Source organism: Haematobia irritans, chromosome 3 (genome assembly GCF_050003625.1).
Source record: "Haematobia irritans isolate KBUSLIRL chromosome 3, ASM5000362v1, whole genome shotgun sequence".
Classification (NCBI taxonomy): domain Eukaryota; kingdom Metazoa; phylum Arthropoda; class Insecta; order Diptera; family Muscidae; genus Haematobia; species Haematobia irritans.
In genome coordinates this window covers 96,716,031-96,860,209 of record NC_134399.1, presented here as the reverse complement: position 1 = coordinate 96,860,209, position 144,179 = coordinate 96,716,031, and the positions used below count along the sequence as shown (strand labels likewise).

Below are 144,179 nucleotides of genomic sequence, written 5' to 3'. Positions count from 1 at the left end.
AAAATAAAAATTTTGTAACAAACGAATTGTTTTGGTGATAGAAGTTTAAAATTTTGGAAGACATTCAAAAAACTCTAACAAAAGAAAAACGTTTTCGGTACACGTTTTCCAAACGTTTTTTTATACCCTCCACCATAGGATGGGGGTATATTAACTTTGTCATTCCGTTTGTAACACATCGAAATATTGCTCTAAGACCCCATAAAGTATATATATTCTGGGTCGTGGTGAAATTCTGAGTCGATCTAAGCATGTCCGTCCGTCCGTCCGTCTGTCCGTCTGTCCGGCTGTCCGTCTGTCTGTGGAAATCACGCTAACTTCCGAACGAAACTAGCTATCGACTTGAAACTTGGCACAAGTAGTTGTTATTGATGTAGGTCGGATGGTATTGAAAATGGGCCATATCGGCCCACGTTTACGGATAGCCACCATATAAACCGATCCCCAAATTTGGCTTGCGGAGCCTTCCGGAGCAGCAAAATTCATCCGATCCGGTTGAAATTTGGTACCTGATGTTAGTATACGGTCTCTAACAACCATGCTAAAATTGGTCCATATCGGTCCATATATATATATAGCTCCCATATAAACCGATCCCCAGATTTGACCTCCGGAGCCTCTTGGAGGAGCAAACTTCATCCTACCCGATTGAAATTTGGTACGTGATGTTAGTATATGGTCTCTAACAACCATGCAAAAACTGGTCCATATCGGTCCATAATTATATATAGCTCCCATATAAACCGATCCCCAGATTTGACCTCCGGAGCCTCTTGGAGGGGTAAAATTCATCCGATCCGTTTGAAATTGGGTACCTGATGTTAGTATACGGTATCTAACAAGCATGCAAAAATTGGTCCATATCGGTCCATAATTATATATAGCTCCCATATAAACCGATCCCCAGATTTGAACTCTGGAGCCTCTTGGATGAGCAAAATTCATCCGATCCAATTGAAATTTAGTACGTGGTGTTAGTATATGGTCTCTAACAACCATGCAAAAATTGGTCCATATCGGTCCATAATTATATATAGCTCCCATATAAACCGATCCCCAGATTTGACCTCCGGAGCCTCTTGGAGGAGCAAAAGTCATCCGATGCGGTTGAAATTTGGTACATTTCGTTAGTATATGGCCTCTAACAGCCATGTTAAAATTGTCAAATTTTATTACTATAGAAATTTTTGTCAAAATTTCATTTCTATAGAAAGTTTTGTAAAAAGTTTATTTCTATAGCAATGTTTGTCAACATTTTATTTCCATAGAAAATTTTGTCAAATTTTTATTTCTATAGAAAATTTTGTAAAAAATTTGTTTCTGTAGAATATTTTGTCAACATTTTATTTCTATAGACAATTTTGTCAACATTTTATTTCTATAGAACATTTTGTCAACGTTTTATTTCTATAGAAAATTTTGTCAACATTTTATTTTTATAGAAAATTTTGTCAAAATTTTATTGCTATAGAAAATTTTGTCAACATTTTACTTCCATAGAAAATTTTGTCAACATTTTATTTCTATAGAAAATTTTGTCAAGTTTTTATTTCTATAGAAAATTTTGTCAAAATTTTATTTCTATAGAAAATTTTGTCAAACTGAATTATATACGTATTTAATCGGCCTTTTTTTTGTTTAATATATACCCCTTATGGACTAACTTACAATTTAGAAGACAGTGTTAAAAAGTTTTACGATACCTTGCCATCGGCAAGTGTTATCGCAATCCAAGTAATTCGATTGTGGATGACAGCCTTTAGTAGAAGTTCCTACGCAATCCATGGTGGAGGGTACATAAGATTCGGCCTGGCCGAACTTACGGCCGTATATACTTGTTTTTCTTTGCGTGTATATGATCTCTAATAACCACCGTGCAATGGTTAGCATGTCCGCCTTGCATACACAAGGTCGTGGGTTCGATTCCTGCTTCGACCTAACACCAAAAAGTTTTTAGCGGTGGATTATCCCACCTCAGTAATGCTGGTGACATTTCTGAGGGTTTCAAAGCTTCTCTAAGTGGTTTTTCTGCAATGTAGAACGTCGTTCGGACTCGGCTATAAAAATGAGGTCCCTTGTCATTGAGCTTAACATGGAATCGGGCAGAACTCAGTGATAAGAGAGAATTTCACCAATGCGGTATCACAATGGACTGAATAGTCTAAGTGAGCCTGATACATAGGGCTGCCACCTAACCTATAACCTATCTATAATAACCATGCAAAAATTGGTCCATAATTATATATAGTCCCGAGATAAACCGATCCCCAGTTCTTACTTCTTGAGCGTCCTGGATAAGCAAATTTTATCTGATCCCACTAAAATTTGGTACTAGTTGCCAATCATAATTATATATACCCCCATATAAACCGATCCCCATACTTCACTTCTGCGCGCAATAATTTGCTCATATCGGTTCGACCAAGAACGACTCTCATGGTAGGGGGTACATGAGATTCGGTCTGGCCGAACTTACGGCCTTATATATAGTTGTTTTCAGTGTAGTTTAAAAAAATTAAACATACCTCCTTCATATGAGAAAATTTCATCAAATTTAACCAAAGATACATTTCATAGATATTCCAAATTAGTGTTGGGAAAGTAACGAGTATTTGATTACAAGTACTCGTTACTGACTAATTTTTTGAGTACTCGTTACTAGTAAAAGAGTACTCAATATCTTCAATGCCAGTTTTTTTCTTCTGACGGTGAGTAAGTTGGCGGTTTGGAAGTAAAATTCTTGACTTCTTGAAAAATATTAATTGAAGTTTTCGAAAATCGTTTTATCAGTTAAAATAACACGAAAAGGATATGTGGCTTCACCTTTGAACAAAGTGAAAAATTTATCCGATTTCTTAAAAACGTTTGCATTTGAAAAAATTTGCATTGGGTGTAGGTGGGAGCTATAATTTAAAGCATCACATGGATCACGTCTCATGCGAATAGTATGAATAATAATGTCGTTGACTTCAGCTGGTTCAATCCAATTGTTTTCAGAGAAGGTACCCAAGCTTATTCAAAAACCCTTGGAAAATTTCAACATTGGGTCTCACGATAAAAATGATCGCTAAATATTTTCATCCACTGTCAATGGTGGAAATGGTGAATTTAAAAAGTTTGCAAATTGCAAGCATCAGTAATACACAATGCCATTTAGATATACCCTGACGAAAAAATACCAAATAGTGAATACGAAATTGGCTCTAAAAATTTGAATGATTGGTGAAAATCTTTTTCTAACGAGACCCATATATCGACAACACCACATTTTATAACACTAGAATAAAACTGGATAATGTAATTTGCTTTTCTATACTGTTTTTAAATTTAAAAAAGAGGAAGATATTATTAAAAAGTGCCCACAATGTATTTTTTAATTTTTTTTTTTATAAAAGTAACGAGTAGTAACGAGTACTCAATTCGAAAGTAACGAGTAGTAACGAGTAGTCAAAAGTAATCAAAATTTACAACACTATTCCAAATACAATTTTGTAGCCTACAACAGGGTGTAGGGGCTTTGTGAATTCATTACAAACATCGAACTTTTCTTGTTCAACTTCTCTGCAAATTCACAATTAAACTCTGTTACAGTTCAAGTATTAAGAAAAATTTTCAATCTCTATATTTTTCCTTTGCAGTTGCAATTCTGTTCATTCTTCTAAACGTGTAAAAATTAATAAAGCAAATCTTTTGGTGAGAAAAGAAACCCATTGAGAAAAGGTTTGAATACCAGCGACGAAACCATAAAGAAACCTAAAACAAACTCTAAAGAAACATGCTAAAACTCAAAGACTCTATGCTTTCTTAATCCATACCTTTGATCTCTTGGATTAGGGTGTAAAATAAAATACTGCTCCATAGGAGTAAACAAATTAAATGCAAAACAAACAAAAAATACAAGTTGCTTAAAAGATTTAAATACAAATTGAAGTACTTACAACTGCCAAATAGTTATTTCACCAACAATAACAACATGGACAAAGAGACAGAAGACGGGCGTACAAATAAATGGCATAAACATTGGATTGTATTGCCATATGTGCGGTACAGAGGCACCCACTTGTATGTTTCGAAGTGAATTCTTCCATTCAACGAAGCTTACTTTCATACTCAAGTCCACCACACTTGTAGAATGCATCCCACTGCATTTGGGAGGATGTAAATATTCATCCAGATACCAAACTAGGGAGAAACAACTACAACGTATTCCAGTAAGAAACAAGCAACAAATGAAAACAACATAAACATAAGTTTTAAATGACTATGGTGCAAAAGTCAATAGTGGAGGAAGGATGCCTAGTTGGAAGGGTCACCGGTTGCCACAGTTGGTAGAATTCTACCAAAAATGGTAGATTGGTAGAATTTTTGATGTTTTGGTAGATTTTGCAAAATATTCCGCTCCAATTAAGTGGTACAATTTTATATAGATATAAAATTTTGACAAAATTTTCTATATAAATAAAATTTTTACAAAATTGTCTATATAAGTAAAATTTTAATATCATTTTGAGAAATAAAATTTTGACAAAATTTTCAATAGAAATAAAATTTTGAAAAAGTTTTCTATAGAAATAAAATTGTGACAAATCAATTAAAAACTAAGTCTGCAGGAATAAATATATAGTCCAGACAGATTTTGACCTTCATTTAAGGAATTTGGTATATTTGCTATATATTTCAAGCCAAAGAGACGCCTTCTTTAAAATAAAGACATTTTTTTGGGATCAATCTAGCTTCAAATTTAGGATAAATAAAATTGAGATGCAGATCTAAATTGTCGAAGTTGCATACTGCATACGATATATTAATAAAGCTATTCACTATTTTCTATAGAAATGAAATATTGACATTTTCTACAAAATAACAATTTAACAAAATTTTCTTTAGAAATAAAATGTTAACAAAATTTTCTATAAAAATAAAATGTTGACAACATTTTCTATGGAAATAAAATTTTGCATGCATTTACTATAGAAATAAAATTTTACAAAATTTTCTATAGAAATCAAATGTTGACAACATTTTCTATAGAAATATAATTTTAACAAAAATTTGTATAGAAATAAAATGTTGACAAAATTGTCCATAGAAATAAGATTTTGACAAATTGTCTATAGAAATAAAATTTTGAAAAAGTTTTCTATAGAAATAAAATTTTGACAAATTAATGAAAAAAAAAACAAGTATATACGGCCATAAGTTCGGCCAGGCCGAAGCTTATGTACCCTCCACCATGGATTGCGTAGAAACTTCTACTGAAGATTGTCATCCACAATCGAATTACTTGGGTTTCGAATTACTTGGGTTCTAAATTGCAAGGTAGTCCATATGTGGTATATATTAAACTAAAAAAGGCCGATTAAATACGTATATAATTAAATTTGACAAAATTTTCTAGTGAAATAAAATTTTGATAAAAGTTTCTATAGAAATAAAATTTTGTCAACATTTTCTTTAGAAGTAAAATTTGGACAAAATTTTCTATAGAAATAAAATTTTGACAATTTTTTCGAGAGAATTAAAATTTTGACAACATTATCTATAGAATTCAAATTTTGACAACATTTTCTATAGAAATAAAATTTTGCCAACATTTTCTATAGAAATAAAATTTGACAAAATTTTCTATGGGAATAAAATTTTGACAAAATTTTCCATAAAAATAAAATCTTGACAAAATTTTCTATAAAAATAAAATTTTGGTAGATTATTTTTGGCTCGAGTGGCAACCATGATTATGAACCAGTATGGAGCAATTTTGTGGGATTGGGGATCGGCTATATATAACTATAGACCTATATGGACCAATTTTGGCATGGTTATTAGCGGCCATATACTAAAACCACGTTGCAAATTTCAACCGCATCCGATGTATTTTGCTTCTCCAAGAGGCTCCGGGGATCAAATCTGGGGAACGGCTTATATGGGGGCTGTATATAATTATGGACCGATATGGCCCAATTCTGGCACGGTTGTTAGAGACCATATACTAATACCATGTTCCAAATTTCAACCGGATCGGATGAAATTTGCTTCTCTTAGAGGCTCCGCAAGCCAAATCTGGGGATCGGTTTATATGGGGGCTATATAATTGTGAACCGATGTGGACCAATTTTTGCATGGATGTTAGAGACCATATACTAACACCACGTTCCACATTTGAACCGAATCGGATGAATTTTGCTCTTCCAAGAGGCTGCGGAGTTCAAATCTGGAGAACGGTTTATATGGGGGCTATATATAGTTATGGACTGATATGGACCAATTCTCGCACGGTTGTTAGAAACCATATACTAACACCATGTTCCAAATTTCAATAACAACTACTTGTGCCAAGTTTCAAGTCGATAGCTTGTTTCGTTCGGAAGTTAGCGTGATTTCAATAGACGGACGGACGGACATGCTTAGATCGACTCAGAATTTCCCCACGACCCAGAATATATATACTTTATGGGGTCTTTCAATATTTCGATGTGTTACACACGGAATGACACCCATCCTATGGTGGCGGGTATAACAATAAGCCTTCGGGACTATACATATTCCAATCGCACTCAAAAAAGATTTTGAACTTCACTTAAGGAATTTTGTACATTTGGTATTTAGTTTGAGCCAAAGATATGCCTCCCAGCAAAAAAAAAACGTAGTGAAAATGTTCTTTTGGGATCCGGAAGTGGTGCAAAATTGGCGCAGAAGCGACGAATTTAACATGGGCTTATCATAGGACGAATGTCCACCATTTCAACAGCCGTTGCACTGAATTTGCATCACTTTTTAAGGGGTGACGCGAATTCAGTGTTTTGGATGTGAATTAAGAAATTATGTGATATTTTTACAAATAAATAAATTTTAAAAAATTTCATGATTTTTAATGCATTCTAACGCTTGTCTGTAACGTTTTTCTAGAATAGGTTAGGTTAGGTGGCAGCCCGATGTGTCAGGCTCACTTAGACTATTCAGTCCATTGTAATACCACATTGGTGAACCACACCATATTCGACATACTTTTTTAAGCACTCAAAATATCTCTAGATTTTGAATTTCAGGCAAATTGGATGAAAATTGGAGTGTTTAGATGCTCAAGACACCGAATAGGGGGTCCGGTTGTATGGGGGCTATATCAAATTCTGGACCTTTATAGCCATTCTGAAAAATTTCAACAATATAGGCTCATTAATAAAGACTAGCGTGATTACAACAGACTGTAAGCCAGTTTCTACTAATACTGGAGATCGGCCTATATGATTATGGAAAATTGCTCAAATATTGGAGGCTGAACACTACTAATAAAAATGTAAAGCAAATAATTAAAAGATGATGCCTTGTCATACGCACACTGAAAAAAATATTCTCGTGAGACCAAAGATTTAATGTCCTTAAAATACGAATGCGTTTTTTGCTTAGCATAGAAAACGCATTTCTCTGATACAAAGTTTTTTCCTTGCCCGAAAGACGATGAACTTGTCTATAAAGTCGTTTTTATACCCTCCATCATAGGATGGGGGGGTATAATAACTTTGTCATTCCATTTGTAACACATCGAAATATTGCTCTAAGACACCATAAAGTATATATATATGCTGGGTCGTGGTGAAATTCTGAGTCGATCTGAGCATGTCCGTCCGTCCGTCTGTTGAAATCACGCTAACTTCCGAACGAAACAAGCTATCGCCTTGAAACTTGGCACAAGTAGTTGTTATTGATGTAGGTCAAACGGTATTGCAAATGGGCCATATTGGTCCACTTTTACGTATAGCCCCCATATAAACGGACCCACAAATTTGGCTTGCAGACCCTCTAAGAGAAGCAAATTTCATCCGATCCGGCTGAAATTTGGTACATGGTGTTAGTATATGGTCTTCAACAACCATGCAAAAATTGGTCCGTAATTATATATAGCCCCCATATAAACCGATCACCAGATTTGACCTCCGGAGCCTCTTGGAAGATCAAAATTCATCTGATTCACTTGATATTTGCTACGTGGTGTTAATATATGGCCTCAAACACCCATGCAAAAATTGGTCGAAATCGGTCCATAAATATATATAGCCCTCATACACCCAAAGAAGGAATATGATCACTTCAAACATGTTTTAAGAGCAAAATGTTATTTTTGGGTGGTGACCATGTAACATGGTTTTCGCAACCATGTCATTTGCTCGGAAATCATGTATCTGATTTCGGCAAGCAGGTTATATTTGACGAGAAAATAACATTTTAGTGACAAACATGTTACATGGTCACCATACAAAAATAACATTTTGCTCTTGAAACATGTTTGAGGTGATCATATTCCTTCTCCGCGTGTATAAACAAATCCCCAGATTTGACCTCCGGAACGCCTTGGAAGAGCAAAATTCATCTGATTCGGTTGAAATTTGGTACGTGATGTTAATATATGGTATCCAACAATCATGCAGGAATTGGTTCATATCAGTCCATAATTATATATAACCCCCATAGAAACCGATCCCCAGATTTGACCTCCGGTGAATTTTGAAGAAGCAAAATTCATCCGATCTGGTGGAAATTTGGTACGTGGTGGTAGTATATGATATTTAACAACCATGCCAAAAGTGGTCCATATCAATCCATAATCATATATAGCCCCCATATAAACCGATCCCGAGATTTAGTTTTGGAGCCTCTTGGAGGAGCAAATTTCATTCGAGTCAGTTGAAATTTGGTACATTGTGCTAGTATATGGCCGTTAGCACCCATGCTTAACAAGGTCCATATCGGTCTATAGTTATATGTTATATAGCCCTCAGATAAATCGATCCCCAATCACACAAAAATTGGTCCATATCAAGTCCATAATTCTATATAGCCCCCATATACGCGACCCCCATATTTCAATTCTGGCTCCCTATGTACCGTGCAAAAGTCCATATCGATTCGTAATTATTTGTCGACTTACCTACACATACCTTTTTTGTCTAATATATACCACGCATGGACTAACTCACAATTTAGAAAACGATTTAAGATACCATAACCCAAGTAATTCGATTGTGGATGACAGTCTTTCGGAGAAGTTTCTACGCTAACCATGATGGAGGGTACATAAGATTCGGCCTGGCCGAACTTACGGCCATATATACTTGTTCTTTATAATTAAATGATTCAAATTGAAAATGGGTATCTTAAAATGAAAGAAAATTTTGTTTGACTAAGGTCAACTTGTCTTTAATAATTACGAAAAATTCTTCAAAATTAAAGAAATTGTCTTTAAATTTTTCGTCTTTTTGCATCTTGACAGCTAAGCAAAAAAGCGTTTAAAAATAGGAGACTTTTTCGACATTTTATTTTAAAGACGATTTTTACTTGAGACATAGCAAAATTTCTACTTTACGCTTTTAAAGGACTTTAATTGCACATCAAGAAAAAAACAGAAAAAAAAACTAAAAAATTATAATTTTCTACCTAGAATCTAGTACGCAAAACTGAACTGAAACTGATTTAAAAGATAATTCTGTCTTAAAAGTATTCTACTTCAATTCTCCGCTTCTTTGGCTCGAAATCAATACCAAAATCATTAATGTAAAGACAAAATCTTTGGAACCGGGCATGCTTTTTTTCAGTGCAGGTGTTAACACAACCCGAGTAATTCGTTTATGGATGACAGTTTTTAATAGAATCGGATGAAACTTGTCTATTCTCCATGCTGTAGAATTCAAATCTGGATATCGGATATATCGGAAGTTAGAGTGATTTCAACAGACGGACGGACATCGCAAGATCGACTAGTAATTTCACCATTACCCAGAATATACTATATGGGGACTGAGACCAATATACATCCTATAGCGGATCACATAATAATTATGGTAACACTCAAGTTTGTTGTTTTTCAATATTGAATACAATTCCAAATATGATTATTCGAAACCTTTCCCACAAAAACATACATTAAGTAAAATCAAATAACCCGGCAAATTTTACATAAATGTAAAACACAGCAAACTTTGGCATTAACAACAACAACATCGAAAAAGGGAGAATGTCTACAACTATACCAAAACCACTCAAACAATTGCCAAGAAATTTAAAAGACGGAAGGAAGCATTATAGAAGAAGACAAACAGAAGCATACATATATGCAAAAAAAAAAAAAGTATATCAAGTATATAAGACTAAACCGAATCTTATATACCCACCACCAACTATCTCATAAACGGATAGCATGATAATATATGAAATTTCGGGAAGATAAGATGAAACAAACTCTCTCACACTGAAAAATATATTGTCGTGAGTTCAAAGATTTCATGTCTTTAAAATAAGAATGCAAATTTTGTTTAGCATAGAAGACGCATTTCTCTAATATAAAGTTTTTTTCCTTGTCCAAAAGTCGATAAACTTTTCAATGAAGTCGTATTGTCCTTATAATTAAGTGATTTCACTTAGAAATGGGTATCATAACATGAAAGAAAATATGTTTGGTCTAAGTCAACTTGACTTTAATAATTCAGAAAAATTCTTTAAATTTAATGAAATTGTCTTCAAATTTGTTAACTTTTTTGCATCTTGACTACAAAGCACAAAATCGTTCAAATATAAGACATGTTTTTCAACACTTTATTTTAAAGACGTTTTTTACTTGAAACATATCATAATTTCTACTGGAAGTCGAGTCTGAATTTGGAAAATAAAGTTGTCGTTTGCTTCCTAGAAGCAAGAACACAAAACCCAAATTTAAAAGACAATTGTGTCTTAAAAGTATCCTTACTTGTATTCTCTGCTTCTTTGACTCGGAATCAATACCAAAATTTTTAAATTAAAGACAGAATCTTTGGAACCGGGCATGCTTTTTTTCAGTACAAGAAGATCGGTTCAAATAGTAAGGTAAACGAAGTTAAATTGAAAATTTACACTTACGAATACATTGTTTAGTTCTGAATTGGTAAGAAACATTTTGGTTTGACTTCAAGATAAATATTAAAGCTCTCACTTAATTGTTTAAGAATATCGGACGAAATAATGTTTTTCAAATTCTGTATATTTTTAATCAAATAAAAAGTGAACTAAGTTGTACTCAACATTGTGAGATTTCCACAAAGCTTTGTTTAATCTAGGAAAATTTATAAAATTCATGAAATTACAACTTCTCATATTTAGAAGAAAAACATTTACTAACAGTAAAGAAAAACAAATATATACGGCCGTAAATTCGGCCATGCCGAATCTTATGTATGTTACCCTCCAATAGGCAGCCACCGTGGTGTAATGATTAGCATGCCCGCCTTGCATACACAAGGTCGTGGGTTCGATTTCTGCTACGACCGAACACCAAAAAGTTTTTCAGCGGTGGATTATCCCACCTCAGTAATGCTGGTGACATTTCTGAGGGTTTCAAAACTTCTCTAAGTGATTTCATTGCAATGCGGAACGCCGTTCGGACTCGGCTATAAAAACAGGAGGTCCCTTGTCATTGAGCTTAACATGGAATCGGGCAGCACTCAGTGATAAGAGAGAAGTTCACCAATGTGGTATCACAATGGACTGAATAGTCTAAGTGAGCCTGATATATCGGGCTGCCACCTAACCTAACCTAAGAGGTTGGATGATAAGTCCCCGGTCTGACACATAGATGGCGTCGCTAGTATTAAATGCATATTATTTTTGTATAGTACCAACCTTCAAATGATTCGTGTCAAAATTTGACGTCTGTAAGTCAATTAGTTTGTGAGATAGAGCGTCTTTTGTGAAACAACTTTTGTTATTGTGAAAAAAATTTAAAAAAAAGAAATTTCGTGTTTTGATAAAATACTGTTTTCTGAAGGGAAAAATACGGTGGAAGCAAAAACTTGGCTTCATAATGAGTTTCCGGACTCTACCCCAGGGAAATCAACAATAATTGATTGGTATGCAAAATTCAAGCGTGGTGAAATGAGAATGGAGGACGGTGAACGCAGTGGACGCCCGAAAGAGGTGGTTACCGACGAAAACATCAAAAAAAAAATGAAGCTGATCGAGATAGCAGAGGCCTTTAAGATATCAAAGGAACGTGTTGGTCATATCATTGATCAATATTTGGATATGCGGAAGCTCTGTGCAAAATGGGTGCCGCGCGAGCTCACATTTGACCAAAAACAACAACGTGTTGATGATTCTGAGCGGTGTTTGCCGCTGTTAACTCGTAATACACCCGAGTTTTTCCGTCGATATGTGACAATGGATGAAACATGGCTCCATCACTAAATTCCTGAGTCCAATCGACAGTCGGCTGAGTGGACAGCGACCGGTGAAGCGTGGAAAGACTCAAAATTCCGCTGGCAAAGTAATGGCCTCTGTTTTTTGGGATGCGCATGGAATAATTTTTATCGATTATCTTGAGAAGGGAAAAACCATCAAAACTGTGACTATTATATGGCGTTATTGGAGCGTTTGAAGGTCGAAATCGCGGCAAAACGGCCCCATATGAAGAAGAAAAAAGTGTTGTTCCACCAAGACAACGCACCGTACCACAAGTCATTGAGAACTACGGCAAAAATTCATGAATTGGGCTTCGAATTGCTTCCCCACCCACCGTATTCTCCAGATCTGGCCCCCAGTGACTTTTTCTTGATCTCAGACTTCAAAAGGAGCTCGCAGGGAAAAAATTTGGCTGCAATGAATAGGTGATCGCCGAAACTGAGGCCTATTTTGAGGCAAAACCGAAGGAGTACTACCAAAATGGTATCAAAAAATTGGAAGGTCATTATAATCGTTGTTTCGCTCTTGAAGGGCCAACCTGTTATAATTTATGTATGATATATTCTTGATCAGAGTGATCTAAGAATTAGCCCAAACAAAATATTGTTTGTTTTGTTCCAACATATTATGTTTCACCTTAGACATTCATTCGTAGAAAAAATTTTTAATGAAATTTTCTTTGTGTGTACAGTGCACTCGCGGAGAGTTCACGTTAGCGATAGTGTTCACGATAGCGAACTTCAGCGAATTTCAGAACAAAACATAGCCATATTCGGGAGGTTTACACGTTCTAGCGTGATAGTCTTTTATTTTTGTTATTAGTAATATTAAAAACTTAATTTAATTTCATGACAAAATTAAAAGAAAATAGATCGGAAAAATATCAGTGGGTATGGAATTATAAAGCAATTTATGTTATGGTCGAAAGTCTTTTTGATTCCGATGTGTTACAAACGAAATGGCACACTTATTATACCCTCATTCTATGGTAGTGGGTATTTCCAATTCTCATTGGCATGGTGTAAACATGCATTCCAACCGAATGTTGTGAACAATTTAAACGAAAACGAGAACGAGGCGAATGAGCAGCGAGCAGCAACAATTAAGTTAAGCAACAAAATTGCATTGTGGTTTTAACATCGTCATTCATTGCGGCGACAGGCAGACACATTGCATGCATCTGCTGTTTATTGAACGTTGGAGAATAGTGCAAAAGCAAAGGGCTGGCAGTATATATATACTACAATGAAGTTATTAGGGAACTATAACTTTGATTTACATATAGTTATGAAAATGTACCTACCAGAAACTTATATTGGATAACAATTACCTTCACGGTGAATTTCGACGACCATCAAAATTTTACGCATACATCCTCAAAAAATCGGCTCTATAACATATACTCCCAAATATGTTATGCTTCAAGCTCAAATATACATTTTCACAATTTTTTGTACCATGGAAACATGTTATGTTTCATCCTAAGCATATATTCTTTGAAGACCCAAATGATGTAAATAAACAACAAGTGGATATATAAATGCGACCCTTAACCGAACAAAAAATTTCATTTTCTATTTTCTTTGTCGCTCTCTTTCTGGGTCGACTGGGTTAGGTTAGGTGGCAGCCTGATGTATCAGGCTCACTTAGACTGTTCAGTCCATTGTGATACCACATTGGTGAACTTCTCTCTTATCACTGAGTGCTGCCCCATTCCATGTTAAGCTCAATGACAAGCGACCTCCTTTTTATAGCCGAGTCCGAAAGCCGTTCCACATTGCAGTTAAACCACTAAGAGAAGCTTTGAAGCCCTTAGAAATGTCACCAGCATTACTGAGGTGGGATAATCCACCGCTGCAAAACTTTATTTGGTGTTTGGTCGAAGCAGAAATCGAACCCACGACCTTGTGTATGCAAGGCGGGCATGCTAACCATTGCACCACGGTGGCTCCCAATGGTTAGCATTACTTGAATTATCCGCTTCTTTGGCTCGTAATCAATACCAAAATTGTTAAAGTAAAGACAAAATCTTTGGAACCGGGCATGTTTTTTTTTCAGGGTGAGTGTATATTTTCTTGTAATGAAATAAATATTGCGCCTTACTTTCTTGTATTACATACCAGTCAGCCTATAAATGCACTCAAAAAAAGTTTACTTGGATACAAAGATTTTGACCTTCCCTTAAGGATTTTGGTATTGATTCCGAGCCAAAGATTTTTTAGCAATCTATCTGGCTTTAAATGTAGGACCAATAAAATTAAAATTAGGATACAGATCTCATTTATCAAATTTTCATTCCCTTTTCGCGGTTTATTAATAAAGGTACTCACGTACAAACAAATGCCAGTTTAAAAATCCAAATTATAACGGATACTTCAAAGTAAAAAATGTTTTCTTAGTTCCAAACAAGTATATACGGCCGTAAGTTCGGCCAGGCCGAATCTTATGTACCCTCCACCATGGATTGCGTAGAAACTTCTACGAAAGACTAAAGACTTAAATATCATACACTACCACCACGTACCAAATTTCAACCAGATCGGATGAATTTTGCGCCTCCAAAAGGCACCGGAGGTCAAATTTGGGGATCGGTTTAGATGGGCGCTATATATTATTATGGACTGATAGGAACCAATTCCTGCATGGTTGTTGGATACCCTATACTAACATCACGTATCAAATTTCAACCGAATGGGAAGAATTTTGCTCTTCCAAGGTGCTCCGGAGGTCAAATCTGGGGATCGGTTTATATGGGGCCTATATATAATTATGGACCGATATCGACTAACTTTTGCATGGGTGTTTGAGGCCATATATTAACATCACGTACCAAATTTCAACGGCTCCGGAGGTAAAATCTGGTGATAGGTTTATATGGAGGCTATATATAATTATGGACCGATAATGACCAATTTTTGCATGGTTGTTAGAGACCATATACTAACACCATGTACCAAATTTCAGCCGGATCGGATGAATTTTGCTTCTCTTAGAGGCTCCGCAAGCCTAATAGGGGGATCGGTTTATATGGGGGCTATATATAATTATGGACCGATGTGAACCAATTTTTGCATGGTTATTAGAGACCATATACTAACACCATGTACCAAATTTCAGCCGGATCGGATGAATTTTGCTTCTCTTAGAGGCTCCGCAAGCCTAATAGGGGGATCGGTTTATATGGGGGCTATATATAATTATGGACCGATATGGACCAGTTTTTGCATGGTTGTTAGAGACCATATACTAACACTATGTACCAAATTTCAGCCGCATCGGATGAAAATTGTTTCTCTTAGAGGCTCTGCAAGCCAAATCGGGGGATCGGTTTATATGGGGGCTATATATAATTATGGACCGATGTGAACCAATTTTTGCACGGTTGTTAGAGACCATATACTAACACCATGTACCAAATTTCAGCCGGATCGGATGAAATTTGCTTCTTTTAGAGGCCTCGCAAGCCAAATTTGGGGGTCCGTTTATATGGGGGCTATACGTAAAAGTGCACCGATATGGCCCATTTGCAATACCATCCGACCTACATCAATAACAACTACTTGTGCCAAGTTTCAAGTCGATAGCTTGTTTCGTTCGGAAGTTAGCGTGATTTCAACAGACGGACGGACAGACATGCACAGATCGACTCAGAATTTCACCACGACCCAGAATATGTATACTTTATGGGGTCTTAGAGCAATATTTCGATGTGTTACAAACGGAATGACAAAGTTAATATACCCCCCATCCTATGGTGGAGGGTATAAAAAGACGCTAAATCCTCAAAGACGCTAAATCCTCAAAATACGTGTTAGCCTATATTTGAAGAGTTTTTATCTTAAATTTAAAGTTTCAATATTTTAGTTAATTTAAGGATAATTTCTTTACATGAAAAATGTGTTTCTTTACCTTAAGGAAAATTAGCAAATTTACGAAATGTGTGTCCTAAATTTAATAAAAAAAAATTTTTGAAGCAAAGATTATAAATTTTATTTTAATTAAAACTCCATTATTTTAAAAAAATTTGTCCTTAATATTTTGCAAATTTCGCATCCTTAAATTGAGGTTGAGTAATCTGTAATATCCCGTAAATATTTTTTTCAGTGTGTACACACTAACAAATTGTTTACTTAGATCCAACAATTTTGACATGCCTTTAAGGATTTTGATATTAGTTCCGAGCCAAAGATGCGACCTCATTAAAATAAAGACATTTTCAGCGATTCAAATCTAGGATCAATAAAATCAAAATTAAGACACAGATCTTATTAATCAAATTCTAACTCTCTTTTCCCGGTATAAAACAAACGTTTTTATATTAAATCTAAAGATTCAATATATAAATTAATTTAAGGATGATTTCTTTAAATCAACAAATATATACGGCCGTAAGTTCGGCCAGGCCGAAGCTTATGTACCTTCCACCATGGATTGCGTAGAAACTTCTACTGAAGACTGTCATCCACAATCGAATTACTTGGATTGCGCTAACACTTGCCGATGGCAAGGTATCTTAAAACTTCCTAACACCGTCTTCGAAATTGCAAGGTAGTCCATACGTGGTATATATTAAACTAAAAAAGGCCGATTAAATACGTGTATAATTAAGTTTGACAAAATTTTCTATAGAAATAAAATTTTGACAACATTTTCTATAGAAGTAAAATTTGGACAAAATTTTCTATAGAAGTAAAATTTGGACAAATTTTTCTATAGAAATAAAATTTGGACAAATTTTTCTATAGAAATAAAATTTTGATAAAATTTTCTACAGAAATAAAATTTTGACAAAATTTTCTATAGAAATAAAATTTTGACAAAATAAAATTTTGACAACATTTTCTATAGAAGAAAAATTTGGACAAAATTTTCTATAGAAATAAAATTTTGACAAAATTTTCTATAGAAATAAAATTTTGACAAAATTTTCTATAGAAATAAAATTTTGACAAAATTTTCTACAGAAATAAAATTTTGACAAAATTTTGTATAGAAATAAAATTTTGACAAAATTTTCTATAGAAATAAAATTTTGACACAATTTTCTATAGAAATAAAGTTTTGACAAAATTTCCAATAGAATTAAAATTTTGAAAACATTTTCTTCTCTTCAATCGTTATTGTTGCTTTTGATCTCAGCTTAAAGCCATGCATTGACTAAACTACAAGTGTAGCTTAACCAACAGAGGAAAAGTATGCTTGTCAAATTTATTTGGGCAAAGCCCTATAGACTGCAAGATGGTTGGATGTACAGCTGTTTCGGAATTACCACATTCCTCATCAGCATCCTCTACTTGCAGCAAAACTATCAACCAATTATCAGAATAAATTTGGGTAATTCACTCAACCCAAAGTGAAATACACTTGAACCTTCCGAAAAAGGGTTTAATAGTCGGCTACTGCCTAAACAAATTTGCAAGCATATCTTTTTTCCTTTGCCAAACTCAAATCATCGATTTGTATTTAGTTGGCTGGGTTTGTTTTTGAGCGTGCTTCCTCTATCTTCATTCGTTTTGTTTGTTATTGTTGGCTTCTCTTCAATCGTTATTGTTCTTTTTGATCTCAGCTTAAAGCCATGCATTGACTAAACTACAAGTGTAGCTTAACCAACAGAGGAAAAGTTGCCAAAATTTTCTATAGAAATAAAATTTGGACAAAATGTTCTATAGGAATAAAATTTTGACAAAAGTTTCTATAGAAATAAAATTTTGACAAAATTTTCTAAAGAAATAACATTTTTATAGTTTATTTTTGGCTCGAGCGGCAACCATGTTATGAACCGATATGGACCAATTTTTGTGTGATTGGGGATCGGCTATATATAACTATAGACCGATATGTACCAAATTTGGCATGGTTATTAGCGGCCATATACTAACAGCACGTTCCAAATTTCAACCGGATCGGATGAATTTTGCTCCTCCAAGAGGTTCCTGGGGATCGGTTTATATGGGGGCTATATATAATTATGGACCGATATGGACCAATCTTTGCATGGTTATTAGAGACCATATACTAACACCACGTACCAAATTTCAACCGAATCGGATGAAATTTGCTTCTCTTAGAGGATCCGCAAACCAAATCTAGGGATCGGTTTATATGGGGGCTATATATAATTATGGACCGATATGGACCAATTTTTGCATGGTTACTAGAGCCCATATACTAACACCACGTACCAAATTTCAATCGTATCGGATGAAATTTTCTTCTCTTAAACGATCCGCAAACCAAATCTTGGGAACGGTTTATATGGGGGCTATATATAATTATGGACCGATATGGACCAATTTTTGCATTGTTGTTAGATACCATATACTAACACCACGTACCAAATTTCAACCGAATCGGATGAATTTTGCTTTTCCAAGAGGTTCCTGGGGATCGGTTTATATGGGGGCTATATATAATAATGGATCGATATATACCAATTTTTGCATGGTTATTAGAGACCATATACTAATACCACACAGAAAAAAAAAGTGTCTCGTAAATTTAAGAAGATTTTTACAATAATTTATTACAAGAATTTTCCAGAATTTTAGTTCATTTTTCGTATCTCCAACGAAAATTAACTACTCGAAAGGAAATTTTACAAATTCTAAGTAGCAATCGTTTAGTTCATGGCCTACAAAATACGATGGAAATTTCCTTAAAAAAATTCTTAACGGGTAGTTAAAAATTCGTTTGTCATGCTATAAAACTACTTGTAAAATGTAAAGTATTTTCTAAATAATAAGTGCAATTTACCATAAGATTTTTTTGTATGAGAAAATATTTTTTTACGAAAAATGAACTTGAAAGTGGATAGCAATTTCTTACTGACAATTCCTATAGTTAATAATTGTTGGTAAAAAATTTCCCAATGAAATATTTTTAGTTCACATGTAATTAAATTTATAGACATTTTCGTCAAAAATGGGTAGATATCATTTCATGAAGTTTTCGCTAATTTTAAGTTAAACGTTTCATCGTTCTTATACTGATATGCATTTAAGAGTATTGTTTTTAGAGTAAATTGTGGACAGATGCGATGAACTAATGCATAGTGCAGAGATCTTTCTCGGCAAAGTGGAATATGTTTAATGTAAAGATGATGTTACTTGAAATTTTTTGAGAGTGAGAGCATGCAATGCAATAATGAGAAATGGTAGCTAGTGATGGGGATGTTGTGTATATCTGAGCGTGGGGTTGTTTTTGTTCTTTCAGTGGTTTGTGTGTGTGTGTTTATTATTCGCGAATGGTTTATTTGTCTGGATGAGGTGTTGTTTTCAATGAAGGCACATGTGTTTTTGTTGTTGTAGGAATGTTTTGGTTTTGCTTGGTTTTGTTTGGCATGCTTCAGTTGTATAGTTGGCGTTGGCGTGGGTTGTTGCATCTTTTTAGCAAGTATGTAACAAGGGAATATAAAGGTATGGAATATTTTGGTTTTTTTTTAGACATATATTGGTGTTTGTTTATTAAAACTTTGAAATGAAAGTTATTAATATTTTAGCGATGAGATGTACGATGGCGAAGTGATGATCGGTAGCTTAGAAAAAAGTTATTAAGAATGTTCAATATTTAGGAAAAAATGCTGAAATGGAAAGTATATTGAAATTGTTTTATCTAATTTAATTTTTATTATTTAATGTAAAATATAAATATTCAATTTCAGAGTAACTCCAGATGAATTTGGAAAATTGTTTGTTACACCTTAGCGTATTTTAATGATAAATAGGTAAGAGTTCTTTTTCAATGTGGTTTTCTTTTAAAAAATAATATTCTTTATGTATATTATTATTTGCTAATTATTATTATTATTTTTTTTTAACAAGTTTCATGTTTTTCTTTGTTGTAAAAAAATATCTAAGTTAAGGGCAACCCCAGATGGATTCGGGCAAATTTTTATATTTCTCCTTAGCGTATAATTTAATAGAGAAGTGGTAAGTTTTCTTTTAAGAATTGGCTTTCTTCTCACTAGAATATTTACGTTTAAATGACATTTTTATTGTCAAAAATCACTGGTTTTTAATACCTTATTTTAGTATTACTTTAATCAAATATTTTTGGAAAATTTTTGTTACACCTCAGCATATAGTTTAATCATAAATTGGTAAGTATTCTTTTTAAAATGTGGTTTTCTTTTAAAAAGGATATTTTTTTATTTATATCATTATTTGCTAATTATTATTATTATTATTATTTTTTTTTTTTTTTTTTTTTGAAACTAGTTTAACGTTTTTCTTTGTTGTAAAAAAAATATTTAATTTCAGAGCAACCCCAAGATGGATTCGGGCATATTTTTATATTCCTCCTCAGCGTATAATTTAATAGAGAAGTGGTAAGTTTTCTTTTAAAATTTGGCTTTCTTTTCACTAGAATATTTAAATTTTTATGACCTTTTTATTATCAAAATTACATGTTTTTAATACCTTATTTTAGTATTACATTAATCAAATATTTTTGGAAACCAATTTAATATTTTTATTGTAGAAAACAAATATTTAATTTCAGAATAACAATTTGGAAACATTTTTATGAATTGGTAAGCTTTCTTTAACTTTCTTTTAACCAGAATATTTAGTTTTTTATGCATATTATTTCTTTAATTAGATTTTTTGGAAACCAATTTAATGTAAAAAATAAATATTTAATTTCAGAGTATCCCCAAATGAATTTCGATAACTTTTTAACCTCAGCGTACAATTTGATAGAGAATTGGTAAGTTTTATATTAAAACTTTGGCTTTCTTTTGACAAGAATATTTATTGTATTATGTCCTTCACATCGATAACAACACAGTTTTATGAGTTAATATATTACTTAATTCAATATTTCTCTAATTGTTTCAGGTACAAACTTTATGAGGTACGTTTATCTAAGAAAAGTTGAATTCCTTACACCATTTAATAAAATGCCCCCAAATATGGTAAGTTACAAGCTAATTTAAAGAGATTAAAAATTATATTTTATTACATGTTCATTTTTAACAATTTTCATTATTCCTTTCCATTTTTTTCAGCAAGATATGCGAATATACTAACGATGAATAAAAAACTAAGGAAAGGTCAAAATGTCCAAATAGCCAGTTAAAATAAACTACTTTCTTGTTCCACGTGGTCATAATTTTTATTCACAAAAACATTGTATGAAGAACTCTCATCATAAGTTTTTATAATAAAGTACTTTTGCTTAAAGAAAGTTGAATTTTAATGTAATGAAATTTCCATAATAGTAAAACGGGTTGTTGTTCCTTTAATTATTTAATTTCTCTGTACTGTGGAATGATTGATTTAAAAATAGTTTAGTCGTCGACATTTTAAAGAGACTGTTAACCACTTTTTATTATCGGGTTTCCCAAAAAATAAGCAGGTAAACCAAAATAATACTGACGTTTTAACTTGGTAGGGGTATATAAATCTTATGGTGTTGTAAAAATGAACTAAAATACAATGTTATAGATTAACTAAAATTTAAGAGAATTATAAACTAGACAAGTTGAAAAAAATCTTAAGGGCTAAATCATGGTCAATATTACTACAGTTTAGTTCATTTTGCAATGGAAAAGGGTTCACTGTTTTTTCAGTGCATGTACCAAATTTTAGCCGGATCGGATGAAATTTGCTTCTCTTAGAGGATCCGCAAACCATATCTAGGGATCGGTTTATATGGGGGCTATATATAATTATGGACCGATATGGACCAATTTTTGCATGGTTGTTAGAGACCATATACTTACACTATGTACCAAATTTCAGCCAGATCGGATGAAATATGCTACTCTTAGAGGCTCCGCAAACCAAATCTGGGGATCGGTTTATATGGGGGCTATATATAATTATGGACCGATGTGGACCAATTTTTGCACGGTTGTTGAAGACCATATACTTACACTATGTACCAAATTTCAGCCGGATCGGATGAAATTTGCTTCTCTTAGAGGGTCCGCAAGCCAAATCTGGGGATCGGTTTATATGGGGGCTATATATAATTATGGACCGATGTGGACCAATTTTTGCATGGTTGTTGAAGACCATATGCTTACACCATGTACCAAATTTCAGCCGGATCGGATGAAATTTGCTTCTCTTAGAGGGCCTGCAAGCCAAATTTGTGGGTCCGTTTATATGGGGGCTATACGTAAAAGTGGACCGATATGGCCCATTTGCAATACCATCCGACCTACATCAATAACAAGTACTTGTGCCAAGTTTCAAGTCGATAGCTTGTTTCGTTAGGAAGTTAGCGTGATTTCAACAGACGGACAGACGGATATGTTTAGATCGACTCAGAATTTCTCCACGACCCAAAATATATATACTTTATGGGGTCTTAGAGCGATATTTCGATGTGTTACAAACGGAATGACAAAGTTAATATACCCCCCTTTCTATGGTGGAGGGTATAAAAATGTGTTTCCTTCCTTAAGGAAAATTGGTCTTAGTTCAAAGACATACGACTTCAACGGCTGGACATAAATTTCCAAAATTTGCGTCCTAAATTTAATAGGAAAAATTTTTGAAACAACGATTAAAAACTTTGTTTTAATTAAAACTTCATTATTTTTAAGAAATTTGTCCTTAATATTGTGTAAATTGTGCATCCTAAAATTTAGGTTGCGTAATCGTTAATAGCACGTAAATGCTTTTTTTCACTGTATACACCGGAACTTATGTAAATAAACTTTTTTGTCCACGTACAATGGGATCCGTGTGCTGATGTGGATTGAACATTGAAAATTTGGCCAAAATAAATGTGCATACCCATTATACACCTCAACTTGCCATACTACATCTCGTATTTATTGTATGATGATTTCTGTTTTCAAAGCCAGGTCATGTTCACAGTAGATAGTGGAAAGCTATTTAAGAAATCATAAAATTAATAAACGTTAATGTACGCATAATCACTATAAATGGCTTTTAAAAGAAGATTGCAGCAGCTCTGGAAACATTGAAAATGCAAATCTACGAGTTAAAGGTGCATTGCAATAACTCGAGAAACTTTGAAAATGCACACCTTTGGCTTTCCCAATGTGTGTGTGTGTGTGTTAAAGATTAGTTTTCAGTCAAAGGATGTGCTGCTTAGAAAATGAGATTACAGTGATCATACAACTGAGTGAATGTTTGGGAAATTGTTGAATAAAGTTTTATTGGTGCTTGGGCATTTAATGTAGGGTTATGGAAATATTTACAAATTGATTTCATTCTCTAATTCGTTTGGGAGGATATGTTTCAGCATTGTTTTATTTTTGCAGCCTTAGCACCAATACTGTGGTATGGGGTATAATAAGCAAAGAGTATAAATATATAAAGTGGGTCGAAATCGCTCATTTTTGAAATATCGTATAAATTCCATAGTTTAGGGTCAAACATGTTGCAAAGCAATACGAACATTTTCATCGTATTTCCATTTGTAATCTACAACATTTCACATGGTTTTGATTCGGTGACTTGTGATTCGGATTTTATACCCTCCACCAGCTAATACTTTGCCATTCCGTTTGTAACACATCGAAATATTGCTCTAATACCTCATAAAGTATATATATTCTGGGTTGTGGTGAAAGTCTGAGTCGATCTAAGCCTGTCGGCCCGTCCGTCCGTCTGTTGAAATCACGCTAACTTCCGAATGAAACACACTATCCAATTGAAAATTGGCGCAACGAGTTATTATTGATGTAGGTCGGATGGTATTGCAAATGGACCATATCGGTTCATTTTTACGTATAGGCTATACGTAAAAAGACACGTTTCTTAGGGGGGGGTATAGCCCCCCCTAGCTAAAACTTTATAGACTGAACTTATAGGTTCAACTAATGTTTTATTTCATAAAATTGAATAAAACCAGTAAGGAAAGTCTAAAGTCGGGCGGTGCCGACTATATTATACCCTGCACCACTTTGTAGATCTAAATTTTCGATACCATATCACATCTGTCAAATGTGTTGGGGGCTATATATAACGGTTTGTCCCAAATACATACATTTAAATATCACTCGATCTGGACAGAATTTGATAGACTTCTACAAAATCTATAGACTTAAAATTTAAGTCGGCTAATGCACTAGGGTGGAACACAGTGTTAGTAAAAAAATAGGGGAAACATATAAATCTGAAGCAATTTTAAGGAAATTTCGCAAAAGTTTATTTATGATTTATCGCTCGATATATATGTATTAGAAGTTTAGGAAAATTAGAGTCATTTTTACAACTTTTCGACTAAGCAGTGGCGATTTTACAAGGAAATTGTTGGTATTTTGACCATTTTTGTCGAAATCAGAAAAACATATATATGGGAGCTATATCTAAATCTGAACCAATTTCAACCAAATTTGGCACGCATAGTTACAATGCTAATTCTACTCTCTGTGCAAAATTTCAACTAAATCGGAGTTAAAAATTGGCCTCTGTGGTCATATGAGGGTAAATCGGGCGAAAGCTATATATGGGAGATAGGGAGCCACCGCGGTGCAATGGTTAGCATGCCCGCCTTGCAAACACAAGGTCGTGGGTTCGATTCCTGCTACGACCGAACACCAAAAAGTTTTTCAGCGGTGGATTATCCCACCTCAGTAATGCTGGTGACATTTCTGAGGGTTTCAAAGCTTCTCTAAGTGGTTTCACTGGAATGTGGAACGCCGTTCGGACTCGGCTATAAAAAGGAGGTCCCTTGTCATTGAGCTTAACATGGAATCGGGCAGCACTCAGTGATAAGAGAGAAGTTCACCACTGTGGTATCACAATGGACTGAATAGTCTAAGTGAGCCTGATACATCGGGCGGCCACATAACCTAACCTAACCTATATATGGGAGATATATCTAAATCTGAACCGATTTCAACCAAATTTGGCACGCATAGCTACAATGCTAATTCTACTCCCTGTGCAAAATATCAACTAAATCGGAGTTAAAAATTGCCCTCTGTGGTCATATGAGTGTAAATGGGGCGAAAGCTATATATGGGAGATATATCCAAATCTGAACCGATTTCACCCAAATTTGGCACGCATAGTTACAATGCTAATTCTACTCCCTGTGCAAAATTTCAACTAAATCGGAGTTAAAAATTTGCCTCTGTGGTCATATGAGTGTAAATCGGGCGAAAGCTATATATGAGAGATATATCCAAATCTGAACCGATTTCAACCAAATTTGGCACGCATTGTTACAATGCTAGTTCTACTCCCTGTGCAAAATTTCAACTAAATCGGAGTTAAAAATTGGCCTCTGTGGGCAAATGAGTGTAAATCGGCCGAAAGCTATATATGGGAGCTATATCTAAATCTGAACCGATTTGGCTGATATTTTGCAAGTTTTTCGAGACCCATAAAATATTAAGATGTACGGAATTTGATGAAGATCGGTTGATATACACGCCAATTATGACCAGATCGGTGAAAAATATATATGGCAGCTATATCTAAATCTGAACCGATTTTTTCCAAAATCAATAGGGATCGTCTTTGAGCCGAAACAGGACCCTATACCAAATTTTAGGACAATCGGACTAAAACTGCGAGCTGTACTTTGCACACAAAAATACATCAACAGACAGACAGACGGACAGACAGACAGACAGACAGACAGACAGACAGACAGACAGACGGACATCGCTAAATCAACTCAGAATTTAATTCTAAGCCGATCCGTATACTAAAAGGTTGGTCTATGATTACTCCTTCTTGGCGTTACATACAAATGCACAAACTTATTATACCCTGTACCACAGTAGTGGTGAAGGGTATAAATATGGGAAACGTTTAAATCTGAAGCAATTTTAAGGAAACTTCGAACAAGTTTATTTATGATTTATCGCTCGATATATATGTATTAGAAGTTTAGGAAAATTAGAGTCATTTTTACAACTTTTCGACTAAGCAGTGGCGATTTTACAAGGAAAATGTTGGTATTTTGACCATTTTTGTCGAAATCAGAAAAACATATATATGGGAGCTATATCTAAATCTGAACCGATTTCAACCAAATTTGGCACGCATAGCTACAATGCTAATTCTACTCCCTGTGCAAAATTTCAACTAAATAGGAGCAAAAAATTGGCCTCTGTGGGCAAATGAGTGTAAATCGGGCAAAAGCTATATATGGGAGCTATATCTAAATCTGAACCGATTTTGCCGATATTTTGCAAGCTTTTCGAGACTCATAAAATGTTCGGATGTACGGAATTTGAGGAAGATCGGTTGCTATACACGCCAATTATGACCAGATCGGTGAAAAATATATATGGCAGCTATATCTAAATCTGAACCGATTTTTTCCAAAATCAATAGGGATCGTCTTTGAGCCGAAACAGGACCCCATACCAAATTTTAGGACAATCGGACTAAAACTGCGAGCTCTACTTTGCACACAAAAATACATCAACAGACAGACAGACAGACAGACAGACGGACAGACAGACAGACGGACATCGCTAAATTGACTCAGAATTTAATTCTAAGCCGATCCGTATACTAAAAGGTTGGTCTATGATTACTCTTTCTTGGCGTTACATACAAATGCACAAACTTATTATACCCTGTACCACAGTAGTGGTGAAGGGTATAAAAATAGACCTCAAAATAACTCGACAATCAATTTATAATAAAGCAACTAAAAGTACCCTACGGGAAATTGGTGCAAATTGCCACTGACGGACCTATCACAGAATTGGTGCCTGTGCTCCAGTTAGTTGCAATTTTTACATTTAGTGAAATAAAATTGTAAAATTGTAAAATTGATGTAGGTCGGATGGTATTGCAAATGGACCATATCGGTTCATTTTTACGTATAGGCTATACGTAAAAAGACAATTTTCCTAGGGGGGGGGCTATAGCCCCCCCTAGCTAAAACTTTATAAACCGAACTTATAGGTTCAACTAATGTTTTATTTCATAAAATTGAATAAAAAAATAGACCTCAAAATAACTCGACAATCAATTTATAATAAAGCAACTAAAAGTTCCACTTCGGGAAATTGGTGCAAATTGCCACTGACGGTCCTATCACAGAACTGGTGCCTGTGCTCCAGTTAGTTGCAATTTTCACATTTAGTTAAATAAAATTATCAGAATAACCTTTTGTTCGACATATTTCAAAAGTTTTTTTCATTTCGGGTTCGATTAGGAGCCCAAATTGAAAGAGATTTCTAAGAGTTTGTCCGAGACTGGTTCCTGAGGACCTGTTTATGGGTTGCTCCTGCTAAATTGTCCCAGGACGTGTCCTTTGGGATGAGTCCAAGACGTGTCCTAAAATGTAAGTTTACTCCGTCAATGACAAACCCATGTTAAAGTGGACGGTCCATTCCATACGTTTTGATCAGAAGTGGGACTGGTCCATACACACCAGGGACTAGTCCTGTACCAGTTCTGTGGTTGATCCATTTCCCGTAGGGTAGTTCCACACTTTTCCCAGCAAAAAATTGGGAGTTGTTCTAAAGGCACAACTTTAAAAGCACTTTCAAAAATGTCTTCACAAAGAAGTTAACTATTTTAACTACACACGAAGTTTTTTTACTTCATTTTTTTATATTTTTTGTTTTCTTTTTTCAAATAGTTTAAAAAAGAGTAAGAATAAATAAAATGGTACAAATTATTCAAATTTTGCCACAAAAATGCTAAATCCATTATAGAAAAATCGAAAATATTTGAAAATATTCGAGGGAAAACGTTTCAAACAAGCGTTAGAATGCATTAAAAATCATAAAAAAGTATAAAAATTATTTATTTGGGGAAATATCACAAAATTTTAAATTCACATTCAAAACACTGAATTCGGATCACACCTTAAGAAGTGATGCAAATTCATTTAAACGGTTGTTGAAACGGTGGACATTCGTTCTATGACAAGTTCGTATTACATTCATCGCTTCTCCGCCAATTTTGTACCACTTCCAGACCCAAAAAAAATATTTTCACTTCTTTTTTGGCGCCGCTTTTTTGCAGCATTGTTAAGATATTAATTTATGAAAGAACAGTTTTAATATCAATTACTATTTTTTATTCAACTAAATCATAAGTTCAACCACAGCTTTATTTCATAAATATGAGACTTCTACCACAACCCAAGTAATTCGATTGTGCATGGAAGTCTTTAGTGGAACTGTGTGCATTGTACGGGTATATACTTGTTTAATTTTTATAAAAATGTAAAAACGTAAATAGGTTTTCAAATTCTGGGGGGGCTAAAATTTTTCTGGGGGGGGTCTAAGCACCCTCCCCAGAGGCCTTCCTACGCTTATGCGTATAGCCCCCATATAAACGGACCCCCATATTTGGCTTGCGGAGCCTCAAAGAGAAGCAAATTTCATCCGATACGCCTGAAATTTGCTACACTAATGTTGGTATATAGTCTCTAACAACTATGCAAAAATTGGTACACATCGGTCCATAATTATATATACCCCAAATAAAAACCGATCCCTAATCACCGAAAAATCACGATTGCCACTCGAGCCAAAAATAATCTTCTAAAATTTTATTGCCATAGAAAATGTTGTCAAAATTTTATTTCTATAGAAAATTTTGTCAACATTTTATGTCTTTACGAAATTTTGTCAAAATATAATTTCTACACAAAATTTTGTCAAAATTTTATTTCTATAGACAATTTTGTCAAAACTTTATTTCTATAGAAAATTTTATCAGAATTTTATTTCAGTATAAAATTTTGTCATAATGTTATTTCTATAGAAAATTTATGAAGCATTTCATAGTTGGAGAGGCATATTTTGCAAAATCTTCCAAAACATCAAGAATTCTACCAATCTCCCATATAAGGCGACCCCCATATTTCAATTCTGGTTCAATAATTACCGCACAAAAGTTCATATCGGTTCGTAATTATATCTTCCGTATACTTACCGGTTAAGAACTGAATATTTACGTATGTAATCGACCTTTCTTTTGTCTAGTATATACGAGTATCCCGCATGGACTAACTTACAATTTAGAAGATGATGTTAAGTAGTTTTAAGATGCCTTGCCATCGGCCGTAACCCAAGTAATTTAATTGTGGATCACCGTCTTTAGCTAAAGTTTCTACGCAATCCATGGTGGAGATTCGGCCTGGCCGAACTTACGGCCGTATAGTGCTAACTTACGGCCGTATAGAGCCACCGTGGTGCAATGGTTAGCATGCCCGCCTTGCATACACAAGGTCGTTGGTTAGATTCCTGCTTCGACCGAACACCAAAAAATTTTTCAGCGGTGGATTATTCCACCTCAGTAATGCTGGTGACATTTCTGAGTCTTTCAAAGCTTCTCCAAGTGGTTTCACTGCAATGTGGAATGCCGTTCGGACTCGGCTATAAAATGGTCCCTTGTCATTGAGCTTAACATGGAATCGGGCAGCACTCAGTGATAAGAGAGATGTTCACCACTGTGGGTTTACTGTTTTTTCAGTGTAGTGAAAAAGTGAAAGTTTTCTGGAGTATTTTACTTTAAGCCTGGTATTCATCTCCAGCCCAAATTTCATGTAGGTACCAATTCAGATGTTCCTTGAAATGCCTACTTAAATATGTTAAAGTTATATTATCATAAAAAAACAGTAAGTTTATTGTTTAACGATCTTGTCAAATGAATTTTTTGGAACATAGAATTCATAGATTTAGCAAACAAAAGTATTTGTTTGTCCTTTTTGCCATTTTTATACCCTAAGCTATATAGTGGTCAGGGTATAATAACTTTGATCTGCCAAAAAGTGTGCCTACAAGAAATATTGATTTCAGACCCCATAAAATATTTACCGATCGACTCAGAATCACCTCCTGAGTCGATCTAGCGCTTGGTGTCCATCCGTCCACGGATTTGTTGTTCGCAGGATTCCGGTCGCAATTATTAACCAATTTTGATGAAATTTCGTATGTGGCGCTTTTTTGGCACAAGGACGAATGCTATTGAATTTGGAAGAAATCGGATCAAATTTTGGATAAGCTCCCATATAAGCTCCCATATATATTGCCAGATTTCGACAAATGGGGTCACGTTGCACTTCTTTACAAACGGTTCGTCACCAAATTTGGCAAAAAGTAATTTTCTTCATCACCCTTCAAGTCTGCAAAATTTCATCCAAATCGGTTCAGATTTAGTTATAGCTCTCCCATATATATATATATATATATATATATATACCGTCCGATTTGTCTAAATTTGGATAAAAACCTTTATTTATCAACCGATCCTACTCAAAGTTGGCTTACTGTAATCTTCTATAGTACTAACGATATGTGCAAAAAATCATCTAAATCGGTTCAGATTTAGTTATAGCTCCCATATACATGTACCGCCCGATTTGTCTAAATTTATCAACCTATAGTACTCAAAGTTTGCTAAATGTTATATTCTATAGCACCAAATATATGTACAAAATTTCATCGAAATCGGTTCAGATTTAGATATAGCTCCCATATATATGTATAGCCCGATTTTCCCAAATTTGGCCATAGAACCCTTATTCATTAACTGACCTTACTCAAAGTTGTCTAGATCCAGTCCTCTATAGTACTAACTGTATGTGTAAAGTTTCATAGAAATCGGTTCAGATGAAGATATAGCTCCCATATATATGTATTGCCCGATTTTTAAAAATTTGCCCCTAATAACTTTAAGTTTGAACATAGAGGCCTCATTTCTTAACTGATCTTACTCAAATTTAGAACAAGGTCACCTTCTGGGGTTTTAATTAAAATATATCATCTAAATCGGTTCCAATATATACACTGAAAAAACAGTGAACCCACCAGGAAGAAAACATTTAGTTGACTTTATAATTATACCCTGCGCCACACTGTGGAACAGGGTATTATAAGTTAGTGCATATGTTTGCAACACCCAGAAGGAGACGAGATAGACACATGGTGTCTTTGGCAAAAATGCTCAGGGTGGGCTCCTGAGTCGATATAGCCATGTCCGTCTGTCCGTGAACACATTTTTGTAATCCAAGTCTAGGTCGCAGTTTTAGTCCAATCGACTTCAAATTTGGCACAAGTAATTGTTTTGGTTCAGAATAGAACCCTATTGATTTTGGAAGAAATCGGTTCAGATTTAGATATAGCTCCCATATTTATATTTCGCCCGATATGGACTTATATGGCCCCAGAAGCCAGAGTTTTACCCTAATTTGCTTAAACTTTTGCACAAGAAGAACAATTAGTACTATAGTCAAGTGAGTCAAATTTTATTGAAATCGGTTCAGATTTAGATATAGCTCCCATATATATCTTTCGCCCGATATGGACTAATACGGTCCCAGAAGCCAGAGTTTTACCCCAATTGGGTTGAAATTTTGCACTAGGAGTACAATTGTTAGTGTGCCAAACTTTATTGAAATCGGTTCAGATTTAGATATAGCTCCCATACATATCGTTCGCCCGATTTACACTCATATGACCACAGTGGCCAATCTTTTACTCCGATTTAATGGAAATTCTGCACAGGAAGTAGAATTAGCATTGTAGCTATGCGTGCCCAATTTGGTTGAAATCAGTTCAGATTTAGATATAGCTCCCATATATATGTTTTTCTGATTTCGGCAAAAATGGTAAAATCGGTAAAAATATCAACATTTTCCTTGTAAAAGCGCCATTGCTTAGTCGAAAAGTTGTAAAAATGACTCTAATTTTCCTAAGCTTCTAATACATATATATCGAGCGGTAAATCATAAATAAACTTTTGCGAAGTTTCCTTAAAATTGCTTCAGATTTAAATGTTTCCCATATTTTGTTACTAAAATTGTGTTCCACCCTAGTATATTAGCCAACTTAAATTTTGAGTCTATAGATTTTGTAAAAGTCTATCAAATTCTGTCCAAATCGAGTGATATTTAAATGTATGTATTTGGGACAAACCTTTATATATAGCCCAACACATTTGACGGATGTGATATGGTATCGAAAATTTAGATCTACAAAGTGGTGCCCGCCCGCCCGACTTTAACCTTTAATTACTTATTTTTTTTTTTTTAATATTTTTAGTAAATTTTAAATAAACAGTATTACAAACGCTGACATCACGCCGATATCACAAAAATAAGTAAATATTTTTCGACAAATTCAAGAAAATTTATTAGACATCATTAATTTTTTTCACTTGTTAAAAAAAATTTTGTAGTTTGAAAAAAAAAAATTGGAGTTCAAAATTGCAAGAATGTCTTTAGTGGCATACGAAGTTCATGATGGACGAATTTGTAATAAAATTTAAAAATTTAAAAATAATGAACTGTTTTGTGAGAATTACGAATTTAGTAAAACTTTTTACATCATTTGTGTATATTTTTCCCCGTTTTTTAGTTCATTTAACTAATGTACACAAAAACAAGTAAGTAAAGTCTAAAGTCGGGCGGGGCCGACTATATTATACCCTTCACCCCTATGTAGGCCAAAATTTGTGTTACCATCTCAGCTACTTCACATTTGCTGGAAGCTATATAAAGGAGACAATTTTTTTACTTCTACAAAATCTCTAGAATTAAAATTTAAAACGGCTAACGCTATCTAGTTAATTGGAGGAAACTTCCATTGAAAATGGGTCTAAAATGTGTAACAGTCTACCATAACATATTTCCCCAACTCTAGTGTACGTGTGTATGGGAGCTATATATAATCTGAACCGATTTTGACTAAATTTGACATGTATAGTTAGAATAATAATTCTGCTATCTATGCGAAATTTCACGTAAATGGTAGTATAACTTTGGCCCCCTGGTCATATGAGTGCAAATCGGACGGAAGATATATATGGGAGCCATATCTAAATCTGAACCGATTTCAACCAAATTTGGCACAACTACCGATACTACTCGTACTTCTTGTGCAAAATTTGAAGCAAATCACGGTAAAACCCTGGATTTTGAGGCCATATAACTTCAAATCGGACGAAAGATATATATGGGAGCTATATCTAAGTCTGAATCGATTTTGACCATATTTGGCACATACAATAGTATCGTTAAAAGTACTGCTTGTGCAAAATTTGAAGTAAGTCAGGGCAAAACTCTGGCTTTTGAGACCATATAAGTCCAAATCGGGCGAAAGCTATTATGTGAGCTATATCTAAATCTGAACCGATTTTAACAAAATTTGACACACTTAACAATACTATTAAACGTACCCCTTGTGCAAAATTTGAAGCAAATCACGGCAAAACTCTGGCTTTTGTGGCCATATAAGTTCATATCGGACGAAAGATATATATGGGAGCTATATCTAAATTTGAACCGATTTCAATCAAATTTACCAAGCATTGGTAGAATGTCAATTCTACCCTCTGTGCAAAATTTCACGAAGATCGGTAGTAAACTTTGGCCTCTGTTGTCATATGAGTCTAAATCGGACGAAAAATATATATGGGAGCTATATCTAAATCTGAACCGATTTGGCTGATATTTTGCAAGATTTTCGAGATTCATAAAATATTTGGATGTACGGTATTTCAAGCAAATCGGTTGATAAACACGCTAACTATGACCAAATCGGGGATAAATATATATGGCAGCTATATCTAAATCTGAACCGATTTTTTCCAAAACCAACAGCGATTGTCTCTGCCCCAAGAAACGGCCCAATGCCAAATTTGAGGACGATCGGACTTCAATTGCGAGCTGTTCCTTGTGCACAAAATTACATATACAGACAGACGGACGGACGGACAGACAGACAGACGGACATCGCTAAATCGACTCAGAATTTAATTCTAAGCCGATCGGTATACTAAAAGATGGGTCTATGACCACTATTTCTTGGCGTTACATACAAATGCACAAACTTATTCTACCCTGTACCACAGTAGTGGTGAAGGGTATAAAAAATTATTAGAGTAACGGAAACTTGCTCCATATATAACAATTCCATGAACTAAAATCAAATTAAATTGGCTTTAGTGAAATAGAGAGTTCACTTTTTTTTGAGTGTATACATCGCTCGATTTTCCCAAATTTGGCCATAATACTCTTATTTATTAACCAATGCTACTCAAGTTCCAAATTTTTATGTACTATCCGATCGTATTTAGACTTACATGTAACTCTTACGTTATAATATTGCCCGATTTTCCCGAATTTTGTTTTATTACCCACATTATTTGAGCGATTTTCTCTTTTTTAATAATGGACTCAATATTAGTTCGGCCCCACCCGACTTTCTACTTTACTTACTTGTTTTATAAATGGACTCAATATTAGTGGCATACTAACTCTGTAGGTGCGGTATCAACTATAGCTCCTCATATCAGACAGTTCTGTTCTGATTGTGATAAAACTCCCATAAACATGTACCTCTTAATGGTCTTAAATATGGCAATGTCGTTTATCTCGCAAAACCTATACCATTGGTACGCCACAAATGCTTATCTTTACTAATTCAGAAGGGTTGGTTTAGGGTATGATATAGTCGGCCCCGCCCGACTTTCTACTTTACGTACTTGTTCTTTTTGATTTTTGCCGAAGAATTTAATTTCAATATATTTTATGCTTACACTCAAAAAAATATAGTGTTAACAAATGGAGCCTCAAAAGAACATTATTTTGTCGACGAAACTTTTTGCCACTGAATAAAATTGAGTTTTTTTTTTGGCGTGGAATCAACACACTATTCCTTACAAACTATATCAATTTTGTTTTTGGATTTTGAGTTACACTTCGTTCATAGATATCTTCTTGGTTTGATTCGTCTCTGAAGAGTTATAAATAATGCTGAAACAAGTCTTAAGAAAAAAATCTATCCCAGTACAAAAATACACCATAGTATACTTGAGCCTTTAAGAAAAAAATCTCTTCCTTTCCCCCCCTTTACAATTATAAGTCGTTGCTCACCAACCAATATTATGACAAACCAAGAAAAAAATCACAAAATCAAAAATAAACTCTTAAGCACAAAAGCGTAAAAAGCTCTACTCATACAATACAGCCAATAGTGCCAATTTAATCAAGGAGAGATTTTCATTTGCCTGGTTTCCGTTTCGTTAGTATCGTCAGAAGATGCAGACTTTCGAAGGCACTCACGCGACAAACAAATCCTATAAGCACCTACTTCTTTCTACTCAATCCTACGAGCAAAGTCGTCATCAATTTCTGGCATTTATCCTTCATAATGGTGGAGTGTCAAGCCAGGAGTAGAGCTCCGACAATGATGATGATGTTGCAGTAGTACTTGAAAACTCTCAACTTTTGGTCTCAACGATACATTGGCTAAGGGGATTTTTTTTTTCTGTGTCTGCTTCCATCTTATACATTTTACAATAGTTTTGCTGACGTATCCTTGAAGAATAAAGCACGAAAATGAATTTCACCAAGCGAAGAAATTTTTGTTTGTGTCGAACATGCCAAGAAGAAAACTAAAATCTAGCCATGTAATCTTTACGTCAGCTATCAGCCATTTAAGTAAAATCGAAAATAAACATATAATATGTTTTACGCAATCACTAAGATTTATTTGCATAATTTTTAATTTAAATTTATATAATAATGGAAATTATTCAATTAATTAATTAATTAAGAATCTTCTAAAACTCATAACAAAATTGGGTTTGCCTTGAGTTTCAGAGGAAACTATTATGTTTGAGGGATGGGGGTGTTTAGGATTCGTTCCTTCCGAACTTACGGCTTGTTTATAATTAAATATATACACCCATAGAAAAAATCATGAACGGCGTTGTCATTTCAAAACGTTTCGTTCATGAAAGTGAATCAACATACATGTGTTGTCAAACTGAGAACAGACGGGGTCAATCTGACAACGTTAAAATGACACCATCCGTTGTCAAAACAACAACGAGCGTTCATGTTCTGAAAACGTAATGGTTACGAATTTATAAACAAAATTAAAAAAAAAAGATTTCCGCTACCGTGACTCGAACCTGTGTTGTGTGCACCATACGCGATAACAGTCGCTTTAGCTCATTGAACTACCGGCGGAATTGCCATAACAACGTCTAACGATTATTTTAAGAATATTCATGGAAAAAGAAAAACGAATGCCGTTCATGAAATCGTGAACGCCCGTGGACAAAATCGTGAACATTCCGTTTTTCCGTTGATTTTTTGTGAACGTTTCCGTTTCATTTTGTCACCGTCCGTTCACGATTGTGGAACGCAATTTTTCTATTAGGGTATTTTTTTTAAATTTGATAAAGATTTAAATTGAAAAATTTTAGCGGCTTTAGTTACCTTCGAACTTATTTGTATGGTCATTGAAATGTATACTCATGTTAAGTTCATAAAATATGTTAAACACAATTGCAGTAGAGACAATTCTTTTGGACTGGGGAAAATAATATATTTTACCATATTTTAAAAATAAACTAAACGAAATAAAATATTGCAATTAACATAAATTAATTTTAGCTTCAATATAAAGGGTGATACGGATGATAAACTTGACGTATTTCTTTCAATTTTGCATTTAAAAAACCTGAACACCCCTCATTTTGAAGGTGTGTGTGCAGAATGTTGTTCCTATTTTGATTTCGGAATTCACTCTTCAGTTGTCAAAATGCCGTCCAAGCAAGAAGAGCAGCGTATCAAAAGTTTGCTCGCGCATCGCGAAAATCCGAGCTACTCGCACACAAAGCTGGCAAAATCGCTAAAAGTTGCCAAATCAACAGTTACAAATGTAATTAAAGTGTTTGGGGAACGTTTGTCGACAGCCAGGAAGTCTGGATCGGGGGGAAATCGAAAACCGGAAGCCGCTGAGACGACAAAGAGAGTTGCCGGTAGTTTCAAGCGAAACCCTAACCTCTCTCTCCGAGATGCCGCAAATAAGCTGGGTGTATCGTCTACAACCGTGCATCGAGCCAAAAAACGAGCCGGACTATCGACTTACAAGAAGGTAGTGACTCCAAATCGCGATGATAAACAAAATACGACGGCCAAAGCGCGATCCCGGAGGCTGTACACGACGATGCTGACGAAGTTAGACTGCGTGGTAATGGACGACGAAACCTACGTCAAAGCCGACTACAAGCAGCTTCCGGGGCAGGATTTTTATACGGCAAAAGGAAGGGGAAAGGTAGCAGATATTTTCAAGCACATAAAACTGTCAAAGTTCGCAAAGAAATATCTGGTTTGGCAAGCCATCTGTACCTGTGGCTTGAAAAGCAGCATTTTCATAGCTTCCGGGACTGTCAACCAAGAAATTTACGTGAAAGAGTGTTTGAATAATCGTCTGCTGCCTTTCCAGAAGAAACACGGTTGTTCCGTACTGTTTTGGCCGGATTTGGCATCTTGCCATTACGGTAAAAAGGCCATGGAGTGGTACGCCACCAACAACGTGCAGGTGGTTCCCAAGGACAAGAACCCTCCCAACACGCCAGAGCTCCGCCCAATTGAGAAATACTGGGCTATTGTCAAGCGGAACCTAAAGAAGACCAAAAAAACTGCTAAGAACGAGCAGCAGTTCAAGACAAACTGGCTTTCTGCGGCGAAGAAGGTGGACAAGGTGGCTGTACAAAATCTGATGGCAGGTGTCAAGCGTGAGACCCGGCAATTCGGATTTGGAAAAGCGAAAGCCTAACTGAATATTTTTCCTGAATTTTATACTAATTGAACTTGAAAAAGAAATTTTATTTGATTTTTTAAATAAACGATTTCACCGATTTCACCGATTTTATTTATTTATTTATTTATTTGTAAAGTCTAACACCTTAACAAATTAAATTCTTATAATGTTGGTATCAGTGGTTCAACACAATTTTGCTTGTAGTATATAATATTGTTTTACATTTATAAATTATGTACTATAATAGATAAAAGAAAAAAAATATTTAAATTTGTATAATATGTTGTTTTTTAGTTTCATATGGAAAAGTTTAAACTTAATGTAATTTTATAACGGTTTTTAATATAGATATTCCATTTATTTTAAATGATTGCAAAGTTGCCTTTTAAAATGCAGGATATTGCTTATTAACTGTAAGTCTGGTGGGAGTTTGTTCCAAAGACGAATTGTTGGTATAAAAAAGAATTTTTCTGACTTAGAGCTTTTAAACCGTTTCTGTATAATTTTTATACCCTTCACCACTACTGTGGTACAGGGTATAATAAGTTTGTGCATTTGTATGTAACGCCAAGAAGGAGTAATCATAGACCAACCTTTTAGTATACGGATCGGCTTAGAATTAAATTCTGAGTCGATTTAGCGATGTCCGTCTGTCTGTCTGTCCGTCTGTCTGTCCGTCTGTCCGTCCGTCTGTCTGTCCGTCTGTCTGTCTGTCCGTTGATGTATTTTTGTGTGCAAAGTACAGCTCGCAGTTTTAGTCCGATTGTCCTAAAATTTGGTATAAGGTCCTGTTTCGGCTCAAAGACGATCCCTATTGATTTTGGAAAAAATCGGTTCAGATTTAGATATAGCTGCCATATATATTTTTCACCGATCTGGTCATAATTGGCGTGTATATCAACCGATCTTCCTCAAATTCCGTATATCCGAACATTTTATGAGTCTCGAAAAGCTTGCAAAATATCGGCAAAATCGGTTCAGATTTAGATATAGCTCCCATATATAGCTTTTGCCCGATTTACACTCATTTGCCCACAGAGGCCAATTATTTGCTCCTATTTAGTTGAAATTTTGCACAGGGAGTAGAATTAGCATTGTAGCTATGCGTGCCAAATTTGGTTGAAATCGGTTCAGATTTAGATATAGCTCCCATATATATGTTTTTCTGATTTCGACAAAAATGGTCAAAATACCAACATTTTCCTTGTAAAATCGCCACTGCTTAGTCGAAAAGTTGTAAAAATGACTCTAATTTTCCTAAACTTCTAATACATATATATCGAGCGATAAATCATAAATAAACTTGTTCGAAGTTTCCTTAAAATTGCTTCAGATTTAAACGTTTCCCATATTTATACCCTTCACCACTACTGTGGTACAGGGTATAATAAGTTTGTGCATTTGTATGTAACGCCAAGAAGGAGTAATCATAGACCAACCTTTTAGTATACGGATCGGCTTAGAATGAAATTCTGAGTTGATTTAGCGATGTCCGTCTGTCTGTCTGTCTGTCCGTCTGTCTGTCTGTCTGTCTGTTGATGTATTTTTGTGTGCAAAGTACAGCTCGCAGTTTTACTCCGATTGTCCTAAAATTCGGTATAGGGTCCTGTTTCGGCTCAAAGACGATCCCTATTAATTTTGGAAAAAATCGGTTCAGATTTAGATATAGCTGCCATATATATTTTTCACCGATCTGGTCATAATTGGCGTGTATATCAACCGATCTTCATCAAATTCCGTACATCTTAATATTTTATGGGTCTCGAAAAACTTGCAAAATATCAGCCAAATCGGTTCAGATTTAGATATAGCTCCCATATATAGCTTTCGGCCGATTTACACTCATTTGCCCACAGAGGCCAATTTTTAACTCCGATTTAGTTGAAATTTTGCACAGGGAGTAGAATTAGCATTGTAACGATGCGTGCCAAATTTGGTTGAAATCGGCTCACATTTGGATATATCTCCCATATATAGCTTTCGCCCGATTTACACTCATATGACAACAGAGGCCAATTTTTAACTCCGATATAGTTGAAATTTTGCACAGGGAGTAGAATTAGCATTGTTACTATGCGTGCCAAATTTGGTTGAAATCGGTTCAGATTTGGATATATCTCTCATATATAGCTTTCGCCCGATTTACACTCATATGACCACAGAGGCAAATTTTTAACTCCGATTTAGTTGAAATTTTGCACAGGGAGTAGAATTAGCATTGTAACTATGCGTGCCAAATTTGGGTGAAATCGGTTCAGATTTGGATATATCTCCCATATATAGCTTTCGCCCCATTTACACTCATATGACCACAGAGGGCAATTTTTAACTCCGATTTAGTTGATATTTTGCACAGGGAGTAGAATTAGCATTGTAGCTATGCGTGCCAAATTTGGTTGAAATCGGTTCAGATTTAGATATATCTCCCATATATAGGTTAGGTTAGGTTATGTGGCCGCCCGATGTATCAGGCTCACTTAGACTATTCAGTCCATTGTGATACCACAGTGGTGAACTTCTCTCTTATCACTGAGTGCTGCCCGATTCCATGTTAAGCTCAATGACAAGGGACCTCCTTTTTATAGCCGAGTCCGAACGGCGTTCCACATTCCAGTGAAACCACTTAGAGAAGCTTTGAAACCCTCAGAAATGTCACCAGCATTACTGAGGTGGGATAATCCACCGCTGAAAAACTTTTTGGTGTTCGGTCGTAGCAGGAATCGAACCCACGACCTTGTGTTTGCAAGGCGGGCATGCTAATCATTGCACCACGGTGGCTCCCTATCTCCCATATATAGCTTTCGCCCGATTTACCCTCATATGACCACAGAGGCCAATTTTTAACTCCGATTTAGTTGAAATTTTGCACAGAGAGTAGAATTAGCATTGTTGCTATGCGTGCCAAATTTGGTTGAAATCGGTTCAGATTTAGATATAGCTCCCATATATATGTTTTTCTGATTTCGACAAAAATGGTCAAAATACCAACAATTTCCTTGTAAAATCGCCACTGCTTAGTCGAAAAGTTGTAAAAATGACTCTAATTTTCCTAAACTTCTAATACATATATATCGAGCGATAAAGCATAAATAAACTTTTGCGAAATTTCCTTAAAATTGCTTCAGATTTATATGTTTCCCCTATTTTTTTACTAACACTGTGTTCCACCCTAGTGCATTAGCCGACTTAAATTTTAAGTCTATAGATTTTGTAGAAGTCTATCAAATTCTGTCCAGATCGAGTGATATTTAAATGTATGTATTTGGGACAAACCGTTATATATAGCCCCCAACACATTTGACAGATGTGATATGGTATCGAAAATTTAGATCTACAAAGTGGTGCAGGGTATAATATAGTCGGCCCCGCCCGACTTTAGACTTTCCTTACTGGTTTTTTACTAACATTGTGTTCCACCCTAGTGCTTAGCCGACTTAAATTTTGAGTCTATAGATTTTGTAGAAGTCTATCAAATTCTTCCAGAACGAGTGATATTTAAATGTATGTATTTGGGACAAACCTTTATATATAGCCCCCAACACATTTGACGGATGTGATATGGTATCGAAAATTTAGATCTACAAAGTGGTGCAGGGTATAATATAGTCGGCCCCGCCCGACTTTAGACTTTCCTTACTGGTTTTACCTCGGTTTGAGCGAGCGAACGTTATCCTTTCGAATAAATATTTAAGTTCTTTGTTATAAACTATTTTATGCATGAAAACCAAGCTCTTATAATTTAAGTAATTTTCGAAACTCATATTGAAAATTTGATAAGAACAGTTTGATATTCTGTCTCTTCGTTTTAAATTGAAAATATATCTTGCAATATTTTTAAATGTAATTTTGAGACGTTGCAAGTCGATAATATCGATTTACACACGTTTTCCCTTGACCAAATTTTGACCGTATCACCCTTTAACATGGGTGATGGGATTTTGTTATTCAGTTCCAAAATATAAATTTCCGACTATATAAAGTGCATATATTTTTTGTACGAAGACATATCAAGTTCGCAGATGGCGCATATTTGGAGTTAACCCCCATATAGACCATACTCCTGATTTGACTTTTTGAGTTCCATTGTCATCCAAATGACTTCAAATTCGAAATTTAGAGGTTATTTAGGTTCATAAAGAAGTGTGCTAAATTTGGTTTATATTGATCAATGTTTCGGTATAAATCCCATATACGATATCGTATATACGGAACATACGTTCCACTAAATTAATTTGAAATTCTAATATTAAATTCATGGCCTCAAATGTCCATAACAAATACCGTAATTTTGCACCATTTTTTAAGCAATAACTATAAATTAAACTGCTTACTTCTGTTTCGTTTTATAAATGAGATAACACTGCAATTAAGATATTCATTAAATAAGTTTGATTTTATTTTCCTTTCATTGGTATTGAAATACACGGGTGTTGTACTTATTCTCATTTCCTTCCTTGGTTTTTTTTTCTGCATCACAACGAATGTTTTAATTACTATCCGTTCTTCGTAAGATGTCAAAGTATTGACTGTTATTGGTCCTTTTTTAGACGACCAATTTGCGTAATTTCTCTTTCTGGGCGATCTATACAGAATCCTTAATTGCTTATTCCACCGTAATTGTAATTTGAATATGTACAATGGTAATTTGATGTCAATTGCCAACTGCTACAGTAATTGCACAATGCCACATAGATGTCATTGCATACACCGAAACATTCTCTTCTACACTGAAAAAAATATTTACATGATATTAAAGATAACGCAAACTAAATTTTAGGATGCACAAATTACAACATATTAAGGACAAATTTCTTTAAAATAATGAAATTTTAATTAAATGATGCAATGATCAAAAGATTTTTTTATTAAATTAAAGACACAAATTTTGCAAATTTGCGTCCTTCCGTTAAAGTCGCATGTCTTTGAACCAAGGAAAATGTTTTTTTAAAGTAAAGAAACACATTTTTGCTCTGAAGAAAGCGTCCTTAAATTAACTGAAGTATTGAATCTTTAGATTTAAGATAAAAACGCTTCAAATATAGGCTAGGACTTATTTTGAGGATTTAGCATCTTTGGTTTAAAGTTTTTTTTGGAACTAAGAAACAATTTTTACATTGGTTTGTTCATGAATAGCTTTTTTAATATATCGCGACCTTACAAGGTTCTAAGTGAATAGGGATTTAGTGTACACTTAGAACCTTGTCATTCTAAGGTCGCGATATCGCGAAAAGGAATAGAAAATTCGATAAATGAGATTTACATAATAATTTTCATTTTAATGATCCTAGATGTAAGATAGGTCGCTGAAAAATGTATTTTTTTTTAAGAAATCGCATTTTTTGCTCGGAATCAATACCAACATCTTTAAACGAAGGTTAAAATCTTTTGATCCAAGCAGAGATGGTCTGTATCAAACTTTTTTAGGTTTGCGACTGTCGCAAAGTTGTAAACGTCGTAAACGTCACATACGTGTCGTAAATGTAGGAAAAGTAACAAAAGTCGCAAACTCAAAATAATTCAGTCGCGTCAGCTAGGCAGCAAATTCGATGATATCCAAGACGATGGTATGTGCGAAGAGAAGGTTTTAGTCCCCACATTTTCCCTATTGCCTTTTGCACGAGTACAGGGTAACCGTGGATTTTCTCGTCCTTTCTTAGCTTTAAGTTCAGTCTCCTGTCCAATATAACCCCAAGGTATTTTGCACACTCACCAACGGGAATTTCGATACCACGTAAGAAAATAGGCTTGACGGTGGAAAAACTTTCACAAATTTCTGCAGAAACTCACAGCGAATGCTGTCATGCTAAATTAAAAAATGTTCAGGATTTCTTCTATTCAAAATTAGGTTTTCTACAGTAGGTTTACGACTTTTGCGACATACGTATTATACCGTCGCAAATGTATGTCGCAAAAGTCACAGTTTGTGACATGCCAACCCTGGATCCAAGTAAACTTTTTTTTTTTGAGTGTACACAAAATAATTTATTCGTGTGAACCGAAATATCTTCTTCAAAGATTACGTTTTTCACGATCGTCTGGGATAAAATCACTCATTCCAATTAGGTCTCATTATATGGTCTCTGAGAGACAATTTCCCATATTTACTACACGGCTGTGGAACAATCAACATCAATATTTGAGAAGCAGTCATTGTTGTACAACTAAAGTAATTTTTCATTGAAAGAACGAAAGGTTACGTTCATTTAACGAAATTTGTTCTTCAAAACGGTATGATAAACTTTCGTACTTCTTATGAAGAAGAGTTGTACTTTTTATTAAAAACGTTTTTTATGATTAATGTTCATAGTTTCCATTAGTGTGTAATTGGTTGTGATTACAAGTCTTTACAAATTTAACTTTTAACGTTACGGTCACACTAGGCAAATATTTGACAGAAATCAAAACGGAATTCGTAACCACCGTCACACCAGTAAACATGTTTAGCTCATTTTGGGTATATAAATTTATGATAGGAGAATTTTCCCAAAACTGTATCCGAATATTTCGAAAATGACCTTAGAAAAAAGTTGGACACTCACCTTTATATATACCCTAAATATAATGGTCAGGTTATAATAACTTTGATCTGCCAAAAATGTGCCTACCAGAAATATGGATTTTACACCCCATAAAAAAAATACCGATCGACTCAGAATCACCTCCTGAGTCGATCAAGCCATTGGTGTCCGTCCGTTGGGAGCCACCGTGGTGCAATGGTTAGCTTGCCCGCCTTGCATACACAGGGTCGTGGGTTCTATTCCTGTTTCGACCGAACACCAAAAAGTTTTTCAGCGGTGGATTAGCCCCACCTCAGTAATTTCTGAGGGTTTCAAAACTTCTCTAAGTGGTTTCACTGCAATGTGGAACGCCGTTCGGACTCGGCTATAAAAAGGAGGTCCCTTATCATTGAGTTATAAGTTCCTATCGGGCGAAATATATATGGAAGCTAACATATATCTAAATCTATAACGTTATTGACTAAATTTGCCATGCATAAATAGAATGCTAATTCTTATGTCTGCACAAAATGTTGGAATAAATTTATGGTCTCTGTTATTATATGAGTGTATGGACGAAAGATATATAAATGGGAGCTATATCTATATCTGAACCAATTTCAATCATTTTTTGCACACTTTACGATGTCATTAATTATACTCCTTGTGCACAGTTCTGGGGCAATAAAAGTGCATAACGGGCGAAAGATATATATGAAAGCTACATTGAAATCTGGACTAATTTTTCCAAAATCTATTCTGGCCCCAAAAAAATTGAATTTGAAGCCTACTGGACTGAACTGCGACTTAAACTTTGATTACGAAAGTGTATTCACAGAAAGACGGACTCAGTCTTGAGCACACACAGAGAAGAGGATGGTTGGAATTCGGTTGTTCTTTTGAACATTCTATATTTAGAAATAAATATTAGTTGTTTATACCAATTTTCTGTATTTACATATATTTATTCATACCTGTCACCATTTGATGAGATTTTCAACAGATTTTCTGTTGTGTCACAATATAAATGGTTGTAGTAACCAAATTTACCTCCTTTGAATAATTTTGATTAGTATTTGTTGATACGACCATACGTAAGGAAAATTTATAACTATCATTTAGTAACCACCATTGTCATATATTATTCATAGCCGAAAATCATTTAAAATATTTATAAAATGTCATTTATTTTTTTTTTTTTTTTGAAGGAGAATAAAGAATTTTATTTCAAAAATTTAAATAGAGGCAACGATAACAAAAACATAAAATTTGATCATCTCTTCGCCATGAATGGGATCACAGTATAGCATGAATGGTATAAGAAATATTTTCTCGGGACAAAAAATTCAAAACAATGGTTTGTATTGCAAATAATTTTTTTAGAGGAATAAAAATAACTTAACAATCTTAATATCTAGCATGTATCAAGAATAATCGTGGAAGTTGAGGAGGTTCCCGAAAACATTTATGATTTATAATTAGATGTGTAGGTATATTTGAGACATTTTTACAATTTTACAAATGGGCTGGACAAAATTTTCTATAGAAATAAAATGTTGAAAAAATTTTCTATAGAAATAAGATTTTGACAATTTTTTTATAGAAAAAATTTAGATAAAATTGTCTATAGAAATATAATTTTCACAAAATTTTCTATAGAAATAAAAATTTGGCAACATTTTCTATAGAAATAAAAATTTGGCAACATTTTCTATAGAAATAAAATTTTTGACAAAATTTTCTATAAAAATAAATTTTTTGACAAAATTTTCTATAGAAATAAAATTTTGACAAAATTTTCTACAGAAATAAAATTTTAACAAAATTGTCTATAGAAATAATATATTGGCAAATTTTTCTACAGAAATAACATATTGACAACATTTTCTATAGAAATAAAATTTTTGAAAAATTTTCTATAGAAATAAAATTTTGACAACATTTTCTACAGAAATAATATATTGGCAATTTTTTCTACAGAAATAATATATTGACAACATTTTCTTTAGAAATAAAATTGTTGACAAAATTTTCTATAGAAATAAAATTTTGACAACATTTTCTACAGAAATAAAATTTTGACAAAATTTTCTATAGAAATAAAATTTTGACAAAATTTTCTATAGAAATAAAATTTTGACAAAATTTTCTACAGAAATAAAATTTTGACAAAATTTTCTATAGAAATAAAATTTTGACAAAATTTTCTATAGAAATAATATATTAGCAAATTTTTCTATAGAAATAAAATTTTGACAAAATTTTCTATAGAAATAATATATTGGCAAATTTTTCTAGAGAAATAAAATTTTGGAAAAATTTTATATAGAATTAAAGTTTTGACAAAATTTTCTATTAAAATAAAACTCTGACAAAAGCTTTTATAGAAATAATATATTGGAAAATTTTTCTACAGAAATAACATATTGACAAAATTTTCTATAGAACTAAAATTTTTTACAAAATTTTCTATAGAAATAATAAATTTGCAAATTTTTCAACAGAAATAACAAAATTTTCTATAGAAGTAAAATTTTGACAAAATTTTCTATAGAAATAATATATGTGCAAATTTTTGTACAGAAATAACATATTGACAAAATTTTCTGTAGAAATAACATTTTGACAAAATTTTCTATAGAAATAATTATGTGCAAATTTTTGTACAGAAATAACATATTGACAAAATTTTCTATAGAAATAAAATGTTGACAAAATTTTTTATAGAAATTAAATTTTGACAAAATTTTCTATAGAAATAATATATTGGCAAATTTTTCTACAGAAATAACATATTGAAAAAATTGTATATACAAATTTTTTCAATTTTTTACAGAAATTAAATTTTGACAGAATCTTCTATTGAAATAAAATTGTAATAACATTTTCTATAGAAATATAATTTTTGCGAAACTTTATTATCGAAATATTTTTTTTTCGATTGAAACAAAATTTTCGGAACATTTTCTATAGAAATAAAATTTTGAGAAAATAAAATAGAAGTAAAAATTCTATATATAAAAAATATTTTTGATTTTGAAATAAATTTTTGAAACAGTTTTCCAAAAAAATTAGAAATAAATTAATGTGCGCTCCCAATATTATCGAAATATTTATTTTCTTATATGCGATAAAGCTTTCGTGATTTTTTGACACTTTCAAATCCCTGATGTCAACCAATTGCAGTTAATTAAACCCAAGGAAAAAATTAGAACATTAATAACCACTAAATTTCAATAAACCTAGTACAGCAAAAAAAAATATTTAAGAAAATAATGAATGAGCATGATAATGACAACCACCATTTGTAATCATTCATGTATGTACTTAACAAATATAAAACAAGTATATACGGCCGTAAGTTCGGCCAGGCCGAAGCTTATGTACCCTCCACCATGGGTTGCGTAGAAACTTCTACTGAAGACTGTCATCCACAATCGAATTACTTGGGTTGCGGTAACTTTTGCCGATGACAAGGTATCTTAAAACTTCCTAATACCGTAATATATACCACGTAGTCCATACGTGGTATATATTAAACTTAAAATGGCCGATTAAATACGTATATAATTAAGTTTAACAAAATTTTCTATAGAAATAAAATTTTGACAAAATAAAATTTTGACAACATTTTCTATGGAAGTAAAATTTGGACAAAATTTTCTATAGAAATATGATTTTAACAAAATTTTCTATAGAAATAACATTTTGACAAATTTTTCTATAGAAATAAAATTTTTACAAAATTTTCAAAAGATTTAAAATTTTTTATTTATTTATTCAGTCTATGGAATACATTCCTTACAGACTAGCAATTCTAAAAATAAATTAAGTCTAAAATAGAATTAAAATTATTTAGGGAAATTGAAAAATCTAAATCAAAGTTATTATTTAAATTGTTAAATTCCTTTAGAGACCTTAAAATTGGCTCCAAGGATGTATATTTAGTTCTATGAGCAGGAATTGTAAAATAATCATGACTTCGCAAACAATGTACTGGTACATTGAAACCAATCAACATTCTCTATAGAATTAAAATTTTGACAACATTTTTTATAGAAATAAAATTTTGCCAAAATTTTCTATAGAAATAAAATTTTACAAAATTTTCTATAGGAATAAAATTCCAACAAAATTTTCTTAGAAATAAAATTTTGACAAAATTTTCTATAGAAATAAAATTTTGCTAGATTATTTTTGTTCGAGTGGCAAGCATGATTATGAACCGATATGGACCAATTTTTGTGTGATTGGGGATCGGCCATATATAACTATAGACTGATATGGACCAATTTTGGCATGGTTATTAGCGGCCATATATTAACACCACGTTGCAAATTTCAACCGGATCGGATGAATTTTGCTCGTCCAAGTGGCTTCGGACTTCAAATCTGGGGATCGGTTTATATAGGGGCTATATATAATTATGGACTGATATGAACCGATATGGACCAATTTTTGCATGGTTGTTAGAGACCATATACTAATACCATGTACCAAATTTCAGCCGTATCGGATGAAATTTGCTTCTCTTTGAGGCTCCGCAAGCCAAATCTGGGGATCGGTTTATATGGGGGCTATATATAATTATGGACCGATATGGACCAATTTTTGCATGGTGTTTTGTGACCATATACTAACACCATGTACCAAATTTCAGCCGGATCGGATGAAATTTGCTTCTCTTAGAGCAATCGCAACCCAAATTTGGGGGTCCGTTTATATGGGGGCTATACGTAAAAGTGGACCGATATGGACCAATTTTTGCATGGTTGTTAGAGACCATGTACCAAATTTAGCCGGATCGGATAAAATTTGCTTCTCTTAGAGCAATCGCAAGCCAAATTTGGGGGTCCGTTTATATTGGGGCTATACGTAAAAGTGGACCGATATGGACCAATTTTTGCATGGTTGTTAGAGACCATATACTAACACCATGTACCAAATTTCAGCCGGATCGGATGAAATTTGCTTCTCTTAGAGCAATCGCAAGCCAAATTTGGGGGTCCGTTTATATGGGGGCTATACGTAAAAGTGGACCGATATGGCCCATTTGCAATACCATCCGACCTACATCAATAACAACTACTTGCGCCAAGTTTCAAGTCGATAGCTTGTTGCGTTCGGAAGTTAGCGTGATTTCAACAGACGGACGGACGGACGGACATGCTCAGATCGACTCAGAATTTCACCACGACCCAGAATATTTATGGGGTCTTAGAGCAATATTTCGATGTGTTACAAACAGAATGACAAAGTTAATATACCCCCATCCTGTGGTGGAGGGTATAAAAATAATAAAACTAACTACAGAGATGAAAATTAAGCATATCTCTATTGTCTAACGAGGGAAGTAACTGTACGTTAAGTTGAAACTTGCCGGGTAATGAAATGTTAGTTAAATCATAGAATTGTGAATGTCGTCAGGGGGAAAAATATGCGATAAAGCTGATTTAGAGTTCTTCATTTCGAAAATCAGTGGAATGTTGCACAATAGCTTAAAAAAAGTATATTCAATTTTTTAGTCGTGTTGTTTACTAAGGGAAAATCTTTTTGGTAGGACATCACATACATACTTGGTTCGGATGACAACTTTTTAGATTTTCTTCAATAGTTGTAAATGACAAAAATGTAACGGCTGTGCGGTTGCGTGAGCTACCTGCAATAAAATCGTTGGACTATGTGTACCTTAACTCGAAAACGGACATCGGCTGCCGTAAATGTTACAACAAGATGGCTGAGCAGCACAATACTAACATAATATAGGTGCCTAGCATTGGCGGAGCTAGAAATTTTCTCTGGGGGGGGCTATGCCCCCCCCAGACATCCTTCAAAATTTTGTCGAAATTTCCGAAGCGATAAATTACCCCTATTGATAAAACAATACATCCTCAATTTTATTGCGGTGTTAAAGGCAATATGCAGCAAAATCAATCAAAAACAAAAAAAACTCAATCACAAAAATTAGTTGTATCAATTAATTTTTTAATTGGCTTTGATGATTGATACTATCATTTTTTTTGATTGAATACATTTCAATTAAAAACAAGTAAGTAAAATCTGAAGTGGGCGTGATCGGGCGGAGCCGACTATATTATACCCTTCACCACTATGTAGACAAACATTTGTGTTACCATCTCAACTACTTAAAATTTGCTGGGAGCTATATAAAGGTTTGCATTTCCAGATACAAATACTTTTAATGGAAACAATTTTTTGTACTTCTACAAAAACTCTAGAATTAAAATTTAAATCGGCTAACGCCCTGGGATGATACACAATGTTAGTAAAAAATATGGGAAATATGAAGCGAGAGAAATTTTAATGCAATTGTACAAAAGAGATTTATGATTTTTCAGGCGATACATATGTATTCGAGATATAGGACAATTAGAGTAATATTTACAATTTTTGCTACTCAGCAGTGGCGATTTTACAAGGATATTGGTTAGATCTCGCCAAGATATGTGTAGGGCGACTTGGAGCCTTATTTAAAACTCATCCGTTCTGTGGAAATTTTGGCATTGCAGTGTGTAGGATATGGGGAAATCATCACAGAATTTTGTGTAAACTGTGAGAATTTTGGCCATATTTGTATTCTCTGTGGAAACTATCCAGTCAATTGGAGGAAAATCCCATTGAAAATGGGTCTAAAATATGAAACAGTCGACCATATTTCCCCAACTCTGGTGTACGTATATATGGGAGCTATATACAATCTGAACCGATTTTGAATAAATTTGACATGTATAGTTAGAATAATAATTCTGCTATCTATGCGAAATTTCGCGTAAATGGGAGTATAACTTTGGCCCCCCTGGTCATATGAGTGCAAATCGGACGGGAGATATATATGGGAGCCATATCTAAATCTGAATCGATTTCAACCAAATTTGGCACAATTACCTATACTACTAAACGTACTCCTTGTGCGAAATTTGAAGCAAATCACGGCAAAACCCTGGATTTTGAGGCCATATAAGTTCAATCGGACGAAAGATATATATGGAAGCTATATCTTAATCTGAACCGATTTTAACAAAATTTGACACACTTAACGATACTATTAAACGTACCCCTTGTGCAAAATTTGAAGCAAATCACGGCAAATCTCTGGCTTTTGTGGCCATATAAGTTCAAATCTGACGAAAGATATATATGGGAGCTATATCTAAATTTGAACCGATTTCAATCAAGTGTACCAAGCATTGGTAGAATGCCAATTCTACCCTCTGTGCAAAATTTCATGAAGATCGGTAGTAAATTTTGGGCTCTGTGGTCATATGAGTCTAAATCGGACGAAAGATATATATGGGAGCTATATCTAAATCTGAACCGATTTGGCTGATATTTTGCAAGATTTGCGAGATTCATTAAATATTTGGATGTACGGTATTTCAAGAAAATTGGTTGATAAACACGCTAACTATGACCACATCGTAGATAATTATATATGGCAGCTATATCTAAATCTGAACCGATTTTTTCCAAAACCAATAGCAATTGTCTCTGTCTCAAGAAACGGCCCTATGCCAAATTTGAGGACGATCGGACTTAAATTGCGAGCTGTACTTTGTGCACAAAATTACATATACAGACAGACGGACGGACAGACAGACAGACAGACGGACATCGCTAAATCGACTCAGATTTTAATTCTTACCCGATCGGTATACTAAAAGATGGGTCTATGACCACTATTTCTTGGCGTTATATACAAATGCACAAACTTAATATACCCTGTACCACAGTAGTGGTGAAGGGTATAATTAATTAGATCAATTAATTTCTTGGTTGAAGACAAAAAATATTTTATTGTGTGTGGGAGCCGGTTCCACGACACCGCTATAAATAATCAAATAGCTACTTACCATTATTTAATATAACAAAAAATAAAAGCATTGCTTTAAGTATGTGTTTGAAAAATATTGTTTGTAATTTATTTTTAATTCAAGACAACAAACATATGATTTTTAAATTTTATTTAAAATGTGTGTTTTAAAACAGGACTAGAAATCATAAAGCAAAACATAAACTTAATATATTCATCGTGTATAAAAAATACTAAGAATAAAAAATTAAATAAAAGGCAAAAAATAAATTGAATATTATAAAACGTCTATCTTCGATTAGTTTTTAAAAATTCTCTGAGAACAGAATACAACGAAGCAACTGTCGAGAGCAGCGGTACCAACTCTGTGGATTTTTCGTGATTTTGACGATTTTAGATGGTAAATTGGGCATGTGACGATTTATGATTTTAATCAACGTAGTTATAAATTGACTATTTTTGAAAATGTGCGTCTCAAGTTTCCTTTTAGTGTTTTTATTACGTGTTTTTAGTTGTAATGTAAATATCAATACTAAAAAATATGCTTAACATACTCTCTCTGCCACAATCTTAATTGGATTAAACACATCGCAAAGCTTGAATTAAAATATAAATCAACTGTAGCTTTGATTATTCTGGGGGGGGCAAGAACTATTCTGGGGGGGGCATAGCCCCCCCAGCACCCCCCTAGCTACGCCAATGGTGCCTAGCCACAGGCCCACACCAGGGAACAGCGAAGCAAATGAGTTAACAACCCTGGGACATTCGCCATCATTCGGCGTGAGAAGGCTGTGGCGAATGTCCAATGGGAGAATTGCAAGGGCGCAACGACACTAAGCAAATATGGCCCCATTTAAACTTAAACCGCACAATAGATATGCTAGTGTTCTCATGACGTCAGATATCACTCTTGATATCTGCTATAACGGGTCGCTGTCTGATAGGCGAGTTTCCAAAAACTTTTTGCGTGAACTATAATGACTACTGCATGAGCTGCCATGATGCGGAGGAAAAGAAATCACTCCTCTTCTGTGAGTGTCCTGTATTTTGTGTAAGGCGTAAGCGATTTTTAGGGGCCTACAGCTTTACATTACAGGCGGACCTGGGAAATATTAACTTAAGAAGACTGCTTAAGTATCACAATGGACTGAATAGTATAAGTGATCCTGAAATAAATCGGGCTGCCACTTTAACCTAACCATTGTGCACTTCTGTCTTCAAGGACGAAACTAATTTTTGGCTCAATGGGTACGCAAATAAGCAGAATTGTCGAGTTGGGATTGATGGAATATGTTAAATGACTCGAAAATAACACGAGACCACAAAAGGTGAACTTTTTCACAGATTACCAGAGGGCAATTGCGGACATTACCGTATTAGAATAAATAGAAGTGATCAACGAAAACTCGGAATACGGGTGCCTCGACTTACCGCAATAGGAGAAAACGTAAACGCCTATGAACTGGTGATAAGAGCTAGGACAAGGAGAGAACTTAGAGAACACAAACCCCATAGTGGAAACGTAGGACGTGGACACGGTTGGTCCCAGTAGTTAGAATTCTACGAACACTGGTAGATATTTTTAATATTTGGTAGATGGTAGAAGTTTTGGTGCTTTGGTAAATTTTGCTAAATATTCCTCTCAAACTAAAAGGTACTTCACAACTTTTCTATAGACATATAATTTTCTAAAGAAATAAAATGTTGACAAAATTTTTTATAGCAATAATATATTGGCAAATTTTTCTACAGAAATAACATATTGACAAAATTTTCTGTAGAAATAATATATTGGCAAATTTTTCTACAGAAACAACATATTGACAAAATTTTTTATACAAATAAAATTTTGACAAAATTTTCTATAGAAATAACATATTGACAAAATTTTCTATAGAAATAAAATTTGGACAAAATGTTCTATAGAAATAAAATTTTGACAAAATTTTCTATAGAAATAATATATTAGCAAATTTTTCTACAGGAAAAAAATTTTGACGAAATTTTCGATTGAAATAAAATTTCTATAGAAATAAAATGTTGACAAAATTTTCTATAGAAATAATACATTGGCAAATTTTTCTACAGAAATAAATATTGACAAAATTTTCTATAGAAATAAAATTTTTGACAAAATTTTCTATAGAAATAAAATTTTGACAACATTTTCTACAGAAATAAAATTTTGACAAAATTTTCTATAGAAATAAAATTTTGACAAAATTTTCTACAGAAATAATATCTTGCCAAAATGTTCTATAGAAATAAAATTTTGACAAAATTTTCTATAGAAATAAAATTTTGACAAAATTTTCTCTAGAAATAAAATTTTGCGAACATTTCTATAGAAATTTAATTTTAACAAAACTTTCTATAGAAATAAAATTTTGACAGAATTTTCTATTGAAATAAAATTGTAATAAAATTTTCTATAGAAATAAAATTTTTGGCAAACTTTATTATCGAAATATTTTTTTTTTCGATTGAAATAAAATTTTCGGAAAATTTTCTATAGAAATAAAATTTTGACAAAATGAAATAGAAGTAAAAATTTTATATAAATAATATTTTTGATTTTGAAATAAATTTTTGACACAGTTTTCTATAAAAATGAAATTTTTACAAAATTTTCTATTAAATTCTGGGATACACGGTGGAGAAAGTTAGTACACAAATTAAAAAATGTACATAAATTAAATTTTGCCAAAATTTTCTATAGTACTAAAATGTTGACAAGATTTTTGATAGAAATAAAATTTTGACAAAATAAAATAAAATAGAAGTAAAGATTTTATTTATATAAATTATTTTGATTTTGTAATAAATTTTTGACACAATTGTCCATAAAAATAAAATTTTGTAAAAAACTTTCTATAGAAATAGACGTTTGAAAAAATATTCTGTGGAAATAAAATTTAAAGAAAATTATCTATAGAAAACATTTTTTATAGAAATAAATTTTTGCAAAATAAATTTTTTTTGGTAAAATGTTCTCCAAATTTTGGTGGATTATTATTGGTTCGAGTGACAACCGCGGATGTTGAACAATGAAACGGCCGGAAGGACGACGACAATACTATGGGGTGACCCAGACAATAAAAAGTTTTCAGAAATACTCAAAGAGAGTAGGATGATAGTGAGGGCCGGGTACCGAGAATTGAGAGCGCACCTATGCCGAATGGGCGCAGCAGAGGATGGTGCATGTAGGACATGTGTTGAGGATGATGATGGATCTACCTTTCGGTGAAGGGATAATTTGGGACCTGGTCCACCTTGGAAACAGGGGTTGGAGACAATTTAAGGAATTCGTTAGAGATGCAGAGTTCTTGTTATAAAAGAAGAGTACGATGGAAAGTAGAAGTTAGAGGGCTCAATTAGCAAACATCTCGCTTAGCTGTACGTCAGCCGACATGAGACAGGACAACCTGATTTATCTCTTCACCCTAACCTCAGCATCCTCACCAAAAGAGTTAATTTCTTCTTCATAGATAGCAACGACAACATTGTTTTATTACTATATCCCATAGTGTTTTGTTTTTGTAGCCTGTTTACAAATTTTCTGTTCTCCAAGGACTTCTTAACAGCACTGATTGCATGTGTAGCGGTTTTAGTGGTTCCTTTTGGCATGGAATATCATGCAAATTATGTTATTGTTGTTTTCATTACGACGTAGGGGGGAAAACACTGTGGAATGGAAAGTTCATATTAAGTTGAAAACAAACAATGACAAAAAATGAAATGCAACAACAACAACTGTAAAGATTGACTACGAAACAACTGAAGTTTTTGGTTTGGTAACACCATCAGTAATACAAACTCAAAGTAAACCGGAAGCGGAAGTAAGAGTGGCTTGGCATATAAGCAACAGTGCATAAATGCCATGCACAGGCATCAACAACACATGCACTCAGGATTTACAAACCCTTGCACATATACTCGTACATCGAGGAGATATACGAGAGTAGTCAAGTGCACAACGACTCGCAATTTCATGGGAAGAAGATCATGAAGAAACAATTCCACTATTTTATGGGAATAATCAACGAAGCCATCTTTGGGAAAACTTCATTTAACGAGAGTGATGTATTAACAAACACAAAAAGCGTTATTTTTATTTTTAAATTACTCCTCTAAAGCTACCCACATCCAACCAATTCCATTGTTTGCAGAGAAACCAAAAGGCAAATGTCAGGGCCGAAAATAAAGTAAAGAAGAAAACTACAATGGTAAAAGGTTGTGAAACAAGTCGGCAAGGACGAACATAGTACGGATTATAAATGGAAAATTTTATATTTTTGTTTAAATAAAAGTACCAGAAAATTTTTATGTTTAATCTTAACTAAAAAGTTCTCAGTTTAGACGTTACGTCATACGAGAAAGGTTTGTCCCAAATACATACATTTAAATATCACTTGATCAGGACAGAATTTGATGGACTTCTACAAAATCTATAGACTCAAAATTTAAGTCGGCTAATGCACTAGGGTGGAACACAATGTTAGTACAAAAATATGGGAAACATTTAAATCTGAAGCAATTTTAAGGAAACTTCGCAAAGGTTTATTTATGATTTGTCGCTCGATATATATGTATTAGAAGTTAGGAAAATTAGAGTCATTTTTACAACTTTTCCACTAAGCAGTGGCGTTTTTGTTACATTTTGTATAAATCAGAAAAACAGATATATGGGAGATATATCTAAATGCTAATTCTACTCCCTGTGCAAAATTTCAACTAAATCGGAGCAAAGAATTGGCCTCTGTGGTCATATGAGTGTAAATCGGGCTAAAGCTATATATGGGAGCTATATCTAAATTTGAACCGATTTCAACCAAATTTTCCCCACATATAGCTCCCATATATATCTTTCGCCCGATATGGACTAATACGGTCCCAGAAGCCAGAGTTTTACCTTCATTTGGTTGAAATTTGGCACTACGAGTACAATTAGTAGTGTAGTCAAGTGTGCCAAATTTTATTGAAATCGGTTCAGATTTAGATATAGCTCCCATATATATCGTTCGCCCGATTTACACTCATTTGACAACAGTGGCCAATCTTTTACTCCGATTTAATTGAAATTTTGTACAGGGAGTAGAATTAGCATTATAGGTATGCGTGCCAACTTCGGTTGAAATCGGTTCAGATTTAGATATAGCTCCTATATATAGTTTTCGCCCGATTTACACTCATATGACCACAGAGGCCAATTCTTTGCTCCGATTTAGTTGAAATTTTGCACAGGGAGTAGAATTAGCATTGTAGCTATGCGTGCCCAAGGCCAATTTTTTGCTCCGATTTAGTTGAAATTTTGCACAGGGATTAGAATTAGCATTGTAGCTATGCGTGCCAAATTTGGTTGAAATCGGTTCAGATTTAGATATAGCTCCCATATATAGCTTCAGCCCGATTTACACTTATATGACCACAGAGGCTAATTTTTAACTCCGATTTAGTTGAAATTTTGCACAGGGAGTAGAATTAGCATTGTAGCTATGCGTGCCAAATTTGGTTGAAATCGGTTCAGATTTAGATATAGCTCCCATACATATGTTTTTCTGATTTGGACAAAAATGGTCAAAATACCAACATTTTCCTTTTACAATCGCCACTGCTTAGTCGAAAAGATTAAAAATGACTCTAATTTCCCTAAACTTCTAATACATATATATCGAGCGATAAATCATAAATAAGCTTTTGCGAAGTTTCCTTAAAATTGCTTCAGATTTAAATGTTTCCCATATTTATACCCTTCACCACTACTGTGGTACAGGGTATAGTAAGTTTGTGCACTTGTATGTAACGCCAAGAAGGAGTAATCATAGACCAACCTTTTAGTATACGGATCGGCTAGAAATAAATTCTGAGTCGATTTAGCAATGTCCGTCTGTCTGTCTGTCCGACTGTCTGTTGATGTATTTTTGTGTGCAAAGTACAGCTCGCAGTTTTAGTCCGATTGTCCTAAACTTTGGTATAGGGTGCTGTTTCGGCTCAAAGACGATCCATATTGATTTTGGAAAAAATCGGTTCAGATTTAGATATAGCTACCATATATATTTTTCACCGATCTGGTCATAATTGGCGTGTATATCAACCGATCTTCCTCAAATTCCATACATCCGAATATTTTATGAGTCTCGAAAACCTTGCAAAATATCAGCCAAATCGGTTCAGATTTAGATTTAGCTCCCATATATAGCTTTCGCCCGATTTACACTCATTTGACAACAGTGGCCAATCTTTTACTCCGATTTAATTGAAATTTTGTACAGGGAGTAGAATTAGAATTATAGCTATGCGTACCAAATTCGGTTGAAATCGGTTCAGATTTAGATATAGCTCCTATATATAGTTTTCGCCCGATTTACGCTTATATGACCACAGAGGCCAATTTTTGCTCCGATTTAGTTGAAATTTTGCATAGGGAGTAGAATTAGCATTGTAACTATGCGTGCCAAGTTTGGTTAAAATCGGTTCAAATTTGGATATATCTTCCATATATAGCTTTCGCCCGATTTACACTCATATGACCACAGAGGCCAATTTTTAAATCAGATTTAGTTCAAATTGTACTCTAATTTTCCTAAACTCCTAAACTTCTAATATATATATATGTATATATATATATATATATATATATATATATATATATATATATATATATATATATATATATATATATATATATATATATATATATATATATATATATATATATATATATATATATATATATATATATATATATATATATATATATATATATATATATATATATATATATATATATATATATATATATATATATATATATATATATATATACATATATATATATATATATATATATATATATATATATATATATGATTTATCGAGCGATAAATCATAAATAAACTTTTGCGAAGTTTGATGTGATATGGTATCGAAAATTTAGATCTACAAAGTGATGAAGGGTATAATATAGTCGGCCCCGCCCGACTTTAGACTTTCCTCACTTGTTTTTACTAAAATTGTGTTCCACCCTATTGCATTTGCCAACTTAAATTTTGAGTCTATAGATTTTGTAAAAGTCTATTAAATTCTGTCCAAATCGAGTGATATTTAAATGTATGTATTTGGGACAAACCTTTATATAGAACCCAACACATTTGACGGATGTGATATGGTATCGAAAATTTAGATCTACAAAGTGGTGCAGGGTATAATATAGTCGGCCCCGCCCGACTTTAGACTTTCCTACCCACATCCAAGCAATTCCATTGTTTGCAGAGAAACCAAAAGGCAAATGTCAGGGCCGAAAATAAAGTAAAGAAGAAAACTACAATGGGAAGGCACAACTTTTAAAGCACTTCCAAAAATGTCCTCCCAAAGTTGTTCTTTATTTTAACTGCGCAGGAAGTTCATTTGAGTTGCTCTAAGACCCCATAAAGTGTATATATTCTGGGTAGTGGTGAAATTCTGAGTCGATCTAAGCATGTTCGTCCGTCTGTCTGTTGAAATCACGCTAACTTCCGAACGAAGCTATCGACTTGAAACTTGCCACAAGTAGTTGTTATTGATGTAGATCGGATGGTGTTGCAAATGGGCCATATGGGACCTTTTTTACGTATACCCCCATATAAACCGACGCTCAGATTTGGCTTGCAGAGCCTCTTGGAGGAGCAACATTCATCCGATTCGGTTGAAATTTGGTACGTGGTGTTAGTATATGGTCTCTAACAACCATGCAAAAATTGTTCCATGCCATTTAAACCGATCCCCAGATTTGACCTCCGGAGCTATTGGAGGAGCAAAATTCATCCGACCCGGTAAAAATTTGGTACATTGCGCTAGGATATGGCCGCTAACGACCATGCAAACATTGGTCCATATCGGTCTATAGTTATATATAGCCAATCCCCAAAAAGAATCTACCAACATTTTATTTCTATAGAAAATGTTGTCAAAATTTTATTACTATAGAAAATTTTGTCAAAATTTTAACACTATACAAAATTTTGTCATGATTTTATTTCTATAGAAAATTTGGTCAAACTGAATTATATACGTATTTAATCGGCCTTTTTTGTTTAAACTATGTTAAGTAGTTTTAAGATACCTTGCCATCGGCAAATGTTACGCAACCCAAGTTATTCGATTGTGGATGACAGTCTTTAGTACAAGTTTCTACCCAGCAAAAAAAATTCGGAAGTTCTTCCAAAGGCACAATTTTAAAAGCACTTCCAGAAGATGCACTCCTGATGATGTTCTTTATTTTAACTACCCAGGAAGTTCTTTTTATTAAATTTTTTTATAACTTGGTTTTTTCATACTTTTAATGGGTAATTTTAACTTTATTGTTTCAAATAGAGTAAGAATTCAGAGTAAGAGTAAGAATTCATAAAATGGTATAAGTCATTTAAATTTTGTCGAAAAAAAATGCTAAATCCAATCTGAAAAAATTGTGAATTTTTGAAAATATTTGAGGTCAAACGTTTCCGACAAGCGTTAAAATCCGATAAAAATTATAAAAAATTATAAAAATTATTTATTTGACAAAATATCACAGAATTTATTAATTTACATCCAAAACATTGAATTCGGATCATACCTAAAGAAGTGATGCAAATTCAGTGCAACGGCTGTTGAAATGGAGAACTTCCGTCCTATGACAAGCCCATGTTAAATTCATCGCTTCTGCGTCAAATTTGCACCACTTCCGGATCCAAAAAGAACACTTTCATTACTTTTTTGGCGACGCTTTTTTTGCTGGGTATGCAATCCATGGTGGAGGGTACATAAGATTCGGCCTGGTCGAACTTACGGCCATATATACTTGTTCATATTTTAAATGAGAAATTTAAAATTTTATTGTTTGAAATAGCTTAAAAACAGATTAAAAATTAATAAAATAGTTCAAATTATTTAAAATAAAAAAGGCTATGTTCTAGATAGGAAAATTGCGAATTTTTGAAAATATTTGATGTCAAAAGTTCCAGACAAGCGTTAAATGCATTAAAAATCATAAAAAAAATTAAAAATATTTATTCGTCAAAATATTACAAAATTTTTAATTTCACATCCAAAACACTAAATTCGGATCATACTTTAAGAAGTGATTAAAATTCAGTGCAACAGCTGTTAAAATGGTGAGCATCCGTCCTATGACAAGCCCATGTTAAATTCATCGCTTTGGCGTCAATTGGGAACTACTTCCTGATCCAAAAAGAACATTTCCACTACTTTTTTTGGCGACGCTTTTTTTTTTTGCTGGGTTCTTGAGGATATAGAAGGTGCACCGATTATGAAAATAGTTTGAAACTGAAACTAAAATTTCCAGATTTTCTTTTTCTAATCATTTGAATAATGGCGGTAAACATCTACAGATTGTAGATTTCAAATGGCGGTAAAAATCTACAGACTTTAGATTTCAAATCAAGGCGTAATTTCATTATTTTCTTGCACAATTACACGAGATTTTTATGATTCCTCTAAAACTCAAACAAAAACGATTGTTATAGATCCAGAATATGATCTAGTCTTCATAGGTAGAATCTTTAAATTTATCTTCGAATTGATCTGCTTAGGAGAATATCTGTCATCTGCTTAGGAGAATATCTGTGTCGTAGGGTTTATCCGACAGTGGAGATATATTGGCCTCGGAATAAACAATAGAATCTTAAAACACAAAATTTTCTTATCGTTTTGTATAACATTCAAAGGATGTGTAGGGTACTCGATTACACAAGTCACCGAAATAATGAGAAAAAAATGTGAGAACACAGCTAAAGATTTCGTGGATTACGATTAAATTAAAAAATTACAAAACCACAATTCATGAATGCATTCATCTTCCAATGCCGTGCCATTCACTGAACAAACCACATACTCACGAACACTGCTGTGCAAGAAAAGAATTCTGGACACAGCATGAAAAAGACCAAAGAAGACAGTTTTCCTCATTGCATCAGTTTTTCATGAGTTTTCTTTTTCGGTTTTTTTTTAATTGATAACGAATATTTCTTTCTTTTCATTAAACGCACAAAACGCCATTATGACCCCCTTTCTGGCAGTGGTTATCGTCAAGAAGAAAGAAAATTCTTCTTGCTGGAATATTGTATTTTATGCAGAAATTGCACATTTCATGCCAGCCGACGAGATAGGTAAGAAGACTCAGCGATTTCTTTCCAAGTCCAAGAACAAGCGGATTAAAGAATAGATTAAACGATATTGATACGGGAAAAGAAAATTGTTAGCATTGCATTGACCATATTATCCTTTTGGTAAGGAGTGCTTTAATACCCAATGAGTCCATTGGCTATCACAATGGATCGAGATGGAAGAGAGAAGGCCCAAGAACCTATCACAGTAAGTCTTGCTTATCCTTTTTCCAATTTCGTCACTGACAAAAAAACGTAAACGATGGACCCAAGAAAAATGTTTAATTTAAAATGATACATAAATATAGATAACATTTCCTTTGCTGAGTGGAAAATTCGATGGAAACTTTTTTACTTTTATTTTCTTGGATTTATTTTGGCAATATGTGTGTCAGATAAAATGTGCCTTTTTGTGGAGACAAACGATTAGCCAGAATTAAATAATACAAAGGACTAATATTTAAATAGAAAATAGAGCAGGACATTTTCCCCCGAAAATTCCACGGATGATATTTTTCTTAAAACAATGCCTTTTAAATACTGGGCTTATATATAGTGTTTACTAAAAATAGCATTTGTCAGAAACGATATAAAGAACTAATCGTTATTGTAATAACCGAGATATTGAAATTTTGAATTTCAGACAGAAAAACTCTAAGTATAGGCTAACATTTTTATACCCTGCACAAATTTGTGGGACAGTGTATTATAAGTTAGCGCCTAGGTTTTGAACAACCACAAGTAGAGGAGATAGATACCCTAGTAAAAAAATTTGAAGTTGCTCCACAAACAATTCTTTAACAGAGCATCCCTGGATCCATCACCAATGTTTTGCACTTCCAATGAAGTTAAAAAAGTAACAAGGATATTCGGCCAGTCCTAATCTTATGTACCCTCCACCATGGATTGCATGTAAACTTGTACTAAAGATTGTCATCCACAATCGAATTAGTTGGGTTGCGGTAACACTTGCCAATTGCAAGGTATCTTAAAATTTCTTAGCACCGTCTTCTCACTTGTAAGTTAGTCCATACGGAGTATATATTAAACAAGTTGACAAAATTTTCTATAGAAATAAAATATTGACAAAGTTTTCTATAGAAATATAAAATTTTGACAACATTTTCTATAGAAATAAAATTTTGACAAAATTTTCTATAGGAATAAAATCTTGACAACATCTTGTATAGAAATAAAATCTTGATAAAATTTTGTATAGTAATAAAATTTTGACAAAATTTTCTATAGAAATAAAATTTTGACAAAATTTTCTATGGTAATAAAATTTTAACAAATTTTCTATAGAAATAAAATTTTGACAAAATTTTCTATAGAAATAAAATTTTGACAAAATTTTCTATAGAAATAAAATTATGACAAAATTTTATAAAGAAATAAAATTTTGACAAAATTTTTTATAGAAATAAAATCTTGACAAAATTTTGTATAGTAATAAAATTTTGACAAAAATTTTTATAGAAATAAAATTTTGACAAAATATTCTATAGCAATAAAATCTTAACAAAATTTTCTATACCCAGCAAAAACTCCTATTACCAGGTATGAGTACAAATATGCCTGCGCCAAATTGGTAACAACTTCCTCGTACATATATCAGCAGTAATACTTTTACACGTGCATGTCATTGGAGGAAAGTACTTCGGTGCAAGCATACCAGCAGTCGAAAAATAAGTACTTCTTCGCAAGCATACCAGCTCACCAAAAATGATAGCTTTACCATAAAGATACTCAAAAAGTGCGAACTCATCCCTGTTATTTTGTAATTCAACACACTATACCACGCTCCACGGAATGGATCTATTCAATGATGTTATTTTGTAGTATAAATTATGTTATGTAATATACAACTTTAGGAAACAAGGGTATATTTTATTGGCATTATCAATTAATATTTTTTCTGAAATATAATTTTGCATTACTTTTCGCTACTATTAACGGTGCCCACTGAAGAGCCGAACCCGGACCTCAATATATGATTTTGATTACCGGTATTACTGAAAGAATCACTAGTGCTTACCCAGTTTTTGCTGGGTAATAATAAAATTTTGAAATTTTTTTATAGAACTAAAAGTTTGACAAAATTTTCTATAGAAATAAAATTTTGGTAGATTATTTTTGGGGAGCGGCTATACATAACTATAGACCGATATATACCAATTTTGGGATGGTTGTTAGCAGCCATATACTAGCGCAATGTACCAAATTTCACCACGTACCAAATTTCAACCGTATCGGGTGAATTTTGCTCTTCCAAGGGGCTCCGGAGGTCAAATCTGGGGATCGGTTTATATGGGGGTATATATAATTAAGGACCGATGTGGACCAATTTTTGCATGGTTGTTAGAGACCATATACTAACACCATGTACCAAATTTCAGCCGGATCGGATGAAATTTGCTTCTCTTAGAGGCTCGGCAAGCCAAATCTGAGGATCGGTTTATATGAGGGCTATATAAATTTACGGACCGATTTGGACCAATTTTTGCATGGTTCTTAGAGACCATATACTAACACCATACACCAAATTTCAGCCGGATCGGATGAAATTTGCTTCTCTTAGAGGTTCCGCAAGCCAAATCTGAGCATCGATTTATATCGGGGCAATACGCAAAAGTGGTCCGATATGGCCCATTTGCAATACCATCTGACCTACACCAATAGCAACTACTTGTGCCAAGTTTCAAGTCGATAGCTTGTTTCGTTCGGAAGTTAGCGTGATTTCAACAGACGGATGGACGGACATGCTTAGATCGACTCAAAATTTCACGACCCAGAATATATATACTACTTTATGGGGTCTTAGAGCAATATTTCGATGTGTTACAAAAGGAATGACAAAGTTTATAAACCCCCATCCTATGGTGGAGGGTATAAAAAACTAATGAATATAAAATTCAAAGTTTCAAACCAGCTGGAATTTGAACCTGTGCCTGTGGAAATTTCCACTTCCACGGAAGTTCTTTTGAAAAGGTTTTGCAAATTACGAAAATGTTCAATTTTTTATTAAGTTTAAATGAAAAAAAAATATACGCCGATAATTACAAAAGAAAACATCATAAAAAATAATCTTTTGAAAGCATGATGAACAAATTAATGAAAAAATTTGCAGCTGGTGAGATTTGAACCAGTGTTCTTTATTATACACTGCGCCACACTGTGGAACAGGGTATTATAAGTTAGGGTATATTAAGTTAGTGCATATGTTTGCAACACCCAGAAGGAGACGAGATAGACACATGGTGTCTTTGGCAAAAATGCTCGGTGTGGGCTCTTGAGTCGATATAGCGATGTCCGTCTGTCCGTGAACACATTTTTGTAATCAAAGTCTAGGTCGCAGTTTTAGTCCACTCGACTTCAAATTTGGCACATGTATGTGTTTTGGCTCAGAATAGATCCCTATTGATTTTGGAAGAAATCGGTTCCGATTTAGATATAGCTCCCATATATATTTCGCCCGATATGTACTTATATGGCCCCAGAAGCCAGAGTTTTACCCTAATTTGCTTAAAATTTTGCACAAGAAGAACAATTAGTACTATAGTCAAGTGTGCCAAATTTTATTGAAATCGGTTCAGATTTAGATATAGCTCCCATATATATCTTTCTCCCGATATGGACTAATACGGTCCCAGAAGCCAGAGTTTTACCCCAATTTGGTTGAAATTTTGCACAGGGAGTAGAATTAGCATTGTAGCTATGCGTGCCAAATTTGGTTGAAATCGGTTCAGATTTAGATATAGTCCTAATATATAGCTTTCGGCCGATTTACACTCATATGACCACAGAGGCCAATTTTTTGCTCCGATTTTAGTAGACATTTTGCACAGGGAGTAGAATTAGCATTGTAGCTATGCGTGCCAAATTTGGTTAAAATCGGTTCAGATTTAGATATAGCTCCCATATATATGTTTTTCTGATTTCGACAAAAATGGTCAAAATACCAACATTTTTCTTGTAAAATCGCCACTGCTTAGTCGAAAATTTGTAAAAATGACTCTAATTTTCCTAAACTTCTAATACATATCGAGCGATAAATCATAAATAAACTTTTGCGAAGTTTCTTTAAAATTGCTTCAGATTTAAATGTTTCCCATATTTTTTACTAACATTGTGTCCCACTCTAGTGCATTAGCCGACTTAAATTTTGACTCTATAGATTTTTTAGAAGTCTATCAAATTCTGTCCAGATCGAGTGATATTTAAATGTATGTATTTGGGACAAACCTTTATATATAGCCCCCAACACATTTGACGGATGTGATATGGTATCGAAAATTTAGATCTACAAAGTGGTGCAGGGTATAATATAGTCGGCCCCGCCCGACTTTAGATTTTCCTTACTTTTTTTTTACTAATATTGTGGTTCACCCCAGGGTATTAGCGGACTTAAATTTTAAGTCTATAGATGTTGTAGAAGTCTAACAATTCTGTCCAGAAAGAGTCAGATTTAAATGTATGTATTTGGAACAAACCTTTATATATACCACCCAACACATTCGATGGTATCGCAAATGTGAATCTACAAAGTGGTGCAGGATATAATATAGTCGGCTCCGCCCGATTTAAGACTATCCTTATTTGTTCATTTTGAAAATTTGTGCAATGGCGAGATCTAGTCTTGGTAAAAACTTTACCTTGCAACCTTTGCCAATTATATCTATCGAAATACCTAAAAATTTTTTTTTTATTTACCAATATCACAATTACCATGTCATCCTCGAAATTACAATTGTTCTCATAATCATTGTGAACTCTGTCATTATAACTGAACAAATCCGTCTAGCCGTTGTTTAAGTTTCACAACTCTAGGATTTGTAACGAGGCATTAAGCTATGACACTATGATGTTGATTTTTAGCTAGTGAGAGCTAAGGAGAGTGGGAGAGGGAAAGGGAATCTAAATTAATGTCTAAATAAAGACTATCACTTCCGGTTAGCGGCTGTTGAACTATCCCCAGGCCAAAGGAGACACTTCTAACACTCAATTAAAATTTTTTTTAAACAAATGTTACAATTTCGCTGGGATATTTTTTTATGGCATTTTGAGTCACCACCATTCAAAGTCGTTAGAAAAAGCCGGGAAAAATTCGCTTTAACAACATAGCTTCATAAACAACAGGGATGTCCTGCACACCGAAGGCGGGGGCAAAAATATAAAAAAAAAGTCAACGTCACCTATCATCCATCCACGTTGTGCACTCATAGGGAAACATTGAAAAGTCGAAAGTTCACTGTACCAACAGCAAATAGTGGAAGATAGAGAAAAAACGTGATACGATATCCAAATACAGCGAAATTAACTGGGCTCCTACATTGACGATAGGAGTAAAAAAACAAAATAAACAAGCATCCACAGACAGACAATGTAAAATCCTCCATAGTGAAATGGTTGTTGCTATTACCACCAGAGAATCATACCCCGAAACCTTGTTGATGTAGCTTTTAGAGCTACTACAGTTTCGACTTTGATGGCATCATTGGCATCGCCATCAACATCAGTACTAGCGGAAAACAGAAGGAGCAACACAAACACTAGCAGCAATATAACCAAGAGATGAACATCATCATCCATGCTTTTAGTAGCTTTAAAATGTTTCATTTTAAATCCAGTAGAAATCTTTAAATGATTGCAATTTCATTCAAAACATTTACTGTTCATACAAAGCAAACAAACAAATAGCTTGGCTACTTCTTTTCCAGCTTATAGGTTGCTACAGTTACCTTTTAGGGATGCCATTGCGGGAATTCCTACAAAATTAGTCAATTAATTTGAATTGGGTTAATAGTTTAATATTTGGAATGTGTCATCTATTATGGGACAGGAACTTTGAAAACCATTGATAATGATTTTGCTATTTGTACATGCACTGAAAAAAATTTTTACGTGATATTAAAGATTACGCAACCTTAATTTTAGGATGCGAAATTTACAAAATATTAAAGACAAATTTCTTTATAACAAATTGAAATTGAAATTTTAATTAAAATAAGGTTTAAAATCGTTTTGTATATGTATTGAAGATTCGATGGTCGTACTTATACTTGCGATTTGTAAAGAAGTGGTGCCTTAAAAATATCGTAGTTTCATATTTAACAAGTATATACAGCAGTAAGTTCGGCCGGGCCGAATCTTAAGTATACACCACCATGAATCAAATATAATAGTTTCCTTCGTCGTAGAGGGTTACTTGGTAATATAGAGAATTTCAGGGGTGTTTGATGACAGATATTCTCCCAAGCTGATCAGTTAAACCAGTATGTTTCCCGAAAATAAATTAAAAGAGTCTACCTATGAAGACTAGATCATTTATAAGAACTATTCTTATAGGAGATTTTGAGGAATCATAAAAATCTGGTGTAAGTGTGCAAGAAAGTGATGATATAATGCTTTTGTTTGAAATCTAAAATCTGAAAATTTTTACCTCCATTATTGAAATGATTACGAGGAAATTTTACATTCAGTTTCAAACAATTTTCATGATCAATGCCCTTTTTTGCCCTCCAGAAGTAAAATCGGTCTTTATGGAGGCCTTACGAAATGGACCGATAAAAAGTAAATCTAACACAGGTTGTTGTGGGTCTAAAATACCATCATATTTACAATTTCAGGCAAATCGGATAAAAACTACGGATTCTAGAAGCCATAAAATCCGGACCGATACACACCTACAGAATATAGACCCCAAATCGGAGGGCCGGTTTATAAGGGCGCTATGTCAAAACCTGTACCGGTACACAATGTATTCGCTACACCTATTTAACATATGGTTCTAAAAAACTCTGGATTTCCAATTTCTGGCAAATTGGATACAAACTACGGTTTCTGGAAGCCCAAGAACTAAAATCGGGAGATCGGCCTATATAGGGGCTACACCAAAACATGGACCGATTCACACTATTTTTTGCACACCTATTTGTATATCCCAAAAAACCTTCAGCTTTCCAATTTCACGAAAATTGAAAAACAAACTATGATTTCTAGAAGCCCAAGAAGTAAAATCGGGAGGTCGGCCTATATAGGGGCTAAACCAAAACATGGACCCATGCACACAATTTTTGGCACACTTATTTATGGTCCTAAAACCTCTAGATTTACAATCTCAGGCAAATTGGATAAAAACTAAGGTTTCTAGAAACCCAAGACCCCAAATCGGGAGGTCGGTTTATATGGCGACTATATCAAATCCAGGATCGATATTGCCCATCTTCGAACTTGACCTGCCTGCAAACAAGCAACGAATCTGAGGACGATAGCGCTATTATTGCAGGCTGTAGGGTGATTACAACAGACAGACGGCTATGGTTATATCGTCCTAGAATTTCTTCCTCATCAAGAATATATTCGACACACCTCTTTATTGTCCTAAAATACCTGTAGATTCCCAATTTCAGGCAAATTGCCATCGATTGCCGATTTTGCCCATCTTCGAAATTAACCTGCCTGCAAACAAAAAACTAATCTGTACCACATTTTGAGACGATAGCGCTATTGTAGCGTGATTACAACAGACAGACAGACGGTCATAGTTATATCGTCTTTAGCATTTCTCCCTGATCAAGAATATATACTTTCCCAACAAAAAAGAGCTTCCAAAAAAGTAGTTTGGATCTCCAATTTGTGATCCGAAAGTACACTCAAAAAAAAGTGAACTCTCTATTTCACTAAAGCCATATTAACTTTATATTAGTTCATAGAATCATTATGTTTGGAAAAAGTTTATTTTAGTCAAATAATTTTTTGCGTATGCTAGTTAAATGAACTAAAAAACGGGAAAAAGTTATACACATATAAAGCATAAAGATTTCCTAATTTCGTATTTCTTACAAAATAGTTCATTATTTCTTTAATTTTGTAAATTTTACCAAAAATGTGTCCATCATGAACTTCGTATGTCACTAAAGACATTCTTGCAATTTTGAACTCCAAGATTTCTCTTAAAACTACAAAATTTTCTTTAACTACTGAAAAACTTTAGTTATGTCTAATAAATTTTCTTGAATTTGTCGAAAAATATTTACTTATTTTTGCCATATCGGAGTGATGCCAGCGCTTGTAATACCGTTTAGTTAAAATTTTCTAAAAAAGTTCCAAATTTTCTAAAATTAATCGAAAGTTATCTTTCCTGGTGGGTTTACTGTTTTTTCAGTGTAGTGAAAACTTGGATCATCTCAAATAAATTTTACATGTGCTAGTCATAGGACGGAAGTATTCCATTTTTGGATCCTATGCATTGCTTTAGAAGTTGTGGCTTGGAAGTTCATTTGGATGAAGATATTTTCAAAACTAAAAAACAATTTTTTGTGTCCAATATCCCTTTTTATTTTTATCAGTATTTTTTGTTACAATTTTATTTTCTTATTATCTAACTCTTACACTAAAAAAAATGTGAACTCTCTATTTCACTAAAGCCAATTTAACTTTATTTTAGTTCATGGAATTATTATGTTTCGAGAAAGTTTGCTTTACTCTAATAATTTTTTGCATACGTTAGTTAAATGAAAAATTATACACAAATTAAGCAAAAAGATTAACTAAATTCGTACTTCTCACAAAATAGTTCATTATTTTTTTTTTAATTTGTAAATTTTACCAAAAATGCGTCCATCATAAACTTCGTATGTCACTACCCAGCAAAAAAAGAGCTTCCAAAAAAGTAGTTTGGATCCCCAATCTGTGATCCGGAAGTAGTGCAAACTTGGATCATCCCCAATGAATTTTACATGGGCTTGTCATAGGACGTAAGTACTCCCTTTTTGGATCCTTTGCATTGCTTTACAAGTTGTGCCCTGGAAGTTAATTTGAATAAAGAAATTTAAAAGGCGAAAAAAAAAACAATTTTTTTCAACCAATTTCACTTTTTTTCATCCATATGTTTTATTACACAATTATTTTCCTATTATCTAATTTTTACAATTTGAAAAACTTTTTCGCTCCGACCAGGGGTTGAACCTGGGTCTGTTGGCACCATAACAGAACGCCTTAGCACACTCAGCCACAAACGCCATTGAACATAAAGCGTCGAAAGGCCAATTCAAATGTTTGTGATATGATCGTAATACGACACCAAGGAATAACATTCTAATTGCTTCCCGAGAAGTTATTTATTAGTATGAACGAAAAAATAAGAGACGCAGGTTCAAATCTCACCAGCGGCAATTTTTTTATCAAATATTTTTCTAAAAAAATATGCCTCGTTTTTATTTTTTATTTCGGCATAAATTTTCGTATAAATATATTTTTTTCCATTAAAAACCAACAATAAAAATTCTCGTAATTTGCAAAAACTTCTCAAAAGAACTTACATGGAAGCGAAAAAGTCAAACGGCACAGGTTCAAATCCCAGCGGGAATGAAATTTATTTTTTTATTATTTTTTTACTTTTTTATTAATTTTCTATTTTTTGTTTGTTTTTGTTTTTAATTAGTTTTCTATTTTTTTTTTGTAAAATTTAATTGTCTAAAATTTGCACTTAAAATAGCCTGATTGTATTCTTTCTAATACTTGTCCAAAAGGACTGCATCGTAAGAGGAAAAAAATCATTCGGGGATCCCATGATGCGATTTAGAAGAAATGTTTGTGGACTTGTCAAAAAGGACTGCATCGGAAGTTGAAAAAACTCGATGGGGGATTCTGGGATGGGCTTTAAAAGAAATGTTAGTGGAACAACTTCAACATTTTTTTCCGGGTTAAGACATTCTTGCATTTTTGAACTCCAATTTGTTCCTTCAAGCTACACAATTTTCTTTATTAAGTGAAAAAAATTAATTATGACTAATAAATTTTCTTGAAATATTTACTTATTTTTGTGATATCGGCGTGATGCTAGCGATTGTAATACTGTTTAGTTAAAATTTTCTAAAATTAACAAAAAGTTTTCTTCTTGGTGGGTTCACAGTTTTTTCAGTGTACAAAACTTCTTCGCTTCCACCGAGGGTTGAACCTGGATCTGTTGGCACCATAACAGAACGCCTTAGTACACTCAGCCACAAACGTCATTGAACACGATGCATCATAACGTCTATTCAAATGTTTGTGACATGAACCTAATATGACACCACGGCATTCTAACTACTTCCTGAGATGCTCTTTTTTATTATTATAAATGAAAAAATAAAGAACGCTGATTCAAATCTCACCAGTGGAAATTTTTTTAGCAAATATTTTTCTAAAAAAAAAAAACTTATGTAATACCTCGTTTTTATTTTGTTTGTTTTTTTTTCGGCATATATTTTTGTATAAATATATTTTTTCCATTAAAAATTAACAAAAAATTAAAAATTATCATAATTTGCAAAACCTTCTCAAAAGAACACAGGTTCAAACCCCAGCGGGGATGAATTTTTTTATACATATAGAACCCACCCAGATTTGGCTTGCGGACTCTCTACGAGGAGCAAATTTCATCAGATCTGATTGAAAGTTGGTACGTGGTGTTAGTATATGACCTCGAATACCCATGCAGAAATTGGTCCATATCTGTCCATAATTATATATAGCCCCCATATAAACCGATCCTTATATTTTGCTTGCGGATCCTCTTGGACTCCCCCAAATTTTATCCGATCCGGTTGAAATTTGGTACGTGGTGTTAGTCTATACTCTACAACATTCATGCTAAAATTGGTCTGTATAGGTCCATAATTATATATAGTCCCCATATAAACCGATCGCCAGTTTTAACCTCCGAAGCCTCATGAAGGAGCAAATTTCATCCGATGCGGTTGAAATTTGGTACGTGGTGTTAGTATATGGTCTCTAACAAACATGCAGAAATTTATTTATATCGGTCCATAATTATATATAGCCCCCATATAAACCGATCCCCAGATTTGAACTCCTGAGCCCCTTGAAGGAGAAAATTTCATCCGATCCGGTTGAAATTTGGTATGTGATTTTAGTATATGGTCTCAATCAACCATGCAACAATTTATACATATCGGTCCATAATTATATATAGCCCCCATATAAACCGATTCCCAGATTTGATTTCGTCCGATTCGGTTAAAATTTTGTACGTTATACTAGTATATGGTATCTAAAATCCATAAAAAAATTAATCCATATCGGACTATAGTTATATTTTTATTAGTCTATTGTCTCTAATATTCATGCTAAAATGTTTCCATATCGGTCTATAATTATATATAGAATTGTCCTCAGGAGCCTCATGAATATTACATTTTTGGAGGCGCAAAATTTTATCCGATTCCGCTGAAATTTGGTTAGTATATGTCAACAACCATGCCAAAAGTGGTCCATATGGGTCCATGGTTATATAAAGCCCACAGATAAACCGATCCCCAGATTTTACATCTTCCTGGATAAGCCAATTTCATATGTTCTTGTTAACATTTGGTACTAATCACAAAAAATTGGACCACATAGGTTCATAATCGTATATAGCCACGTATAAACCGACCCATATATTGCACTTCTGCCTCTTTTTTTACCGCCCAAAATTGTATACCGGTCAAGAACTGAATTATATAGCTTTTTATACTCTCCACCATAGGATGGGGGTATATTAACTTTGTCATTCCGTTTGTAACACATCGAAATATTGCTCTAAGACCCCATAAAGTATATATATTCTGGGTCGTGGTGAAATTCTGAGTCGATCTGAGCATGTCCGTCCGTCCGTCCGTCCGTCTGTTGAAATCACGCTAACTTCCGAACGAAACAAGCTATCGACTTGAAACTTGGCACAAGTAGTTGTTATTGATGTAGGTCGGATGGTATTGCAAATGGGCCATATCGGTCCACTTTTCGTATAGCCCCCATATAAACTGACCTACAAATTTGGCTTGCGATTGCTCTAAAAGAAGCAAATTTCATCTGATCCGGCTGAAATTTGGTACATGGTGTTAGTATATGGTCTCTAACAACCACGCAAAAATTGGTCCATATCGGTCCACTTTTACGCATTGCCCCCATATAAACGGACCCCCAAATTTGGCTTGCGATTGCTCTAAAAAGAAGCAAATTTCATCCGATCCGGCTGAAATTTGGTACATGGTGTTAGTATATGGTCTCTAACAACCGTGCAAAAATTGGTCCATATCGGTCCACTTTAACGTATAGCCCCCATAAAAACGGACCCCCCAATTTGGCTTGCGATTGCTTAAGAGAAGCAAATTTCTACCGATCCGGCTGAAATTTGGTACATGGTGTTAGTATATGGTCTCTAACAACCATGCAAAAATTGGTCCACATCGGTCCATAATTATATATAGCCCCCATATAAACCGATCCCCCTATTTGGCTTGCGGAAATTTGCAACGTGGTGTTAGTATAAGGCCGCTAATAACCATGCCAAAATTGGTCCATATCGGTCTATAGTTATATATAGCCGATCCCCAATTACACAAAAATTGGTCCATATCGGTTCATAATCATGGTTGCCACTCGAACCAAAAATAATCTACCAAAATTTTATTTTTATAGAAAACATTGTCAAAATGTTATTTCTATAGAAAATTTTGTCAAAATTTTATTTCTATAGAAAATTTTGTCAACATTTCATTTCTATAGAAAATTTTGACAAAATTTTATTTCTATAGAAAACTTTGTCAAAATTTTATTTCTATAGAAAATTTTGTCAAAATTTTATTTCTATAGAAAATTTTTTCCAAATTTTATTTCTATAGAAAATTTTGTCAAGATTTTACTTCTATAGAAAATGTTGTCAAAATTTTATTTTGTCAAAATTTTATTTCTATAGAAACTTTAAACTTAATTATATACGTATTTAATCGGCCTTGTTTAGTTTAATATATACCACGTATGGACTATGTGGTATATATTACGGTGTTAGGAAGTTTTATGATACCTTGCCATCGGCTTCAGTAGAAGTCTCTACGCAATCTATGGTGGAGTACATAAGCTTCGGCCTGGCCGAACTTACGGCCGTATATACTTGTTAATTTGGATTTTTTGCCTAATATATATCCCTTATTGTATAACTTCCAATTTAGAAGACGATGTTTAAGGAGTTTTAAGATTCCTTGCCATCGGCAAGTATTACAGTCTTTCGTATAAGTTTCTAGGCAATACATGGTGGAGGGTACATTAGATTCGGCCTGGCCGTATATACTTGTTTTGCTGGGTTTATATAGTCGGAAATTGATATTTCGATGTGTTACAAACATTATTTATCCCCATCACCATTCTGTGGTGTTGGATATAAAAATATAATATAATCACAATTTGAAATTCGATTAGATATCATATTTTATTTGATATTTTCCCATATATGGTAAAATTCCTTTGAATTCCATGAAAGAAACCCCTAAGTGGAGTACATTAGCTCCTAAAATATCTATTATTTAAGCTGTTACTACTACTATGAATACCTTTTGAATCTACTATTGCTACTACTACTACTACCTACTACTACTACTATTGCTTGTCAAAAAGTCCTAATAAATACTACTACTTACTATATTGCTACTACGAAAATGTGGTATGGGTTGGTAATGCAACAAAACACATACACAAACACCCGGCGATTTGTATTCCTGGTATGCATGACTGCATGTCGTTGTTGCCATTGATATCACTGATGGAGAAAGCAGCCGACAAATGAAAAAGATATTTGTGCAGAGATTGTAGTAAAGCTGTGATGACGTTAAATCCAATCCTTCTAAAATCAGCTACAATAACAGCTGGAAAATGGAAATGGAACCAGAAATTTTGAGTCGGACATGGAAGTCCAGACTGGCTCAGGAGGTGATTCTATGTCAACAAGCATATCTTAAGATGTTTTTCGGATCAGCTAACATGTTATATATACGTTACACAGCTGATATTTTATTTGTATTTATTTGGTATTTAAGTGCACAAAAAGAATTGGTTTTATAATTAATACAATTTTCCGGTTAATCGTTTTAACAATGAAGAAAAACACATAGCTAATTGTCATAACAGCTATTATCATATTTTTAAATGACCGCCACTGATTTTCATTAGAACGCTCTCTTTACACTGACAAAAATATTGTCGTGAGAACAATGTCTATCGAATACAAATACGAATACGTTTTTCGCTTAGCATAGATGACGCCTTTCTCTGAGATAAAGTTTTTTTCCTTCTCCCAAAGTCGATAAACTTTTCAATGAAGTCGTTTTATGCTTACAGTCAAGTGATAAGGTTGGCTGATAAGTCCCCGGTCTAAAAAAACACATTTTTTTGTCAAAATTCGTTTTTATTATTAAACATAGTTCCCTTCAAGAGCGATACAACGATTATAACGACCTTCCAATTTTTTGATACCATTTTGGTAGTACTCCTTCGGTTTTGCCTCAAAATAGGCCTCAGTTTCGGCGATCACCTCTTCATTGCATCCAAATTTTTTCCCTGCGAGTATCCTTTTGAGATCTGAGAACAAGAAAAAGTCACTGGGGGCCAGATCTGGAGAATACGATGGGTGGGGAAGCAATTCGAAGCCCAATTCATGAATTTTTGCCATCGTTCTCAATGACTTGTGGCACGGTGCGTTGTCTTGGTGGAACAACACTTTTTTCTTCTTCATATGCGGCCGTTTTGCCGCGATTTCGACCTTCAAACGCTCCAATAACGCCATATAATAATCACAGTTGATGGTTTTTCCCTTCTCAAGATATTCGATAAAAATTATTCCATGCGCATCCCAAAAAACAGAGGCCATTACTTTGCCAGCGGACTTTTGAGTCTTTCCACGCTTCGGAGACGGTTCACCGGTCGCTGTCCACTCAGCCGACTGTCGATTGGACTCAGGAGTGTAGTGATGGAGCCATGTTTCATCCATTGTCACAAGCAGGGCTGTGGAGCCGGAGTCGGAGTCTTGGAGTCGGAGTCTGAAGATTTTGCTGGAGTCGGAGTCGGAGTCGTAAAAATTTTGCTCGACTCCGACTCCGGCTAAACTAAATTTTTTAAAACACTTCACACTTTTGTAACTAAGCAAGTTTTTACGCAAATTAGTTTCCATAGCGTTATTCATTCGATGATTGTAAATGAAAATCAACTTCCAATTACGGCTATCTTTTTATGTTTCCTAGAATGTTAGACTAGCAGATGGGCTGGATCGATCCATTTTAATGCCCATATCAATTTATTTAAAATATTTCGAACAATCGAAATTATTTTTTTTAATTTTATTTTAAGGTGGAATATTGACAGAAAATTTTTTCAAAGTTGTTTCTTATAGAAAATTTTGTCAAAATGTTATTTCTATAAAAAGTTTTGTCAAAATTTTAGTTCTGTAGCTAATTTTGTCAAACTTTTATTTCTATAAAAAATTTATTCAAAATTTTATTACTATAGAAATATTTTTTTCTATAGAAAATTTAGTAAAAATTTTATTTCTATAGAAAATTGAGTCAAAATATTGTTTCTATAGAATATTTTGTAAAATTTTATTTCTATTGATAATTTTGTTTCTATAAAAATGTAAGTCAAAATTTTATTTCTATAGAAAAGTTGGCCAAAATTTTTGATAATTTTATTTCTATAAAAATTTAAGTCAAAATTTTATTTCTATAGAAAAGTTTGCCAAAATTTTGTAGTAATAGATTTTTTTATTAGAAAATTTGGTCAACATTTTGTAGTAATAGATTTTTTTAATAGAAAATTTGGTCAAAATTATATTTCTAAAAAAAATGTTGTCAAATTTTATTTCCATAGAAAATTTAGTAAAAATTTTTTTCTGTAGAATATTTTGCAGAATTTTATTTACTACACAAAAAAATGTTTAAAATTGTAGTTTTATTGATAAATTTTTCAAAATTTTATTTCTATAAGAAAAAATTGTCAATTTTTAATTCTATAGCAAATTTTCTCAAAATTTTTTTCTTACTGATGTTCACTGATACTCACTGCTATAAAAAATGTATTCAAAATGTTATTACTATAGAAATATTTTTTTCTATATAAAATTTAGTCAAAATTTTATTTCTATAGAAAATTTAGTCAAAATTTTGTTTCTATAGAAAATTTGGAAAATTTTATTTCTATAGAAAATTTTGCACAATTTTGTTTGCTACACAATTTTTTTTAAATTGTATTCCTATTGATAATTTTTTCAAACTTTTATTTCTATAATAAAGATTTGCCAAATTTTATTTCTATAAACATTTTATACAAAATTTTGCTCATTTTTTGATTTCTTTAGAAAATTTTGCCAAAATTTTATTTCTATACAAAATTTAGTCAAAATTTTGTTTCTGTAGAAAATTTTGCAAAATTTTATTTCTATATAAAATTTTGCAATATTTTTCCAAAATTTTATGCGCACTGATACTCACTGCTAAGTCGAAAACTTGTAGAAATGACTAAAATTTTCAAATTTTTCAATGAATGAATCATAAATGCATTTTTGCGAAATTGTCTAAACAATTACAAATATTTCCCAAATATTGCCCGAGATTTTGTAAAAGTCTGATTTGAGATTTTATCAAAATGTCGATCTAAATACAAAGTTGTGCAGAGTATATTATAATCGACCCGCCCGACTTTAGACCTTCCTTGCATTTTTATTTTTTGTTAAAGTTGTGTTACGTCCCACAACGTTAGATTTAAATTTTAGGTACATAGATTTTGTAGAAGTATATACAATTTTGTCTAAATCGATTCAGATTCAAATTCATGCATATGGGAATATAAACCTTTATATAGCTCGCAACAAATTTATCAATAATTTTGGTCCACAAATACATATACTGTTGGTATCTTCTCATATTATGATGGGTATTTATATCATTATTTTTTTTATTAAACATTGTCCTAAAATTGAAATATAGAGTTCAATTGGCATCTAATGTGAAATTAAGACCTTTTTTTAAACACATAAATAAATAGGATACTTTATATCGATCCACTTACGGTACCCCCACAATAGAACTACAAATTATTGGTATTAAAATGAGATTTAGTTATATTACCCGGAGTCGACACCGGAGTCGGAGTCGAGCTGATGAAAAATGCTGGAGTCGGAGTCGGAGTCGGAGTTGAGCAAAATTGGCTCGACTCCACAGCCCTGGTCACAAATCGACGGAAAAACTCGGGTGTATTACGAGTTAACAGCTGCAAACACCGCTCAGAATCATCATCACAAAATTGAAATAGCTTTATATATCCCATATTTTTTACTAACATTGTGTTTCATCCCAGCCGATTTAATTTTTAATTCTAGCGATTTTGTAGAAGTACAAAAAATTTTCTCCAAAACGTTTCAGATATAAATATTTCTATATGGGAATATAAACCTTGATAATAACTCCCAACAAATTTGAAGGAGTTGAGATGGTAACACAAATTTTTGTCTACATAATGGTGAAGGGTATAATATAGTCGGTCCCGCCCGACTTTAGACTTTACTTACTTGTTTTTGCTATAAAGCAATGTACTTTTTTCCGTGCATAAGAAATTTCGTTCAATCCAAAACTAATTTACTCGTATGTGACGTCAGAAAGTTAATTTATATTGGCGAGTCTGTGTCGGACTTTTTCAAAAAAACTTTAAACTACTATTCAGGTTCAGCATATCAATATTAACAAGCTTATTGATGATAAAATATGAAATTTGCTACTATCGTGAAACCTACAGTATTTCACAAGGGTGCTCTTCTCTAGTATATGACTGTCAGTTTTTACTAAAAAAAGACCCTAGAAAGAGGTTATAGAAAATCTTTCGTATAAACTAGCAAAAAAAAAAAAAATATGGATTAAAAAGGACGATATTTGCATATATGTAAAGTACGCTGTATACAAATGCCCAGGAATTTTTTTGAGTTATGCAATTCACAAATGTATGTGTATGGTGGGGACGTACTTCGCCTGTCATAGTGTCATTTGGGTATTAAAGAAGTGGATACTGTAGACTTCATGAGCCTACATAGAGCAATTTTATTTACTTTTCTTTGCAATTCATTCAGTTGCATGTCTCTTTGATCGTAGCTTCAAAAAAATACATCACGTTTTGTAAACGTAAAAATCTTATTTTCATTTCACGTTTACTACCACTTCCACAGCTCCTCCTTTCGTTACTTGGTCTTCTATTTTGTGGTGGAAAGGAGGGACGATACGTTGGTGGAATACTTTTTTCATCATTTTCATGAATGAATGAAATAAAAAACGTCACACACTCATACTACAATATCTTTTAGTGTGAGTAAAATGAAAATCCTGCAAGAGGACTAGGAGGTGAATACCAAAAACTGGGAAGTGGCAACATTGCACAAAATTGCATTGAAATGTTGATGGGTTGCTTTACTTTGGGAGGGAGACGGATGTTTTTTTTTTTTGCATTCCCTCTGAATTTTGTGAATGGAAATGAGTTTAAGTGATAAAACATTCATCGTTCTTTCGCTCTTTCTCTCTCTATCTCTTTCTCGCATACAATCACATTTAATCAAACACACAGAGGAAATAACAGCTTGTATACGCACCGTTGTCCGAAAATTCATCCTTTTCCACTGACCGGCAGTCTGTTTGATTGAATGAATGTCTGGATAGTTAACCGACTTGCTGCTTGACTGTTTGCCGTTGACTTTGTCCTGAGAGAGATCTGTTGTAGTAGGCCGTTGGTTGGATTGGTTGAAGTTTCCTGTAACATGTTTGTTCATTCCAAATATACCCTTTAAATCTAATTGAATAACTCCTTTTGTTTTGTATATTTCAGATTTTGGTTCAAGCCTCTGGTTGTTTTTTTCTTTTCACTTGGTTCCTATTTCGTACCTCCTTCTTCTGTCTGGCGACTAATTCATTCATTGCTCCTCCATTAGCGTAAGAGGAAATAGTATTGCAATGGTCATTGTACTCTGTTCATTTGTATATAGCATGTCCACGAAGCTGAAAACTCAGTGACTTTGCCATTCTGTGTGTAACATATCGAAATATTGGTCTCAGACCCCACAAAGAAATTCCGAGTCGATCCAGCGAAGTCCGACCGTTTGTGGAAATCACGCTAACTTCCAAACGAAACAAGCTATCGATTTGAAACTTTGTACAAGTAGTTGCTATTAATATAGGTCGGATCGTATTGCAAATGTGCCATATCGGACCTCTGTTAAGTATAGCCCCGATATAAACCGATCCCCAAATTTGACCACCGGAAGGGCGAAGTTCATACGATCCGGCTAAAATTTAGTAGGTGATGTTAGTCTGACAAGCATGCAAACATTGGTTCATATCGGTCCATAATTATATATAGCCCCCATATAAACCGAACCCCAAATTTGACCACCGGAGCCTCTTGGAAGAGAAATTTTCATCACCATTCTGTGGTGGTGGGTATAAAAATTGGTAAAGTCTATAATCCGTCGGTGTCGGCTATATGTAGATGAATACGAGCGTTGTCTTTTATTTAGCAGGATTGGACAAACCTATTGTTGCAATCTGCCAACTGACAGTTCCATCGAAAAGCTTAACATTTTTGTGGTTATACATAGTCAGAAAGTTGTGATGTACAAGCGCTTTTTGGGTTTTTACAGCAACTTAAAAAAAGGACCAATATTTTACCATCGTTAAATTCAACAGGAGCTACCGTGGTGCAATGGTTAGCATGCCCGCCTTGCATACACAAGGTCGTGGGTTCGATTCCTGCTTCAACCGAACACCAAAAAGTTTTTCAGCGGTGGATTATCCCACCTCAGTAATGCTGGTGACATTTCTGAGGGTTTCAAAACTTCTCAAAGTGGTTTCACTGCAATGTGAAACGCCGTTCGGACTCGGCTCTGAAAAGGAGGTCCCTTGTCATTGAGCTTTTAACATGGAATCGGGCAGCACTCAGTGATAAGAGAGAAGTTCACCAATGTGGTATCACAATGGACTGAATAGTAGTAGTAGAGGTCGTAGTTCGTTTTAATTTGAAGGTCGTTCAGTCAGTTATTGTTCCGGAAACCATTGTCGCTGTACTCCAACTGGTATTGCAAGATCGCCATCTTACCCATCTTGCGATAGGGACAACCTTAGGCGTTACCAATAGCATACATTCAATACTGCACATTTTACTGCCAAAAAATTTGTTCGCGTTGGATGCCATACAATTTTTTAATAGCTCAAAAACAGGATCATATCGTTTAGTCGAAAAAATGTTCCAAACATTTTATTGCTGCGCTTCAAAACACTTGTATGACATCGTACGATTTGGACCACTGTGTGTTCGCCTGGTTTTTGTAATCACGCTTCAGTCTACAGACTGGTCAAGCTCGAAATTGGGCTACATCGGCCCATTTTCCGTTTATAGCCCCCACATACAACTATCCCTCGATTTGCTTTCTTGAGTAAAAGGCCGATCTCACACTCACAAAGGCCGATTGGTACATGCTTTTATATACACGCAAAAATAAGATTTTTTCCTCCGGAACAGAATTTTTGACAAACAAAAATTCTTGTTCCACAGAAAATGATTTCGTTCATTATCGTGCGTTCATAGCGCGCTTCTTCTTTTCAGCGACTAAGAGCAGTTTTTACTCAATGGATACGTAAATAAGCAGAATTCTTGTTTTGGAGTGAAGATCAGCCAGAAGCATTGTCACGGAAAAAGTTACAGTTTGTAACGATCCACCTGTTACGCCCCTACTCCCCCTGAGAATGGCTACCTCCTTGCCGCCGACCGTGCTCAGTCTTGGGGCGTTTCTTTCTCGTTGAGAGTAGGTTCGGAAACGTTTCCATAAAAGTTAAAAATTAAGGTAGCTCTTTGGTAGAAAAATTAAGATAGAAAAAAAAGAAAAAGAAGAACAAACAATTTGTGAATGATGTAGAAGATGAGTTGCAGCATTAGATGTTGTTTTGCTGCCATTTTTCAAAATCCCACCCAATCATACTGACTATGTATTTTGTCAGCCCTAGGGTCCTCCACCGCCTTTACCAACGCCTTTCGCGAATTAAGAAATCACTGAATTCGAAAATATAATTATTATTGAATATTTACATCAAAAATTGGACTGGATTTAAACAAATACAAGGAAATGAATAAAATGATTCCGCAGAAGGAATGGCGATTAAGTATTTAGAATAAATAATAAAAGTTATATAATTTTAGTTAATAATAATAAAAATAATTAAAAGAAATAATTAACAATTAGTGTTTAAGAAAGTGATTGTAATCAATAATTTGAAATTAGTTATTGTCTTATGAATTGAGCGTATGCAAATATCGATAAAAAGGGAAGACTACTTGGACTCACCATCTGTAATCCTCGAAGTCCTCAGGCCTGTGACTTCGGGTTTGATCCGTTTTTGTTCATGAAATTTTTAATAAAATTTATTGGATTTGCATTGCTCAATTTTGAAATATTAAATAATGTTGGAGTATAATTCTATAATCTTAAATTTAATGATGAATATAATAGAAATGTATGGTCATCTAAAATTGTAGAACTCTATGAGGCTTGATGGTTTTATTCCGCTTTTATGTCCAGATAATATTCAATAAAAAATCAGCTTGGTTAAATTCTATGTTTCTTCCTGGATTATACGTTTAAACAATGTGGTCTACGGCAAAAAATAAATCTCCAAAGGATTCATCAAGAAAATTCAGGTTTGGTCTAAGCTGAATGAAATCCGGAGCAATAACTCAGGTTTATGGTAAAATATCCCCGCGAAGGTCCACTATAATTTGTTGGCAAAAAAATTGTGTCAAAATTCGCAAGCCTTTCCCAAAAGATATAAACTTACCAATATATGGACTTTTTATTGAGAATAACGAAAAAATAATATAATTCCAAACAAGTGCAGTAGCGGATAACACAATATCGCGAATTGGTGTTTTTAAAATGTTAATTATTTTTATTATAATGTTTTAGAATTTTCTACTTTATAATTGAATTGACTGGAATGTTCAGCTTTCAATTTGAAATGAAAATTTCATGACGTTGAAAATATAAAATACAAGAGACACAGCAAAGGCTGCTTGGTTTAGACTAAATTTGAAAAAGTTGAATCATTCGTTAACATATTGAGAGCGGCAATGCAAATGGAAATGAAAAATTTTCAAATTCGAAAATATTAAATAGAAGACAAGTATATACGGCCATAAGTTCGGCCAGGCCGAATCTTATGTACCCTCCACCGTGGATTGCGTAGAAACTTCTACTACAGACTGTCATCTACAATCGAATTACTTGGGTTGCGGTAACACTTGCCGATGGCAAGGTATCTTAAAATTTCAAAGTACCGTCTTCTCAAAAAAAGGCCGATTACGTACGTATATAATTCAGTTTGACAAAATTTTCTATAGAAATAAAATTTTGACAAAATTTTCTATATCAATAAAATTTAGCAAAATTTTCTACAGAAATAAAATTTTAACAAATTTTTCTATATTAATAAACTGTTGACAGAATTTTCTATAGAAAAACATTTTGACAAAATTTTCTGTAGAAATAAAATCTTGAAAAAAGTTTGTATAGTACTACAATTTTGACAAAATTTTCTATAGAAATAAAATGTTGGTAGATTATTTTTGGGGATCGGCTATATATAACTATAGACCGATATGGACCAAATTTGGCATGGTTACTAGCGCAATGTACCAAATTTCACCACGTACCAAATTTCAACCGGATCGGATGAATTTTGCTCCTCCAAGAGCTACGGAGGCCAAATCTGGGGATCGGTTTAAATGGGGGTTATATATAATTAAGACCGGTATGGACCAATTTTTGCATGGTTGTTAGAGACCATAAAGGGTGATGCATTTAAAAAACCTGAACACCCGTCATTTTGAAGGTGTGTGCTCCTATTTTGATTTTGGAATTCACTCTTCAGTTGTCAAAATGCCGTCCAAGCAAGAAGAGCAGCGTATCAAAATTTTGCTCGCGCATCGCGAAAATCCGACCTACTCGCACGCAAAGCAGGCAAAATCGCTAAAAGTTGCCAAATCAACCGTTACAAATGTAATTAAAGTGTTTGGGGAACGTTTGTCGACAGCCAGGAAGTCTGGATCGGGGGGAAATCGAAAACCGGAAGCCGCTGAGACGACAAAGAGAGTTGCCGGTAAATTCAAGCGAAACCCTAACCTCTCTCTCCGAGATGCCGCAAATAAGCTGGGTGTATCGTCTACAACCGTGCATCGAGCCAAAAAACGTGCCGGACTATCGACTTACAAGAAGGTAGTGACTCCAAATCGACGATGCTGACGAAGTTTGACTGCGTGGTAATGGACGACGAAACCTACTTCAAAGCCGACTACAAGCAGCTTCCGGGACAGGAGTTTTATACGACAAAAGGAAGGGGAAAGGTAGCAGATATTTTCAAGCACATAAAACTGTCAAAGTTCGCAAAGAAATATCTGGTTTGGCAAGCCATCTGTACCTGTGGCTTGAAAAGCAGCATTTTCATAGCTTCCGGGACTGTCAACCAATAAATTTACGTGAAAGAGTGTTTGAATAAACGTCTGCTGCCTTTCCTGAAGAAACACGGTTGTTCCGTACTGTTTTGGCCGGATTTGGCATCGTGCCATTACGGTAAAAAGGCCATGGAGTGGTACGCCACCAACAACGTGCAGGTGGTTCCCAAGGACAAGAACCCTCCCAACACGCCAGAGCACCGCCCAATTGAGAAATACTGGGCTATTGTCAAGCGGAACCTAAAGAAGACCAAAAAAACTGCTAAGGACGAGCAGCAGTTCAAGGAAAACTGGCTTTCTGCGGGGAAGAAGGTGGACAAGGTGGCTGTACAAAATCTGATGGCAGGTGTCAAGCGTGAGGCCCGGCAATTCGGATTTGGAAAAGCGAAAGCCTAACTGAATATTTTTCCTGAATTTTATACTAATTGAACTTGAAAAAGACATTTAATTTGATTTTTTAAATAAACGATTTCACCGATTTACACACGTTTTCCCTTGACCAAATTTTGACCGTATCACCCTTTATACTGACACCACGTACCAAATTTCAACCGGATCAGGTGAATTTTGCTCTTCCAAGGGGCTTCGGAGGTCAAATCTGGGGATCGGTTAATATGGGGGCTACATATAATTATGGACCGATATGGACCAATTCCTGCATGGTTGTTAGAGACCATAATTACCAATTTTCAACCGAATCGGATGAATTTTGCTCATCCATTTTAGAGACCACATACTTACACCATGTACCAAATTTCAGCCGGATCGGATGAAATTTGCTTCTCTTAGAGGCTCCGCAAACCAAATCTGGGGATCGGTTTATATGTGGGCTATATATAATTATGGACCGATGTAAACCAATTTTTGCATGGTTGTTAGAGACTATATGCTAACACCATGTACCAAATTTCAGCCGGATCGGATGAAATTTGCTTCTTTAAGAGGCTCCGCAAGCCAAATCTGAGGGTCCGTTTATATGGGGGCTATACGTAAAAGTGGACCGATATGGCCCATTTGCAACACCATCCGACCTACATCAATAGCAACTACTTGTGCCAAGTTTCAAGTCGATAACTTGTTTCGTTCGGAAGTTAACGTGATTTCAACTGACGGACGGACGGACGCACATGGGGGGCTATACCAAAATATGGACCGATACTCACCATTTTCGGCACACCTCTTTATGGTCCTAAAATACCTCTAGATTTCCAATTTCAGACAAATTGGATAAAAACTACGGTTTCTTTAAGCCCAAGACCCCAAATCGGGAGGTCGTTTTATATGGGGACCATACCAAAACATGGACCGGTACTCACAATTTTTGACACACGTATTTGTGGTCCTACAATACCTCTAGATTACCAATTTCAGGTAAATTGAATAAAAACTGCGGTTTCTATAAGCCCAAGAAGTAAAATCGGGAGATCGGGGTATATGGGGGCTATACCAAAATATGAGCCGATACTCACAATTTTTGGCACACGTATTTGTGGTCCTACAATATCTCTAGATTTCCAATTTCAGGTAAATTTAATAAAAACTGCTGTTTCTATAAGCCCAAGAAGTAAAATCGGGAGATCGGTCTATATGGGGGCTGTACCAAAACATGGACCGATACTCTCCATTTTTGGCGCACCTCTTTATGGTCATAAAATACCCCTAGATTTCAAATTTCAGGCAAATTGGGTAAAAACTACGATTTCTATAAGCTCAAGACCCCAACTCGGGAGGTTGGTTTATATAGGGACTAAATCAAAGCCTGGACCGATATATGCCTGCAGACAAAAGACGAGTTTGTGCAAAATTTCAGCACGATTGCTTCATTATTGAAGACTGTAGCGTGATTACAACAGACAGACAGACGGACACTGTTATATCGTCTTGGAATTTCTCCCTGATCAAGAATATTTATACTTTATATAGTCGGAAATCGATATTTCGATGTGTTACAAACGGAATGACAAACTTATTATAGCCCCGTCACCATTCTATGGTGGAGGGTATAAAAAATTATATTTTGCAATTTTTTACATCTATTTTGATATTTTACAGTTTTTGATTGCTATCGAAAATGTTGTCCAAATTTTATTGCTTTAGAAAATGATGTCAAAATTTTATTCCTAGGGAAAAAATTGTTAAAATTTTATTCGTAGAGAAAATTTTGTTAAATTTTTATTCCTATAGAAAATTTTGTCAAAATGTTATTCTTATAGAATATTTGCACAAAATGTTATACCTATACAAAATATTGTAAAAATTTTATTCTTTGACACGATTTTGTCAAAATGTTATTCCTATAGAACATTTTGACAAAATTTTATTCGTATACAAAAAAAAATTGTCGAAATTTTATTCTTAGAGAAGAAATTGACAAAGTGTTATTCATTTTATCAAAATTTTATTCGTATAGAAAAATTTATCAAAATTGTATTCCTATAGAATATTTGTCAAAATTTTATTCTTATAGAAATTTTTGTCAACATTTTATTCCTAGAGAAGATTTTGTCAAAATTTTATTCCTATAGAAGATTTAGTCAAAATTTTACTCCTATAGACAATTTTGTCAACATCATATTCCTATAGAACATTTTGATACAATTTTATTCCTATACAAAATATTGTCAAAATTTTATTCTTAGAGAAGATTTTGTCAAAACTTTATTCGTATAGAAAATGTTGTCAAAATTTTATTCCATAGAATGTTTTATCAAAATTTTAATAAAATAATAATAAATAAACATAATCCCTCATTTTTAAAGCCATCTATACACATTTCTGTTGAACCGTACAGAAATTTACCTGTGCCTGGTTACTACACATTTCCCACTTCAGCTACTGTTGATAGCCGTTTTTCCGTTTCATAATTTCCCATTTCCACAGCTTTTTTAATTCCTGTGGCTTTTTTGATATGCCATTGTTTTGATTTGGTTGCATTAAAAGGGTGTCTGAGTGCTTATTTTTATTCGTTTGACTGGTTGATGGTACTTTTTTGGTCGATGTGCTCTGTTGTTTTCTTCCACCTCTCAACTCAAATTGTTTGCTAAATGTAATTGAGCCATAGTCGTAGTAGTATTGTAGTAGCATGTCTGTAAAATTTTTACTAAGTGTTTATTTTCGATATAATCGAACAAACGCTAACAGTCATCATTCGGGGGGTTTTTTGTGAAAGATTGAAATACAAAAAGAAAAATATAATTTAATATTTAAAATGATGTTCCCAATAACCAAATTATTAGATATTATAGGCTAAGGTTCTGGCAGCTAGTACTTATATTCTTTTTACAGCTTTTTGTAAATTCATTTCATTCGGATGAAATTTGCTGTTCCTAGAGGTTCGGGACGGCAAATCTGGGGATCGGTTTATATGGACCGATATGGAGAAATTTTTGTTTGGTTATTAGAGGTCGTATACTTACATCCCGTATGAAATTACAACCGGATCGGATGAAATTTACTCCTCAAAAAAACTCCGGATGTCAAATCTGGGGGTCGGTTTATATGGGGGGCTATACAAAAAAAAGTGGTCTCATATAATCCACTTGCAATATGGAAATGAAATTTTAACAAAATTTTCTATAGAAATAAAATTTTGGTAGATTATTTTTGGCTCGAGTGGCAACCTTGATTATGAACCGATATGGACCAGTTTTTGTGTGATTGGGGATCGGCTATATAACTATAGACCGATATTGACCAATTTTGGTATGGTTGTTAGCCTAACCTAACCCATATACTAACACCACGTTCCAAATTTCAACGGGATCGGATAAAATTTGCTTCTCTTGGAGGCTCCGCAAGCCAAATCTGGGGATCGATTTATATGGGGGCTATATATAATTGTGAACCGATGTGGACCAATTTTTGCATGGATGTTAGAGACCATATACTAACACCACGTTCCAAATTTGAGTCGGATTGGATGAATTTTGCTACTCCAAGAGGCTCCGGAGGTCAAATCTGGAGAACGGTTTATATGGGGGCTATATATAATTACGGACGATATGGACCAATTGTGGCACGGTTGTTAGAGACCATATACCAACACCATGTACCAAATTTCAGCAGGAGCGTATGAAAATTGCTTCTCTTTGAGGCTCCGCAAGCCAAATCTGAGGATCGGTTTATATGGGGGCTATATATAATTATGGACCGATGTGGACCAATTTAGCACGGTTGCTAGAGGCAATATACCAACACCATGTACCAAATTTCAGCCAGATCGGATGGAATTTGCTTCTCTTTGAGGCTCCGCAATCCAAATCTGGGGATCGGTTTATATGGCGGCTATATATAATTATGGACCGATATGAACTAATTTTAGCATGGTTGTTAGAAACCAGCCGGCTCCGCAAGCCAAATCTGGGGATCGGTTTATATGGGAGCCCAAATTTCTTTCATGTTAAGGTACTCATTTTTAAGTCGAATCACTTAACTATATCGATGTCTACATTCCAAAGTGCGCTAAGTCTAAAAAGTTAATTTTAAAGGAAACAAGTTCAAAGTTTATTTTTTTTTTTTTTTTGAAATTTCTCAAAACCTGTATAAGATAAAAATTCCCTTATTTTCGGTCTTAAGATCATATTTTTGATAATTTTTTTAGCATGTATGAACTTAAAAACAAGTTCAAAGTTTTTTTTTTTGAAATTTCTCAAAACCTGTATAAGATAGAAATTTCCTTATTTTCGGTCTTAAGATCATATTTTTTACAATTTTTTTTAGCATGTATGAACTTAAAATAGTGATAATAGAACATGGCTAAAAATGACTTAGACCACTTTAGACCGAACAAAGTTTTTGGCCCTTTTTGGATTGGACACTTTTTAAAACTTTAATAAAAGGCTAAGTACAATATTAGTCATAACTTTTGATAGAAGGGTCCAATAAATTCCAAATGTTGACAGAAAGCAATTCACATCTATCCGAATAAAAAACAGCGAACTCCATCAAAACATGCTAAGTCGACTTAGCGTACTCTGGAATGAGGCCATCGATATATACCTCCGTAAAAAAAATTATATATGCAACGTGTAAATTTATGTTCTAGCCTTATAAATAACTTTTATTGAAAACATTTTTTCTTATTTTATTTACACATTTGTACGTTACTAAAATACATAAACTAAATCTTTAGTTAACGTTTGCTTTGACAGAAAATACATATTTAAATTTTTAGTCATAGAAAATATTTATATGTGCAAAATTATATTTTAGCTAATAGTTAAAATAAATTTAGTCAAAATAAAATTAAGATAGTTTGATTAACTAATACGATATAGTATTGCCCTTGTTTATTCGAACTTGCTGTAATCGGTGAGGCATAGAACATACCAAGTTTTTCAGAGTTGCCATATCGATTTTTTCCCATTCTGCTGTAATTGCAGACTTCAGTTCTTTGGATGTTGTATATTGCTTGGAGTTCGCAAATACCATAGCGGATAATATGTCCCAGAGATCTTCTATGGGATTTAGATCGGCAGGCAGCGCTAAGGCCAGTCCAGTAAAGGTATATCACGAGACTTAAGAAAGATATTTGTGAGGCGTGCAACATGGATGGGAGCATTATCTTGTTGGAAAATCCAAACTTTACCATAGAACTCATCTGCAGAATCTATTAAATTGTTCTCCCATAAATCGACATATATCCCTGCGTTTATTTTAGTGGGGACAAGACATATTTATACCCTAAACCACATAGTGGTTTGGGTATAATAAGTTTGATCGGCCAAAAAATGTGCCTACCAGAAATATTGATTTTAGACCCCATAAAATATATACCGATCGACTCAGAATCACCTCCTGAGTCGATCTAGCGCTTGGTGTCCGACCGCCCGTCCGTCCGTCCGTCTGCCCATGTATTTGTTGTTCACAGGATTCCAGTCGCAATTATTAACCGATTTTGATGAAATTTGGTACAGGGAGTTTTTTGGGCACAAGGACGAATGCTATTGAATTTGGAAGAAATCGGATCAAATTTAGATATAGCTCCCATATATATGTATCGCCCGATTTCGACAAATGGGGTCACGTTGCGCGTTTTTGCAAACGCATCGTCACCAAATTTGGCAAAAGGTAATCTTTTCCGTCGCCCTTCAAGTCTGCAAAATTTCATCCAAATCGGTTCAGATTTAGATATAGCTCCCATATATATGTACCGCCCGATTTTCCATAATTTGGCCAAAAACCCTTATTTATCAACCAATCTGACCCAAATTTGGCTAAATGTAGTATTCTATAGCACTTACTATATGTGCCAAAAATCATCGAAATCGGTTCAGATTTAGATATAGCTCCCATATATATGTACCGCCCGATTTTTCTAAATTTGGCCATAAAACCCTTATTTATCAACCGATCTTACTAAAAGTTTGCTAGATTCAGTCCTCTATAGTACTAACTATATGTGCAAAATTTCATCGAAATCGGTTCAGATGTAGATATAGCTCCCATATATATGTATCACCCGATTTTGAAAAATTCGCCCCTAATAACCTTATGTTTGACCATACAGGCCTCATTTCCTAACTGATCTTACTCAAATCTTGCACAAGGTAACCTTTTGTGGAATTAATCAAACCCGCAAAATATTATGCAAATTGGTTCAGATTTAGATATAGCTTCCATATATATGCATAGCTCGATTTTCCCAAATTTGGCCATAGTACTCTTATTTATTAACCAATGTTACTCAAATTTCAAATTTTTATGTACTAGCCGATCGTACTTATACGTACTTGTAGCTTTTACATAAGAATATTACTCGATTTTTACAAATTTTGATTTATTACCCACACTAATTTAACGATTTTCTCTTTTTTAATAATGGGCTCAATATTAGTGACATAGTAACTCCGTAGGTGCAATATCAACACAGCCAGTGTTGCTAGAAGTAGGGGAAATTCCCTATATGTATGGGTTTTCTAATATTTAGCGTCTTGTAGGGACGTAGGGCCACAATGTAGGACATTTTTACTCAACATAATTTGTAATAATTTTTACATTTTGGTGGCTCTAGAGGAGGAAATTAGAAGCCGGCAAGGCTTGATCTTTAATAATGTGTGGTAAACTTTATTCCTGTAGAAAATTTTGTCAACATTTTATTTCTATAGAACATTTTGTCAAAATTGTATTTCTATAGAAATTTTTTTTCAAAATATTATTTCTATAAAAAATTTTCTCAAAATTTTATTTCTGTGGAATTTTTTCTCAAAATTTTATTTCTATAGAATTTATTGTCAAAATTTTATTTCTATAGAAAAATTTCTCACAAAAATTTGTTTATAGAAACTTTTTCCAAAATTTTATTTTTATAGAGATTTAACAAAAAAGGTTACTAATTTGGGTAGAATTCTACCAACTGTGGCAACCGTGGTGGTAATACAAATTTATATTGTAAGTTATATACGTTGCATAGTCATGTTTTAAGATAATAAAGTACTTAGAACTATTTTTGTTTTGTAAAATTTTTTAAATTTAACGAAAAATATAGTAGGGAAAATTGTTTGGGAATGTATGGGAAAGTAGGGAACTTTTTTTGTCCTTGTATGGAAAACCGAACATTTTCCCTGGCAACATTGACTATGAGCTATAGTCAGAGTGACACAAAGCACCCATAGACATGTCCCCTTAATTTTCTTAAATATGTAACTGCGGTTTACCTCCCAGACCTATATGTTACCCCACAAATGCTTATGATTACTAATTCTGTAATGGTGGTTTAGGGTATGATATAGTCGGCCCCGCCCGACTTTCTACTTTTCTTACTTGTTTAGATTTTCCTCGTGCCCCAAAAGCTGTCCATACCATAAGAGATCCACCCCCGTGGGTGCGTTTATAGCAAGTTTGACGAGGGTACCGAGAATCTCGCCAATATTTAAATATGATTACCATCAGGACCATCCCTTTCAGACTCAATGCTACTTTTATTTATCTGCAGATCATATTTTTATTGGCAGCAAGTTGACAAATATGTCGCTTTGTCCTTTGGTCAACGGTTGGAATGCGCCCACTGCGTTTAGCACAACCATAGTTTGTGGAATTTAAAAAAAAAATTGCTACTCGTATTGCTGTGTCGATTTGTCACCGATGCAATTTCTCCAATTTTTTGTGCCAGCTAAGTCCATTCCGATAATTGTTGCACGTTCTTCTTCCTCGAGACATTTTTCACTAAAGATTAAAAATTTGCACTAAATTTCGTCTGAATATATAACAAGTATATACGGCCGTAAGTTCGGCCAGGCCGAATCTCATGTACCCTCCACCATGGATTGCGTAGAAACTTCTACGAAAGACTGTCATTCACAATCGCATTACTTGGGTTGTGGTATCTTAAAACTTCTTAACATCGTTTTCTAAATTGTGAGTTAGTCCATACGTGGTATATATTAGACAAAAAAGTTATGTATAGGTAAGTCTACAAATACTTACGAATCGATATGGACTTTTGCACGGTACGTAGAGAGCCAGAATTGAAATATGGGGGCTATATACAATTATGAACTTGATATGGACCAATTTTTGTGTGATTGGGGATCGATTTATCTGAGGGCTATATATAACTATAGACCGATATGGACCTAGTTAGGCATGGCTGTTAACAGCCATATACTAGCACAATGTACCAAATTTCAACTGACTCGGATGAAATTTGCTCCTCCAAGTGGCTCCAAAACCAAATCTCGGGATCGGTTTATATGGGGACTACATATGATTATGGCCTGATATGGACCACTTATGGCATGGTTGTTAAATATCATAAACTACCACCACGTACCAAATTTCAACCAGATCGGATGAATTTTGCTTCTCCAAAAGGCACCGGAATTGAAATCTGGGGATCGGTTTATATGGAGGCTATATATATTTATGGACTGATATGAACCAATTCCTGCATGGTAGTTGAATACAATATTCTAACATCACGTACCAAATTTCAACCGAATCGGTTAAATTTTGCTCTTCCAAGGGGATCCGGAGGCCAAATCTGGGGATCGGTTTATATGGGGGCTATATACAATTATGGACCCATTTCGACCAATTTTTGCATTGGTGTTTGAGGATATATATTAACATATATGGAGGCTATATATAATTATGGACTGATATGAACCAATTCCTGCATGGTTGTTGAATACCATATACTAACATCACGTACCAAATTTCAACCGAATCGGTTGAATTTTGGTCTTCTAAGAGGCTCCGGAGGTCAAATCTGGTGATCGGTTTATATGGGGGCTATATATAATTATTGAACGATATGGACCATTTTATTGCATGGTCATTAGAGACCATATGCTAACACCATTACCAAATTTCAGCGGGATCGGATGAAATTTGCTTCTTCTAGAGGTTCCGCAAGCCAAATCGGGGGATCGCTTTATATGGGGGCTATATATAATTATGGACCGATGTGGACCAATCGCATGCTTATTAGAGACCATATACTAACACTATGTGCCAAATTTCAGCCGGATCGGATGAAATTTGCTTCGCATCGGAGTTGGGGATTGTTATAGTGTCACTAAAGAGTCTATGGCACTGATAGGGATAAAATCGAACTTTGATATGCATTTCGCAGAAAAACGTGAATTTGGAATGAAATTAGATATTTGCGTATATTTTTTTACACATACTGCTCAAGTGACAGTTGATGATTCGAAAGACATTGATTTGATTTGTTTCTCTTAGTGATGAGATTGAATGAAATGGTACAAAATCCGACAGACAAATGTTGATTTAAAAAGTATGAAAATCTAAAACCGAAAATATTTTTGAAAGCGAATTAATTTCGAATCGTTTTCATTTCTAAGAAATGGAACAAAATTAAAACATTAGCCTTGAGTACTTGAAATTCCGGGATTTTTGAATGATTTTGTGAAAAATTCGGGAGACGGAATTCCGGGACAATCCAGGCGAATCCCGGTCATCTGGCAAGTCTATTGCCAGCAAGGAATTTTTTTAGATTTGGGAACAAGTAAAAGTCACTGGGAGCTAAATCAGGAGAATAAGTTGGGTGGTCAAGCAACTCGTACTTTAATTCGTTGATTTTAGCCATTGTTAAAACACTCTTGTGCGCTGGTGCGTTGTCTTGATGAAAACTTTTTTTTTTTTTGTGTTGTAAGCCAGGACGTGTTTCTCGAATTTGTACATTTAATTGATCCAAAAGGTTGCAATAGTACTCTGAATTTATTGTTTTACCCTTTTGCAGATAATCAATCAATAAAATACCTTTGAAGTCCCAAAAAACCGTTGCCATAACCTTACCAGCCGATTGAATTGTTTTTGCCTTCTTTGGGGCACTTCCTCCAGCTTCAGTCCACTGTTTGGATTGTTCTTTTGTCTCTGGAGTATAGTGGTGGATCCATGTCTCATCAACAGTTATGAAACGACGCTTAAAATACATTTTATTTCGCTTAAAACGATCCCAAAAAGCTTGAAAAATGTTCATTCTTATGCGTTTTTAATCGACTGTTAACAAATGCGGCACCCATATTGCAGAAAGCTTTTTCATCTGTAGTTCTTCATGCACAATTAAATGGACTCGATCATTTGAGATGCCCATGATATTAGCAATTTCACACGCTTTTATTCGTCGATCATTTAATACCATATCATGACCTTTGGCTACAATTTCTGTTGTTGTTGCTGTTTTTGGACGTCCGTAGTGGACGTCAATGCTTGTACGACCACGTTTAAATTCAGGAACACAATTTTTTACTGTTGAATATGAAGAAGCACTTTCACCTAACACATTCACCATATCATTATGAATTTCTTGTCCCGATAAACCTTTTTTATGTAAATATTTAATGACAGCACGCATTTCTAATTTTTCCATTGTAAAAAAATTGCGGATGCGTCTTTTTTGAACGCCTGTTTCTATATGAAGGAGTTGCCAGATCGAATCAAAATTTAACATGTGTTCATAACAGAGATGGAAGTTGTAACGTGGTTTTCTTCGTGGGCTGAGGTAGGCCAGTGGCCGTCCAGGGTAGTCTTTCAAGGATCCACAAACCTTAAATAATAACACACTACTTATATACTTTTATGAGGTTTTATTGATAATTCTTGTTTATGTACAATACAATCGTGGGTAAGGGCAATGATTGGCGACGACTGGCGGGGCTTTGACTAGGAATGTTGGGCTGGGTTGATCGGACGATGACGGAGACTCGTGCAGCGCGGGGTGGTGAGTGGACGATATTGCTTGATGGCGAGTTGACTGGATACGATGATGAACGGGGCCGATGAACTGGCTGGTGTGACGATATTGGGCAGACGGTGTTCGGGTACGTTGATGATGGTGGGGTCGGGCCAATGATGTTCGTGTGCGGTAGTGACGATGATTTTGGGCCGACGTTGATCGTGGACGGTGCGGTCGGGCCGACAGTGTTCGTGTACTGGGATGACGATGGTGTCGGGCCGACGACGGTGACTGATTCGGGTTCGGTGACGACGGTGGAGTCGGGTTGACGGTGTTGTATACTGAGATGACGAGGATGTCGGGTCGATGATGTTCGGGTACGATGACGACGGTGGAGTCGGGTCGACGATGTTCGTGTGGGTTGATGATGTTGACGTCAGTTGCTGATGCTCGGGCGTGATGACGATGATGGAGTCGGGTCAACGATGTTCGTGTGGGTTGATGATGTTGACGTCAGTTGCTGATGCTCGGGCGTGATGACGATGATGGAGTCGGGTCAACGATGGTCGGGGGCGTTGATGTTAATGATGGTGTTCGTGCACGAAGGTGACAGTTGAGTCGGGCCGACGGTGCTCGTATACGAGGGTGATGATGGTGACGGCCGATGGAGCTCGCACTGGTTTCTGCAACGAAAAGAGGGGCAGGGGAATACAACTGGTTGAAGCGGACGAACCGCGTAAGCGAACGAATCGCGTAAGCGGACGAACCGCGTAAGCAGCCGAACTGCGTAAGCGAACGAATCGCGTAAGCGGACGAACCGCGTAAGCGGACGAACCGCGTAAGCGAACTAATCGCGTAAGCGAACGAATCGCGTAAGCGGACGAACCGCGTAAGCGGACGAACCGCGTAAGCGAACGAATCGCGTAAGCGGACGAACCGCGTAAGCGGACGAACCGCGTAAGCGAACTAATCGCGTAAGCGAACGAATCGCGTAAGCGGACGAACCGCGTAAGCAGACGAACTGCGTAAGCGAACGAATCGCGTAAGCGGACGAACCGCGTTAGGGGAGGGGTTAGTATAGAGAAGGGGGGAAAGGGAAAGGATAGGAGGAAAGTAGTCGGGAATTCTACTCTACTGTGTTCGGATGCGAACGAATCGCGTAAGCGGACGAACCGCGTTAAGATGAATCGGTTGTTGCTTTCGGAAGTTCGGCAGCGGTCGTTGCCACTCGCTTTACTGTTCGTCAAGCCTCGGTTGATTCATGCCATTGCCGACGAAAACCCACATTCTTAAGTAGGTTGAGTTATCAACCCAATGAGAATTATCAACATGTAACTTTAGTGATGTTGATGATGGAAAACATGTTTCCTTTGTACTACTTGTACTCCATGCCAGTCAATGACTACGGTTGCAACGGTCACCGTGGCCCGCAGCGACTAAATGGGTACAGTAGTACAAAGGGGAAAAATGTGGTATCCATATAAATTGATTAAATTCAAGATAAATAATTATTACGGCTGTAATGAATCAATTAAATAAAAAGTAGGAATAATATGTACGAGCAACTGGCTCGTTACATTCCCCCCCTACTTAATGAAAAGAAAACGTAAGTTTTCTTTTCCGAGTCATACCCGTGGGCGAGTTTTTGGTCCGAAGACCCGCACTACCTCGACGAGGTATATTTTACTCCCTGAAAGAGAGCTCAGCCCAGAAAATAAACCCTGCACTCGATGCCAAATATTGATAAGTGTTCTAAATTCTAATTCTTATGGTAAGCTTATCACTATAAAAAAAAAACGCAAATTCTTATGGTAAGCTAATAAATCTTACTGCTATATATCCATTTTTTTTTTTTTTTTTTTTTTTTTTTTTTTTTTTTTTTTTTTTTTTTTTTATATTAATTATAATAATAATTTTTTTTTTTTTTTTTTTTTTTTTTTTTTTAATTATTATATTATGTTTTTTTTTTTTTTTTTTTTTTTTTTTTTTTTTTTTTTTTTTTTTTTTCCCAATTTATTCATAACAATAAACAAAAAAAAATAATACAGGTTATTTATAACGTAATTGTGCTGCCCTCCAGCTTGGCGTTGCATGAGCCTCCACCTAGGTGAGAGGCACGACTACCCGGACGTTGCAACACAGCAACCGTGCCTGCTCCCCGTTCAAGTAAGTTACCTTTATAGGGGGCTTTCCCTGAATTTTTAACAGGGTCTGGTGCATCTTCTTCGATTTAGGACGCCGGACCTTTACGGTCTTTAACCAAGCCTCGATTTCTTCTGCCGACCTTCTAGGCTTGCCGTTGTTGCTGGTCGCTTCCCCCGGCCGTTTGTTCACCAAAGTGGGGATAGGCCTCATGCCAGTAGTCGGTTTTGATACCGGTCTGCTGCTGCTGCTGGTCGGTTCCCCCGGCCGCTTGGTTTCCAAAGTGGGACTAGGCCTTATACCCGTAGTCGGTGTTGCCACCGGCATCTCCCCGCGTTTGCTCTCCCTTGATTTGTTGGTGCCACCGGCGGGCGCGATTGTAACTATTGATGTAACTACCGGCTTCGGGGGCCTAACCTCGGATACAGCTGGCTCCTTGAAGCGGACCAACGGAGGCAAGGGTGGCATCGTCTTTGCTGTTGCCAGCGGGGTCGATCGGGATGATTTAGTTGTTGGTGAAAGTGAGGGCATGGAGTCTGAAGCCGGCAAGACAACCGTGTGACTTCCACAGTTAACGGGCAATGACTGCCGAAGTCGAGCCTCCATTGGTGGTTGGTAAGGTAGCGGGGCCTTAACTCCCTTTGGAGGTACCAATTTCCTTGGGTGCGTTGGTTTCCGATCCATATCCTTCGACTGCAAATGATCAACTGAGGGTTAAGGTAGGTGAACGGTTCCTTTTATAATGATTGACCCGGATGGACACAAAACCCGTGCCTTTCCCTGGTGTATGGAAAACTGGAAAGGATGGCGCCGTTTGGGTTAGAGGTTAACTGCTTTCTGCTTCTTTTTTTTTTTTTTTTTTTTTTTTTTTTTTTTTTTTTTTTTTTTATTCTTTTATTCTTTTTTTTTTTTTTTTTTTTTTTTTTTTTTTTTTTTTTTTTTTTTTTATTCTTTTCTTTTATTATCAAACTGTTCGACGAAAGGCTTCAGGTCTTGCACATGCGCTCTCACGATCTTACCCCTAGGGCTCCTAATCTCGTAAATGTTGGGATGGACACGTTTCTCTACCTTGTATGGTCCCCCGAATTTTCCTGCCAGCTTCTGCGCGAAGTGGTCGGCCGCACTTGACAAAACCCGCTCCTTTCTCCACACTTGAGACCCAATCTCTGGAGACCAGTACCTTCGCCGAAGGTTGTAGTATTTTTGCTGTCGATTTGTCGCCTGTTCACTATTAGCGCTTGCCTGTTTCCACAACTCCCTTAGCGCGGGATGCCCCTCTGACTGAATTGTCTCATCATCGGGTTTACTGCCCAAATTTCTCCCGAAGAGTATTTCGGCAGGCGAGAACTTTGAGGCTTCGCTCCTGGCAGTGTTTATGGCGAAAGCTATCTCTGCAAGACAGGCGTCCCACCGCTTATGGTTGTCTCCGGTGTACTGGGCTATCATAGTTTTTATTGTCCGGTTCATCCGTTCCGTCGGGTTCTCATGGGGTGCGTACAACGCGGTTGTTCGGTGTTCTATGCCCTTGCTCGATAGGAAATCTACCACCACTTTGCTAGTAAACTGGACCCCATTGTCGGTGAGGAAGATCTGTGGGCAGCCGAAACGATAAACGATTCTCTCTCTAAGAGCCTGTAACACGACCTGAGAGGTTGCTAGACGGCACGGAACGAGTTCCACCCATCTGCTAAATTTGTCCACGAAAACGAGCAAGTAAGCGTGCCCCCTGGTAGACCTGGGCAATGGTCCCACAAAGTCGGCGCAAACAACTTCCCAGGGACGTGAGCACTGCATCGTGGTCATCCTTCCGGCTGGACGCTGCTGCGACGGCTTATATTTCGCACAGACCTCGCAACCCCTTACATACTTCTTCACGTCCCTTGACAACCCTGGCCAGTAGTAACGCTCCTGAATCCTGCGGATGGTTTTCGCCACCCCGAAGTGTCCCGACGTAACACTATCGTGGTTGTCGCGCATAACGGCCCACCTTTCTCCTGCCGGTACGCATATCTTCCACTCAGGGCTCGGATCGAACGACGTCTGCCTTGGAATGTGTTTGTGCAATCTTCCGTTTATCATTTGGAAATCTGGGTGCTTCTCGTTGGGTTCCCCAAGCGAGCTGCAGACACGGTTGTACCAGCTCACATCGGTAATAGCGAAAATTTGGTGATCGGCTTCTGCTGGGAGTGGGGCCCTGGATAGGGCATCGGCCACAACGTTCTGGCACCCCTTCCGGTATTCAATATCGAAATCATATTGTTGGAGCTCGAGTGCCCAACGGGCGAGACGACCCGAAGGATTCTGAAGGGTGTGTAACCATCTTAACGAATGGTGGTCGGTAATCACTGTGAAATGGTAACCCTCCAAGTACGGCCGCATTTTTCGGATTCCCCAAAGGATTGCCAGGCATTCCTGCTCCGTTGTTGAGTACTTCTTTTCCAAGGGCGTTAATGACCTACTGGCATAGGCCACGACGGACTCTTGATTCGAATGTCGTTGGAACAGGACGATTCCCAGGCCTTCCCGGCTTGCGTCGGTTTGCAGGAAAAAGGGTTTCGTGAAATCTGGGCACGACAGTACTGGGCTTTGGGTGAGTTTTTGTTTTAACTCCTGAAAAGACCGCTCATGTTCCTCCTCCCATGACCATTTTGACCCCTTCTTCAGTAACGAGTTCAGTGGCGCCGATAACGTAGAAAAATTGGGGACGAAACGTCTGTACCAGGAGGCAATTCCTAAGAATCGGCGCAACTCCCTCAGATTTGACGGGGGTGGAATTCTCACGACAGCCTCTACCTTGTCTGGATCGGTTCGAATACCGTCAGGGGTAACCACATGACCCAGGTAGCGGATGGTAGTTCGGACGAACTCACATTTGTCGAGGTTGATGACCATCTGTGCGCCCTGCAGTCGACGAAAAACGATGTCCAAAGTGCGAAGATGTTCTTCGAACGTTCGGCCCAGAATTATTATGTCGTCGAGATACACGAAGACGAGTGGGTGTAGGTCAGTCCCGATGATGCTATCAATGGTGCGCTGGAATGTGGCCGGGGCGGAGTGTAGGCCGAATGGCATCACCTTCCACTGAAACAATCCACGCCCGGGAACGGTAAACGCCGTATATCGTCGACTCCCCTTAGCGAGGGGTATTTGCCAATATCCGTTCTTTAGATCCAGTGATGAAATAAATTTCGCCTCCCTTAACTGATCTAGGATGGCATTGACCTGGGGAAGGGGATAGGCGTCGGGTTCACTAATGGCATTTAGCTGGCGGTAATCGATACACATGCGCCAGCCTCCGTTCTTTTTCCTGGCCAAGACGACTGGTGAGCTGTAGGGGCTATTAGAGGGTTCGACGCGCCCCTCGTCTAAGAGCTTGTCGACTTCCTCGTTGATTATCTGCATCATCGCAGGATTCCGGGGCGTGTATTTTTGCTTAAATGGCTTATCGGAGAGGAGAGTTATATGATGTTCGGCCTTGTTACACACCCCCTTGACACCCTCAAAACGAGTTTGGTGTTCTTGCAGGAGTCGAGCCAGGGAGTTATTCTGTTCCTCTGAGAGAAAATCGCGTGAGGTAAGTGCCGAGAGGAACTGGGTTGATACTAAGGGTTCGCTGACGGGGCGGCGTACGGCTTTGTTGTCCAGATAGAGTGTAATGTTTCGGTGACAGAGGAAATCCATTCCCAGTATGAGAGTTTCCGCCAGAGTCGGGAGTACGGCCACCCGCAGAGGAGTGCTTCTCCCACTGTATTGGATGTCGATTGTGTATAAGTCGGTGCAAGTGGTTAGGCGCCTGTCGGCCATTTGGACCTTCCGTCGCATACCCTCTGGCTGGACGCCCCGCTGGATCAAAAAGTCCTTCAAGGTGTCCGAGATATAACTCGAGGAGGCCCCGGTGTCGATGAGCGCCTCGAAGGGGTGGCCATATATTACTACCTCGATGAAATATCGGGTGGTGGGCGGCTCATCGCCTTGTTCGTCGTAGTGCTGAGCCTGACAACTGCAGTCCTTCGTTAACGTCCCCTCCGTACCACAATACGAACAGAACAGGATGCGGGGGTTTTTGCACTGGGTACGGAAATGTCCCGGACGCTTGCAACGCCAACAGTGGTCGTTTCTGGTGTATGGAGATCCTACTACCATATGCGAGGTATGGGGCTGCGACTGGCGAGATTCGTCTTTCTTCAACAGCTCGTAGTCATCGGTTAGCCCGATCAATTCATCCAACGTATGGAAATCGTTCCTCCGAATATAGTGACGATATTCGGGTCTTAAACCATCATATATTCGGTCGAGGTGGTTCATCTCGCGAAGTCTTGGGTGTTGTCGTGCTGTTGTCAGCATGCTCAGGATATAATCCTTTGCCCTCTCGCGCTGGTATTGCCGGCGGTTATAGAATGAATGTCCCTGCTCGGGCGCCATTTGTAACGTGGTTTTCTTCGTGGGCTGAGGTAGGCCAGTGGCCGTCCAGGGTAGTCTTTCAAGGATCCACAAACCTTAAATAATAACACACTACTTATATACTTTTATGAGGTTTTATTGATAATTCTTGTTTATGTACAATACAATCGTGGGTAAGGGCAATGATTGGCGACGACTGGCGGGGCTTTGACTAGGAATGTTGGGCTGGGTTGATCGGACGATGACGGAGACTCGTGCAGCGCGGGGTGGTGAGTGGACGATATTGCTTGATGGCGAGTTGACTGGATACGATGATGAACGGGGCCGATGAACTGGCTGGTGTGACGATATTGGGCAGACGGTGTTCGGGTACGTTGATGATGGTGGGGTCGGGCCAATGATGTTCGTGTGCGGTAGTGACGATGATTTTGGGCCGACGTTGATCGTGGACGGTGATGACGGTGCGGTCGGGCCGACAGTGTTCGTGTACTGGGATGACGATGGTGTCGGGCCGACGACGGTGACTGATTCGGGTTCGGTGACGACGGTGGAGTCGGGTTGACGGTGTTGTATACTGAGATGACGAGGATGTCGGGTCGATGATGTTCGGGTACGATGACGACGGTGGAGTCGGGTCGACGATGTTCGTGTGGGTTGATGATGTTGACGTCAGTTGGTGATGCTCGGGCGTGATGACGATGATGGAGTCGGGTCAACGATGTTCGTGTGGGTTGATGATGTTGACGTCAGTTGCTGATGCTCGGGCGTGATGACGATGATGGAGTCGGGTCAACGATGGTCGGGGGCGTTGATGTTAATGATGGTGTTCGTGCACGAAGGTGACAGTTGAGTCGGGCCGACGGTGCTCGTATACGAGGGTGATGATGGTGACGGCCGATGGAGCTCGCACTGGTTTCTGCAACGAAAAGAGGGGCAGGGGAATACAACTGGTTGAAGCGGACGAACCGCGTAAGCGAACGAATCGCGTAAGCGGACGAACCGCGTAAGCAGCCGAACTGCGTAAGCGAACGAATCGCGTAAGCGGACGAACCGCGTAAGCGGACGAACCGCGTAAGCGAACTAATCGCGTAAGCGAACGAATCGCGTAAGCGGACGAACCGCGTAAGCGGACGAACCGCGTAAGCGAACGAATCGCGTAAGCGGACGAACCGCGTAAGCGGACGAACCGCGTAAGCGAACTAATCGCGTAAGCGAACGAATCGCGTAAGCGGACGAACCGCGTAAGCAGACGAACTGCGTAAGCGAACGAATCGCGTAAGCGGACGAACCGCGTTAGGGGAGGGGTTAGTATAGAGAAGGGGGGAAAGGGAAAGGATAGGAGGAAAGTAGTCGGGAATTCTACTCTACTGTGTTCGGATGCGAACGAATCGCGTAAGCGGACGAACCGCGTTAAGATGAATCGGTTGTTGCTTTCGGAAGTTCGGCAGCGGTCGTTGCCACTCGCTTTACTGTTCGTCAAGCCTCGGTTGATTCATGCCATTGCCGACGAAAACCCACATTCTTAAGTAGGTTGAGTTATCAACCCAATGAGAATTATCAACATGTAACTTTAGTGATGTTGATGATGGAAAACATGTTTCCTTTGTACTACTTGTACTCCATGCCAGTCAATGACTACGGTTGCAACGGTCACCGTGGCCCGCAGCGACTAAATGGGTACAGTAGTACAAAGGGGAAAAATGTGGTATCCATATAAATTGATTAAATTCAAGATAAATAATTATTACGGCTGTAATGAATCAATTAAATAAAAAGTAGGAATAATATGTACGAGCAACTGGCTCGTTACAAAGTCTCCAAAACATTTAACTTTTTTTCTGTTTATACCGCGCTTTTTGTGCTAGGCTAAGAAGTTTTCGAACTGCCCTCGTATATTTATTTTACAGAGGTAGTTGCTCTTATAAGGACAAAACGACTTCATTGAAATGACTGTCGACTTTTGGACAGGGAAACAAATTTTATACCAGAGAAATTCGTCTTCTATACTAAGCGAAATTTACATTCCTATTTTAAGGATAAGAAATATTTGGCGTCACGACAATATTTTTTTTTGGTGAACATCCTCGTACCTAAAAATTTAATCCTCTCTGAGACGAAAGAAATTCTTCCCTGCTATAAAATGTTTTCTTCAAGAGGAAATAAAGCCGAGTTTATTGTCTCCAAGTTGCTTTATTTGGAAAATAAGGAAAACTACTTCGTTGATTGAAAAAATTATAAAAATGTATTCCTTAAAAAAGAAAACTTTTCTTTCAGTGTAAATATAAAGAGATATATAGTAAATGCTCTCATCTCGTTTTTGTGTGTGTGGAATAATGCATTGATATATTTTGAAAATTGATGAACTGTTTGTGCATGTAATAGATTCCAAATTTGGTATTAAACCTGTACACACTCAAGGGGTTTTTTACAAGGCAGACAATGTGAATATTACCAGTGGACCAGTAGTAAGGATAAAGGAATGAGCATACGAATGAATAAAGTGCTGAGATGACTCAACATTATATTCATCCATTTGGCAAGTACGATATTGCATGGTGACGCTGCATTTGTCTACTTTGGATATCAACACATAAAAATTATATGCTTTATTCCCCTTCTGGGAAGCTTTTTCTCCATTACACACAGAGTTCTTAAAATCATCTTTCATTATTGAATGGGCTGTAATGAAAGGGCACGTGTATAACGCCATCTGCTTCAATAATAGGGTATGCTCTGAAATTCTCATATTCAATGAAAGAAAAAAAAAAACGAAAAGAGAGAATGTCTATTTAAAAGGATACAGAAGTTCATGAAGATGCACTGGTCACAGGTTTGTTATTGATGTCTTCCTTTGTTTACTGCCATGAAGGTTATGATAAGTTATTATTAGCCGAAAAATTTTATTTTTAGGCCACAGATATGAAGACTAATGGCAAGTTACTTTCATTATCCTCAAAAGGTCAATTTTCTAAAAAGATATTTAGACAGATTGATGAAAATTTTGGATTGAGTATAAACTTGTAGGGGTATATTAACTTCGTCATTCCGTTTGTAACACATCAAAGTATTGCTCTAAGACCCCATAAAGTATATATATTATTGGTCGTGGTGAAATTCTGAGTCGATCTGAGCATGTCCGTCCGTCCGTCTGTCAGTTGAAATCACGCCAACTTCCAAACGAAACAAGTTATCGACTTGAAACTTGGCACATGTAGTTGTTATTGATGTAGGTCGGATGGTATTGCAAATGGGCCATATCGCTCCACTTTTACGTATGGCCCCCATATAAACGAAGATTATTTTTGGGGATCGGCTTTATATAACTACGGTCACAGTTCTGCCTCAAAATAATGCCAGATGTGCCTAACGTACTGGATTACACCCTGGCAAAACCACTTTTCGACAAAAAGTTTGAGACTCTAATCCCCAACAGTGAGGCGTGGTGCACACAGACCCGGGGAATAAAGAATATATAGATTTCTACACTGATGGCTCCAAATTGGATGGACAAGTGGGGTTCGGAGTATATTCTAATGATCTGGAACTTCGAATAGCGAACAGATTACCTGATCACTGTAGTGTTTTCCAGGCTGAAATATTAGCAATAAGAGAAGTGGTGAATTGGCTGAGAAGTAATGCTCCAAGCAATATTGGCATTAATATATACTCAGACAGTCAACCTGCAATAAAATCCTTGGACTCTGTGTTCCTCAACTCGATAACGGCCATCGACTGCCGCAAATCTCTCAATGAGATGGCTGAGCAGTACAATATTCACCTAATATGGGTGCCTGGCCATAGGAACTTACCGGGGAACTGCGAAGCGGATGAGTTGGCAAGGCTAGGGACTACCTTACATATTCCAGGGGAACTGGAATAGCTACCTGCAAGCTCATGGTGCGTGAGAAGGCTGTTATTATGGCAAATGTTCGATGGGAGAATTGCAAGGGTTGTAACGACACCAAGCAAATATGGCCCCATTTCAACTTTAACCGCACACTAGATATGCTAATGTTCTCGAGACGTCAGATATCACTCCTGATATCTGCTATAACGTGTCGCTGCCTGATAGGCGATTTTGCAAAAACTATTGGCGCGAAGTATAATGACTATTGTATGAGCTGTCATGATGCGGAGGAAAAATAATCAATTAAACACCTCTTGTGTGAGTGTCCTGCATTTTGTGTAAAGCGCAAGCACTTTTAGGAGCATATAGCTTCAGATTACTGGCGGATCAGGAAAACGTTAACTTAAGCAGTCTGCTAATGTTTTTGGAACAATCTGGTTGGTTCAACAAAGAAAAATAATCAAGAAGGTTCAGCGCTTAAAACTAGAAGTGCCCATATGTAATAGGTACTTTTAGTTAATGTGGTATCACAATGGACTGAATAGTCTAAGTGAGCCTGAATCTTAATCGGGCTGCCACTTTAACCTAACCTAACCTATATATAACTATAGACCGATTGGTCCATATTTTGGCATGTACTAGCGCAATGTACCAAATTTCACCACGTACCAAATTTCAACCGGGTCGGATGAATTTTGCTCCCCCAATAGCTCCGGAGGTCAAATCTGAGGATCGGTTTAAATGGGGGTTATATATATTTAAGACCGGTATGGACCAATTTTTGCATGGTTTGTACAGACCATATACTAACACCACGTACCAAATTTTAAACGAAACGGGTAAATTTTGCTCTTCCAAGGGGCTCCGGCGGTCAAATCTGGGGATCGGTTTATATGGGGGCTACATATAATTATGGGCCGAATTGGACTAATTCCTGCATGGTTGTTAGAGACCATATACTAGCACCACGTACCAAATTTCAACCGCATCGGATGAATTTTGCTCATCCATGAGGCTCCGGAGGTCAAATCTGGGGTCGGTTTATATGAGGGCTATATATAATTATGGACCAATTTTTGCATGGCTATTAGAGACCATATACTTATACCATGTACAAAATTTCAGCCTGATCGGATGACATTTGCTTCTCTTAGATGCTCCGCAAGCCAACTCGGGGGATCGGTTTAGATGGGGGCTATATATAATTATGAACCGATGTGGACCAATTTTTGCATAGTTGTTAAAGACTATATACTTAAACCATGTACCAAATTTCAGCCGGATCGGATGAAATTTGCTTCTCTTAGAGGCTCCGCAAGCCAAATCTGGGGATCGGTTTATATGGGGGCTATACATAATTATGTACCGATGTGGACTAGAGGTGTACACGTGAGTAATAGTTTACTCACGCTCACGCACACTCACGACTGAAAAATCATACTCACGCACACTCACGCACGATATTTTTTGGTAGGACTCACGCACACTCACGAAAAGAAAATTTGTACTCACGCACGAAAACGTCGTGACTCACGAAAAATACCGTGACTCAAGAAAAATATCGTGACTCACGAATAATTTTATGGTTAATATACCTTACCGAAGTGTCTGAAAACATGAGCATTATTAAAATCGAGAGTGTTATTAAACTCTTAACATCGCAGGTGTCACTAGAATTGTAATTGAATTTAACTCTTAAGCGTTTAATGTTGGTGAGCAGGAATATTTTCGTGAGTGTAATGCGTTACTCACGCACACTCACGAAGATGTTATTTTCGTGAATCACGTTCACTCACGACATTTTGGTTTGTAAATCACGCTCACACACACTCACGCTGTTGTCATGAGCGTGACTCACGACTCACGCACGAATCACGAAAATTTTCGTGAGTCACGACAATTTCGAGTCACGTGCACACCTCTAATGTGGACCAATTTTTGCATAATTGTTAGAGATCATATGCTAACACTATGTACCAAATTTCAGCCGGATCGGATGAAATTTGCTTCTCTTAGAGGCTCCGCAAGCCAAATCTGGGGATCGGATTATATTGGGGGCTATATATAATTATGAACCGATTTGGACCGGATCGGATGAATTTTGCTCATCCAAGAGGCTCCGCAAGCCAAATCTGAGCGTCGGTTTATATGGGGGCTATATGTAAAAGTGGTTCGATATGGCCCATTTGCAATACCATCCGACCTACATCAATAACACCTACTTGTGCCAAGTTTCAAGTCGATAGTTTGTTTCGTTCGGAAGTTAGCGTGATTCCAACAGACGGACGGACATGCTTAGATCGACTCAGAATTTCAATACGACCCAAAATATATATACTTTATGGGGTCTTAGAGCAATATTTCGATGTGTTACAAACGGAATCACAAAGTTAATATGGTGGAGGGTATAAAAGCGATGATCAATCCTAGCAAAAAATTTAAATCCGTATTTATGTGTATTTCGGAAATAAATTCAAATCCTTAGGACTCTTTTTCAGAAGGATTTTCCTATTATCGTATCCTTCGAATCATATGCTTATGAATATATGCAAATTGTTTCGTAACAGGAGATATTTTTAGACAGATAGGGCGTTTGTTTTGCAAAATCAGGATTGGGTAGCGAAGCGGCATCCTAGATAGTTGGAATAGAGAACATCTTTGCAAGGAACTTTTTGGAAGTTATTTTAAAATTGAACCTATAGAATAACAGCCATGTTTTCCAGGTATTTATATCGATGGATCGGTTAAATGGAGGCTGCATCGAAACATCAACAAATTTATGCAAATTTTCAGAACGATAGTTGGTAATCCATATTTGGAGGCATTGCCGTATCTAGACATTTTTAACCAGGGGGGGGGGGCTATAGCCCCCCCTATCTATTCTATACAGTAACAATATATAATGGAAAATCATATATAGGTTTTCACATTCTATGGGGGGCTAATTTTTTTCTGGAGGGAGCTAAGCCCTCCCCCCAGAGGTCTTAGTACGCTTATGTTTGGATGTGTTACAAACGGAGCAGAAATCTCATTATACCATCACCCTATGGTGGTGAATATAAAAATGGATCTTATTGCAACAGAATCAGAGTATGGGGGAATACTTGCTATAGCCATCAAACATTGAATTTAAATATAAACGAAAAGCTTTTGCTTTAATATTCAACATTCGTCATTGCTCTACATACGTACATACCCACATATGGAAAATGTTGTTTATATTTGTGTTTACTTATAAGGAAAGTTTTTGCAACCAATTCAACAGCTTCTCATTATGGGCTTAAATATCGAGCTCCGAAAACAATATATTCGAAAAAAAATCCCAGTAATTGGATAGGTCGGAATTCATCCTTCAGGTTACTATCTGCGTGCATTTTCATTGTCACAAGGCAATGTTCGATGGAGCCAATTCACAATCGGTCATGTCACATGAAGTGAAATTTTCACTAAATGACCCGCTATCTCAGACGTATGTCCATTGATGTTGTCTTTACTGTCGAAGGACAACACAGCAAATGTCTTGCAAACAGAAAACCCAGTTTCTGATGTTGTCTCTGCAGGCAAAGGACAACACAGGAAATGACCTGAAAAAAGAAAGAGTCAAGTCTTCAATTTATCTGACTTAATAGTATAATGCAATTTTCTGATCTATCTACAATCATTTGAGGAGGGTATTTATGCAGTTTTCGCACAAGAGGATAAATTCGACTTGTAAATGTCAAGCTGGACAGCCTAACTTTGGAAAAATCATTTTCGTCTAGCGGCAGATGACGAAAATATTGTCATGCACACCTATAGGTTACGTGTTCGTTACATTGCCACTATCCTTGTATAACTCCCATGCAAGGAGAACTTTTCATGGAGGCCATAAAACTAAAAACCTGAAAGACAAGTATAAATAAACAATGCCGAAGCGAACTTAATGGACTACCTTAATTTTGGTTGAATAGCACTTGTAACCATGTCAAATAGTCTTGTTGTCCTTTTGAGTTTAGAAAACATTGAATTTCGGAAAATTATCACATAATTTCGTTGTATTCCAGTGAGAGCTTAGAGATTATAATGTCACAAAGAAAAAATACGCCTTCATAAACTGAAAAAAATATTGTCTGGAGGTCAAAGATTTCACGTCTTTAAAATGCGAATCAACTTGACTTTAATAATTCAAAAATTCTTTAAATTTAATGAAATTGTCTTTAAATTTGTTATCTTTTTGCATCTTGACTACAAAGCAAAAAATCATTCAAATATAGGACATGTTTTTCAATACTTTATTTTAAAGACATTGTTTAATTGAAACATATCATAATTTCTACTGGAAGTCGAGTCTTAATTTAGAAAATAAAGTTGTCGTTAATTCGTTTTTAAAGGACTTTGATAGCATATGAAGAAAAAAAGCTGAGAAAGCGAAAAATTAAAATTTGCTTCCTAGAAGAACACAAAATCCAAATTTAAAAGAGAATTGTGTCTTAAAAGTATCCTTACTTGTATTCTCCGCTTCTTTGGCTCCGAATCAATTTTTAATGTAAAGACAAAATCTTTGGAACCGGGCATGCTTTTTTTCAGTGTAATTATTGATAAAAATGTTTATCAAGAAACTTATTCAAACTTTGATAAAATTTTGCATTGATAATTATACCCTAACCTACGTAGGGGTCAGAGTATATTAATTTGATCTGCAAAAAAAAAATATGTCCACCAGACATATCAATTTTTAGTCCGCATAAAGTATATAACGATCGACTCAGAATCACTTCCTGAGTCGATCTAGCCCTCACAAAAAAAAAAAAACCAACGAAATTTTTTCCAATTAAAGTCTTAATTGAGTTTTAAAAAATATTCAATAAAAAATTTAATTGATTCAACAAATTTTTTAATTGAAACAAGAATCAATCACAAAAATTAAGAGTATCGATTATTTTTTTAATTAGCTTTCAATTATTTTTTTCATTGGCTTTCAATTAATTTTTTAATTGACTTTCAATTAACTTTTTAATTGATACTATCATTTTAGTGACTGAAGTCATTTCAATTAAAAAATTAATGGGATCAATTAATTTTGTGATTGAATCAGAAAAGTTTTTTTGTGTGCTTGGTGTCAGTCTGTCCATGTATTTGTCGTTCGCAAGATTACGGTCACAATTATTAACCGATATTAATGAAATTTGGTACATGGCGGTTTTGGGCACAAGGACGATAGGTATTCAATTTGGAAATAAGTAGGATTTTGACAAATCGGGTCATATTGTGCTTCTTTACTAACCGATAGTCGTCAAGTTTTACACAAAGTAATCTAATTAACCACAGCTTAAGTGTGCGAAATTTCATCGAAATCGGTTCAGATTTAGATATAGCTCCCACATATAGGTATCGGCCGATTTTCCCAAATTTGGCCATAAACTCTAATTTATTAACCCATCTGACTCAAAGTTGGCTAAATATATTTTCTATAGTACTTACTATATGTGCAAAGAATCATCCAAATCGGTTAAGATTTAGGTAGAGCTCCTATGTATGCGTATCGACCAATTTTTTTCAAGATTGGCCATAATAGCCTTATTTATTCGCCATTCTTACCAAATTTTGCACAAGTTAGCCTTCTCGATACCAACCAAACCGGCAAAATATTATATAGATATAGCTTCCTTATATCGCCCGCTTTTGGGCAATTTCGTCTTTTTTTAACAATGGACTCAACATTAGTCGAAAACTATGTTGGCGCAAAATCAAGTAAAGCTCATAAAATTTTATTTCTATAGAAAATTTTGTAAACACTTTATTTTTATAGACAATTTTGTCAAAATTTTATTTCTATAGAAAATTTTGTCTAAATTTTATTTCTATTGAAAATTTTCTCAAAATGTTATTTCTATAGAAAATTTTCTCGAATTGTTATTTCTATAGAAATTTTTGACAAAATTTTATTTCTAAAGAAAATTTTCGCAAAATTTTAATTTAATAGAAAATTTTCTCAAAATTCTATTTCTACAGAAATTTTCTCAACATTTTATTTCCATAGAAAATCTTGCCAACATTTTATTTCTATAAAAAATCTTGCCAAAATTTTATTTCTATAAACATTTTTTACATAATTTTATTTCTATAGAAAATTTTGTCAAAATGTTATTGCCATAGAACATTTTCTCAAAATGTTATTTTTATAGAAAAGTTTGTCCAAATTTTTTTTCCATAGAAAATTTTGTCATTTTATTTCTATAAAAAATTTTATCAAAATTTTATTTCTGTAGAAAATTTTGAAAACATTTTATTTCTATAGAAAACTTTCTCAAGGTTTTACTCTACACACAAAAAAAAATTTTTCTGAATCAATCACGAAATTAATTGATCCAATTAATTTTTTAATTGAAATGTCTTCAATCACAGAAATGATAGTATCAATTAAAAAATTAATTGACAGTCAATTAAAAAATTAATTGGTCCAATTAAAAAATTAATTGATACTATTAATTTGTGTGATTGATTTTTATTTCAATTAAAAAATTTGTTGAGTCAATTAAATTTTTAATTGAATATTTTTTAAAACTCAGTTAAGATTTTAATTGGAAAAATTTTCGTGAAATTTTTTTCTGTGTATAGACAATTTTTTCAAAATTTTATTTCCATACAAAAGTTTGTAAAAATTTTATTTCCATACACAATTTTGTCCAAATTTTATTGCTCAGGGGCCGGCCCAAATCTAGTAGATTTTTTTACTGTTTGGTAAATTGGTAGAATTCTTTGGGTTTTGGTAGATTTTGCAACACTTTTTTCTCCAACTAAGAGGTACTTCACAATTTTTTTATAAAAAAATAAAAATTTGACATAATTCTCTATAGAAAAAAATTTCACAAAATTTTCCATAGAAATTAAATTGTGAGAAAATTTTCAATATAAAACTAATTTTAAAAAAATTTTCTATAGAAATAAAATTTTGAGAAAATTTTCTACAGCAATAAAATTTTGAGAAATTTTTCTATAGAAATAAAAATTTTGACAAAATTTTTTATAGAAATAAAATTTTGACAAAATGTTCTATAGAAATAAAATCTTGACAAAATTTTCTATAGAAATTAGATTTTGAAAAAAATTTCTGTATAAATAACATTTTGATAAAATTGTCCATAGAAATAAAATTGTGAGAAAATGTTCAAAATTTCACAAAATTTTCTATAGAAATAAAATTGTGAAAAAATTTTCAATATAAAACTAATTTTAAGAAAATTTTCTATAGAAATAAAATTTTGAAAAAATTTTCTACAGCAATAAAATTTTGAGAAATTTTTCTATAGAAATAAAAATTTTGACAAAATTTTCTATAGAAATAAAATTTTGACAAAATGTTCTATAGAAATAAAATCTTGACAAAATTTTCTATAGATATTAGATTTTGAAAAAAAAATTCTGTATAAATAACATTTTCATAAAATTGTCTATAGAAATAAAATTGTGAGAAAATGTTCAAAATAAAACGAATTTTGAGAAAATTTTCTATAGAATTAAAATATTACGAAAATTTTCTATAGAAATAAAATTTTGAGAAAATTTTTTATAGACATAACATATTGAGAAAAAAATTCTATAGAAATAAAATTTTGCGAACATTTTCTATAGAAATAAAAATTTTGACAAAATTTTCTACAGAAACAAACATTTTGACAAAATTTTCTATAAAAATACAATTTTTCTATAGAAATAAAATTTTTCTATAGAAATACAATTTTGACAAAATTTTGTATGGCAATCAAATGTTGAAAAAATTTTGTACGGAAATAAAATTTTGACAAAATTTTGTATGGAAATAAAATTTTGACAAAATTTTGTATCGAAATAAAACTTTGACAAAATTTTGTATGGAAATAAAATTTTGACAAGATTTTCATACAAAATATAATTTTGAAAAAATTGTCTATAGAAAAAAATCTTGAGAAATTTTTCTATAGAAATAAAATGTTTTCAAAATTTTCTATAGAAATAAAATTTTGTAAACATTTTTTATAGAAATAAAATTTTGACAAAATTTTCAATGGAAAAAATGTTGACAAACTTTTCAACAGAAATAAATGTTGAAAAAATTTTGTACGGAAAAGTATTGACAAAATTTTCTATAGAAATAAACTTTTGACAAAATTTTCTATAGAAATAGGATTTTGAAAAAATTTCTGTATAAATAAAATTTTGATAAAATTTTCCATAGAAATAAAATTGTGAGAAAATTTTCAATATAAAACAAATTTTGAGAAAATTTTCTATAGAAATAAAATTTTAAGAAAATTTTCTATAGAAATAAAATTTTAAGAAAATTTTCTATAGAAATAAAATTTTGAGGAAATTTTTTATTTTGAGAAAATGTTCTATAGAAATAAAAATTTTGACAAACTTTTCTACAGAAACGAACATTTTGACAAAATTTTCTATAAAAATAAAATTTTTCTATAGAAATACGATTTTGACAAAATTTTGTATGGAAATAAAATTTTGACAAAAATTTGTATGGAAATAAAATTTTGACAAAATTTTGTATAGAAATAAAATTTTGACAAGATTTTGTATGAAAATAAAATTTTGAAAAAATTGTCTATAGAATAAAATCTTGAGAAAGTTTTCTATAGAAATACATTTTTTTTTTAATTTTCTATAGAAAAAAAATTGTAAATTTTTTTTTAGAAATAAAATTTTGACAAACTTTTCAACTGAAATATATGTTGACAAAATTTGACAAAATTTTCTATAGAAATAAAATGTTGACAAAATTTTCTATAGAAATAGGATTTTGAAAAAAAATTCTGTATAAATAAAATTTTGATACAATTTTCTATAGAAATAAAAATTTTATAGAAATTAAATTTTGGCAAAATTTTCTATAGAGATAAAGTTTTATTTCTATAGAAAATTTTCTCAAAATGTTATGTCTATAAAAAATTTCCTCAAAATTTTATTTCTACTCTTTATTTCTCAAAATTCGTTTTATATTGAAAATTTTCTCACAATTTTATTTCTATAGAAAATTTTATCAAAACTTTATTTATACAGAAATTTTTTTCAAAATCCTATTTCTATAGAAAATTTTGTAAACATTTTATTTCTATAGAAAATTTTGTCAAAAAAAAATTTTTTTTGGGTACAATTTTCTATAGAAATAAAAATTTTATAGAAATTAAATTTTGGCAAAATTTTCTATAGAGATAAAGTTTTATTTCTATAGAAAATTTTCTCAAAATGTTATGTCTATAAAAAATTTCCTCAAAATTTTATTTCTACTCTTTATTTCTCAAAATTCGTTTTATATTGAAAATTTTCTCAATATTTTATTTCTATAGAAATTTTAATCAAAATTTTATTTATATAGAAATTTTTGTCAAAGGTTTTTTCTATAGAAAATTTTGTCAAAATTTGACTTCTATAGAAAATTTTGTCAAAATTTTACTTCTATAGAAAATTTTATCAAAATTTTATTTCTATAGAAAATTTTGTCAAATATTTTTTTTTTATATAGAGAATTATGTCAAATTTTTATTTTTTATAAAAAATTTGTGAAGTATCTCTTAGTTGGAGAAAAATATGTTGCAAAATCTACCAAAACCCCAAAAATTCTACCAATCTAGCAAACAGTAAAAAAATCTACCAGTTTTGGGCCGGCCCCAGAGCAATGTTGCCAAAGACTCCACTTGTCTTTCTCGTCCTTTTCCGCACCCAGAGAAGGAATATGATCACCCAAACATATTCTAAGAGCAAAATGTTATTTTTGGACGGTGAACATGGAACATGTTTGTTTCAACCATGTTGTTTTCTAAAAAATTATGAGTCTAATTTGAGACAAAAATGTATATATCTGACACAAAAATGTTCCATGTTCACCGTCCAAAAAAAAAAATGTTGCTCTTGAAACATGTTTGGGGTTATCATATTCCCTCTCTGTGTGCGTTATCATATTCCCTCTCTGTAAACTTCCTTACAGCGAAGACTAGATTTAAACAATGTTTTTTTGTCTAAAATTTCGTTGGGGAAAATCAATATTTTTATGCGTGAAATACCATTGAGGATGACAATCCCGTCTCTAAAAGCTCTCTACCTCTCTCTCTCTCTTATTATATATCCACAAGTGAAAATAATTGTAGCATACCTGAATATACGCTGGTACTGGTTGCAAATGCATTTGCCAGTGATTATGGTTACATTTCAGAGTAACCTTAACTTTCAATGGTTGTGATGAAGTGATGATGATGATATGTGGCTCAAAATGTTGTCGTTCAAATGAGACTGAGCAGGAGCCAGTGTTAAAATTTCCATAAATTTGCGTATTTTTATGAAAATTTTATGTGTAATCCCCACCCAACCATGACACAATACTTGAAGGAGTTAAGAGCCAACGAACCAACCAGCCAGCCAACCAATCTAGGTAAGAAGTTCTTACCGGTGGCGCCCACCATTTGCATCTGCAAACTTTTCACTCCTTTCTCGAGTAGTGGAAGGGTTGGTCGGTCGGTTTGACACAATCACAACAGCGCCCAGTTGAAGTGGAGCGAAAAGCAACGAAGGTGAATGGAGGATGAATGCTTGACATTATGTAAATTTATGTTTAATAAAGTCATTTAAATGATGTTAACACAATCATATTTAATTTATTTAATTGTAGTTGTTGACGCTTAAGTGTGAAATGCCTGGTTTACAATGCAATTTCAATGGTCCGGGTTAATATCGAGATCATCATTGGGGTCATATATTAACAATGTTCATCAGATACATTTCAAATGGACAATGGTTCAAGGATGGCTGTCAATGTGTTAAAGGCGTAAATTTAAAGTTTAAGGATAATTAAAGAGGAATACACGTCTGCAAAAATAATACAACAATGGGCAAAAAGTAAAATTACATAGAGAAAAAAGTAAACTGTTTGATGGAAAACATGAACTATCTCGTGCGAATACTGAACCAAATTCTACTCCACTTTTTGAGATTCCCACAATGCGTTGTTAAAACAAGCAAAAAGTAATGACTTGGTATACTTTTAAATACAAATTACGAAGTTACTAAAAAATTAACTAACCATAAAGAAAATTAGTATATACGGCCGTAAGTTCGGCCAGGCCGAATTTTATGTACCCTCCACCATGGATTGCATAGAAACTTTTACTAATGCCTGTCATCCACAATCGAATTACTTGGGTTGCGCTAACACTTGCCGATACCGTGTTCTCAATTGTCAGTTAGTCCATACGGGGTATATTTTAAACAAAAAAGGCCGAATAAATACGTAAATAATTCAGTTTGACAAAATTTTCTATAGAAATAAAATTTTGACAAAATTTTCTACAGCAATAAAATTTGACAAAATTTTCTATAGAAATAAAATTTTGACAAAATTTTCTATAGAAATAAAATCTTTGACACAATTTTGTACAGTAATAAAATTTTGAGAAAACTATTTATAAAAATAAAATTTTAAAAAAATTTTCTATAGAAATAAAATCTTGACGAAATTTTTTATAGTAATAAATTTTTTACAAAATTTTCTATACTCATAAAATTTTGACAAAATTTTCTAAAGTAATAAAATTTTGACAAAATTTTGCTATAGTAATAAAATTTTGACAACATTTTCTATAGAAATAAAATTTTGGTATATTATTTTTGGGGATCGGCTACATATAACTATAGCCCAATTGGTCCATATTTTGGCATGGTTGTTAGCGACCATATACTAGCGCAATGTACCAAATTTCAACCGGGTCGGATGAATTTTATTCCCCCAATAGCTCCGGAGGTCAAATCTAGAGATCGGTTTAAATGGGGGTTATATATATTTTAGACCGGTATGGAAAAATTTTTGCATGATTGTTAGAGACCATATACTAACACCTCGTACCAAATTTCAACCGGAAAGGGTGAATGTTGCTCTTCCAAGGGGTTCCGGGGGTCTAATCAGGGGATCGGTTTACTACTACGTACCAAATTTCAGCCACATCGGATGAAATTTGCTCATCCATGAGGCTCCGGAGTTCAAATCGGGGGATCGATTTATATGAGGGCTATATATAATTATGTATCGATGTGGACCAATTTTTGCATGATTGTTAGGGACCATCTACTTACACCATGTACCAAATTTCAGCCGGATCGGATGAAATTTGCTTCTCTTAGAGGGTCCGCAAGCCAAATCTGGGGATCGGTTTATATGGGGGCTATATGTAATTACCGACCGATTTGGACAAATTTTTGTATGGTTGTGAGAGACCATATACTAACACCATGTACCAAATTTCAACCGGATCGGATGAATTTTGCTCCTCCAAGAGGCTCCGTAAGCCAAATCTGAGCGTCGGTTTATATGGGGGCTATACGTAAAAGTGGTCCCATATAGCCCATTTGCAATACCATCCGTTCTACATCAATAACAACTACTTGTGCCAAGTTTCACGTCGATAGCTTATTTCGTTCGGAAGTTAGCATGATTTCAACAGACGGACGGACATGCTTAGATCGACTCAGAATTTCACCACGACCCAGAATATATATACTTTATGGGGTCTGAGAGCAATATTTCGGTGTGCTACAAAGGGAATGACAAAGTTAATATACCCCCATCCTATGGTGGAGGGTATAACCAGTATATACGGCCCTATATGCCATGGATTGCGTAGAGACTTCTACTAAAGACTGTCATCCATAATGTAATTCAGCTCATACGGGGTACATATCAGACGAAACAAGTTTATACTGATTTAAGTTCGGCCGGGCCGAATCATAAATACCCACCATGAATCAAATAATAAATTTTTTTCCTTTGAAAACTCTTCGTCGGCTTACTAGGAATATAATATAGAATTTAAGGTAGATTTGATGACAGATATTCTGCCAAGCAAACACATGGAAATCGGAAGACTTAACACATGGACAGATTCACATGATATTCGCTACATGTATGTACTGACCTAAAATACCCAAATCGGTGCCTAGAAGCCCAAGACGTCAAACCGGTAGATAGGGCTATACGGGGGTTTTACCAAACCATACACACCACATTCGGCACACTTATTTGTGGACCCAAACTACTTCTAAATTTTGAAGTGCATGCACATCGGATAAAAATTCGGCTGTCTAGATGCTCAGAAGTCAAATCGGGCTATATAGGCTTTACCCAAATGTGGACCGAATCACACCATATTCGCCACACCTACACCCTCAAAAAAATCGCTTCTGTAACATATACCCCAAACACATTTTGCTTCAAGCGTATATTTATATTCAGGTTTGGTCCAAACAAAATAATGTTTGTTTTGTTCAAACATATTATGTTTCACCTTAGGGCATACACTGGTAGTAAAAAATTTTAATTAAATTTTCTTTGTGTGGACATATTTTTAGGGCGCCAATTGGTTACTTCCATTATTTTACTTGCAGCATAATCTCTAGGTCTCTCTTTCTAAACACGTATATGTTTATAGAATATTTCCAAATTAATATATGTTTGCATCTAAGCATATTATATTTACAAACATTTTATGTCCCAAACATAATATGTACTAACATATTAACATATATGTCCCAAACATGTTATGCTAGTTTATGAACATTATATGCCTGCACTTAAAAATATTGTGTTAAAAAATTATAATTTCTACACCCAAAAATAGAAAAACAGTGTATTTACGAACCCAAAATACTTCGAAATAAAATACCAAACCATGGACCGATACATACCATATACGGCACATGTAGTTATGGGCCCAAACTAACATATTTCTAAATTTTGAACTTTAGGCAAATCGAATAAACAAAGCGTTGTCTAGAAGCCCAAGAAGTCAAATAAAAAGATCGGCCTATATGAAAATGTGGTAATGTGTCGAATCACACCATATTCGGCACACCTATTTATGCACGCAAAGTACCTATAGATTTTGAAATGCAGGCAAATCGGATAAAAATTGTGTTGTCTAGAAGCGCAAGATCCAAAATCGGGGGGTCGATTTATATGGGGGCTATATCAAAATCTGGACCGATATAGCCCCCATTTCCAACTTGACCTGCCTGCAGATGGACGGACAGACATCGCTAGATCTACTCAGAATTTCATCACAACCCAAAATATATACACTTTATGGGGTCTTAGACCAATATTTGGATGTGATAAAGTGGAGCGTATAGAAATCATTGGTGCCAAATCATGAACATTATAACCAGAAATGCCAGGAGGATTTTTGAAAATTCCCCACGCAACTTAAAAAAATTCCCGTTTCTTCCTACGTGCAGAAAATTAATAATATTCCAATATATATTGTAAAAAAATAAAGAAAATGTTATTTTATAATTCAATTTCATAAATTCTCATAAAACCCTTATTATTATATTTTATTGTATAAATTTCACCATAGGATGGCGGAATTAACTTTGTCATTCCGTTTGTAACACATCGAAATATTGCTCAATAAAGTATATATATTCCGGGTCGTGGTGAAATTCTGAGTCGATCTAAGCATGTCCGGTCGCCCCTCCGTCCGTCTGTTGAAATCACGCTAACGAAACAAGCTATAGACTTGAAACTTGACACAAGCAGTTGTTATTGATGTAGGTCGGATGGTATTGCAAATGTGCCATATCGGTTCACTTTTACGTGTAGCCCCCATATAAACGGGCCCCAGATTTGGCTTGCGGAGCCTCTAAAGAAGCATATTTTATTCGATCTAGCTGAAATTTGGTACATGGTGTTGGCATATGGTCTCTAACAACCATGCAAAAATTGGTCCACATCGGTCCATAATTATATATAGCCCCCATATAAACCGATCCCCATACTTGACCTCCGAAGCCTCTTGAAAGAGCAAAATTCATCCGATCCCGTTGAAATTTGATACATTTCGCTAGTGTATGGCCGATAACAACCATGCCATGGTCCGTATCGATCTATAGTTATATATATAGCCCCCAGATAAACCTATCCCCAATCACAGAAAAATCACGATTGCCACTCGAGCCATAAATAATCTACCAAAATTTTGTCAACATTTTATATCTTTACGAAATTTGGTCAAAATATAAATTCTATAGAAAATGTTGTCTCAATTTTATTTCTATAGATAATTTTGTTAAAATTTTATTTATATAGAAATTTTTTTTTTTAATTATATTTCTATAGAAAATTTTGTCAAAAAAAAATTATGAAGCATTTCATAGTTGGAGAGGAATATTTTGCAAAATTTTTCAAAACATCAAGAATTCTATCAATCTACCAATTAGTAAAAAATCTGCAATTTTTGGTAGACTCGTGTTCATAATTGTATGTAGCCTAGATAGGGTCACGAAAAAAAGTTGATGCGGTCACCCCCCAGTTTTGTAGCATATTCGAAGACAATTTCAGAACACCAAAACTTTTCTTTTTCCGTGCACCCTACGACCCCCCGAAATACAATTTATTGTGCTGTGTCGTCATTTGAAGTCCGATCGAAAAGAAACGCATATCGTTGTTCGTGGTTGATCAGGGGCTATATTTCGTGCATTGGTCATTTTTGACTCCGACGTCAAATGTGATTTTTAATTTTTTTATTTCGCTTCGTATACCCCTATGATGCCCATTTCTGATAACCATTATAAAGATCTTAACAAAATATGCAACTTTTGCTTTTGAAGTATTTACTTATATTCATAAGCAAAAAAGTTACAGATATTTTAAAAAGTCAAGAGGTCACCCTACACCCCACCAAATAGTTTTTGCTGTGTTGTCATGATATCCGATCGAAACCACAGGCACACCGTTATTTCCATCTACGAAATTAATTTATAAGGCATTTAGAACACAAAACCTGTTTATCTGTAAATTTCTAACGGTACCTTTGTATACATACTCGTTGTTTGCACTACGGCATTTTCTGCCTTATGCAAAGTGCATGTGTTTTTGCTAGAACAATTTGAGAGCCTACTGTTCTAAAATTCTAACAATCACTTTCGTTACATGATTTTTTAAGTCTGTCCATATTTTTGTGAGCGAAGGCTGTTGATAGTATTTAAAAAAAGTGGACTAACTTACAATTTAGAAGATGATGTTTTTAGATGCCTTGCAGTCGGTCGCAACCCAAATAATTCAATTGTGGATGACCGTCTTTAGTAGAAATTTCTACGCAATCCATGGTGGATGGTACATAAGATTCGGCCTGGCCAAACTTACGGCCATATATACTTGTTTTATTATAAATATTAAAATATCAATATAAAAAGTTTCAATTCGGGCATTGTTCTAAGACGTTTTGGAATTCATTCTATTATAATCACTTTGGAACTAGTGCAAATTCCTTCAGTTAATTGTGAACGAGATCGTAAAATTTAAATCAAAATGTCTGGATTTAGCTTATTTCTCTTCTTTCTTCCTACAACGATTACGGTAGAAAACAATTGTTTGGCCCAAACGATAGAGCTAATTCAGAATATTGTTCTAAAACGACGCTGAACATATTCGATTAATTTTAGAAGTAAATTTCTTCAAACTGCGTGAAATGTGTTACATTATTTATGTTAGGGGAAGTGTATATACTAATATCTTCGCAAATATTCCCAATATTTTTAATTATTATTTAGTTTGTTTGGGCTAGGTATTAATTAGAAACATACATACATTCCTATATACCATCATTACGGGAAAATTATTTTACAATTCCCAATATTCTAGCGAAATAATCTCAGTCAGCACTATGGCAACCCAGTGTCTCAATTCAAAATATACAATTACCTTACACAACACAGTAAAACATAGCCACTGCGAATTTGCGAATTTGTAAACCAAAGCATAAAGCAACACAATAAGACTAACACAAAAGACCGATAGAAAATTCACGAATGATTATAACAAAGAAAAACCGGCAATTACTTGCACGCAAAACATTGAAACTCCTTCCGCCCCACACACAAGAAAAAACGTAAGTAAAACAGCTGCTCCACGGACAAAGAAAACAAAAACAGAGATTGAGAGAAAAAAAGAGATTGAAGTTTAAGAGGAACAAAATGGAAATGATACACTACTAAGGACGTGTAACTTTCAACACTATTCGTTTTCCATAACACAATGGTTAAGAGTGTGTTGTTTGGGGGTGTGGAGAGTAAAACCAAACAAGTTTATAAATTTGGTGAGTGCAGTGCTCTCTGAAATAAACAAAAATAATGCAAAAATTCACTACTGGCTCCACATGTACTGCACATGGTTGCCACGCGCACACGCACACACATATACCAACAAAGAGTTTTCGTTGATAGAGAGAAAGCCGGATTGTGATTTTGTTTTTGCAATAATACTACCAGCACAGTGGATGGAAAAATCACGCAATTTAGAGTATACAAAACAACACTCTGAAAAGTCAAGTGGTGTGGTCTTTGACATATTATTGCCCTCTCATAAGTGGATGCCTACCAAATATGGACAAACATTTAGGAATTCGGTTCACGGTTGCCACAGTTGGTAGAATTCTACCAAAAATGGTAAATTTTTTACTGAAATAAAATTTAGCAAAATTTTTCTGTAGCAATATAATTTAGCAAAAGTTTTCTATAGAAATAAAATTTTGTAAAACTTTTCTATCGAAATAAAATTTAGTAAAAATTTTCTATAAAACTAAAATTTAGCAATAATTTTCTAGACAAATAAAATTTAGCAAAATTGTTTATAGAAATAAAATTTTGCAAACATTTTCTATAGAAATAAAATTTAGAAAAATATTTCTGTAGAAATTTTTTCTATAGAAATAAAATTTAGCAAAATTTTTCTATAGAATTAAAAATTTTTCTATAGAAATAAGATTTTGTCAATATTTTCTATAAAAATGAATAAAAATAAAATTTTGCAAAAATATTCAACGTGAGGCACTAGTGCCACAGTTGGTAGAATTCAACCAAAAATGGTAGATTTTTTACTGTTTGGTAGGATTGGTTAGGTTAGGTATAGTGGCAGCCCGATATTTCAGGCTCACTTAGACTATTCAGTCCATTGTGATACCACATTGGTGAACTTCTCTCTTATCACTGAGTACTGCCCGATTCTATGTTAAGCTCAATGACAAGGGACCTCCTTTTTATAGCCGAGTCCGAAAGGCGTTCCGCTTTGCAGTGAAACCACGTAGAGAAACTTTGAAACCCTCAGAAATGTCATCAGCATTACTGAGGTGGGATAATCCACCGCTGAAAAACTTTTTGGTGTTTGGTCGAAACTGGGTTTGAACCCACGACCCTGTGTATGCCAGGCGGGCATGCTAACCATTGCACCACGGTGGAGTTCCACCACTTGGTAGATTGCTGGAATTCTTGATGTGTCGGTATATTTTGTAAATCATTACTCTCCAACTAAGATGTACTTCAATTTCTTATAGAAATAGAATTTTCAAAAAATATCTATAGAAATAAAATTTTGACAGCATTTATCAATAGAAATAAAATTTAATAATTTTTTTCTATAGAAAGAATTTAGCAACATTGTTCTGTAGAAATAAAAATTTTGCAAAATTTTTCAGTAGATATAACATTTTTCTACAATTTTCTATCGATATAAAATTATGCAAAAATTTTGTATAGAAATAAAAATTTGCAAAATTATTTTGTAGAAATAAAATTTGAAAAAATTTCTTTAGAAATAAAATTTAGCAAAAAGTTTTTATAGAAATAATATTTTGAAAAAAATTTTTTTTTTTGATATAAAATTGGAACATTTTTTATAGAAATATTGTGTTTTGGTAGATTTGTGGTAAAATTTTCCTCAAATGTTGGTAGATTATATTTGGCACGATTGGCAACCGTGATTCGGTTTCACTGTATATTGGAAAAATATGAACTATTATTGAATATTTTATATCCATGTAATAAGTTTGTCATTCAGTTTGTAACACATCTGACTATCTTTTACACGCTCAAAAAAAAAAAATAATAATAATAATAACAAGTATATACGGCCGTAAGTTCGGCCAGGCCGAAGCTTATGTACCCTCCATCATGGATTGCGTAGAAACTTCTTCTAAACATTGCCACCCACAAGTGGCAGTTAAGTTGCGGTAACGCTTGCCGATGGCAAGGTATCTTAAAACCTCCTAACACCATCTTCTAAATTGTATGTAAGTCCATACGTGGTATATATTAAATCGAAAAAGATCGATCCAATACGTATATAATTCAGTTTGACAAAGTAGACATAAAATTTTGACAAAATTTTCTACAGAAATAAAATTTTAACAAAATTTTCTATAGAAATAAAATTTTCACAAAATTTTCTATAGAAATAAAAATTTTCACAAAATTTTCTATAGAAAGAAAATTTTGACAAAAATGTTTACAGAAATAAAATTTTAACAAAATTTTCTATAGAAATAAAATCTTGGTAGATTATTTTTGGCTCGAGTGGCAACCATGATTATGAACCGAATAAAATTTGAACAAAATTTTCTATAGAAATAAAATTTTGGCAATGATGAAAATTTTATTATGAACCGAATAAAATTTTAACAAAATTTTCTCTAGAAATAAAATTTTGACAAAATATTCTATAGAAATAAAATTTTGACAAAATTTTTTATAGAAATAAACTTTTGGTAGATTATTTTTGGCTCTAGTTTCAAGTGTTGTGTGATTGGACTAATTTTGGTATGGTTGTTAGCGACCATATACTAACACCACGTTCCTAATTTGAACCGGATCGGATGACTTTTGCTCCTCCAAGAGGCTCCGGAGGTCAAATCTGGAGAACGTTTTATATGGGGACTATATATAATTATGGACCGATATGGTCCAATTTTTGCACGGTTGTTAGAGACCATATACCATGTACCAAACTTCAGCCGGATCGGATGAAATTTGCTTCTCTTAGAGGCTCCGCAACCCAAATCTGGGGATCAGTTTATATGTGCGCTATATATAATTATGGACCGATGTGGACCAATTTTTGCACGGTTGCTAGAGACCATATACCAATACCATGTACCAAATTTCAGCCGGATCGGATGCAATTTGCTTCTATTTGAGGCTTCGCAAGCCAAATCTGGAGATCGGTTTATATGGGGGCTATATATAATTATGAACCGATGTGGACCAAGTTTTGCATGATTGTTACAGACCATATATCAACACCATGTACCAAATTTCAGCCGGATCGGATGCAATTTGCTTCTCTTTGAGGCTCCACAAGCCAAATCTGCGGATCGGTTTATATGGGGGCTATATATAATTAAGGACCGATATGGACCAATTTGTGCTTGGTTGTTAGAGACCATATACCAACACCATGTACCAAATTTCAGCCGTATCGGATGAAATATGCTTCTCTTAGAGGCTCCACAAGCCAAATCTGGGTATCGGTTTATATGGGGGCTATATATAATTATGGACCGATGTGGACCAATTTTTGCATGGTTGTTAGAGACCCTATACCAACATCATGTACCAAATTTCAGCCAGATCGGATGAAATTTGCTTCTCTTTGAGGTTCCGTAAGCCAAATCTGGGGATCGGTTTATATGGGGGCTATATATAATCATGGACCGATGTGGACCAATTTTTGCATGATTGTTAGAGACCATATAGCAGCATCATGTACCAAATTTCAGCCGGATCGGATGAAATATGCTTCTCTTAGAGGCTCCACAAGCCAAATCTGGGGATCGGTTTATATGGGGGCTATATATAATTATGGACCGATATGGACCAATTTTTGCATGGTTGTTAGAGACCATATACCAACACCATGTACCAAATTTCAGCCGGATCGGATGAAATATGCTTCTGTTAGAGGCTCCACAAGCCAAATCTGAGGGTCCCTTTATATGGGGGCTATACGTAAAAGTGGACCGATATGACCCATTTTCAATACCATCCGACCTACATCGATAACAACTACTTGTGCCAAGTTTCAAGTCGATAGCTTGTTTCGTTCGGAAGTTAGCGTGATTTCAACAGACGGACGGACGGACGGACATGCTTAGATCGACTCAGAATTTCACTACGACCCAGAATATATATACTTTATGGGGTCTTAGAGCAATATTTCGATGTGTTACAAACGGAATGACAAAGTTAATATACCCCCATCCTATGATGGAGGGTATAATAAATCGCCTCTGTAGCATATACTTCCAAAAGTATACCGCTTCAAGCATATATATAAGAATGTGTTCAAACAAAAAGTTGTTTGCATCGTGCAAACATATTACGTTTCATCCTAAGCATATCTTTGTTTAAGGCCCCAAATAATTAATTCCAGTTTCTAAGTATAATCGTGTTGGAATGCAAATAAAAATATTTATTTATATACAAAATATGTAAGTCAACAAACAATCATGAACCTTTACCCAGAACCTTAACTTATATTTGTTGCAATTAAACCTTCAGTTTTACATATCTTAACATGTCTATCTATCTCCGACGCCATCTTATAGTTCCCCCTATTCTCTCACTCTCTCTCTCTCTCTCTCTCTATGACGTTTCTGAATATATACATTTAAATTTTTAAATCAATATATGTATGTGTGCATCTAAAGACATTATATTTAAAACATGAAATGTCCCAAACATAATATGTTCTAACATATCAACATATATGTCCCAAGCATGTCATACTAGTTTATAAACATTATGTACTTGCACTTACAATTAATGTGCTAAACATTTCAGTTCCAAACATATAATTTTTACACCAAAACGCGCTCAACAAAAAAGTTTACTTGGATCCAAAGATTTTGACCCTCCCTTAAGGATTTTGGTATTGATTCCAAAGATGCGGCTTCTTTAAAATAAAGAAATTGTTTAGCGACATATCTGTCTTTAAATCTAGGATCAATAAAATTAGGTTACAGATCTCATTTATCCAATTTTCATTCTCTTTTCGCGGTTTATTAATAAATGTACTCACGTACAAACAAATGCCAGTTTAAAAATCAAAATTGTAACGGATACTTCAAAGTAAAACATGTTTTCTTAATTCCAAAACAAACTTAGAACCAAATACGCTAAATCCTCAAAGTAAGTCTTAGCCTATATTTGAAGCGTTTTTGTCTTAAATCTAAAGTTTCAATATTTCAGTTAATTTAAGGAAAATTTCCTTAAATCAAAAGTGTGTTTCTTTACTTTAAGGAAAATTAGCCTTAGTTCAAAGACATCAAACTTTAACGGAGGGATACAAATTTACAAAATTGGTGTCCTAATTTTAATGAAAAATATTTTTGAAGCAAAGATTATAAACTTTATTTTAATTAAAATTTCATTATTTTAAAGAAATTTGTCCCTAATATTTTGTAAATTTCGCATCCTAAAATTTAGGTTGCGTAATCTTTAATATCACGTAAATATTTTTTTTCAGGGCATATGACAAAGTCTTTTTTCGTCCGTGTAAGACTATCTAACAACGTACGTCAATGTCATTCAGTTGTAATACCTCTACTTCAAGATGGGCTACATCGATCCATGTTTTGATATATGGTGCTAAAAACCGATCCCCTGATTTGATTTTTGAGCATCTAGCCACTGTTATTTTTATCCGACTTTCCTTAAATTGAAAATATGGAAGTATTTTACATCCATAAAGAGCTGTGATATAGACCCTATATAAACCGATATCCCAAATTGACTTGTTGAAGGTTTGGAAGCAGCAATCATCCGATTGGTCTTGATCTGCAAAATCCATGGGGTGTTTTTTTATCCAACGGTACAAGAACATCATGGCATTAAACAAAAATTTAATTTGAAATATAATTGCAAAACTAAATTCGAATATCACAAAGGTTTTTCTGTAATGGCTAAGAAAATTGATTGAAACGGCCATATTTCTATTGTCCCACTGTGCGAAATGCACGTTTACGCGAAGAGGCAATGAACGAGTGTATACAGCAAAGACATCGTATGTAGAAGGCGGCTTCCACCACGATATTAATGAGTTGTTGCAGTGTTGCACGAAAGGGATTTATTCGCTTAACAAAAACGATTAAAAATATTAATGTGCTAATATTAGAGTAAAGAATATGTGTCCACTAAAGTCGCCACATAATGTTGCAGCGAATGAAAAGAGATGGCATTTATGTATATTGTAAGAAACGTACCAAAAGTCGTACAAATAAAAATGTTCTACATATGTCTATGAAACCAAAAACAAGAAAGATCTTTGACCATACATATATTAAAACATATCGCTATAATGGGAAGTTAGAATAAAAATTTCAGAATCAAATAATTTAAATAGGCGTATGCTTATTATCATTTCCGTTTTGTAAAATAACGCATACGTCCCGGAATATGAATTTGAATATTGGCTTGTACTACCATGAGAAAATCGTGTGATATATATAAATATTAAAATATGAGCCGTTGAGGATACCATATTTAACATTTAAAGGGTAGCATAAAAAGTGGTACATTTTTGCTAATTATTGCAATGAATTTTTCGTTGTTTCCAAAAACGAGTACAGTCGACTCCGCTTTACTGAAACGTTAAAAATGCAGCCATTTAATTTCAGTTATCCGAAGTTTTTGCTAAAGCGGACTACGGATAACTGAAAAAAACTTCCAGTAATGCGAACTTCGGATAACTGAAAAAGTTTCAGTAAAGCGGACTCCGTATAACTGGAAAAAAATCCACTCAATTTCAGTTAACCGAACTTATGACCAATGCTATGTACATAAAATAATAAAAACAAGGTGTTTGATTCCGTGTGTGTGCCATCTACAATTTTACCTTTCAGTTGATTTTATTTACAGAGTGATTTAAACTGTTTTGAAAGTGCCATCTTCACTTGAAATAAAGCGTTCTCAATACGGAGAAGAAAATGTACTCTCTCTCAATAGCGAGAATGTGGCATTTTCAGTAAAGCGAAGTCATACTAATGTGACGAAACTCATTTGAACACAAAAAACTTTTCAGTAATCCGATTTTTTCAGTTAAGCGGAGTTTCACTAAAGCGGAGTAATTTAAATGAAATGGACAGAAAAAACAACTGGGGAATGCGATCGATTTCAGTTATCCGAGGTTTTTCAGTAAAGCGCATTGCGCTAAAGCGGAGTCGACTGTAATATAAACATAAGAGAGCTAAAATAAAGATGAACCGATTTAGGTGGTATTTCCAGTTTATTGTATTTTTGTGTGAGTTTTTATTTTTTGACGACTCTCAATGCTTATTATTCATTCTATGTTTGATATATTTATAATAAAGTAAACAAGGCAGTATATAAACATTTGACGTTTTTAATACATTATAGTAAACACAGACATACTATATACGGCATTTCTTAACTCACACTAAAAACAAAAGCATGCCCGATTCCAAAGAATTTGTATTTACTTTAAAAATGTTTGTATTGATTCCGAGCCAAAGAAGCGGAGAATACAAGTAAGGATACTTTTAAGACACAATTCTCTTTTAAATTTGTGGTTTGTGTACTTGCTCCTAGGAAGCAAATTTTAAATTTTCGCCTTTTCAGCTGTTTTTCTTCATATGTTATCAAAGTCCTTTAAAAACGAGTTATCGACAACTTAATTTTCCATATTAAGACTCGACTTCCAGTAGAAATTATGTTATGTTTCAAGTAAAAAACGTATTTAAAATAAAGTGTTGAAAAACATGTCCCATTTTTGAACGATGCAAAAAGACAACAAATTTGAAGACAATTTCATTAAATTTAAAGAATTTCTAAATTATTAAAGTCAAGTTGACCCTAGCCCAAACATTTTTTCTTTCATGTTATGATACCCATTTTTAAGTGAAATCACTTAATTATAAGGACAATACGACTTCATTGAAAAGTTTATCGATTTTTGGACAAGGAAAAAAAAACCTTTATATTAGAGAAATGCGTCTTCTATGCTAAGCAAAATTTGCATTCGTATTTTAAAGACATGAAATCTTTGAGCTCACGACAATATTTTTTCAGGGAATTTGGCTCCTAGGTTTAATTATATGTTTATTCAAGTAATCGCTTTTAGTACATAGCAGCCATTAACATGAAATATCTACTCAAAAAATTCCAATTTGTTGTGTTCGAAAATTCTGAGTTGATCTAAACATGTCCGTCCGTCCGTCTGTTGAAATCACGCTAATTTCCGAACGAAACAAGCTATCGACATGAAACTTGGCACAAGTAGTTGTTATTGATGTAGGTCGGATGGTATTGCAAATAGGTCACATCGGTCCACTTTTACGTATAGCCCCCATATAAACCGACGCTCAGATTTAGCTTGCGGGGCCTCTTGGAGGAGCAAAATTCATCCGATCCGGTTGAAATTTGGTACATGGTGTTAGTATATGGTCTCTCACATCCGTGCACAAGTTGGTCCACACCGGTCCATAATCATATCTAGCCCTTATATAAACCGATCCCCTGATTTGGCTTGCGGAGTCTCTAAGAGAAGAAAATTTCATCCCATCCGGCTGAAATTTGGCACATGGTGTTAGTATATGGTCTTTAACAAACATGCAAAAATTTGTCCACATCGGTCCATAATCATATCTAGCCCCCATATAAACCGATCCCCAGATTTGGCTTGATGAGCCCCTAAGAGAAGCAAATTTCATCCGATCCGGCTGAAATTTGGTACATGGTGTTAGTATATTGTCTCTAACAACCATGCACACTTTGGTTCACATCGGTCCATAATTATTTATAGCCCTCATATAAACCGATCCCCAGATTTGACCTTCGGAGCCTCATGGATGAGCAAAATTCAATAGATTCGGTTGAAATTTTGTACGTCGTGTTAGTATATGGTCTCTGACAACCATGCACACTGTGGTTCACATCGGTCCATAATTATATAAACCGATCCCCAGATTTGACCTCCGGAGCCTCATGGATGAGCAAAATTCAATAGATTCGGTTGAAATTTTGTACGTGGTGTTAGTATATGGTCTCTGACAACCACGCAGAAAGTGGTCCATATCGGTCCATAATTATATATAGCCCTCATATAAACCGATCCCCAGATTTGACCTCCGGAGCCTCATGGATGAGCAAAATTCACCCGATCCGGTTTAAATTTGGTACTTGGTGTTAGTATATGGTCTCTAACAATCATGCAAAAATTGGTCCATACCGGTCTTAATTATATATACCCCCATTTAAACCGATCCCCAGATTTGACCTCCGGACCTATTGGAGGAGCAAAATTCATCCTACCCGGTTTAAATGTGGTACGTGGTGAAATTTGGTACATTGCGCTAGTATATGGCCGCTAACAACCATGGAAAAATTGGTCCATATCGGTCTATAGTTATACGAGTATATAGCCGATCACCAAAAATAATCTACCAAAATTTTATATCTATAGAAAATGTTGTCAAAATTTTATTACTATAAAAAATTTTGTCAAAATTTTATTACTATAGAAAATTTTGTCAAGATTTTATTTATATAGAAAATTTTGTCAAAATTATATTACTATACAACATTTTGTCAAAATTTTATTTTCTTTCTATAAAAAATTTTGTCAAAATTTTATTACTATACAAAATTTTGTCAAGATTCTATTTCTATAGAAAATGGTGTCAATATTTGATTTCTATAGAAAATTTTTTCAAACTGAATTATTTGCGTATTTAAGGTGAGTATTAAGTTAGAGTTTAGCCGCTAATTTTCACTAAAGTGAAAACTAAATCAGTAAAAAAAGTCATAAAATTATACATATTTGTTTCAGATTTCATTATAACTTGATGGGGAATATCCCAAAGTAAATTTGCACAAAGTTTGTATTCATTAAAATGGATTATTAAAGAAAAGTAATCGTGAAAAAATGACGATTTTAGCGGCTAGACTCGAAATTAATACCCACCTTTAATCGGCCTTTTTTTTTTGGTTTAATATATACCTCGTATGGACTAACTTACAATTGAGAACACGGTGTTAAGAACTTTTAAGATACCTTGCCATCGGCAAGTGTTACCGCAACCCAAGTAATTCGGTTGTGGATGACAGTCTTTAGTACAAGTTTCTATGCAAACCATGGTGGAGGGTACATAAGATTCGGCCTGGGCGAACTTACGGCCGTATATACTAGTTTTTTGTTTTAAATTATTTTGGGAATAATTTTTTTTAATTTAATTTTTTTAATTAAATTTAAGAAGTATCCACAATTTCGGTTTCAGAAATTCCCCTTCAAAACTCACCCTCCCCTCGGGGTTCCCAGGGAGTGGTTTTAAGGAAGGGAGGAAGGAATAACGGGGATTTTAAAAGTTGCTTGTCATAAATTTGGGTGTACTTGTGTAATATTTATTATGAGCCACTAGGAATAACATAATTTGAAGAACGAAAACTATGAAATAAAATAACATGGCATGTTCAAAACTATGAAATAAAATAATATGGAAGTTCTCAAATACGTTAGCAATTATTTTGTATTTAATAAATTTGTAAATTAAGATCCACAAATAATACAAAAAAATTAAAGAAAATTGAAGTTTTTTGTGTTTCCTTGGGCTTGGAAAAAATTTATATCATTTTTTTTCAATGCCTCCTAAATCCTTGATATTTGCTTTGCCAATAAAAAAAAAATGCTGCTCTATTCTAAATATACTGTATCTTCGGCTATATCCAAAAAATATTTGTAAAATTCACATTTCCTATAAAAAAAAGAGAAAATTAATGAATAATTCTGTAAGTATAGCAATACAAATTTCATGAAGATGTTCTGTAAAAACTTAAAAGAATCCATGTAAAAATTAATATTATCGGTAAATTAGTTTGCATAATAATAATCTATAACTGCAGCCTTTCCTATTAATTTTTTTTGTTATACATTCTTACATATTTGTATTACTCCAAATGTCCAAAAATTAGTACTCGAGTTCTTAATTTTCTCAAATCTATCTAACATCAACAATGACGATGTTAACGACAACATCAATATATTTCTTGTTGCTGCTGTTGCATTTGTGTTGTTTAATAGTAAACTGGTTGGGGCTTAAAATTGAGAGTTTAGCTCTCTCATATTGGATCTCTTTTTCTCAGTGTTCTAATCTCACCTTGTTTCATGAGGGGGAGCACTTAATAATCAGAGAGAGAGAAGCTCTACAACAACAACGTCATAATCGTTGATTAAATCATTATGCTTTCTGTTGTTGTAACATGTTTTTGTTTTTGCACAAGAAACATTACCATCAACATCGTCATCATCGTGATTCGTAGTCATAGTCATGTGCATTTATTCTTGCGTTGTTTGTCAGCCAAGGCTGATGGTGGTAGTGGTAGTTGTCGGTCTTTTCTTTTCTCGTCTTACGGTATGTTATGAAGCCATGGAGCCATAAGTGTTTAGTTTAAGTTTTGCAATGTTCGTGGAAGGACGCGTTTTTATATTTTTGGGTTTTGTCTCGGGTAAACGATGAAAATGACGCTGAAGACAACGGTTTGTGGTAGTTTTCTAAACACGCCAAACGAAGAAAACCGGCCAGGATAAAAAGCCTGCCTAACATCAAACTAAAGATGTTTTGGCAAACCAAAACAAGAATTTGTTTTTTTTATTGTGTCTAATGAAAGAAAATCAAGAAATTATACAAAGTACATATTGCAAAAAAAGTACACGAGTGTCGTGAAGAAAAAAAGATTAAGTGTGTAATTGTGTGGGTGTTTAAAAGAGTGTTGCAAAGAAAATCTACATGTATATAAAACATGAAAGTAATAAAACAACAAAGTGATAAAACAAAGCAGATGTCTTTAATTCTATAAGCAAATCGGTAAAAATGAAATCATTGAATAAAAAAAGCCTAAGCAAAATAAAATTATATTGAATTTCTAATAGAAGTGTGTGTATAGAAGAATATAGCATACAGTTATAATCAATCCATGAGCGAGAGTATTGCACAAATACATATACAAATTTAAATAACAACAACATATGATTCTAATTAGTGTGAGAAGTGTTATGGAAAGAAGCTCTATGATAATAAACACCCTAAACTTGTGGTGTGTAAATCTTCGATATCCCTGTGAATAAGCTGTTGCTAACTTTAACAAAAAAACAAAGTGTCGTAAGGGGAATTGTGTGCGTGTGTGTATAGTGAATTTTTTTTGGCTGCTTTTGTCGAGTTGCAAAGATATGCCGTTACGATAAAAATGCAAGTGAGTGATTATTCGTGTTTTTGTTGTTGTTCTAACATAAGCCACCATTGATACCGTTAGATGTTATGGAATATGTAGTTTCGTTTGCTTTGTTATATACTGCAAGAATATTTCCATTACTGTCTGTAATGGTCAAGTGGTAGTTAAACTGATACTGAGAGAAATTATAAAAAAAAGAGCGCGAAAATTAAATTGTACTCCACTTTTTGAGATTTCCACAAAGTATTTTTAAAACAATATACAATGACATGATGTGATTTTTAATAATCATTTGCCGAATTGCACTTTCTCTTAAAAGAACAAATTAACTAAAACTAAAGAACTGCATTCGTCCGTGGACGATTTCTAAAACAACAAGTGAGTAAAGTACAAAATCGGGAAACGCCGACTATATCATACCCCAGCAAAAACAAAAAAAAAATTGGAAGTTCTTCTAAAAGCACTACTTTAAAAGCACTTCCAAAAATTACTTCCCAAAGATGATCTTTATTTGAACTACACAAGAAGTTCTTTTGTTTCAATTTTCTAAAACTCGCTTTTTTCATATATTTAACCCTTTCACTACCGAAATAAATCGAATGATAAAAACTTTTATTTTTCTTCTGTACTAACAGCATGTAAAACAAAAATTGTCATTTTGAAAACCTACCTCAGTTACTTCGAGAGCTATATGATCTTGTTCTGAAAACTTGATTCTTGAATTGTAACCAAACGGCCTTACGAAAATAAGCGCATTTGGCCTATAATATCTTTCAAAGTGTGAGAAAAAATACAAAAAAGAACCCGTAAAAGTATCAGCTATAGTTTTTGAATAAATGTCCATTTACTAGAAACATACAGTACAAAAATTGTCTCAAATGTTCGTATTTTTCCTTTATTGTTAAAGAAGTTTATAAAAATGTATTTTAGACCTCACCAATATGGACAATATTTATAGCTTATTTAGATTAAAGCCTCTACTTTAAAATAACATCGAGCAATAAATCGAAACTAAGTGGGAAAATAGAATTTGGTGTCTCTTTTGAATGTCCTTCATCGGTACACACAAAAAATTTTTTTTCTGATTCAATCACCAAATTAATTGATCCAATTAATTTTTTAATTGAAATGTCTTCAATCACGAAAATGATAGTATCAATCACAGTTTTAATTGGGCATAGAAGAAATTCTTGATTAAAAAATTAATTGATTTTTTCAGCAAATTTCAATTAATTTTTTAATTGATTCAATTAAAAATTTAATTGATGTTGATTGCAAAACTCAATTAATTTACTAACTAAAAAAGGTAACTATTTTGAATTACTTTCCGAATTGGCTTAGAGTTTTTATTTGGATTAACAAATGATTGTTTGAAATACATTTTTAATTAAAAATTAAAAAAAAATCAGCACTTTTTTTAACTGAATTAGTCTTCCGAATTTGATTAAAAAGTTAATTGTATCAATTAATTTGTTAATTAAAAATTATAAAATTTCCAATCATTGACTTAATTAACTTAATGTTTCTATCATGATTAAAAAGTTAATTGTATCAATTAATTTATTAATTGAAAAAATTTTCAACTTCAATTAAGTTTTTAATTGGAAATATTTTGGTGATATTTTTTTCTGTGTAGTGAAAGGGTTAATAAGACATTTTAAATCATGTTGTTTCAAATAGATTAAAAAGAGAGTAAGAATTAATAAAATGGTACAAACTATTTAAATTTTGTCCAAACAAAAATTCTAAAAACATTCTAGAAAATTTGCAAATTTTTGAAAATATTTGAGGTCAAAGGTTTTAGACAAAAACTTTAGAATGCATTAAAAATCATAAAAAAATTTAAAAATTATTTATTTGGCAAAATATGACACAATTTTATAATTCACATACGAAACATTGAATTAGGACCACACCTTAAGAAGTGATGCTATTCAGTGCAACGGCTGTTGAAATGGTGGACATCCATCCTATGACAAGCCCATGTTAAATTCATCGCTTCGACGCCAATTTTGCACCACTTCCGGATCCAGAACATTTTCTCTACTTTTTTGGCGACGCTTTTTTTGCTGGGACGCTAAACCATCTCTACCGAATTACTAAATATAATCATTTGTGGGGTATTATTGACATAGATTAGGGATATAAACCGTATTTCCTTATTTAAGAAAATTAGGGGTACGCGTTAATACACGCAAAGGGAAAAAAACGTGTACCGAAAACGCTTTTCTTTTGTTACAGCCAATTTCTCATATCCGAAACGAATGCTTTCGTTGGACTGAAATGCCAAAAACAGCTGATCTTCCTTTATAAATTCAGCTGTTTTTTGGCATGTCAGACGAACGAAAGCATCCGATTCGGATTTCAGAAATTGGCTGTTAGTTTTTTAAATTTATTTATTTCATAAAACCTGTACAACAAGAATAACAGAATCTTATAATTATAGTACAGGAAAGTTTATCCAATGTTTGTATAATCTCATAAATCGAAACTTAAATGTAAGTAAAAAACAAACAAAAACAAGTATATACGGCCGTAAGTTCGGCCAGGCCGAAGCTTATGTACCCTCCATCATGGATTGCGTAGAAACTTCGAATTACTTAAGTTGCGGTAACGCTTGCCGATGGCATGGTATCTTAAAACCTCCTAACACCTAAATTGTATGTAATTCCATACGTGGTATATCATCAAATCAAAAAAGATCGATCCAATACGTATATAATTCAGTTTTACAAAGTAGACATACAATTTTGACAAAATTTTCTACAGAAATAAAATTTTAACAAAATTTTCTATAGAAATAAAATTTTCACAAAATTTTCTATAGAAATAAAAATTTTTACAAAATATTCTATAGAAAGAAATTTTGACAAAAATTTCTACAGAAATAAAATTTTAACAAAATTTTCTATAGAAATAAACTTTTGACAAAATTTTCTATAGAAATAAACTTTTGACAAAATTTTCTATAGAAATAAAATCTTGGTAGATTATTTGTGGCTCGAGTGGCAACCATGATTATGAACCGAATAAAATTTGAAAAAAAATTTCTATAGAAATAAAATTTTGACAAAATTTTCTATAGAAATAAAATTTTGAAAATTATGAAAATTTTATTATGAACCAAATAAAATTTGAACAAAATTTTCTATAGAAATTAAATTTTGACAACATTTTCTATAGAAATAAAATGTTGACAAAATTTTCTATAGAAATAAAATATTGACAAAATTTTCTATAGAAATAAAATTTTAACAAAATTTTCTATAGAAATAAAATTTTGACAAAATTTTCTATAGAAATAAAATTTGGTAGATTATTTTTGGCTCTAGTGGCAACCATGATTATGAACCGATATGGACAAATTTTTGTGTGATTGGACCAATTTTGGTATGGTTGTTAGCGACCATATACTAACACCACATTCCTAATTTGAACCGGATCGGATGAATTTTGCTCCTCCAAGATGCTCCGGAGGTCAAATCTGGAGAACGTTTTATATGGGGGCTATATATAATTATGGACCGATATGGACCAATTCTGGCACGGTTGTTAAAGATCATATACTAACACCATGTTCCAAATTACAACCGGCTTGGGTGAAATTTACTTCTCTTGGAGACTTCGCAAGCCAAATCTGGGGATCGGTTTATATGGGGGCTATATATAATTATGAACCGATGTGGACCAATTTTTGCATGGTTGTTAGAGACCATATACCAACATCATGTACCAAATTTCAGCCGGATCGGATGAAATTTGCTTTTCTTTGAGGCTCCGCAAGCCAAATCTGGGGATCGGTTTATATGGGGGCTATATATAATTATGAACCGATGTGGACCAATTTTGCATGGTTGTTAGAGACCATATACCAACATCATGTACCAAATTTCAGCCGGATCGGATGAAATTTGCTTCTCTTTTAGGCTCCGCAAGCCAAATCTGGGGATCGGTTTATATGGGGGCTATATATAATTATGAACCGATGTGGACCAATTTTTGCATGGTTGTTAGCGACCATATACCAACATCATGTACCAAATTTCAGCCGGATCGGGTGAAATTTTTTCTCTTTGAGGCTCCGCAAGCCAAATCTGGGGATCGGTTTATATGGGGGCTATATATAATTATGGACCGATGTGGTCCAATTTTTACATGGTTGGTAGAGACCATATACCAACGCCATGTACCAAATTTCAGCCGGATCGGATGAAATTTGCTTCTCTTTTAGGCTCCGCAAGCCAAATCTGGGGATCGGTTTATATGGGGGCTATATATAATTATGGACCGATGTGGACAAATTTTTGCATGGTTGTTAGAGACCATATACCAACACCATGTATTAAATTTCAGCCGGATCGGATGAAATATGCTTCTGTTAGAGGCTCCACAAGCCAAATCTGAGGGTCCCTTTATATGGGGGCTATACGTAAAAGTGGACCGATATAGCCCATTTTCAATCCGACCTATATCGATAACAACTACTTGTGCCAAGTTTCAAGTCGATAGCTTGTTTCGTTCGGAAGTTAGCGTGATTTCAACAGACGGACGGACGGACATGCTCTGATCGACTCAGAATTTCACCACGACCCAGAATATTTATACTTTATGGGGTCTTAGAGCAATATTTCGATGTGTTACAAACGGAATGACAAAGTTAATATACCCCCATCCTATGATGGAGGGTATAAAAAAACGTTTGGAAAACGTGTACCGAAAACGCTTTTCTTTTGCTACAACCAATTTCTCATATCCGAAACGAATGCTTTTGTTCGACTGAAATGCCAAAAACAGCTGATTTTCCTTTAAAAAAAATTAATATAGTAGTATGTAATGTTGAACTTTTTTGGGAATCTTCCGAATATATCTGGAATGTATGTAAAAAAAAACTTCTTCCTGTTCGGTCGAAGCAGGGATCGAACCCAGGACCCTTGGCATGCAGGGCGGACGTAGCAACCACTGCTCCACGGTGCCGAACAGAGAACTGCAACCGGTGGCTTTTTTTCGTATTGCAACCTTACCCACAAAATGTAGGTGGCAGTGAGCAAGTCACCAATTACCATGCGATATTTTACATTGATACAAATGCGAGAATAAAAACACCATTAGTACATAACAATGTTCGTATGCAGTGTCTTGAAATCTTAAACCAATCGACATCGTAACAACGCTCGGTAAACAAAAAACGAGTGTGGCACTTAAGTGTGATTGCACTCAACAACAACAATTACCAGCAGTTGGCATTAGCTCAAGAGAATTAAGAGAGTACCAAATAAGAGAATACCAAACTGCTGAGATATGCGTAACCCATTTGCGTGATTGCTTTACTACGGTGTTTTCGAGAGACCAAAACTCATACTAACAAACACCGACAGTCGTCTGTTGCATTGGATATTTGTGGTTGAATTTTTTTTTACCAATTGGTGTTGTGAGATGGCAAATATTGGTGTTCCTAAAAATACACTGGTCGGTTGGTTGAAATTTTTTTTACCAATTCGTGTTTTAAGATTACAAATATTGGTGTTTACTAAATACACTGGTCGGTTGCGGTAGATCGCAGTTAAATAAAGTTTGTTTAATCGGCTCGTGGGCGCCGCAAGCTATATAAATTTAACTTATATGGATAATTGTCTATTGATGACAATAACAGCTGCATAGCTCAGTGGATAGTGTGTTGGCTTACAAATTGCATGGTCCAAGCGAAAGGTAAAATTTAAAAAATTTGTAAAATCGAATAATTTCTTCTAGATTGTTTGTGTTACAGAAAAAGGTGATAAGAACTAAAAAACCTCGTGAAGTGAGATGATATGAGGTAAATAGCAATTTGCCAGAAAAGATAGTTTTTTTTTTTGATTTAGTCTTTATGAAATTGTTTTTACATCCTGCACGGGTATCACAAAAAGTATATACTTTTCTTCCAAATAAACTTCCTTACAACAAAAAGCAAATTAGAAACGAACTTTGTTTGGGAGGAAAGAATTATTTTTTTGCGTGTAGGAGCTTTATCACAATCTGAACAGAAATGCTTGATCTTAGAAGCTATACTTGATTTTACATCTACAGAGTTAGCCACTGATATTGAGTCCTTTAGTAAAAAAGAGAAAATCGCTCATCTAGTGTGGCTAACGTAGCCAAATTTGTTAAAATCAGGGAATACTGTCGAAGCTCGGTTTTAAGAACGATATATTGTCAGACCTTTTCGTTGTTTAGAAAAATTCGTTAAATCGAAATAAAATTTTAAAGGTAAACTTTTATTGAAAATCGTAGTTTTTGCCATATGAGAAAAAATGCATGAGTATTTGGTAAAATTAAAGAATGTTCTTAAAAATAATATTACTTAAAATATCCATTTAAAAAAATTAATCACTTGTAGAGTTTGTAAGGCTTGAGGTCATGTTGTAATAAAAAAAAATAAATCTTAGTTTTTTATAGTGTTTTATTTTTACTTTCTTTCCAATATTTTGAATACCATCGTTGTCCGTCTTCAGGGAAATTCAATTTGAACTGGTAGTCATGTTGTGACTTGATCGCCACTACGTTTGAGTTTACACGCGTAAACTCAAACGTAGTGGCGAGATGGGAAAATTCACACATATCGCATTCTTAATTAAAAACGGCACACGTTTTATTTTTGAGATGTTAATAGAAACAATTGATGTTCATTTGTTTCCTTTTACATCTACATAATATAAAAGATGTGTATTTTGCTTCGTACTCTTCTTCTGTAAGTAGTATGGAGGAATACACGTTGTCAAATTAATTCTATCAAAATTCCGATTTCACGTGTCTCAAACCCAATTGTTCTAATTACGTACATGTTGCGAATTGTATAACCTGCAACAACAGCATACATGTGTCGTGGAACAAATAAAAAGATTGGTACTGAAAGGATATGCAAGATTTCTTTGAATTCAATTAGGAGGAAAATTTGTTCGATGTTCTTAACTGCGAGCTTTTTTTACGACGAATATATGCATGAGAAGATAAGTGAGTAAAGTTGAAATTCAGGCGGGACCGACTATTTCATACCCTAAAACTCCATAGTGAATTAGTCAGCCTTAGCATTTGAGGGGAAAAAGTTTGGGAGATAAACCAAAATTCTTGACGACATGGGTGATGATACGCATTTCCATATTCTATGTGCATATTTAGGAAAATTAAGCGGTACATATTTATGTAAGCTTTATATAAATCTCAAACGATGTGTCTCTAACATTACAAGATATATTATCAAGTATTACCCTGTGCTAAATTTGAAAAATATAAGTTAATACATGTGGGCAGGGCTGCCAATTAAATTTCAAGAAAAATCGTCACTTTTTTCGATAAAAACGTAATAATCGGCACTTGAATTTTAAAAATCGACAATAAATCGGCAATATAAATAATATTAGAATTAAACATATTTTTTGGGTAACACACAAAAAAGAAGTATTTATTTTATTTACAAAACAGAAAATTAATGGACACAACTATGCATTTCAATAACAAATATATAAAGAAATCAGTTTTGTTTACAAATAACATAACCATAAAATCATAAGGTTAAACAAAAATATTTCGTAATTTTTCTATAAAAAATCTATTTTTCTAAAATATTGCTATTTATTGAGTAACATTTTTATTTAACAATTAAATATTTTGAAACTAAAGAAAAGTCCCGTGTTTTCCAAAACAGGTGATTTTTTATGGTGTTTCTAATACATATGTCTATATGTGGTTATTTTTTATACTGTACTAGAATTTTATCATAATTAGTAAAAGGTTTCTATTGCACATTCTGAGTAAATCATTATCAATTTTGGTATTAAAACAACTTGAGTTATTTCATTTTAGGTTAGTTTTTGAACAGAATATTCCATCCAATGAATTATTCTCCAGCTATCATCTGATTTTAGTTTTTTGCTTAAAAATTTCTACGTTTGCTGTGGAGTTTGGAAGAATCATAATATTTGTACGAATTTTGACAAAACTCGAAAAGCCAAAGTACTCCACAAATTTCCAAAAATTTCTTCAAAATGTAAAAACTTTAATTCCCTAAACTATGCGTCTAAAGAACGTAATCGTTAAAATCGGAAAAAATTGGAATTGTCCATTTTGCGAGTAAAAAATCGTCAAAATGCCGATAAATCG

At 34.5% G+C, this 144,179-nt stretch overlaps 1 protein-coding gene across 1 annotated transcript; it reads right to left on the bottom strand.

Annotated features, from left to right (window-relative positions):
- Positions 1-96,530: 96,530 nt before the first annotated feature.
- LOC142231082 (uncharacterized) lies at positions 96,531-97,144 on the bottom strand (the record flags this gene model as incomplete). The annotated part of the gene is made up of 1 exon (XM_075301701.1): positions 96,531-97,144. A coding segment is annotated over one exon (585 nt), but the record flags the coding sequence as incomplete, so codon positions are not given.
- Positions 97,145-144,179: the final 47,035 nt, after the last annotated feature.